This window comes from Phalacrocorax carbo, chromosome 5 (genome assembly GCF_963921805.1).
Source record: "Phalacrocorax carbo chromosome 5, bPhaCar2.1, whole genome shotgun sequence".
Lineage (NCBI taxonomy): Eukaryota > Metazoa > Chordata > Aves > Suliformes > Phalacrocoracidae > Phalacrocorax > Phalacrocorax carbo.
The window spans coordinates 36,970,834-37,101,916 of NC_087517.1; the positions used below are offsets into that span (position 1 = coordinate 36,970,834).

General features: G+C 38.0%; 3 protein-coding genes and 1 long non-coding RNA gene across 5 annotated transcripts; 2 read left to right on the plus strand and 2 right to left on the minus strand.

Moving 5' to 3' along the window:
- Positions 1-17,324: 17,324 nt before the first annotated feature.
- ZSWIM2 (zinc finger SWIM-type containing 2) lies at positions 17,325-20,764 on the plus strand (the record flags this gene model as incomplete). The annotated part of the gene is given in 5 exon segments (XM_064453247.1): positions 17,325-17,482; positions 17,740-17,951; positions 17,954-17,990; positions 20,612-20,700; positions 20,703-20,764. Coding segments are annotated over 5 exon segments (558 nt in total), but the record flags the coding sequence as incomplete, so codon positions are not given.
- Positions 20,765-24,348: 3,584 nt separating this feature from the next.
- FAM171B (family with sequence similarity 171 member B) lies at positions 24,349-62,642 on the minus strand. The gene is made up of 8 exons (XM_064452041.1): positions 62,317-62,642; positions 40,490-40,723; positions 39,645-39,737; positions 39,192-39,350; positions 37,155-37,322; positions 33,222-33,338; positions 32,281-32,404; positions 24,349-32,025 (listed from the first exon to the last, which is right to left on the minus strand). The coding sequence occupies exons 1-8, from the start codon at positions 62,495-62,497 to the stop codon at positions 30,696-30,698; spliced, it is 2,406 nt and encodes an 801-aa protein (XP_064308111.1). The 5' UTR covers positions 62,498-62,642; the 3' UTR covers positions 24,349-30,695.
- A 44-nt stretch (positions 62,643-62,686) lies between these two features.
- LOC135313412 (uncharacterized) lies at positions 62,687-86,231 on the plus strand. Its single transcript, XR_010373059.1, has 3 exons — positions 62,687-63,144; positions 64,034-64,133; positions 84,725-86,231. It is a non-coding gene; the product is annotated as an uncharacterized LOC135313412 (long non-coding RNA).
- ITGAV (integrin subunit alpha V) lies at positions 66,758-117,828 on the minus strand. 2 transcript variants are annotated; one of them, XM_064452043.1, is made up of 31 exons: positions 117,434-117,828; positions 112,926-113,053; positions 100,703-100,794; positions 100,074-100,188; positions 98,736-98,797; positions 97,056-97,101; positions 95,506-95,631; positions 94,735-94,779; positions 94,507-94,550; positions 94,363-94,419; positions 93,848-93,900; positions 93,228-93,430; positions 90,917-91,108; positions 90,766-90,811; positions 90,076-90,177; positions 89,252-89,310; positions 87,951-88,105; positions 86,246-86,383; positions 85,468-85,535; positions 83,864-84,011; positions 82,568-82,660; positions 81,451-81,530; positions 79,203-79,283; positions 78,053-78,158; positions 76,939-77,097; positions 75,385-75,501; positions 73,562-73,675; positions 73,361-73,468; positions 72,739-72,861; positions 72,277-72,386; positions 66,758-71,638 (listed from the first exon to the last, which is right to left on the minus strand). In XM_064452043.1, exons 1-30 carry the CDS (start codon positions 117,796-117,798, stop codon positions 72,291-72,293), a joined length of 3,321 nt encoding a protein of 1,106 aa, XP_064308113.1. In that variant the 5' UTR covers positions 117,799-117,828; the 3' UTR covers positions 66,758-71,638; positions 72,277-72,290. The 2 variants fall into 2 exon arrangements, with proteins under 2 accessions (XP_064308113.1, XP_064308112.1); XM_064452042.1 differs by having other exon boundaries at positions 66,758-72,386; positions 117,434-117,827.
- Positions 117,829-131,083: the final 13,255 nt, after the last annotated feature.

The following is a 131,083-nucleotide window of genomic DNA, read 5'->3' on the forward strand; positions in this document are numbered from 1 at the left end:
GCTTACAACCTTTATGATACTGGAATTACATTTGCAAAATATAATTGCAAAAAGGTGACTTTCCCACAGCTAATAAATTCCAGCAGACAAACCGCTCTTGAATGTCCTGTTCTTTACCTAGAGAATTATTTTCCAGTAATACAGGCAATATCAAATAAAATAATTGGAACTAAAGCCAGTCAGGAAATTTTTACCAAGTCCTCTTCTTCAGAAAATATTAAATTTTATTACCATTAATAATGGATTGTTGGCAGAGAAGGCTTGATTGATTTCTTTTCCCCCAAAAATTTTCCTGAAGTCTCCAATTTTATGACATTTTTCACAGAGAAAAGTAATCATTATATTTTGAGGTCAGAAGAATAGCAATATAAAATGCTTCAGGCTAACAATAGTGAGCTTTGCTTGCTGATTTTTCTTTATTCATTTTAGAACTAAAATATATTACAGAGATTATTTTCACTCTTCCTCCTGAATATATTTTCACTTAGGAAAAGTATTATAGCCATTATAATGGCATCTTAGCTGTGCTGAAGATGAGGAAAGCATCTTATTTAACAGAACAGGATACAATAAAACTTGGTTTGTTTTGTCTGATGCCTTGTGTATGAGAAAATACCCGTTATTGACAATGGGTCGACGATGAGTTCAGCTATAAATTGAGTTAGCTGCTAGCTCTGCACATCTCAGAAGACTAAGCCTTTCTCTGTGCAGTCTTTAAATAGGCTTTCTCAAAAACACGGTGTAGTTTGTGTTATTCACATGTGCTCTTCATATTATATTCCAGAACAGTTTAGATTGCTCTTGCCACATGGTATTCAAGATCACAGGATAACATTGCTTTGGTGTCAATACAAATTCAATGGATTTTGGTATTCCAGAACCAAGCACGTCATTGTGCCACTATTGCTCTGTCTGATTCATTGCTCACATTGTACACAAATTTCACCTGAGATTAACAGACTTCCATGATGCGAGAGGAGCTGGTATGCAGACCACCAAAAGGCAACATGAAAACACTAACTAGGTAATAGGACCAACAGCTGATGGGCCCATCTGGTCTGTTATCAGGCTTACCTGTCTAGGATAAATGGATTACTCATATCATAGAAACTGTTGCCGGCGTAGATTAATGAAGTCATTCAAGCTGGAAGGACCTTACGGTTGCTGTGCTCTGCTCAAAGCAGGGTCAACGGAGCAATAGTTATATTGGTAAAATATACATTTGTCTTAAAAGATATACAAATATAGTAAGTTTCCCTGGTAACTTTCACCCTTGCAGGTTCTTTAAAACTTGATAGCTTTAATATTACAGACAATAAGTAAAACTAACAGTGTCAGTAGAAAGGTCTTCCAAACAAAATGCTGGTCTGCTTGGTAGTGTAGCATGACACCTGTTTCTTTGGGCTTATGTACTAATTTCTCAGCAGGAAGACAAGCAGCAGAGGTATGTTTATTTGAACAGCTGAAGAACCACGCAGAGTTTATGATGGGAAGACCGTGACCTATAAGAACCTTCTCTACTACCAGCTGTTTTTAAAACCTGTATAAAACTTCGAAACTCTATCACATATAACAAAGAACTTGGAATTTCTTACTCAGTAAAGCGAAAGATACAAAGTCTCTACCTGATGTTTCAAACAGAAATGTAAAAAATTAATATATTCTTTCTTTTGTCTCTATGTGTCTTATTTCTAGAGATAGTAATCCCTGCCAAAATAATAAGGCTTTGTTAGCCTTCTTCACATCTATCAGCTGGGGACCAAGGTCAGCACAAATAATAAGCTACGAGGACGTAAATGGTGTGCAGTCTACAATTCATGGTGGACCGGCAGTGCCTACCCTCGCATTTTGAATTCTTGGTCACAAGAAAGTAGTACTGAACAAAATGTGCATATTCAAGCTGCATTCTAAAGAAAATCCACTGTTGGGGAGGGGAGAGAAAAAAAAAAAAAGAAAAACATGTGAACAATTCTTCTGTGGAGAATCCATTGCAAATGTAAGGAAAAGTATTTCTGACCTGAAAACAAGAGGAAGAGAGAGAGTCCTCACTTTACTGACAGAAACAGGACAGAATTAATTACAGTATCTCATAAATAGTCCAGTCCTGAATCCTTATCATATTTGGATTCAAAAATACATAAATCACTACGATGATCATAAGCAAGCACTTTATAGATTCATTCAAGTGTGGGAAAAAGAAAAGTGTGGGAAAAAGCAAACGGGAGGGGTAATGAAACTTGTGCTGACCTTTGTTCAAAGTTCCCAAGAGCAAATAAAAGCAAATTGTAGCTCATATTGTGGCAAGTTTTTATGATGCCCTACATTTAATTTGTGAACTTGGCTGTACTCAATAACAACAGTAGAATAGAGTGAGGATATAAACCCTCTTTAATTCTTCAGTAATTATAAGACAAAACCCACTTAATTTTAAGTGTTTTTTTTTCACTAGTGCAATGCCCAAGAGATTTTTTCTTTTATTCTTTTTTTTTCCTCTTTTTTCCTTTTTTGGTTAGGATTTTCAACAGAATATCAAATTAAACTAAACAAAGCTGAAAGGAAAAAGCTGTGCTCCTTTTCAGGAACAAAAAAATGAGCCTCCATAATGCTGTACCTCACAAGGGATGCATTTAGTTGTCTGACTATATGCTTTTGTCTGTGTTAACAATGTTTAAAAATTATTCTTCCTGAATTTGCATTCATTAAAGTAGTTTTTTTCAAAGTATATGTGCTGTTACCTTGAAAACCATTTCTTTCCTAAAAATACTGCATTTTTTTGGATTCTGTTACTTTAAGTAAACTTCCAGTCTTAGAGACTGGAAACATAAAGGCAAAAAATGAAAAAGCCACTGCTAAAGCTCTGCAAAGCCACTCAGCTGTGTACAGAGATCTTCCAGGAGCATTGCTGATGTTTTAAAAATCTTGAATTGCTGCCAGACATGCAAGTTATGAAATCAGTTTATTGCTGCGTGGTGAGATTTTCTAGAGAAAGGTCCAACCCTCATGATGCTTACAGACACTTAATATAGACTATACAACACAACAAAAACACAGAATGTGACTACTGTAGATATGAGTGAAAAAGTTTTTCTAAGAATTAAGGGCATATAAACAAATACTTCAAAGAGAAATAACTAAGTTCTTCCCAGAAATGGACAGAACAAGGAGCTTGAGATTTCCCCACAGACAGAAACAGGATTTCTGCGTTATCTTTCTTGCATTATAATAATTCACTACTGATCGAAACAAAGTCTTTGCAGTCATTTACCATTTGAGATATCTCTTTTCTTCTCTAAACCCAGAGAAGAAATCTTTTCAAACCTTTTCTTCACTAAATGTGAAATACACCATCTCAGTCATATCCTCCTATTCCATTATGAAAGTGGAGGCTTAGCCATTTCCATAACACCGTCTACGCTTTTTCCCAAGCATCTCCAAGAATGCACTCCTCCTCCTCAATCTGCACACTTAGACATGAATTAATGAAGCAGGGATGTATGGAATCCCCTAACCAGTCAGATTCTTCAGAGATGATCCAGAAAAAAAAATGAACCTAGAGTTCTATCATTACTTTTTCCAAAACCTGTTCACAGTGAGGATTCTGAAATAGGGTAATGATATTTGTCACTCTACCACAAAACAAGAAGAGAACCTTTATACAGGATGCTGGTGTCCTGCAAATATCAGTATAATCAGGAATAGTGCCTCAGGTGGACAAAGCATCATTATTTCATTTATTTTAGCCTGGTTAGCTTATGATTTGGATTCATCTTGTGATGATTCCCTTAAGAAATTAAGTTTCTCACAGAGATTTCCTCCCAACTCTTCTAAGAATTTCACTGCTTAACAGTATGACCATGCCCAAGAATGCTTCTTACCTCAAACTTTTTGTAATTACATATTTGCCATTGAAGTACAAAATAAAAACCAGTATGGAACAATTGTTGTCTTAGTAACTGCTCATTGTTTTGACCTAAGCTTTTCAATAATTTTATATTTTATTATTTAAAAACAGTACAGTCCAACAATAAGCCCATAATAAGAAGGACGACTTCTATCCTCAAAAGAAAAAAAAAAAGCCAAAACAAAATCAACCAAACCACCCTCCTAGTTACTACTGAACATCAGCTCTTATAAATTGCAAAGAACTCCAACCCCCTCTTGTGACAAACAATCAGAAAGCAAGCACAGTTTCACAATGTGATTCTCTGGAGTTTGAAGCAGCTTGCATCCAAATAAAATTCCTTTAGAAAGAGCGTGAGATTGGAATGAAGTAACTTAAATGGAATTATTTTTTGCTGATATCTTACCAACATCAGAACAGGTGTCACATGAAGAAAAGCATCATAGTACAGTGACAGTATTCTGTTCCTGCTTGCTTTCTGGGTAACAGTTATTTGGCTTCCTTTAGTCACCATTCTCTCTGTCTTAACTTACTCTACACTACTCTAGAAAGGTAGCCATCAGATAAAATTCCACAAGATAAGGATAAGAAGCATTTACCAGTCAGTATGAATTCCTTCCACCTCTGTCAGTTAAGGACCCTTTCTATGCCTACTATACCTCAAGTAGATGATACAAAAAAAGCTCCACTGGTTTTAAGCCATCTAGGAATATTTTCCATGCTATGGAAATCCTCAGGTATAATCCAAATGGCTCATAGACTTAAAAAGCAGTTTTGGTATAACTTGTAGTTGTCCCAGCGGTGCATAGAATCATAGAATGGTTTGGGTTGGAAGGGACCTTTAGGGGTCATCTATTCCAACCCCCCTGCAGTGAGCAGGGACATCTTCAACTAGATCAGGTTGCTCAGAGCCCTGTCCAACCTGGCCTTGGATGTTTCCAGGGATGGGGCTTCTACTGCCTCTCTGGGTAACCTGCTCCAGTGTTTCACTGCTTCCATGGTAAAAAATTTCTTCCTTGTATCTCGTCTGAAGCTACCCTATAATAAACACTGTGTCCTGATTTCAGCTGGGATAGCGTTATTTTTCTTCATAGTAGCTAGTGTGGGGCTATGTTTTGGATTTTTGCTGAAAACAGTGTTGATAATGCGGAGAGGTTTTAGTTGTTGCTAAGTAGTGCTTATACTGATCAAGGACTTTTTCATCTTCCCATGCTCTGCCAGGTGACAAGGAGTTGGGAGGGGGCACAGCCGGGACAGCTGACCCCAGTTGACCAAAGGGATATTCCACACTATCTGACATCATGTTACTTAGCAACAGCCAAAACATCTCCACTGTTTCCAGCAAAAATCCAAAACATAGTCCCATACTAGCTACTACAAAGAAATTTAACTCTATCCCAGCTGAAACCAGGATACCAAGTAACCATTATGCTTGATGGAGCCCTGGTTCCCTGATGATGACTGAACACCTGCTTGCCCATGCGAAGTAGCGAATGAATTCCTTGTTTTGTTTGGTTTGTGTGTGCGGCTTTTGCTTTACCTATTAAACTATCTTTATCTCGACGCACGAGTTTTCTCACTTTTACCTTTCCAATTCTCTTCCCCATCCCACTGGGGGGAGTGAGTGAGCAGCCTGTGTGGTGCTTAGTTGCCAGCTGAGGCTAAACCATGACATGTAGCTTTCAGGACCACCATAATATTAGCAATCTTTCTTTAATCAGAGCACTTTTACCATAAATTCTTCATAACTATGATTGGCAGAAGGGCAAGGGGCTAAAAATGGAGAAACATATATGGCAAAATGCCCATTACAATTTTACCTGGCCTGACATACTTCTGTATCTGTATCTACCTAGATACATATATGAAACTACTCACACTTTGTATCTCAGAAATTTCATTTCAACAGTGAACGGAATACCAGTTTATCCTACACCGACTTACTGACTCTAGAAATGGGTAAATTCAGTGCCTATGTAATCTCGTGTATTGGGAAACCAGCACCAATTTTCACTGCTGTTAACAGAAATTTTGCAGAGACCTATTTAGGTATTACCCTATTCAGGGTATTAGAAAGCTAATGACTTTCAGAACTGAGGCAGGATCCCAAACAGAGGGTAAATTATCACCATTCAAAAGGATTAGATTGACTCTGCCTTCCTACATAATAAAATTCCTAATCCAGTATTTTACCCACAGGTAGGTAAAATACATTGCAGGTGTTTTGAGTATGCAGTCCCTACACAATGTAAATTCATCCAGCTTATTAATTCATTTCTTGCCTCTTTTGGCTTGGTTTTGCAAACCAGCACAGTAGGATACAATTGCCAGCCCAAATTACTCACACAGCCTACTTCTCACCCCTTGACATTTAGCTTTTAGTTGAAGGGAGCTGTCATCTGGTAGCATCTCCAATCCTTGGCAGCGTGACTTTATCTCTTGGTATGGTGTCCCTTCTTCAGTTGTTAAACCTAGCAGCAGAATCACCCTTGTCTCAGCAAGTGTCATGGTTTTAGAATAAATCCTGGAAGTGATTTGTTTCTGCTATGCAGACTGAACAAGCATTTGGGGTCCAGAACATGATCAGAGTTCAGAGCTCTGATGGGCTGACAACTCTGTACAGACATACCAGTCCATGCTAACAAGCCTTCTACTGAGCATAACTGGGAGAGAGCCTATTGCTTCCAACGTGCAGAGCAACATTTAAAGTGCCTGTGCAAACCACTTTCTGAAATTATCAAGCTACAAATGCTTTGAACTACCCCCTCATGCATTGTTGGTATTCCAAAGTTATCTATATAAACCTTCATAAAGGTATGTCCATCAAGACAGAAAAGGTCTCTTACTCATTTCCCAAAATGGATAGTTGAGAAAGGGCAGAGTCATCAGATGTGTTTGAAAACCTTTTCTTCTTCAGAGCATCTCCAATACCTCCAGTTTGTGTGTACATACAGTTCAGAGTTTCACTGGAGGGCATAGATATCTGTATTAAGGAATGCAAAGCTTTGAATAGTATTGAGAATCAGTCTTCCAGAATATCAAAACTAGAAGTGTTTCATGCCATTTCTATGAACTGCAGATAGACAACGATCAAAGAGTTCAGAGTAATAAAGATGATCAATTGTACATTCAAACAGCACTCCTACTCAGGCCTTATCTAAACTGAATTATGGGATCTCAGCCATTCAACCCAAGTTAGTCCATAAAAGGTCTCCCTCTGCCTCATCTCTTCCTTCTCTAGTTTTACCATACGTCTAACTCTGGGCAATTCCTCACCGACAGCTTTTATCTTTTAATCTATCAGTGGGCATAGCTTTTTCTGCATTTGGATTTTAGCTAACATGAAGGGATGCCAAGTATGAGTTATGGATTGTCGTAGTGATGAATATCTCAGTTTGAAATCATGGAAAGCTATATTGTTTTTAGCCAAGTTTAAAGCAGATGTATAATGATATGGACATACTCTTGGCTAAAACCATTACTCTCATTTAATTTTTCATTCAATATCCTATCTTCCGTTCTGTTGCCTGCCTTTGCTCCTACCTTTAGCCCTGCTTTTCACTACTACAGGTACATAGCCACTCATCCTGACTACACAGGCATGAGCTCTGTCATGTCATGTGGTCACACGTCTCTCTTTCAGCTGGTAGATAATATTTTATTCTTAACAATCCATTGACTCTCCCTTTTCTATCCCCATCAGCAAAATCCTGACAAACTTTTCTGAAGTATTGTAAAACCAGACATTTACATATTCACAAATGGAGTCTGCAGTAATGATACAGGCCATAACATAAAATCAAGTGAAACTGCAAGTGCTTTGACTCGCGAGGAAAACAGAAGAGGCTGACAGGATCATAGCACGATAGTTAGTAGAGGCCAGCTGTTTATAGCAGAACAGCAACAGTTATTTGGCTTTCTCATAGGTCATGATTGAACGCTCACGTAAGTATTATTGTTACCCTTACTCTCCACCTCAGGGCAGTGGCCTAAAGTAGTGCTCAATGATAGTAATCTTTAGGGACAACCTCTGACTGCCACTGGTGCCATCCCTTGGGTTAGATGAAAAGCTTTATCATGGTGTCTGAGCTTCAGTTGCTATGAACCCACCATTTCTTGTTCTTGGTGTGCCCTGCTGGACATACAGGCAGACTATGAACTCAGAAGTTTTGGTTTGCATCATGGCATGGTCCTATTTACTCATCCATCACACCTGTTCTCAGGACTTTCCTATCTGCTTACTGTTTCCATCCACACAGCACTCCAAAGCAGCAGGACAACGGGTGCTGGATCTATACTTCTGGACGGCTAAAGTTCAAGAACTGGTTTCACATTTAAAGTAATCTAGTGATCTCCATAGAGGAAGCAAACCATTTTAAGGCCCTTCTGAAAGTATATTAAGCTCTTGTAATAGCCACTGAAGGTGTGAAAACAAAGATATAACAAGTAGAGAGATGGGGCAAATTGCACTAAGACAGTTCACTGATGCAGTGCTGTACTCACTGTCACTGTCACTAGAACAAAGACCCCATTCCTCACCTCCCTGAAGACCTGGGCAAGTAGTGGGCTTAACTCTATTTCTGTAGTCCTCTATTCCCACAGATATCTGTGTGTGTTATTTATGGTGTGGCCTAGGACTTCCAGGTAGTAGCAGTACATCGTAGGAGAGCTTCAACTGGTCCTTAGAGACAGGAGTTGGAACTCAGTGTGCCTGACCTGATTTGTTCCGTGCTGAGCAGAAGCCAGAGGATAGGAACCAGTATAATGTATTGGGAAGACTTTCCTGAAGCAGTAAACAATGTACCGGAAGCAGAAGACAAGCTGCAAATAGATCCAAATTTAGCCCTAATGAACATGGTTCCAAAACACTGGCTGTCAGTGCTGAAAACATGAAGCTCCTATTAAGCCAACTTCACATAACAAAATTACAGAGAAGTGGAAAACCCACTTTTACTAACACTAAGATGACATGACCCACCGCATTTCGTTATTTGAGCTTCCTAATCTCTTATACATAATTTTAATCTTGATATACAACATACTGTATGTTAAAATGAGGGAGTCTACAACACATTTAAGGCAACTCACATCCTGTTTGTTAATTGGCAGTGTGAAATTGTATCTGTTCAAATGAAATTCATGTTCAATTCATTATCACTTAATCCCACTGCAGCTTTGCTCTTTAATGAATAAATAATTATTCTTTTAACATTATGCAGCCCCACCTCAGGAGGTGATACCACCTCTTAAATAGATACCTGTACTTAGGCTATAGCAATACTAAACCAATCAACAATAGATAACCACCTCTTATACTGAAACATAGGCACACAGCATATAGAATACTATTATTGGGTTATAGTATTACTGGCATATACTACCTTAGCAGAGCTCCATCAGCTTTTAACTAACCTGACGCTCTTCCTGTATTTGTACTTTGTTGAACACAAGCAGGCTCACAGCTTCCTGTGTGATGGTGATAACATATGTCTGACTTTGTTGTTGGCAGCTGGAGTGAAGGGGAAGACAATGCCCTTTGACCTGTGAAAAGCAGTATAAAGCTTATCAGATCCTCTCCAGATATCACTAAAGGAAATGGGCTGGAAGAGTTGGCCCCACATAGGAAATATATATAAAAAGCTGTCAGTAGTAATCTTTTTGTAATGTAATTAAAAATGTACTTTTGCAAATCTGAGTCCCAGCTAGACAATGTCACTTGTACAAACTGAACTGAAGTAAAAGTGGAGAGGAAGAAGTATATGCCACACATTAAACTTAGGTTCATATCACTTGAAATGACTCAGTAGTCAGTAGTATCAAGACTGGTTTGCTTTATGGTGCCAAAATAAATTTTTCTTAGTGATTATTTCCCTGCTCCACTTTTGAAGTGGACCTTTAAAGGTCATGCATTGTATAAAACATTGTACACAACTTTTCTCACTAAACAGTTCATTTGGGGGGGTTGTTTATCTGCAAGGCCTTCTAGACAAACTGCAGTAAAGTAAGATGATGGACTGACCCCCACAAAACACCTGTACCTAATGAAAAATATATTTGCAGGTTAGTGTTAGGATAACATCCCTACTGCCCTGACAGATATTGTAGGCAACGTTAGTATAATAAGCTTTTAACAAGAATCTTGCTGTTTTAAATTGGTAAAACACTTATCTATAGAGTTATAAAACCAGTCAAACAGCACCAACACAAAAGTTTTTAAAAAAAACCTTTGACTTCTTTTTATGATTTAAAAAAAAAATAAATTAACAATGACAACAAACACAAGGTTGAAAAGATTATGAGCAGAGATTCAGGAAACCGAATTCTTCCTTTTGATGTGCTCACTTTGTGGATATTACACCAACAGTTAAAAAGTAATTTTTCAGTATCTCCACTGACATAACAGGGAACATTTCTAGTCATTTCAAGTGGAGATGGATGCAAGGAAAAGAAAACAAAGAAAAACTATAACCCATCATCCTCACATTAGGTAACTGAAAGAAAAAAAACCCAAATCTGCAGTTGTCTGGTGAGGCATCAGCAACTGCAGTGCTTCAAAATCTTTTCATGGAAAAGATTTTAATTTGTTGGGGTTTTTTGTTGCCCCTATGTCAGCTTTAACACACAGTAATATGTAACAAAGCTTTGTGTTTCACAATCAAAACCCTAGTCCTCTTAAACAATGGTATATTAACAATGGTTAAATCATTTAGGAGTCAGGAAATCACACTGGAGATGATGCTGAAGGTGTCAATATAAGAATGTAAACAAGAGTAAATATTATTCCCATATTATTTAGAAATATATTTTAAAATACCATCCAGGCAAGATTATTGGCAAGACTGAACAGGCAACATTCCACTGCATATCTGCCCTGATTTATCAATGCTGTGCTTCGTTCCAGGTATCTGTCAGAACCCAAACTTCATAATTCCGATGTAAAGGAAGAGGGGAACTAGGCTTTTCTGGTTTTGGGTCTTTGTTGTTTTTCCTTATATTTGTAGCTTTTGAAATTATGTGGAAAGAATGCAGCTTGCTGATGTCTGCCAGAGATCAGTACCTGTGTGGCTTTACTCAGAAACTACTGTTCAGTTCTAAGAGCTCACAGAAGTCGGTGTTCTATTGAACAAATTCAAATCCCAGACTTATGATCATTGCTTAATGATTATTAGTAAAGCAGAAACTAGCTGATCAGGACTCCTCTGTGTCACTGTCAATACAAACTGAGTGCCCTGAACTCCCCCTCTTTAAGAGGGGGCATCAGTCTAAACAGACAAGGCAGGTAAGAGGAGAAAGAAAACATTACTGAGAGAGAACTGAGGCACCAAGCAATTTTGCTCAAGGTCACTCAGGAAGTCTATAAAAGAACCAGGATGATTAGATTCTCCTCAGTCCTGATCTACCATTAAGCCACAAGGTCATCCTACTTTTTAAGTCTTACGATACTTAGGTTTTTTACCACTAAGTGAGTATCTCTGACAGGAGATGTATCTTCTATTTTCACAATTTGCAGATTTCAGAAATCTATTAGTTCTTTTAGATTCGCAAAATCTCTGATCCTATTTTTTTCAGATTCTATTATTTTATTTATTAAAGAGCTTCTTCGGAATAAAATTTCTTACTGTCCTGCTCCACAGTATTTAGAGGTTCTTGGGATAAAGCAGTTGTGAAACACACTTTGGAAATTGTCGTGGATATAATTCTCAGCCAAGGCAGGGACCATCTGTCAGACTTAACTCCAGAGGAAAAGAAATATTTATCCTGCCAATCTTATGGGTTTAAGCACAATGTAGGTATGTATGTACAGAATAGGACCAAGGCATATAAAGCAGAATACCTTACCCTGAGGTGGGCACAGACACCTTCTTCTCCCCAGAAATGGGAAGGTCAGTACTTCACAGCGAGTTTCAGGGGGATGAAGGTGGAAAGGGAATAGCAGTAGAGGCATTCTCCACCCTTTATATCCAACAGCTGCCAGCACACGGAAAAGACAAAATCTGCTTGAAGAACATCATGAATGAAGCATAAAATTTATCATTAGAACACTTACCTGGAAAATATTTAAGATGACATATCAGTCTTCTACTTGCTTGTGTTTTGTTCAGTGATTTAATACAGAGGGATTATCCAGAAAAACAAGTGCACAGACCAGTATATAAACTTGCAAGATAAAACTTCAGCTTCCTGCTCTCTAGCCCAATAAATCTTGACTTACAACAGCATCATTTCAACAAGAGAGGGGCAGAGTTCCCTTTCCTGTATGATTTCATGTAGCTTAAATTCTGGAAATCAGAGACTTCCCAAGTAGACAGAATATGGGCCTTTAACCTTCCACAAAGGTGGGAATTGAAATTGTCTTCAACTTGCCACTTCAGAATGAAATTCAGAACCGGGCTCCAGCAGTATTCAAAACTGCATCCCATAAGGGCGAAATAATCCACTGTTGTCTGGATGTTTCATGCTAATGTTTTAGAGATGAGGACAAGTGGATGATGCCACCTATCTGTACCTCTTACATAGTCAACAAAACTTAGGAGTTCAAGAAGATTTTTTACACTAACTTGAAAGGCAAAGCTGTGATTGCCTTAAAATAAAATAAATCAAGAGGCACCTACTGTCTCAGAGAACGTTAGATAAAATGCACTACTGCACAACAGTTATTTCTGAAGACCATTAATACAGCTGGTTCCTGCCACATAGCGTGAGGGTTCTCACACTAGTAATATGCTCTTCAGGCTGCTAGGCATGGTGGCAGAGAACTATACTGGCTGATCTGCTTTGAAGGTGAAGAAAACAGTGTCATTTTGCATTCTGTAACATTTCAAGAGGATGAGGATGAACAGTGCTTATTCTCTGAGGCTAGTAAGCCAGACAGAATGAACGGTGAATAAATACCAGAGCAGAACAGGAATAGTTCAAAAGGCAATCATCAATTTGCAAGAGCAAAATCACACATATTGTGTCATGTCATGGAACGGTTTGTATCTGCAAATGGGAATGGTCTCTCACACGTTATATACACTAACCAAACATAACAATATCCCCCATTCACTCACTAGAATGACTCCCTATACTGTAACTTGGGAAAACTGTGTGTCCAAAATATGTACAATGTAGCTGTTAATCTGTAACATTTACTGCAACAGCTACTTTTCTGAAGCTCTTTCTCTGAAGAAGTTCAACAAAATCTGAAACTTAGTCCTTTATATATGTTTGTACTCCTATCCTTCAAAAGTTTAGCAAGGTACATGTACCTTTCTCAAACCTAGGATTGAGAATTGTACAAATCACAAGACAGTGGACTGGTCTTAGCTATTCTTAGAATTCCTTTTCCCTCTGAGCAGGTTCTATGTATTTCTGTACAGCTGTTAATGCTATAATGTCTTATGTCTGGTGAGGAAAAAAAAAACAACCAACCAAAAAAGTTAAATACAATTTTTTATTTCCTAAAACATCATTCAGGAGAGATGATACAGTGGGAAGACAAGGAAAAGGACATGAACAAGATGGTCCAGGAGATTTTACAAAAGGTCTGCAGTATCTGACTAAAGATCACACCCTGAGGACTTTGCTTAAGAATGTTGCGCTAAGTGATTTTGTCTATTGAACCTCTTCCAGTTTGCTACTGTTAACCTTGGTCTGTTGGCAGGGCCTTATGAACTGGCTGAAGGAATAAACTCTGAGGACTATTTGACACACCTCTTAGTTAAGAACAGTGGCTTCAGCATATTCTGATACTGACTACACTCACTTCCAGACCCCATTTCATATTGCCCCTTCAATCCTTCCAGTATGACTTGTCCACTGGAGTTGACTCAAGCCACACTTGTGACCAACTCAGCTCAGTTGCTGTGCCATGTCACTGTATCAAGTCTTTACGTAGTTGGTGCCTTCCACGCTACTCTATAGTAGTTCTGTCCCAGGCACCAGGGTCCCCACCCTCTTGTTTCATTAACGTAGCGCTCAAAATACTTTCTGTCTAACCTTGTTCTCACCTCTGCACTGATCTGGATCAGGGTCTGGCAGCTTGGTCAGCTTTTCTTCATCAACACTTTTCCTCCACCATCTGGCACAGGGCAGAGGGGCATCTATTCCGAGATGGCACCGTGCCAGGCCCCAGAGTGCCGCTGCCTTCCCATAACCTCATCTCAACTCCTCCGGCATCCCCAGGGACCCCTCTGCTGACTCTTCCTGCCTTTCTGGGAGCTCTGCCCCGGCTCTGTCACTTCCCAGCAGGGCTGAGTCACTTCTGAAATAAAAAGGCATTTCAGAGAAGTCTAGCACAGGACAAAAAGACTTTCTTACACCTTTAAAAAACATAAAGGGTAGTTAGACCCCCGTTACTGCATTATATCCGTTTATGTTCCAGTAAAAGTTCACAAATTACTTTGATATGGTCAAAATACTTGTGACTACCAATTGTTTGAAGAACTGAAATATTTAACATGAAATAAAAATAAACATTTTTACAGACGACAGAGTGCAACAGTCCCCCAAGCGACTGCGACACAATACAGAAACCCGCCCACCTTTCTGAGAAGTGTTTTTAAAACTGTTTTGCCTTTAAAAAAGCACATAACAAAACGCGTGTATTTCAAGTGCATCAAAAAAGAAGCGCGGAGTGCCGAGGGAAGGGAACAAAGCTGGGTGAGGAGGCGACGCTTCACTTTCTGAAGTGATCCTGCCGACAACGGCAAGTAAAAACACGGGCCACGCACCGAGCACGTTCGCGGCTTTACAAGGCAACATGCTGCAGGCAGCCGACGGCTCCGTCACCAGGCACTCCAGAGCCGGGGCTGGGCACAGCGACCGCGGCAGCGACCGCCTCAGGGGGGCGGCCGGAGCGGGACGGCGCGGTGCTGCCCCCGGGCGGCGGTGCCCGGCGGCCCGCCGGCGGGGCCCCTCAGGCAGGAACGGCCCGGTGCTGCCCCCGGGGCCCCTCAGGCGGAGCGGCCGCGCGGCGGCTCCCGGCCCTCAAAATGGCCGCCACGGGCGCCACGTCTCCCTGCCGGCGTGAGGGCGGCGAGGCGGCGGCCAGGGCTGGAGCCCTCGGCCCCCGGGCAGGGGGCCTGGCTGTTATTTCTCCAAGGGAAAACTGCGACTGACAGCGGGGCAAAAGGACACTTACAGCAGTTCCTTCTTCAGAGCGTACTGGAGTTACCCCCGTGGAGCTGTTTGTTTTTAGTAGAGAGGGGGAAAGGAAATATGTTTATGTATCAGAGCAGGTGTGTTTATGTCGGAGCAAAGATAAACCTAGTGTCAAAAACAGTCACAGAAGCTGCATTTCAGCCTTCAAAAGAAACACCGCCCCAATGCACTCCAAATGAAGTATCACACAGAAATAAATGAAATCGTTTCCTGCTGCCACAGTAGCTGTCCCATTTTCTCTTCGCTGTGGATTGTCTTGTCTCAGGATTGAATAGGCTGAATCAAAACCCCCTAAATCAACAGAAAATTACTGGTTTGGGCTAGGCTAGGTTGTTGGCAGTCTTGTGAGTGGAACCACGTCACAGAAGAAACCAAACAAGCCCTAGAAATGACAGGAATATAAACTAGGAATGGGACTACACCCTTGATTTAAATTTTTTTTAGTAAATTTAAATTTATTAAACTGAATTTACTACAATAAGATTACTCAGCTTCTGTCATCTCATCGCATAATTAATACTTTCTAACACTGCAAGACTTACAAAGCTGCTCCATTTAAATTGTAAAGTTAAACTAACAACTATACATTGATGTTTTTACATATCAGATATTTTGATTACAAATTGTAGGATACTGCTGAAAAAGTACCAGTTATCAAGTATTAGACAATCAAGATATTCTTAGTGGGTAGACACTGACAAATTGCTGCTTCATTTAGTGAGAGATGAGCTAGTGGACTACAGTTCATCTTTTATCACTTGTGTAGCGAGTCCTTCAGTATCAACTAATATGACTGCAATGACTTTTCTAAGGGCAACATTTCTACTTTCACATCATCTAAACTGTAGTATTTCATGAATGCTACCAATGTCATCAAGATTGCTGCTTAAACTTATACATATGTGAAGAAAGTAAGCAAGCTGTGCAAAACGTAATCCTTTACTAATTTTGACATTTGTGGCCTTCTGTCACCCAAACCACAGAGCTTTCTAATCCAGCGGGTATAATCTGTATAGCCAAGTTACCCATCTGACATGAGTCAGGATTTAGGCTATTATGACCCAGACTCTCAACTGATTTGTTAGATTTCCTTTCCTAGAACTTTAGGAACTCACATAACACAAATAAGCATAAACATCCCACAGAATAATTAGTCTAAAGACCTTATCCCAATCAGTAACAAAGCAGCTAAATACAAACCAACCTTAAAGAATGGCCACCATTCAATAAGTTACTTAAAAAAAATATTTACATACAAAACCAAACATCTTGTACAGTCAGGACCTAGATTATATTTTTCTATCTGAACTAGATTTTAGGCATTTTAGTTTCTGAAGTTTTGTATAGAGAAAATAACTTCAGTAGAAAGTAAGCTGGTTTTCATCTTGACTCATGACTAGAATTTGTAACTGTTTTCTGGCTGTGGAATATAGCAATAGGTGGTATCAGAACTGTACCCAGACTGAGTTTCAGGGAGCAAATTAATTTGCCAAAGCTGACTGTTAGCAGAGGAATTTCCTACCTTGCATCACTTTCTCCTTGTGAAAATAAGGAAACTTCAAGGAAGGTGCATCAGTGTTACACTATAGTGTCAGGATTTGGTTTTGAGATTAGCCTCTTGAATAAGAAGCAAAATACATCTAATTTACAGCATCATGAATTATACTAAGAAAATAATATTTACATCTTTATTATTCCATGTTTCAAAAGATGGTGCAAGGCTTAATTTGGGGTTTGGAACCACACCCCCACTTTTTTTTTTTTGAACAGAGGTCACTAGGCAGAAAAACACTATGTTTATTTTTCCAAGAAACAATATTTCTAGAAAATCCTCCATAGTTGTTCATTTCCAGTACTTAGGAGCAAAAACTTTCTTACTCTGACAAACATATCTATAAAGGTCTTTTGGGATAAAACACACTTTTGATCGATATGTTTAGTGAACCAAATTTAACTTATTGAAAAGTTTTTGAAAACTTCACAGTTCAGAAACATTTTTGATTCATTTTTATCTTGGTCACCACTTTAGATAAGAACTTGCATAAGTAATATAACAGTTTCTGTGCAAGTTATAATAAACAATTTACAACATTTTTGACAGCTGAAACGTACTGCATATATTTGACAGCCTACCTACTGCATTTCATAGATGGAGAGCTATTACAAGTGAGATAAGTGCAGAGTTTTGCCAAAACACTTCTAATTTTTGTGTTTACTTTTGCTAGATGTTTTTAAGTCGGGTGTTCTGGAAAAAGAAATTGACCATGGGCTTCAGTGATTGTGTCAAGAACAAACAAAATCCAGAGGAAACTCTCATCTCACAAACACTACATCAGGAGAAAGACACATTGATCAGAAAGAAATTGATGAAGAGGATGTTTGTCCAATTTATCGGGAGGAGTTATTAAAGAAAATGCTTCCCATCACTTACTGGAGGTTAAGTATACAATTTGTTCTTTGTCTTGCTACATTTCTAATTATAGAATAAATGTTACAAGATATGCTAATATGGCTAGCTTCAATCCACAAGGAAATATACCTGACAGTTGTTATAGCCCTTTTCCAATCTGGAAAATTAAAATGTGGGTGGAGAGGAAGGAGGAAAAGAAAAGGAAAGACTACTTAGTATTGCTATGTGATTTTTCTTATATGCTTCTGGAGAGATTACAAGAACTGTTATTCATTCTCTGTAGATACAGCTGTGCAAACAACGTTCACATAAAATGTCTGAAAATTTGGGCTGACCACCAAGATGAACTGGAGAACGACTCTGTAGTGAAATGTCCACTTTGCAGAGTAAAATTTGCACCTCAGAGGCTCATTCTAGAAGAATTTAGAAACTCTGAACAACTTGTGACTGCAACAGAGAAAACAAGACTGGATAGGCACCTTGGAATCCATTGTAATACTGCAGAGTATTTCCACCAGTAGGAAATTGCTACAAGTATTTTTAAACCAAGATTTTGACAGTGCTACGTCTTTGAGTATGTCATATAGCTTGTTACTTATTTCTCTGCCTTTATTATAAGTAACTGATTTCACCTATAGAATAGACAATATGTGCTTTGTAAACAAATAAACATCCATGGTAAACAAAGCAAAGGTTTTTATTTTTAAACTTGCTTTTAATGCAGTACATCTCCAAACAGTTCTGTAGTATGTATTTGGGATTGTCCTTTTCCAAATAAAAAAATTTAACTACTACTTTACAATTAAGTGTTAACTGCTTGTTAACCTAGCCCCGCATTCCGTTGATGCATTTTTGTTTTTCCTTTTAGGTGTACTGAGTGTGTTGAGTATCACCTATGTGATGTCACGAATGTTTTGCTGGCTTTTGCCATTCTCCATGTTTTTATTTTTAGACAGGTGCCAAGCAGGTTTTCATTTTTGTATCCTACCCTCGCCTACATAATATTAATCAATCCCAATTCCTTTTATACAAATCATGTAGACCTTGCATTGAATTAGACTTACTTAGCTAAAGGCTAAGCAGCTACAGAAAATTACTGCGATAAGCAAAAATAACACCATAAACTAAGAGACCTGAATTGTTCTCTGCTGTATACGTTGCACCGTGGCACCCTTATAGGACAGCAGGTGCAAATATATCCTAGCTTACCGTTGCCACAGCTGCGTGCCTTGCCGACTGAGAGAGAGATAGCTGGTTCTTTCATAGCATTCATTCACTATGTAGAATCAAAGCAGTGAAAAAAACCTGAACAGTAAATTCAGATTACTGTAACAACTATAAATGGACATACTTATGTCTTCAAAGTTAATTTTGCTGCCACTTTGTCTCTAGATTTCCAGAAATATCAGCATTTCAAGTTTGAGAGAGTGTCTCAACAACGAGAATGTCTCCAAGTCCAGACATTCTTTGTTCCAGGCTTTACAAAAGTCTGAATAAGACATTTAACTTAAATGGTTAATTGTATTTGCCATACCAAAAATAGTTAGGAAACATATTTATTGAATTATTCTCAGCCCCTCTTTTCATCATTTACAAGAGCATTTATCCTCTCTGAGTTCAATTTGTCTCAGTTTTGCACGTTACAGAAAAGGAGTGAGAAATGTGGAGCTCTTCAACAGCTTTCAGAATTATCAGCCCAAGAATGAACATTTAAAAGTTTTAACCCAAGAAATAATTCTAAAGAAGAGCTATTATATCTTCAGAAGTAGGATGCTTGTCTTTTTCCATAGTATCTATTATGACAAACATGCCATAGTCTTTTAACAGTTCCTTTCCGTTAACAGTATCTGAAGAACGGGCAATAAAAATATTTTGAATAAGAACATACGGTAATTAATAATTCTAATAAAGCAACAAGCCATCTTAACATAGTTAAGATTAAATATACCTAGAAAACTAAGTAATTCTCTTCATGTAGTTTAGAAACTCATAGTAAAAATACTGAGAAAATATTTTAAATTTTCATAGTGAAAATGTCCCATGGTTAACAGTATTTTTAAAAATGCTATCAGTTTTTCACTCGTAAATACTTGGCATAACAAATACGATGATCAAAACCTGACAACTTTATTGTACAGAAATGAAACAGATGACACAGAGAGAAACTATAGCTTTTGCTCATCTCTATCTGCCCCAACAGTGCACAAGGCTTCTCATCAGAAAATCAGTACTACCTCATGTAAGTACTGCATGCATAGAAGATCAGCATTTAAAAACTCTCAAAGGATTACAGGTTCAGCATTCCAGGATCATCTCAGAAATGAACTGGTACTATCCAAAGCAAAGACCAAAGATATTGCTGTACCCGTGCACTGTGAACATCTGTTCGTAATACAGATAAGGTAGTCATTCTTCTAATACCATATAAAAATATCACTATTATTAGCTGATCAGGCTTTTATCCTTACACCTTAGGATTTTATAAAAAAAACCAACTAACCAAAAAACCCAAAAAACACCCAAACAGCCCACAGAACATAACCAAAAAAGCCACAAACCAAAAAACCCACCCAAAGAAAAAGCTACTGAAAAGAATGACTGAGATACTTACCAAACATTAATAACTTCTAATTAAAAACTAGAGCAATATCAATTACTACCCAAAACAGACTACAGGATTAGGTTTAGAGTATATAATCCAAGACAGAGCAAGATATGATCCCATATAATTTCAACGCTAAGGTAGCTTTGCAAAAGATCACAATATTTGGGTTATGAATTCTGAGCTTAGGTTTCAAAAGGTCATGGAAACTTTTGTAGTTTTTGTTCAGAGAAATTGATGTAGAAATTACTGCACAAAATTCAATGGCTTACATTATGCAACTGTTCAGGCTACATGCACATACTAGTTTGTTTTTCTGGGAGATCCGGGTCTGTTCATCACTGTCACAGTAAGATCGACATCACTGGAATGACTTTCACAGCAGCTCTGGTTTAACAGACTGGTTAGCCCATCCAATAACTTAAGGTACTATTGAAGATAAACTTCCGTCAAAAGACAACTCATCATTCTGAAGCATTCAGTTTTAGTTGTTGTTTCTCCAAATTTAGTGGGTTTTGTTTGCTTTTTTTTAGGACTAAGTTGTATCCCAAAGAACACTAAAATCTTTACCCATCGTTTTATTTAGTAAACATAGTAGTTTACTCACCCCGGGTAGTCAGTATAGACTTTGTGTGAAGAGTTTCAACTTGGTCAGCATGAAAGACTCCTATCATGTAATTACAAGAGGGGAAAAAAAGTGTTCTAAACATTAAAGAGCCAAATCTTCACATAGCCTGTTAACTTGTAGCACATCAGACTTCCTGATGCTGACACCCTGCAGCACGTAGGGTATTGGAACCCTTCAGGCACCACTGCTGAGAGTGTTGATGTCACTAGTCTGAAGGTTTGCCTCCTTGCTTAACTGTATGCCTCAGCCTTAGCATCTGCTTTAAGGCACAGGAAGCATAATGGTTAGAAACGGCAGCTAAAATAATTTCTTTTGCAAACCAACGGCAAAGAGCAGCACAATAAAATGGTCTGATACATAATTCTTTGCTAGCAATGAATCAGATTGTTCCTGTAGTCTGCATTCTTATTCTTGGAGCTTAGATAAGGTAAATAATGTTAGAAACAAAAGTTGCATCAGGTATATATGTTTTATGGACATTAGTGACAATTCAAATACCTCTCACTGTTACCTACTGTTGCTGATGTTTACTCCTCTACAGAACAAATCCTGAATAATGTGGTACTTTTCTTTAGAAGCCTGGTTCACTGTTCATATCTTCCAATTCTGATACTTTCCACAAGAAATCAGTAGCATCTCTCCAAGTAGATCACCTTGAACAAACTTAAATTTAAAAAAAATTTAAACCTGATTATTTTGCAAAGACTTAGACCCTCTGGGATATTAAAATGACGAAATATTGCCTCTTTGGCTTTGCTAGTTTATCGCCTGAAGCCAAAATAACCAGATTCCTTCTGTGCTTCTTAATCGGTGTCAGTTAGCACCTTCCCAGTATTTGAAAGGCACATTCACATCCTCTGAGCAGTTAGTAATTTCAAACACTTACCAGTGGAGCTTTGACTTGTCTCAGCATATTTTTTGCAAAAATAAGCTGAGTTTACTTGAAAGTTGGGAGCCTTTAGCAAGCCTGCAGCAAGGTCCATAATTTGGAAATACGTATTACTCAGACAGCCTGTGAAGTTCATCTTCACTCGTTTGTACCAGCACCCTAAAGCAAGTTCACAGAAGATAGCCCTTTTCAGATTTATTTAACTCAAACTAGCTTACCTGACCAGCAGTATTTCTTCACTGATGACAACAGTAATATAAATTCGAACTCCTTGCTCACTTGTAGGATCTTGGTTACAATCTCAGAAGTTACTGCCCTTTAAGTCCAGAATTCATAGGGAACAGAACCAAAGGAGAATTAAGCTAAAAGGGAATTCTAGCTGAGTCATTACTGATTCTTTATAGTAGCAAATATGTGTAATTATATTATCTGTTACAGTAAGTAACTTGATATTTGCAGCACCTTTAAAACTGTGATTTAAATAGCCAGTTTCCAGCAGTCAGTAAAATTTTAACTAACTTCCTTTAGCTTGTCAGTGCCCAAAACTTAGAATCTATTCATTCTAAAGATAAGCAACATAGCCCCCTAGCGATCAGTGAAGTTTCTGTGGGTTTGCACTCATAACATCGAAGGAGGCTTCTTGGAATTACTGTCATGTGCAAAAGTAATTGATTAGTCCATATTCAGCTAAAAAAATATTTTGCAACAGCTGACCTTTCTACCTTTTCAGTTTCTTGGGGAATCTATTGTTAGTTGGCTACTGCCACAAAGAAACACATGTCCTATTGATGAATGCGTTGTATACAATCCTCTGACTTGGAAGGATACACCAGCCAAACACAGAAACTACCCAACAGGTTCTCATGCAAACGTTAGCAAACTTGCAAAGCAAGTGGAAGCAGAAGTTTGTGTATCCGGAAATGGGTTATTTCTCAAGCAAATATCATCTGAACATGCATCAGAAAATTCTCAAAGTAACTTCAAAAAAAAAAACATTCTAACAAAGATGTGCCAAAGACCCAAAAGGCTTTAAGATTTTTTAGCAACCCCCATTTAGGAGACTCTGATCAAAACAGCAGTAGAAATCTAAGTGATTTCTCCAGGCATAGTAAGGATTAGTTTCCAAGATCTTTTGAAACAGCATTTTCTCAGAAGCCTAGTGCCATTAGACAGGATTACATTCATAATGCTTTGAGAAGCCAGCGTCAGTTCGACTGTGGCAGGATAAACAAAATAGTTACTTTTTAAAACATTGGCTGTAATAATTCCACAATTCTAAGATATCCCAGAGAGCTGAATTTGGAGATGCATTTGTGCATGGCAAGCTATTCCTCAAAAAAGGACAATAAGGATGTGGGAAACACCAGCCATCAATGGAGACTCCTAACAAGACCAGCACCTAAACATAATCATCTGACCTTGAAAGCAACAAAAATAAATTTATTATTGGAAGAAATTCCACTGCATACCAGCTCATGATTGTCTTGTTTTTTGATAACATAGCTATATTCTTACTTTTTTACTCCACACACAGGATTTCTTAGAGACCAAGAAACAAATCAATAAATTAATAACCAGATGTCACAAACTGTAGGTACTACAAAAGTTAACTCAATGCTGTGAGACATGTTTATATGAAATCTTCGGAAATAAACAGAGGAACTGATTTGGCTGGCATAGCTCTATTTCAGAAAATAGCCATTTACTTGTATAATTGTCAGTATTTCTTATTTGCAAGTTTTGAACCTTCAATCAAGTAAATGACTGAAACGTAAAATGCAGAAACCTTTTATAGTCTTGAAAGATCAGTTAGGTAATGGTTCTTATCCAGAGGTGTAATAAATGAAGCCAGACTCCTTTTAACATTATTGCTGAAAGAAATTATATCAAATGTGCTATTTTCAACTGCATAATAGTAAAAGCAAGATAGAAAAGAACCTATTTATGGTATTGTACTTCCATACTTCTCAGGAAGGTTGAAAATAAAGAAGTTATACTGGTTTTCTTCTTACTCTCACAGAAGTTTACTAGAAGACTGTAGCTTCTCAGAGCATTAAAGGAGTGATCATACAACACATGTAGGAAAACCTTTGCAATGTGCCTGCCTGCCATCTTGCAGGGCTTCTGAACAATGGTGAAGATGCTGAAGTATGGCTTTTGTGAAGCTTAGAAAAGGCTTGAGAAAAACTAGTGTTAGATACAGTTAAGAATAGGACATTACACCCTGAAGTTTAGCTTAAGCTCTTCTATAGCACATTATTGTCTTGTTCTTCTACCTGGATTTAAGTACTTGGAGCTTATTCATAGCTGGAATTGATGCCTCTGTCTTATGCTCTCTGCAGACATATAGAAAAAAAAAAACCAACTTTTATTTGTTCTCAGAGCCACAGAAAAATCTCTAAATAAAAGAATGGAGAAAGACAGATTAGACATCAGAACAAAATCTGAAATAATATTGTCCTCTGGGTACCCCTTTCCAATTGCAACAAAATCAATTTATACAAGGAATAACCTTACCTGCACTAAGCAAGGAACAGGAATCAGATTTAATGCGGATATAGATGTTTGTCTTCAGTAGAAACGGAGCAGAGAACGTGCCTGAATTAGAATTGGTAAACTTAAGGGCAACAACATTCTTCTGTCATTGGAATTGTGGTGATGACAGAAATACACATTTTTTTAGTGATATTTAGGAAAAATTGTTAAGTGAAAAATGAATGTTCCTAAACAACATATGACTTCAAAGACACTCAAATAAAAGTTAAGGCACTGGTGACTTTTTAAAACTTTTATTATATTGCATAAGCTATAACCGTTTACAAATCTTAGTTACATTTTCAGCAACAGATACACTTGATACTGTAGTAAATAGAGATGAAAAGACACCTCTGACAAAATATAAAAAGGTAGAAATACTTAAAACCAGGATGCTGAATATCAAGAATGTTTTACATGAACAATACTGATATTAGAGTGTTTTTGAAAATGATTGCCAAGATAATGCAGTGTTTGTTGAACCTAATGCTCCAACGTGCAAGGTGGTGAGCACAGTCAGTGCCATCAGTTCACCTATGTTACAGCATCTCGGAGCCAGGCTTTTTATATGAGCACTAAAAAGTGCCCTTCTATGCAATAACAAGGTGTTGTAAAAATATTACCGCTCTAACATGGACTGAAGTGCAACAAGTGCTTCAAAGGAATTGAATCAGTTAACTGGGGAAAAAAGTACCAGTAGATTTTGGGGAAGGGGAATACAGGAATGTTCAATAAGTCTTAAACTGACTTAAAAAAATTCATTTGGTAAAATAACATTTGAGCTGAGAGTGCTAGTACTAAAAATAATGACAGTTTTGCCCTGCCAGTCTTAAAAAGAAAAAAATCTGAAGCCATAGTTTTTTGGTAATCAGAATGGACTGAATAGTGCTTTTAAAAAAGAAAATGAAACTCAGATTAAAGTAATTTAAACCACTTTTCATATAAATGAAACTAATTTCATATAAATTCTTTAACACAAAGCTAGCTGCCTACTGTCAGAAGTGTGGCACAAATAAGTGCTACTACTATAGCTACTATACTGTAACTACTATAAAAGAATGCTCATTTTTAACTCTATAAGCATAGCACTGGTTTTGCATAATTCCACTGAATTAAGAAAAAAATTAAAAACCAGAAGCTTGGGATAGATAAACAATGGAGGTTAGGCTCCAAACTGAGATAAAAATTGGTTCTAGAAAGTAAGAATTAAGTCCCTATCTCCACACACCATCTGCTTCTACTGGCGAGGAAGGTTAGAAGATGAAAAAAATTATTTTTATCATTATAATAGTTTTTATATATTAACATATATTAATTTCATTTCTGAAGTTAAAGACCCAGTTTCATACTTGCAAATCCAGTGACTTCAAAATGCTCTTAACTTATGAAGTGAATCAGATCCCATATGTGTGTTTTTAAAAGACACTACTGTTCAGATTGCTAAAGATATATTTTTTTTATTTCTCTTCAAAACATAAAATACAAAAAAACAGGGTTTACAATTACCATCACCATCAACATGCAGGAGTCAGTATTCCAACATAAAAACCACTAGATCTGCCTTTTAAAATATTATAAAAGCTACATAATTTTAAGTATGAACTACGGATTTTTTGGCTAACAGAAAAAAAAAAACCTATAATGTGCTTTTCAGATCATCAGCTGTCCCACTGATAAAATAAGTCTGATGAAAGAGAAAGGCACTTCAGCAGGCTAATCTATCATCATTTTTTTTTTCTAATATGCAGTAGGGATGTAGTGTACTGCCTTTTAATTTGCACAGTGTTAGATCAGTAGTAGTGTTAACCTGTTTCACTTCCTAACTAATGGGAAGAGTTTAGGTTGGTGCCCATTCATTTCATCCTCTTTGGTACAAATTACTGCATAAAAACAAAGCAGACAACTAAACATTCCTACACCCGGGATTATTTCTGTGAATCATCTCTAGCTCTACATTGGTAAATAATACCCCTAATCATCAAATCAGTTTTGCTTTCAGGTTTGTAAAATGCAGAGTTCTTTTATTTTTTGATAGTACTATAAAGATTTTTCCTGTTAATCAAATGGATTTTTTAAGAGATCCCTCCCCCCCTTTTTTTCAAATTCTATACTATGTGGCATTTGGTAGCAATCTAAAAATTACTGTCAATTAGCTTATTCTACAAAACATATCCAGATTAATGTACATACAGCTGCACACTATTTAGACTGATCACTTCCCTTAATTTATGATACATCGAAGTACTGACCTAAGCCACATGAAGTAATCTGCAGAAGCAAGCCTTGGCTAACTTCATTAACCACCTTATCAAAAACAGGTAAGTCCTGGAACTGGTATACCCTTCTGCAAGAAGAACCTCAACATCACGTATTGCAATAATGGAGGGGAAACTGGAGTTTATTAACTGACTTTCACCTTCGATACACATAAAAGTTTGGTCATAAGTGTTTTGTATCTACCTAGCAGCTTTCACTTAAAACTGTACGTACCTGTATGTGGTTTTTTTTGCAAGAGCTGACAGCTCAAGAAGCATCTTGTGAAGATCCGAGACATAGTTTTTGCAAATATTTGTGTCCTTCAAAAAGAATCGATTCCACCAAAGCACAAATATATATATGAGTTTGGAAACAGGAATCAGAAAGAAGCTATAGACTTTCCAATTTTCCCCCTCATTCCCCTCTCCTTAGAGGAGGCTTGCTTTAAAGGTGCTTCAGACATGGCCTACTTATTCTCAAGGTAATTAACCTCGAGATTCAAAGAAGTCGAAACCTCTGAATGCTTGCCTGGTCTTTCCAAGAGCAGTGTGCCACTAATCCCTGCTACTTTTTGTATAGACCTAGTTTTAGCACTAGCATTTTAGCACTCTGTTAGTGCTGCAGTACTGCACCAACAGAAAGAAATCTTAAAAAATAAATTCAGTGATTCCTATACATTCTTATGTTAAAATTGTAATAGAGAAATACAGAAAAGCAGTAGTTTGACCACAAAGACAAATTTCATGGTAACATTCTGTCTTTTCCCCATATGTTACACATCATGTATGGTTATCTCTGGAGTTAAAATTTTTAGAACTCCATGTAGTCAAACTCCTTTTTAAATGGTCTAAAACAAAAAAGAATTCCAGTTGCTAATAGGTAATATAGGTTTCCAGTGCATAAATTCCAACATACAGCTGGAACATGAAGACTTAGATAATATATTCTGTAAATACTGAATATAAATATTAAGTATAATTCTAGCAATTTCAGAGTTATATAGAGTTTTTAAAATCCAAGATTTAATGCTCATAACAGAGCCAAGGAAGAATTCCCTGCCATTGTGTGCTTAGGGGCATCACCTGTTTTCATGTAGCAGTTCTCTCTGCAGATACAACTGCAGCAATAATTTCTCATATTCTGACACAGAAAACAAGTTATGTATTTATTTTAAATATAAAACGTGACTTCAGAGAAGTCTTTTCAAGTGTTACCAGCAGCAGAAGACATTATGCAATAAATGCTAGCAAGTTACACACAGAAAAGTTGGCATATGGGCTCTACAAAGCAAGCAAAGACAGCTGTTGCTTGACTGGCATGGATAGAGGCAACAGCTAAAGGCAGCCTTGGAAATGGTATTACCAGAAGCGCAGCATGCGCTCTCCAGGAAAGAATTTAAATATCCCACTAAAAGAAATGCCAGCACCCTGATTTGGCAAGGGAGGAGCTACTATCTAGTAGTAATACCAATCGTATAGATAAGATGCCTATTTTTCCAAAAACTTTATTCTACCTTTCTTCCTGCTACTGAGAAGCCTAGCAGCAAGAAACTGTTGCAGGATGATCTGTTCCACTCTGACTTGCTTTGCTGGCTAAAAGCTGAAGTGCATCACTGATGCATAGCCTTTAAAGGGGCCATTTTGCACTACCACATGTGCAGGGTAAATTTCATGACTAATCCAGACAGCCAAAAGCTCCTTTAAATGACAGTACAGAACCGAACTCGGCTCTTTGCTCTTGATCACATAGCAGAGCGCATGAGAATCTGCACTACATCAAAATGTCTTTTGGTGCCATTACTTTGAAGTCCCAAAGTTATAATTGATCTTTTCAACATTTCTCATCCTCTTTCTTTGGTGACCAGATACCTACTCAGATGCAGAACAAGAACACTGGAGTGCAAAATTCCGTTCCTTTGAACTCACGTTTACAGTAGTCTGCATTTTATAACAATACAAGTAAGCTCAAGGAATTAAATCTTTTTGGTATATACAATGAAAAAATGCATTGAAAAAATCTTCAGTGTATTTAAGTTACTGTAGGTGAACAAAATTTCAAGTAGACAAACATCAACTTAATATTAACACCTCAAAACCATGAGCTTGTCAGGGATTTTCTGTTATGTTCAACAGAATATAGAATATTCTCTTTTTGAAAAAGCAGCCATCAGAACTGATGCAACTCTAAGAGCAGGGCAATATTAAACCTGAAAAGTCAAAGCAGCTTTCGGAAGAAATGTACATCTACACTCAAAATATATATATTCCTAACATATATAACAATGCAAAAGATGTACATATCAGTATTTGGGGCTAGGGAGTTAGTCATACACAAAAACCAGTGGAACTGCATATAAAAAAGTATTTTGAAAATCTATTCGGTGTAAGAAAATTGAATTACAGTTACCTAAAAAGAGTGCCAAAGGCATGCTAATATGATAAGCCATCTTCACCTCTGAAGATTCTTCTGGCCACTTATTTGCACACCTATCTCAAACTTATTTTGCACCTTCATACTTGTAAACTCAATAGGAACATCCTATTTTCTTCATGAAGCAACTGCACACCAGAAGAAGTTGTATCGATGTATTGCTAGTACCATTTTGGTTACCTCGCATATTCTTCTAGGAACAGGACCAGACAACTGACAATCCCAACTTAACAGACATATTTCACAGTAATGTTTCCTGAGTAAATATTCCCAGAAGCCCAGCTGCATAGGATATTTCCCAACTCTGGATTGTACTATAGGGCAAGCAACCAAGTGCATCTCACCCCGCAGTTCAGATATAGGCATTGTATGTTTGGGTCTCGGTATACAACCTTAATCAAGCTCTAAGAGAAATATTTATAAAGCTTTTTTAGGACTATTTAAAATCAAACTGCCAAAGCCAAAATGCTGGAACTTATTTCATAAGGGAAACAGCTTCAAAGCCACAGAAAGACATTCGATATACCATCTGAAGCACATTAAGGGATGCATCTACTTTTCTGTTAGCCAGAGTTGAAATAATCACTTTGACAAGATGAACATTAAAAATAAAAAATATTCTGATGGCCTTTTCCTTCCTCTATACATATCTTAGTTACATTTCATGCAGTCATGACTTTTGGTAAATTTAACTCTCAGATGAGTCATAAGTAGTATTTATATTGCATTATAGACCAAATTTTGCGATCTGCTCTCATGCTCACAAAAATCCCCAACTTTTAAAGCCTGTTTAACCCCTCCCTCTGTGATGCACAACCTAGACAAAAGTAGCTCAGGCTGGCAAAATGTAGGCACATAAACCCCTGATGATCTTCCATTTTTTTAAATATAAAATAAAAAGCAAGAGTATAGAACTTTCCTGCTAAAGGAAACTATTTTAAAGGCATAATTTGTCCAGCTTTGCATACTTTTTCATTATGGGCTAAACTCTAACTTATAAAACTGCGGGGATTCAAGACTATGTTGTGGAGCTCAACTGGCCGAACAGCATGCAGAAGAGAAAATTTTAACTGACAACGAAGCCAGAACAAGACACTGGGATCAGTAGTAGCAGCAGCTTTGAAAGCTACCGGAATCAGTCATTTTCTGCTGGATGTGGACACTTCATAGCAGATGCCAATCTTCAACGTACACAGTTCATAACAAAACAGATTAAAACAAAGCAGATGGGTAACATTTTAAGACGGCGGGGACCATGAACTGCAGCGGCCACAGAGCTTGTACACTTCCCCCTTCTGCCACCGCTATGTGGAATGGCAACCTTCTGCACATGGATGGGCACACAGGGAGGGCAGTAATGCTGTAGAGCTCCGCTGATAAATCCAACAGAGCTCATCTGCTGGTGTTGTGGGACTAACCGATGAAACATTTTACATTATACAAAGAAGTACTAACAGATCCCTAGAAAAATTCACATATAAAATACTGTACAGATGGTCACATTGATTAGGAACAAGGCTACAGAATGGCTTTAACTAGTCTACCAATGCATTCGCAACAAGTACAAAAAAATTAAAACATGTGCCTACATTTCTCACTGTGCATTCCCAGAGGCGCGTCCAAGAATGACAAGCTAATTAAAATGTGGGCCTTCCCTATACTGCCAGCAAAATTAGGAAGTGGAAAATTTTAATAGCAGCATTTCCCTGTTTTCAATTCACCTTGAATATCAATTGCCCAGCTGAAGTTTAGTAACTCAATCTGTATATTAAAAAAATTTAACTTTTCTTGGTACCAGAAAACAACATTTCCATTGTAAACCCAACACTGCAGAATTACAGAAGCAGCCAAAAGGTCAATAACCAGCAGGGAGAGCAACACCACAAAGCACATTGTGTTTTAATTTATAGGAATAAGCGGCCTCTCCTCTCTTTTCTTCCAGATATTGGTTTTGCTATCTCTTTTCATAATAGATGGTCTATCCCTTTTTTTAGCAGAAGGGATACCAGACTCATGACTTCCTGATGGAGTTTTTCTTCTTAGACCTTCTTCATCATGTTCTATGGCTGGACCATTCCCTCCATCCAGAATGTGCCTCACAGCCTGGTCCTCTGGAGTGCAAACGGTGGTCCCACTTTCACTGCTACTCAGATCCAGATCTTCCAAGTAAAGGATCTTAGAATGCGGCATATTTTTTATGAAAGTTTTCTCTCTCTCCAGTTTCCTACCTGGATGATGCTCGTTCATGTCCACACCAGAGTCCAGACTGGTATCATTACTCTCTGTTTTTCTGCCCTTTTTCAGATCTATGAAAGAATGCCTCACTTGAGCAATCGGCTTTCCATCCAGGGACACAAACCATGCTCGAGGGTGGGGAGATGGTTTTCCTTTAGAGAGTTCCAATAATGTTTGTTCTGAAATACCTTGAAGTTCAGATGAAAATGGAGTCATTACAACTGCTTCATTCAATGTCCCAGGAACGGAGACAGATTCCAGTAAGCTATTAGTGTACCGGCCCCAGTTTGACGTTTGAGAAGGTAAGCCCTCTTCACTATCTAATGTACTGTTTTCATCTCTGCAGACAGAAGGCTGTGGATGAGAGTGCACGGGCATTTTCGGTAATGTTTGCATGTAGCTGTCGCGATTCATGGGTTCCATCATGGGGCTATATACTAACTGCCCTTTTCTTGGCAAAGTTGCTGATTTAGCAGGATGCAATTGTTCTGGGGAGTGGAAAAGGTCAGAGGTTTGAAGAATAGCAATAGGTTGATTGTAAACATGCATTAGATGTTCTGGGATATGGGAAAGCCCATACATCTCCTCTTTCAGTGAAAGGTATCTGTTTTGGTCTTGAATGTCCCTAGGAGCCTGGGAAATAGTACTGTTACTAGGCTTTGGCTGCTGTAAGTGCCTAACTCCAGCATTAGGCTCCAATGAATGGGCTGAATTTCTGGACTGACCAGTCTGACAGGATGACTGATAAGAAGCATCCTCTGTGTATATTTTAAAATTGTCTCGTGATTTTCTATCTTCCGTGTCTGTGGGCATCCTTTGAGGGCTGTATGAAGAAATCTTCGGTGCATATAACTGTGACTTATCGTCCAACTTTAAAGACCCTTTGACAGTGTTGATGTGATTTATGTGAGTTGTTGATGTTGTCTGGTCTTTTTTAATGACCTCCAGCTTAGTTGTATTTTTCTCCTTCTTTTGCGTCCGACCACATTTATCCCTAAGCAAAAGAGATGCAATGTGACACTAGACTGTTGACTACTGGAGCTGAAGATTAGATTTTGGTTAAGAAGTTATAGTGTAATGTGACATCATAAACTTAAAATGAAGCTCTGTAATAACTGTAATTTTTAAAGAAATATTAGGCTACATGTTATAGTTTAGCTAAGGAAATGAGTCTCAACTTCGAAAGACTATTTTGTCAACTTTAAACTCCAGTCATGCTGAGTTTATGAGAGTCTCTCTTTTTGCTTACCTGCAGTAACAAAGAAGGACAGCAGAAAATCCAATGATAATGACAACAGTACCTCCCAGTATGGCCGTAAGGAACACTGTGTGATAGGCTGTTATGTCCTTGGAAACTGCACTAATAATGGATTCTAGATTATCAAACAAAACCAGACAAGAATTAGTTCTCAGAAACAAATAATTCCACTTAACATGCAGAGCTGTAACTACTAAATTAAAATGTACTTTTCCAGTGATTTTTGTGTTCCTATGACACTAAGTTCATCCTTCCCTTTTCACCTTGCTATTTCAGCAAACTCAAAATATACAAACAGTGGTTACAATATAATGGATCTTCAAAGGTTCGTCTCAAATACTAAAGCCTCACCAGGAGATCTACTCAATTCCAGTCAAATTACATCTGTATTAGTTGTCCAAACTGACTTAGAAACATGGTCTAGATTTTCTAGTTAGTGCTTCTGTCAGAAAGTGCTGTTTTCAAATTTTGACATCATATTTCTCCCTTAAGAATCCCTTTGTATGAATCTGCAAAACACGCAACAAATCTGCATAAAACAGAATCCACTGGTACTGTTTTACCCAGGACTAATTTTCTTGTTGTATTTTCCTCCTGTCATACATGATCCCCAACAGTAATGGATACAGTCCCGCTGTTTTTTAGTTCTCCACAGGCATAGTTCCCTTGCAGGCTTCTTCCAAAAGATGGCAATAGTATAAACATATAAATTCAAATACAGTCTGGACTTTTTCCCCTACAGCATTTGAAGATCTAGGGAACAGTTATATGCACAAAGGCACACTAAATGGATTCAAGCAAAAGTTATCCAACTGTTGAAATGGCATGTCGGTTTTCCCTTTCTGTTGTTAAATGAGGCAATTAAACTGACAGCCTTACGATACATTGTTACTTGTGTTACTCAGTAATTTCTTTGCCGGTTGTTGCAATACCTCTTGTTCCAGGAAGGGGAGCTGCTATCCAATAGCCTAAGTGTTGCGCAGTGTATGTCCATAATAATTGACCATCTGCTTCCTTTACCATTCCTAGCCCACGGCTTACCCAAGCACCTGAAGGAAAAAAAAAACCAAAAGGACAAAATATCGCACATGCTGTGCAGGATTATTCCATATCTCAAACCATTAGCAATTAAGCTATTACCAAAAAAAATATACAAGGTCATAAGAAAAGCTGAAGCTTCTGACTTATACACTATTTGTTACAAAGCTTTAGCTAAACATGCAAACTTTCTTTCTTGACAATTTCATTGCAAATATCCCTGTGTGGACATTTACTTTGGAGCAAAGCATTGGCAGTACTTACTGGAATTATTTTAATATTATTAATTTTGTATTAACAAGTGTCTTTCATAGATATGGACACAAATAATTTGAAAAATCCTATTATATGAGCTTAAGCATGTATGAAGGCCAAGGCTAAAAAAAAATAATCAAGGAGCAGGTAATTTAAGCATATGAATACAAGTTTAATATTAGCTAGCAGCACGCACTTAGTGGGAAAGCATTTTAATCTAATAAGCTACAATAGGATAAACAGTGTTTGTCTTGAATGTTTCTCTCCTCCTCCCTGCCCCATGGCAGCAACAATTCAGTTAGCCCAAGGAAGGTTTATTATTAGGACACAGATTCACAGATTCCACACCATCTGTTTGGCAATGCAAAGAACAGGTACTACGGTATGCCAGCTTCTACAATTAATAGACGAGTAGAACAGTAGAAGGGAAAGAATTCTACTCAACACACTTGAACATGTTTATTGTGGGCCATCTGTGAAATTCTAAGCACAGAAACAACCTCATATAAACAAGCTTACATTTTCAAACTGCAAATACTAAGAGAGAGAATGAACCTGCTTTTTTAAAAACAACAATAACGAAAGCATGCAAAAAGTGTAACTCATATAAGCCCTATAATTTCAATTTTCCTCCAGGAACCTTCTTTCAGCAAAGCAAAAGGATCTTTCTACCAGACAGGAGCTAAAGATGAGAACTGACACATGCCACGTGTGCACGCACGCACAGACACACACACACAATACCATTCCGCAGCAAAACTTGCGGCCTTCTCCTGGTACTTGTGATGGCTGGCAGAGGGGAGTAACAGCAGCAGCTACCTAGAGCCCTGAAAGAGGTCATTTCTCAGTTACCTGGAAAACCTCTTGTCCAGACTTGGGAGCAAGACCAGCCAGAAGGGTCTTCTGTCCCTAACTCTCATATGGAGACAACAGCAGATCCTCAAATTCTCTGTCCTGTCAACTCTAAGGCAAGATGTCACTATACCACAAAACTATTGTTTTACAATTATAGAGTGTGGGCTAATTAGGGCAGATAAAAGACAACACAAAACATCACCTTTAAAAGGCAAAAAAATTCTAGGTCTCCAAACATTCTATCTTGACTGACAAATGCATAAGAAGCTTTATAATCTTTGCTGTCCTCTTCAGCAAATTATATGTCCCTCACAATATACTTGACAGAAAAGAGTATGTATTAAGGGAAACATTAAAATGTGATTTATGAGTAAGCACATATTCTCTATGATTTGCTGCCACTCTGAAGGATATCATTCTCAATTTAATGATGCAATGCAAGCTTGCTTTTTTTTTTTTTTTGTAATTCTATTAAAATCCACATAGTACTTTTGGTACTACTAAGGCAAAATATTTACTAAGGAAGCCACATTCAACATACATCAACAAACTCTGCATTTACAGCAGCTGCAATATAATTACAAAAGCTAATTTTCCAGGAACAGTCTCAGTACTATTACACTTTGAGTAACCCATGGGAGCACTGCACAAGCAGGCATGTGAAAGCAGTTTCTATCTTTTTTTCTGATGCAATGGATCAGTCTACACAACATCAAACACAGACCTGTTCCCTTACCACTATCAATACTGACACAGAAGCTGTGATTACCATTACAACATATACCCAAGGACTTTAGAGTTTAGAAGTGTGTGTCGACATCTCCCTGGGGACATCCCACATCCAACACCTTGGATAGCAGAGCCTCATTATTCAGTGAAGTTGTAGCTTTCCATTCAGCTCAGATGGGGGTCTACTGCTACTTGTGGACACACTCAAATGCTCGCTGCAGGTCTGAAGTGTTCAGCTGTCCTCAGTCACCAGAACCATGAATAAAGGTATGCCTTACTATTACTCAGTTACCTTAGGAAAAAAAAGTTGTTCTGGACGTGTCAGATCAAAGGTAAAAATAAAAGAAGCATATTTAAGAGTAAACATCCAGAACAGTGAATCAAGTTGCAAATTTTCACTGTAGAAAAGAGATGGGGAAGTGGAAGAAAAAGCAGAAGTTAGAGTTATACCCAAAAAGCCTTCCTCCTTGTCTACAGTCCTCCTTGCTCTCTCCTCAGCAAGCAGCACTGAAGGCTCCATGCGAACACTACACCTCAGTGAGCACCCATCACAAACAATTTACCTTTACAGAATCTCTACCAGAGCACACCCCATCTACGAAGAAAAAAAAAACCTGTTTAAAATGTTTTTATTGGGTCAGCAAGCCACACTCCTGCTCTTGCTCTACCCCCAAGGCCAATATGCCTACATAGCCATGTTGAGTAGGCCCCACAACACCCACATACAAACGTTACACTGGTTTATATCTCTAACCTGACCCCCGTGCCAAGCTGCTCTAGATCTGTCAATTTTTTGTTTTAATAGCATTGTTGACCTAGTTTTCTGTTTAGTGAGTTAAAACAGCTCAGCATAGGTACAGATGAACACAGGAGCTGGCAAAAGTGGCTGTGGCAGCAAGAAATTAAAACCCCTTGTGTTTTTTCACCACGTCAGACTAAAACCCTTTCTTTGATAAAGAATGCTCTCTCATCATCGGTTACCCCACTGAAGTCTTCTAGGTATACAGACAAGCTTAATCTTCTTTGCCAAAACTTATTCTAGTCACTCTTTTCTGAAGAGAACCTAGCCAATTATTTATTAGCATGTTCTTAATTCAACTTAATATTCTTTGGTTGTTCTTCATTACGATGATCAGTTTCTTTCCTGAACATGTCAACAATGCTTTGTCAGAGTTGGCGTCTTCTCCTGTACTTCCAACAGCTAAATAACAGCTTTTTGCCTTAATAATGAGTAAGACAATTATGGCTTCACTCATTTGCATATTTCAAGATGAAGTGTGATGGAAAGTATAAGGTACAATATAAGACAATCAGTACGCTAATGGACACACCTAATACAGGACATCTAAACAGGATAAATATATGTAGCTCATTACTCACTCTTGACTAAAATTAGACATGAAGGGATGACAAAAGGTTTAGAATGTCTAATCCCCAGTGTCCTCTTCCCATGCATACTGTAAGAACTATGTTGTTCCCTTTGATAACTTCTATTTCCCCTTCATTTCACTTTCTGAATTGCTTTTGTTAACTGAAGCAATATCTAGTCCAGTTTTAGTGTCAAAGGATCTTTAGAGCTATACACTAGGAAACAAAAGCATCCAAATCTTCAGTTCTGATTTTTTTTCTTTTAAGAAGGCATTCACAAGATTATCAGGCTTAAAATTTAACATCACCTAAAATGTACATTCCCTGAATCCTTAGCTTCCCATGAAAATAAAAATCCACTACATGAAAAGTTTTTACAATAGGAATGCTAAAGAATTTTACCAAAGCTTTTTGAACTAATGGAAGCAGGGAAATTCCTTTGAACTATTCAAGCTAGTCAGTCAAAAACCAATACAGAACCCCTAATAAAGTTTGTGACTATGACTGTTTACCACCACCTCATATATTAGTGCCATCACTGTTCCATGACATAGTGTCATGTGCCCAAAACTATATACATGTGCTGAAAGGTAAAATAACAAATAATTTAGCCCACTTACCAGTTTTCATATCGAATGTCCATGCAGGGATAGCTTCTCCTGATTTTACAGTACTTGTGGGAAGAGGAAGCGTAATCTGAATGGGACCATTTACTTTCAGTTCTTTCCCAGTCAAAAGAACGTTTACGCATATTGCAGCAAGAGGAGCTAATTCCATGCTTTTGAAACCTGAACGTGAGAAATACCTTGTCTGTAATTCCCAATTCAAAGCATATTTTAAAAAAAAAAAATATATATTTAGGATTAAGATTCTATCCTCATTAGCTAACGGCAAGCCCAATATTCGCATCCAGCTATACAGTCAGCTGTCACCAACTTGGTCAAATAAAAATCAACATTTATTCTCTTCTGGACTTTTAAAATCTTGTGATTAAAATAAGCCCCAGTCATTTGTATATCCAATCTGTAAAAGAGAAACAGACTTTTGACATATAGGTTTCAATGCTGAGCATAGAACCAATGATTAGGCAAAACTTGTCTTGGGTGTGGTGGAAGAAGTGGTTTTCCCCTCAGATAATTTGATTACAAAATAGCTAACCTATGTGAAATATAGACAATATAAGAATTGTTGTATAATTGCAATATACATAACATTGAAACAAAGACATATGCAAATATACGACTGCTGCATTTGTACTTAATTGAACAGTCCTCTTAAACTTCCCTGTAAGGATTAACTTTCTAATTTGACAGCAATAGTTAACTGAATACTTAATCACGAGGCTTGTCAAAGCACTCAAAGGAAATGTTGCATATACAAAGCTTTACAATGCAGCCTGAAAGTTTGTTTCCTTTCTTTTCCTTAAACTAATTTGCAAATACTTCAGAATGCACAATATGACAGGATTGTGAAAGAAGCTAAAACAGAATTAGTAAGTACCAGATTAATGTTAAATCTATGCAAGCTGTTAGAAGCTGGTTGTGAGAAAACTCCTGGTGCATCAAATATCAATTAGCTTCCACCTGCCCTAAAAGGAAGCCTAATCCTTTAGGAGTATATGAATAATTTAAAACACATGCCAGACAGATTGAAAGAAAACTCAAAGGGGAGAAACACTGCTTATTCTCTTATGCTTTATATTTAAAGAGGCAAAATATAGATAAGAAAGGTTTTAAAATATATAGGTCAAGATATCAATATATTGCAATTTTAATTCAATGAAAATTTTAAAAAGATCATGACAAGCTCAAATAAGCCATGTAGTAGCCTCCTCATGCACTGCAATGAATTTAAGAGCCTCACGGCTTCGGATCCACTGGGAATAGAAAGAAATCAGCAAAAGAAAGATGGAACTGTACACAGCACAATCTACCAGAGATGACTGTATTTATGCAAATAAAGAAAAAAATCTGATAAACTGACAAATACTAAAAGATCCAGCTGCATAAGAGCAGAGTTATAATGACTCCCGAAAACACTGCTTCTCCAGTGAAACAGATGCACGGAAAACTTTATTACAATTGTGCTCTGTATATATCATGACTACTTGGTTTCAAACAGGCTTACGCAGACTAACTGTCTCTGAGCCAAACTAGAGATTCAATACCATCTTTATGCCAGGTGTAAAGCTCCTAGAGCCAACTATTTTAGTGAAAATGCGAAAAACTCCACAGCTGAAGCCAACTGCTGCAGTTTCACTGATTTCTTCAGATTCATCTTAGTTTATGCTCTGGCCATAACCATATTTTCAAGGTGTTTACTAAACCAGTTCCACAGTCTCATGAAATCCTGAACATACACACACACACATCTATCTACATATATGTAAGAGCAGACTCTGAAGGAGTATTTCAGTGTAGTAAGACATGCTATGTTCTCATACTACATGGAACAAGGTAAAGGGTCATATCAATTACTGACCTGATGTGTTTATAGCTTACTCCTATAGAACAAATCTTTATGATTTAATACAATGGAAGCAGGTTCATGCCCTCTTAATTTAAGCATATGTTTTTCTGAAACACTGCGCACTCATATGCATTATAATTTGAAAATTTATTCTTTTAAAAATATTCTTAAACAATGTAGTTACATACCTGATTTATTTAGAAGAATTCCTGTTGTATAGAGAAAGCTGTCCACTTTCAAAAATTGCTCTGGCACTGTCAGATAGGCTGTAACATTTGTAATATGGTGATTTGTTGGAAGCTTTATTAAAAATTTTGGGAACTGAACACTTGGTTGAGATTTGGCATCTGTAAGAGAGTAATATTTTGCCTTAACAATGGTTAAACACACAAATAGTGTTTTTATTACTGCTCAGAAATCCATTTAGCATAGCAACCTGTTTTCACCCATTTTCTCCATGGTTTATATATTTCTAGTCTAGCACTTGTCACAGTCACACATACAGCTACACAATTAACTGAAAATATGGCTTTGAGTAGATAGGTTTCAGATGAGAGTATGAACGTGCCTAATTTTTTTTGTACATGTAGAAATGATTATCACAAAGTTTTTAGAATATGATCTGCATACACTGAACTTACCAGATAGTTTTCCAGTAATTAAGACAGTATCTTCAAACAGCCATATATTAGCTTGACTTTGTGGGAATAACGAAAGCGTCACAGACGAGTATACTGTGGGAAGTGATAATATGTGTTACACTGTGCAACTGAAAAAATCCTGCAAGATCTCAGAATCTGAAGGAATAGTGAATAGAGCAGTTAAAAAGAGAAAGTATATGAAGCCTGCATAAATAAGTTAACTCCTGTTGTCCAGAGCAGGAATTCTAGTGGTTAGGCAGGAAGACCTCTGTTGTATGTTTGCTACTGTCTTATGCCTTCTATGGATAAAGAGGTGGCTAGAATTCTTAAAAGTCCATCTCTTTAAAAAAAAAACAAAAACAAACAACAACAACAACAACAAAAAACACCAAACCATAACTTTTTTCAGAGCATGAATAGTTAAACAGGAAAACTTGTCAGGAAACACTGCTGAAAGGAAGCTATAACAACAGGTTATACCTATTATACAGGACTCAAAGCATTGGCATTCCAGGAATCACTAAAGACAATATGATTTTTGTCAAAACGCATTACCAGCCCTTTGCTAAGTCTAGGTAAACAATTTCTCAGAATACGTTCAGGGTATCACAGCATAACCTACTTAGAGTTTAAAAGGGCTATTTTCTCTTTTAGAATAGTAAGAATTTTGACAAATCTAACAGATCATCCACCCTTACATCTGCACTGACAGGCACCACCTCCCTTGACTGACTTCATTCAGTCATTTTCAGTTGACAGTAACTATGCAGAGACTGCTGAGGAAGAAAGAAATTTAATTACCAACACATACAGCTTAATAATAGGACTGTAAGATGCTTACGTACTTGGCATTCTCCCAGTCTTCCAAGGCAAAGGTGTTAACATGTAGCCATCCTTGTACGATACAATAGTTAAACTTAATCCTAATTTGTAAGGAACTTTTATTAATACTGCTCCATTGTTTCCAGTAAAAGTAGAATTTGTCTTCGTGTAGTTAACAAACACTTCTACAACTGCTTGTCGCAGGTACTGATGACTGATGATGTCATTTACTTGAACTTTTAGTGTAAAAACAGATCCTATTAACAGAAAAGAAAAACAGGAGGTGATAATGCATTATAACTAAGGACCGTAGCTTAAGTTTGTGAAATCCTAGAGTTTAAGCCTTAGCTATTTATCCACTGTACAACGGATCTCAACACAGGGTAAGCTCTGGCCAAAGGGAGTGGTAATCATACAATTTTATACCACGGAGAAGAAGAAAGCAGAAAACCTTGAGATGGGGCACAAAGATGCCAAAAAGTCTTTACCAAACTCACCAAATATAATACCTAACCAGTTAAACAACAAAAACCAACAACAAAAAAAATTACAAAGCAATTCTTCCCCTTTTCATTTAAGCTTGAACAATGCATCTGTGACAACACAAAACTCAATGTGCCATGCAAGTGCTCTGCAATATCACACTGATAATACAGACAGTCTGTTATCCAAGTGTAACCCTTGGCTTGGTCACACTTTTAAAGGTGCAACTTGAGTTTCTAAAAACAAAGAACCTAACGTTTACAGACTATGGGATAACACATTTATTTTTACATGTGTAAAATTATTACATAGTAACCAAATGCATCCAGACATTTCAACTGTTTTAATCTACTATCTCCCACCACATTTACACTTCTGGTCTAGTTTTCACCTTTCTGTATTGCAACTTCTAAATAGTACTTGTCTACTGCTAATTAGAGGAGCTGACATTCCGTTACGAAACCTAGTGTCTTGCAGAGACCATAATTACAGTGACTGAGCAGTAAGCTGAAAATAGCAAGTCCACTTGAACAATAGTCTCAAGTTGCTCTGAATTATATTCAATTTCTCTCACACCTGGACTGTAAATAAACTATTAGGGAGTCTTTTAATAGACAGGAGGTACATGAAAATGGACATAATTCCATGTTATTTCCAGTGTGAAATTAAGTTATTATCCTAAATTAAAATATCTATGGACCACTGTTAAAAATATTTCAAATAACATAAATTGTCCAGTATTTTGGTTACATATATATTACTATTCAACACCATTGCACTACTTTATACCTAAATATTTTCAAATATATTCATTATGAATATCCATTTCTATTTATGTCAAATGTCAGGCTAAGTTAGTTTGAAATTTACCTACATAAAATCATAGTTCAGTTTCATTATTTTATCTCCTCTATAACTGTGATTGACATTGCACCAACAGATTACTACCATTGACCTTGATTTAAATGAAAAGGCCTTGAGAAGCTGAGCACAATCCAGAAAAAAAAACACTACATAGTGAAGACCTCCAAGTTAGGCCTCTCTGAAATAAGTATTTATTTAGATCTATTGTATGCGTGAAGCATACAACATATATTCAAGCAAAAAAATTACCTGCACACAACAAAAGCTACATTGGCCTCAAATTATTACTATTTATTGCATACACAGCAAAAACTTATCATCAGCTGTGCCAGTTTGATTCTCTACAGTGTTATAGAAAAATCTACATCTCCTTGTGCAAATTAATACATACTTTCAGAAAAAAAAAAAGATCCCAGTGGTACTTGAACATATTTGACTGAATTAAAAAGAAAATGCACAATAATCTTAGAACAATGTCTTTTTTTCCTTATGCATGATATTTCAAGAATAAAATTGCTTTTAAATTGCTGTTGCTAGAGGGTTTTTAAATGATGTAATGATTAAAAAAAAATTGTCATGTAAGCAAATTACGGCTACTAAACAGATCTTCCAGGAATTGATCCAGTTACACATATACTAGCATGGTTCCAGTGATTTTCAAAACTTGGAAGACAGGTCATTTGCCCTTGGACCATCACTAAAAGGCTGCTAAATAGGGAAAACAGACTGTGTACAATATTCTGATTCTGTAATCGCTTGGAAGCCAGGAGTATCTTGTGAAATGGTATTTTAAAAATAAGAAATGTAGTAGTACAGGATTCAAGCTCATGCCAGTAGGAACCAATACCAGAAATGCCTGGTATAAACTAGTATTTTAACAGCTGGAATCAAGTCAGGAGAAAAAGAGCCTAGTATTAATAGCTGAGAAAAGTAATAAAGAAATGAAAACCTGGAATGTACTGAGAAAGACACTCTTTCAATCACTTCACACTTCTAATGTGTATTTTTCCTTTTTTTTGCTAACAGAAAGTCTAATGAAAACACAAGGGTGGGGTAATCACTACATTCTTCCTCCAGCTGTTAGTAAATTCAAAGGTTACTTTGTGCAAAAATATTTCTTACTCTCATCTCCTTCAGTTACAGCCATATTAAAACCCTCTTCTTTAGAAGCTTTTGGTAGAGAAAAAAAATAGACTGCAAAAATGTAGAAAGCTATGCTATTTTCCCTCTTTCTCATAGTGAACTGATGAATATCATTGGCTGCTTTTAGCCATGCTCAACTTCCATTTCTCCATTATATTTCTCCTATGGGTTCAGAAATTGCCACAGCATTTTTCAAAACTGATACTCCACCTGAAATGGTGTTGAGAAGATCCAGAAGTGCGGCTGTAAATGCAGACTGAAATCCTGGGGGGTTACTGAGACAAAGGTCTCCCTTGTGAAAACAGACACAGTCTTAGACAACGCAAGCTCTGAAAGAGTAATTGCTTGCGTATTACTGTCATACATAAGCAGCAGTTACTCAAGTGAAAAATGCTCATTTCACACCCACTAATATTAAGACAAAGATTAAAGAAGACTCACTCCCTAGCTCTCATTGCTTTTGGCCTTATCTTTTGTGGTAACGCAAGAGTCTTCCTGACAAGCAAAAGTATGCCAGTCGGCTTGGAGTTGTTCCCTCTCTGCAAGCAATATATACGAGCAAATAATTTAGATGTTCTAATATCAACCAGAATATACTCTGCCAACAAGATGCTTGAGGTTTGTGTGCAATGATTTTGGAAAGGCATTTAAAAAAAAATTATCTTCCCATTTCTCAGCAGTAACAGTGCAGAAGTCACGAGCACACAATATGCCTCTGAATCCAAATGCCAGTGAAATGACAATACATTAAAAATCCCAGTTAAAAAAAAACACAGAATCCAACAGTAACAACAATATTCCTCCCCCACAGCCACATTTCACTATTGTTTTGTATAAAATGGAAGTGCACCAGAGCATCCTTCAGCAGACCAGCTGGAATAGCCTAGTTAAAAGCAAAACAATCAGAAGGTCCTAAGAGCTCAGACTGTGTGCAGTGGTGGTCCAACAAGTATACTGACCTGTATCTTTCCCAATTTGATATCCCTTGACCAACTCCCTCCTCAAACCAACTCCCTCATATGCCTCACATGCATTTAATGTCCAAATTTATCGGACATATTTAATGGCACTGAGTTATTAACAATGTCATATTAACACGAATGACCTCTAATTTGCAAATAAAATACTTCCTTTTTTTTTTCTTTTTATAAAGATCTTAGTGCACAAGTCCTTAAGAACACTTAAGTCTCAAATATTATGGAGACTGTGGTAGGATTTTTAAATCACAATAAAACATATTGAAAAACATTTCAGACAAACCCTAACTGCTGGTTAATTGTTTAACAAAACCAAAGCTGACAAACTAAACAATAGATGAAACCTGTTCTTTTTTCTGGTCACTAACACTTACCAAACTCGAGTTGGTCAGCTCTCTCTCAGTATTAAACAGATTTGACAGAACTGCTACAATTAGAAGAACGAACTCTGTCTTAGCTAATTTGATTTGTGCTGCCTCAGAGGAAGGGAGATCTGTCTCTTGGCAAGTCCACTGGCAATGCCAGCTTCTAGGACATTTAAATGTTTGCTGATGAATGTTCATACAAATACAGCAGTTATTTAGACAAAGGGAAACAAGGCCTTCTACCACATTTAGCTCTTTCAGAAACGTCATAGCCAGTAAAATGGCACCTCATTTCTTCAAGCCACAACATCTAATGCCTGCAATTTGGCTTCACATCACTGTCTTAACTCAGAAATGGTATCACAGAATTAAGCCAAAGACCTGCTTGGAATTGCAGGCTAGGTACAAAACATAACAGTGCAGAAAAACCTCTATAATACCCCTAGGTAATTTGCTCTTAACTCTTTACCTGCAGATAAGTGTGTCATCTGCTTACCATATTTATCTGAGATTTAATTAACATGGTCAAGGCCAAAGACCTTACAGGCACCAATATACTCCAAACCATACGTATCATTAACTGTGAGATACAGCACTGGACACACACCCGCAGGGCACTGCCCGGGAAGTATTCCTACACATTCTGCAACCCAGTTGTAAGTCCCTTTTCCTGTTTATCACCAAGGTCCTATAGCAAAAGAGGTTCTACACCTCAAAGGAGGCAGTTACTCTTCTCAAACACACATACAACTACCCAATTAAGCAATTGCCTTATGGAGTGGAGGGAACAGTAACTACAATTAAATTATTCATTAGTTCCTTCCTTCAGAGAAGACTCTTCTCATCCTTGCCTAGAGATGTTTAAACCCATGCCAGAAAAGGCACGTGCTTACATGTGTTTTATGGAAACTGCCTACACTGTATTACCATGCTTCCAGCTAACCAGACAGATAAAACATGTGCTGCACAAATTACTTGGTCTTAGCTGACTGAACAATCATTTTTCCATCTTCTACATTCACAGAGCACCATATCTTTTGGCTTAATACAGTTAGGGCTAGGAAAGGTTCACTGATCTGTAAAGAACAAATCACATGTTCTGAGAATATCAGGTTTTATTACACATGCAGTATTGCAATGGGTATCACCATTGGAGGTGGGGGATATCAATGAAATATATAATCTACACAGTCAACACACATCTGGCTTTAGTAAAAACAAGTCATATACAAGCGATCCTCCTGCCCACAAAAACCTATCATTACTTCTTAAAATTTCCTTAAAACTTCAGTAACGCCAGTGACAAACTACAAAAGTATATGTATAAAAAGTACAAGCCCATTATACCTTTAAGGCTTGTTAAAAATCCATGTACATGAAGGTAACTTGTGGCAGCAACCAACCAACACAGGAATGATTTAATGCTGAAAGTAAGCCCTCTTCACCACAGCGCACCATCAGTCTGCGGTTACCATCTGTTCTTTATTACAGTACAATGCATTGACACAGTGCAGATTTTTCTGCCTTGCATAGTGCATTAAAATGCCATAATAAGTGACCCCTAAACTCTAGTAACTATTTTATGGCTATATTGACAGTTATTATCAGATACTAGGATAAGTTCTCTGACCAGTTTTCAATTATGCTTCTCGTAGCTATCAAATAACCTCCAAAACTCATTAATAACCCCTACATCCTAATGCAGTCTTCATTTGCTGCCTATCAGTGCGCTTTTATGTGGTCTTACTCCACACAGTCACCCTACATACAGACAGGTGTGTAGACAGACATTTCTAACTCTACACAAATAATTCCATATATTCCAAATTGGTTCCGAATATCTCATTTAAAAATTAATTATGTGATTCTTCATAAAGATGTTTATATGCTACTCATATGCTGCTCCTCTGATTTAAAATAGCAGCATAAAATAAATGCAGAAAATTATTTTTCCTCCCTAAAATTACACAGGAATACTACTAAAATACAAAACACACCACAAATGTTTTGCCCTGTGCAATTTTAATTTTGCCTCTATTAATTAGTTACAAGTACAATCTATACATTGTTATTTTCAACACATTATAACTGAACTGAAAAGCAGAGAAGCAAAGAACCTCACAGAGCTCACAGAAGGTCTGAGGAAATTCAGCAAATAAATACCTAACCAGCTGTAAAAAACAATTTCTCTGGAAAATAGAAGGTTAGATTTAGATAAGAACAACACACACACAGGATAACAAATATAATCATTCTACCTGGCTGAAAAGAGAAGCTGACGCTAGCTGACACGGTTTCATTCCTGCACTTCACACAAGGTTAAAAGTTGTACCGCCTCTCTCCAGAATCACCCTGGGAGTTAAAACTTTCATCTAGTTAGCAAACAGCCATGTAACTAACTGTAACCATGAAGTGACTGATAAAGAACATGGATGCTTAAGGACAGACCCGGGTTACAGCAATAGCTAAAACTTGCCCTTGTTTAGGTCGATCTTCTAGCAAAATGGCAGCGTGATTACTCGTAATTTTAAAGCAAGTATGGACTGCTCCTTGAAATACACGTTGGAAAAAGAAGATACTGACATTTTACTGCCACATGTCAGTGGTGCTGTTCAATAGTGCTCAACCAGAGAGACTTACAGAGAACTGCTTTTAGGCAGTGCAGAGATATTGTAGAAATTTAAATATTAAATAAATTGGACCCCAGAGCTAATCAACACTTGCTCCATTTGTATACTAACAGCCAGTCCAGCGGAGTTAATACCACCACATAATCTATACGATACAGTTCTGTAGCTTAGCACACCCTTAAAATATTTTAATGCAAAATTGAACATTAAGATGTATATTTAAAAGAACAGGTTTGGCACAAGTTTCTGCAGTGGCGCAGAACACACTGCCAACTTCCAGGGACAAAGCAGCAAAACAGGTTCTCGGAAAGTAGGACACCACAGTATTCCCACTGCCCTATTTCTGGTCAACCTATTTCCACAGAAGCCATCCCAGTTATGAATGAGCTAAGGCTAGATCCTGAGGGGGGCAAGCAATGCCTTTTACACAGAGAAAGACTGTTACAGTCATTTTATAGGAAATGTTTTAACCCAATCTAGGCAAATCTACATGCTTCCAACAAGCACTTGCTTCATATTCAAAAGAAACTCTAACAGATTAGAAATTAGAAAAAAATCTGAGCACACTGTTACTTCAGTGGGGATTTGTCACCCACCAGGCTACTCTGGTGAGCTTTTGCTGGGGAAAAAAAAAAACAATTCTATTCCGAGAGCTTTTCAAACGTTTTCTTGTACATTTGCTTCAAATAAAGCATTATTTCAGATATAGGGAAACACTTCCTCACTTCAGTAGCATATGCTGTGATAGACACACGCAGACCACAGTGCCAGAGTCCTTAAGCATCTGTATAAAAATGGAAATTATTTACTAGAAACTCATTCATGTCGATACAAGCATTATTCCAGCACATACTACAGCTTTCAGGTGGCCCTTCTTCCCACTTTACCAGGAAAAAACAGAAAATTCATTTCACACACTATCCTGATTCCTCAGTTCCAAATCAAGACTAGGCTGCATCTCTTGAAACAATTGGTTATATCTGCTTTTAAGAGCTGAACAAAACCGCAATGCAGGAAAGATGCAAACCCAACAATCTACTGTAATCTCAAATTAAAACATCTCATCCTTGCTCCCATTACTTTCTGCTCATTCATTGCTTTCTGAAAATTATCTTTGCCAGTTCCTATCTCTCCATGCCTTTCATACTGTCCTCTTTTCTTGACCAAGCTCTGCTCATTCTCCTTCCTCCCAGCATTCATCCCATCCTAATCTCTGTAATGACAATTCCCCATAATATTTTAGCCCATGAGATCGCCAACCATGAAGAGAGATCAATACTTTAAAAGATTAGGTTTTCTGCAAGCTTCATAAACTAAGGAGAGAGTGATAAATGCATTGAATCAAACCCATCAGGATGCACACTTTTTAAGTGGAGGCTTCAAATCTAGCAGACTGAAAAACTGTGGCAAATTAGACATGATCCAGAGCAAACATCAAGGTTCTTTCTAAGTAAATTAATAGGTCAAAGACTAATTATTCATTTAGTTCAAAACAGACTCAAAATCCAGTTTCACGTTATAATAAAACCGTATCAGACAGTATGGAGAAACTGTTCATCTACTGAAATACTGGAAAAAGTGTTACCTATTTTACCGAGAAGAACAAGGCCTCTTTCCCTTCTGCAAGGGATTTTGGTAGTGAAGAGAAATAAATTAAAAAAAAAAAAAAAATCACACTACTTCAGAAATAGACTGTTTCTGTTAGGCATACATTCTAGGGTTTTTTCCCCAGCAAAAGATGTATAGACTTTGCACCATTTCTTTACAGCAAACTAACACTGATTTTTACTGATGCTTTAATAAAAGTAGTTTATTGAATTTCTTTACTTACAGCAATTTCTTTTCACTTTAAACAGAATAATTATTTTCTTTTCATACCAACGTATTTCAGGGTTTTATGCTTTGTATGCATGTGTGTGCATATAGAAACACTAATCTTAAGCGAACAAGAGGAAAGGGAGGCTGGTTTGTTTTTTAAGAAGGGAGGTAAAGAAAATTACAAAACGTTCTTAATGGAAATCTTCCCTCAAATACCAGTTTAAATTCAAGCCTCATTAGTACTTAGGCACTGAAATAACTTCAAAAGTAGTGAACAGTCATTAGGTCAGTGTAAATCAACACACTGCTTTCCCCACAACTTTTGAAATCAGTTCCTCCAAATTCAGAAGCAACTTAAAAGGAAGATTAAATTTAATCAGGACTAAATATGGCCAGCATTCAACATTGGCAAACTTGGGCTCTCAGATTTTGATAAAGGATGTACTCGCCTCACCTGAGCTAATTCTTCAGAGAAGCAAAAGAGTTTAGAAACCCCTAGTGTTTTTCAAATAGACATTGCATAACAATCCAGCTCTCTACTTCTATGACACACTTGTACAGACACAGACTGCAGCACTACCTTGAGTTTGTATTTAAAAAAAAAAAATTACCACACCTCACACATGTGCAAACTTTCAGTGCTTCTAATTATTTTATTGGATTTATATTATTTTATGATCTGGACAGCCTTAGAGTTCAAAATCTGAACTATTGCATAGGTAAATTTAACATTTCAGCTTTTTCAATGTTAAGATCTGTTGTATATAAGAACGGACTGATTTAATGAGTTATTTAAATAAATAAATAAAAACAACACACAAAACAACCCTCGTCTACAACCAACAGCTGAGTAATACCATTGTAAGTGGTTACCCTTCCAACCAAGATCTCAGACCAGATGCATCAAGAAACTGAGTAAGCATGATATTCATTCCACAAATGTTGACACGAACCAAATATTGACAAAATTAAGGTCTTGCAAAATCAATAAAATAAAACAGATCATTATAGGCTGTATCCCTCATGATTACTACTGCATAATCAATAAACACCTTCCTGGAATGATCATGCTTGTAAGAGCTATGCAAGTATGTCATCAGGCTAATCCATAAAGCTGCTAATAACTCACTCACCTATCCAGTGAGAACACACCCCCTCTTTCAAGTGCACCTAGTAAGATATATAAAATAGAAGGAAAACAAGCATTCCCCTTTAAAGATTTTTATGGGCTACCTAAGCAAGGGCTATGAAATTTAGACATGAAACCAGCTCTGAAATTCAGATGGGATTTTTTTCCTGTATTCCTTTAATGCTGCATGGTATACATGTGTCATTAAAAAATTCCACTATCATATTTTTAAGCGCATATCATGTACAGCTGTAAGGTACTCATTGGGTAAGTAGTTGCATGATGTTTTTTCACCATTAGATGCCTTCTTCATTCAACTTACATATTAAAATCAGAATGTTTCACCACCCAAGACAGAACATAAGAACTCACAGGATACAACAAAAAAAGATTTTCATTACAGAATTATATTTCACACATCTTGCTGTACTGGTTTACTGGCATAAATAACAAGAATTTCAATAAATTTCAAAATTGACTCCTACTAGTGAAGCTATGACAATTACAATTACCATAGCAACTTTGCCTTTTTTTATTTACTGCTATTTTGTTGCATCAGCCAGCCTGGTTCTCAGAACTCTGGTTACTATGGAAGATGGAAGCTGAGAAATTTGCCATCCTGGGGCAAGGGAGATATGCAGCAGACAAGATGAAATGCTGCGGTCTGCAGAGCTTCACTTATTTAGGATTCATTTATTTTAAATATCACCTTCTGTAATCTTAGATGAGCGAGATAAATTATTAATATTACAAGACAAAAAATCTTAAATAAAACTCATATTAAATAAAGATAAATTTGCAAGTGAAAGATATCTAAATGAGCACGTAAATGCTAATAATAGAGCTCCTGAAGCCTACTAAATAGAACACCTTTGTCCAGGCATTTCAGAGGCCATTACAGATTATTTTTTTCATCTCAGTTTACACACTGGCTAATATTAAACCTGTAATGCTGCTCTTTCCTTTTTTATATGACTGACTGTATCATTCTACCTTGCATCAGAGTTGAGGGAATGAAAAAAAGAATATGGAAATTTCGTAATTTGTTATAGAAATACTAGGAAGAAAGTATAGAAGGGAAACATCAAAATCTGCATAACACTATTTTAAATATGCTGTCTTAAATACCCACATTATAATATATACCCTCAAGAAAAATGGGCAAGTGCCGATTAGGTGATAAGGAAACAACATGCATTTCACACATGAATTTTACAATCAAACCTTCATTATGTAAACAGAAAAAAAAAAATCATTCAGCATCATCTTCTTGACAAAATGAGACCATTTCTTATAGAGAATTTCTAACGATTTCTCAAACCTACCCTTTAACAGTCAGTATACTTGGACAGAGTATTCCAGTAACCCTGTAGCATGAATCATCTTTTTTTAACCTAATGGGTTAGATACAGGATTTGTCTCATGTAATTCTTAGTGGTGGCTAGTGAGTGGAATTAGCTGAAAAAATCTGTGCAAGTACAAACATGCCCCGAATTTGGCAGAGCGGGGGTCTAGGGGGGAAATCACAGGAAAACAAAGCAGTAACGTCTTCAAACATTACATTTTATGCCCTGAAGGTTTTAACCTTAAGACAGATATACCTGTATAAACTCACATAACCCACAAACTATTAATTCAAACATCAGTGGATGTTACTCGCTAATCACAAAGGAAAACTACTGCTGCATTCACTGACATCATTCAATAACACTCTGGTCTCTTTTCTTTGCCAAAAATACTTCCCCAAAAGCTGCTACATCTCATACTACTGCTTAAGGAAAGATACTTGCTATGTTCCAGCAATGTTTATCTTTCACTAACAGATAAAGATCCTCTAACTCTTTGGAAGAAGGCCAGTGTGTAAATACATAGATGGGGAAAACACAATTGAAAGTTTCCAGGCAAACATTTCCTACCTGTAGTTCTGTGCATGTGGGATGGGAATTTTTTAATGCACTAGTTACATAATCCATTTTGCAGCAACAAAACAAGAGCACCCAACAAGCTACTATCTCTCTCATATATAAATTTTTTATTAAAGTTGAGTTTTATAATATGAATTATCAAAATCGCAAAACAGCAATAAATATTCGTGTTTAGAAAAATGATTGCAGATTAATGTGATTGCAGACTCCTATTAATTTGAATGAAGTAAAATTCCAAAGAAGCCATAAAAAAAGTTGAAAAAAGAGATGGATCTGTCAAATCAGATCACAGGATAAAGCAAAACAATTGAATCAAGACTGCCCCGCACAATAATATAACTCTTCTGCATACATGGATTACATCGAGGTAAATGGCAATACTGAATATATTAAATTCAGCCATTGCCACTTCGAATCATTATTGCCTCTCTACAGCTCAGCACAGAATAAAGTGCTCCCAGATCCAGCTAAAGGACTGCTAGAGATGAACATGATACCCACCAACCATGCCTCCAACACAAACACCACCACCAGAGACACACAGATTATCCCTTCACAGCAAATGGCCAAATTCCTGTAGGGGATAACTGGAAAACAACTTAACACCATGGAAACCTTTCTAGGAAGATGGAAATGTTTTTATTGACACCAAGACTAAAAATGGGACAGTAAACACTGTATTTCTCCCAAAAATACTCAAATTCATGCAGCACCTCTGATATTGTGCCAACAGGACTGGAGGAAAACAAATCCACTTAAGTATTTCTGAGACAATCTGTTCCATGAAACATTGAAAAATCCAGGAGACACAACTGTGAAGGGACAGGTTTTCTATACTATGCCTAGGGGGGAAAAAAAATCAAAAGGGGGAAATGGGAAAGAAACTTGATAACTAATTAAGAGGCAAACAGCCCTGACAGAGTCTTTCGCCGAACACTGCACCAAAGCTGTGCAGTTTCTCACAAATGTTTAGCTGGGTCTCTATTCCAGTCAACAGAGAATTTTCTCAACATCAGTGGTCCATAATCCAAAGAAAATCTCTCCTTCAGCCCATCAAGAATTAAGTTTTCTCCTTTGCTCTCACAAACAGTGAAATAAGCTTTTGTGATATTTATCACAAGGCATATAATTCACGTTCCAAACACACCCTCTACTCATGTCCTGCATTTACCCAACATCAGACTACTCATTTCTCCTGTTCAGTCACTTAATGAAAGGCTTCAGAACAGAGGAAAAGTATTTTCCATGATGACCTGAAAAAACTTTTTATCATTCCATTAGTGTCTATAATAGCTGGAGGGGGCAAGTACCTCTTTATTCATTCCAGCAAACAGCCTGTGTTTTCTAATATCTAGACATCATTGCATCATTGACCTTTTTTCTAGTTTAGCTCACATTAGCACAGACAAATTATCAACCATATTTGCTACCTCGCAGAAAATAACATACAAGAATGTTCCCATCAGTTTCATTTGGGAGCCTTGCCCATATGAAGTCATTAATAATAAATAATTAATAATAAAGTTGGTGCCTTGCCAAATCTCTTAACCATAAGTCCATGCAATGCACTAATATGATATTTACAGAACAGCCCCAAATCTGCAGCAGATGATATAATTTCACTTTCTTCTAATTTAGATGCATAAAAGGAAAACAGTCTACGTAAAATGAAATGCAGAAGTTCCAAGAGAAACATTAGCAGCTGACACACACCATAGTCATGTGCAAGTCCCAGTCAGTGATTTGAGAAGGGGACAAAATGCACCCTCTCAAAGTCTACAGATGGTAACGAGCCAAGGATGCAGTTACTATGCTCCAGGAGACCTAGACAGAGATACAGGCCAGCAAGAAGCTCATGAAATTCAGCAGGGACAAGTACAAAATGAGGCATCTGACCCGTTCAAGCAGTACCTGCAAGAGATTGACTGGCAGGGCAGCTGAAAACATCAGGGAGTTCTGGTGAGCAATAAGCTAAACATGCCAGGAGTGCACTGTAGAAGTGATGAAGGCTAACAGCACACTCCTCCACATCAACAGAAGCACAGCAAACAGAGCAAGAGAAATAATTAATCCCTCTCATTTAACACTTGCTAGACTGCATGTGGAAACTGCATTCAGTTCTGGACCCACAGAAAGAAAGGAGCCTGTTTAACCTTGCAAAGGAAAGGCATTGGGGGACCTAAACAACAGCCTTCTAATATCAAGGAGACAGAGCCAAGTTCTCTGTCGAGATGCACGGAGGGTAAGGAAAGGCAACAGTCACAAACTGAAGGGAGGGATCTGACTGGACATGAGGAATTTTTTTTTTTTCTCTCTGAGGATAAACTATCATTGGAATAGGTTGTCCAGAGAGGTTCTGCATTCGTGGAAGCTTTCATGGACTGACAGGAAAGAGCTCCCAGGTCTCAATCCACTGTCAGCCCTGCTTTAAAAGCATGTTGGACTACAGCGCTCCTGATATCCCCTGCCACCTGAATACCTCCACGATTCCAGATCCTCATAATGATTTTCAAGTCACAGACCACACTTAAATAAAAACTCACAAAGAAACATCATCTTCACTTGAGTGTGGTTTATTTCAGCTGCTAATTTTAATACGCTTAGCAAATCCGGTTGGATGTTTTAGTAGGAGCAGAGGATCCCGTGACAATTTGGGGCTCACAACCTGATGCAAATGCTATGCTTTATTACGGAAATGGGATGAAAAAATATACTTTATCTTGCACGGCCTTACTCAGTAACACTTGCAGTCAATGAAAACAGAAACACTGATGATTCTGAAAGTCAGATCAGTTTGACTAATGAAAGGGCTGATTGGACCTGCAACTAAAATAACCTACAACACGACACCCAAAAGCTACATGCACACTCCAGTTGGAAGGCTCAATTGTTGAACACAGGTACAAGATCAGTGAGAAATAAAGAAATAAAAGTATGTCTACCAGAAGAAAACATTTCACAAGAGACAGATGAACTATTAATGACCACCTAGAAACTAAAAAACCCCAAACCTAAATTCAACTCTTTCCTCCAAAATAAACTGCACAATAATGGGTCAGTGCTCCAATGTATCCAGTTATAATTACATTGTGTTTAGTAAAAGCACTCAAGCAAACACTCAGTTGAGTTGTACATGCTAAAGCACTCATCAATCAAACAGCACTGTACAGACCTTAGAGTAGAGTGGTCATGTCAATAATGCATTTCAACAAGAGTATGCTGGGGACATGTTGAAGCAGTTCTGAGATTCTATTTTGCTGCTTCGTGACCTGCTAATGCACATGGCTCAATATGTGCCTCACACTTATACCTATAACCACTGCACCACATTCAGTACAAAAAACCCACTGCCCACCACAGCTATTCGGCCATCATTTGCAGGTTAACCTGCTATAGCTGCCAGTAGTTCAGATAAGGCCCACATCAAAACCATAAAATTTTCCAAAATGGAACAAAGAAAATCAGAAGGTAGAGGGCCAAGATTTTTATGCTCTCTAACCCACCAAGAGCCACAATTTATTACCGCATAACCTCACTGAGAGCCTGCTCACACTACAGTATGTGTGTGCTCTCTCATATGGAAGGTCTGAGCATCACCCCTTCCCCATCTACATCCCTCCCAAAATGACAGGGTAATACATTCACCAAAGGTGACCCTCTGTACTGTCTCTTCTGTAGACATGAAAGGGAGATGTGGTGGGGCTGTATGAGCATATGCTCCGTCGGAGCTGCAGCCTCAGACATGGTTTGGAAGGGCTGCCCCTTCCCAGGGAACCAGCTCTTCTGCTCGATGGACCTGGAGTGCCTAGTCCAACTGAAAAGATAAGGTATAGCTTGAGAGAAATCTCCCCTACTAAACACCTGGCTTCAGGACAGAGGGCACTCCTAAAGCCTAATTCATTCTCTTGAGCTTTCTAATCTTAAATTCCCTAGCACAGGTTGTTTTAGCAAATACACTTTCCTATTGCTGATTGTAAAGCTGTGCACACTCACATCCTCCCCTCAAACACGTGCTAGCATCAAAATTGCTTTCCAGCCTCTTCTTTTCTCTATAATGACTAGTGCCAGAAAAGCAAAGCAAGAAATGCAACAGCTGCTTTGCAGCCTGCTGAATACAGCTTCTTGTAGGCATGTGTGGAAGATGACAGTTTAGGAGCAGACACGAGGTGTGCTGGAACACCTTTGGCAAGCTAGGGTTAGGTAGGAGGAGCTAGATCTGGTAGTTTCATCCTACCAAACAGAGAAATATTATTCAGGAGTACACTAACCCTTTCAGTGCAATGGAAGTTCTTGATCACGGGATCCGGGTGCTCCTACAGCACACCAGACTGCTAGATCTAGGAATTCGGAATTAAATGCCATATCAGGAGTAAAACAGAGGACTCATCTGCTCTGTCACATTGTGCCTCAAATTCCCATTCACTACAAAAGGATATAGTGAATATAAAAATATGCAATTTTCAAGACTACTAAGTAATGTGTGCTATTTTTCTGTTTGACATGCTAAAAACTATTTTGAATAAGCTCTCCTCTCAGATCTTTGCCTCTGTCAAAGACTTCATCTACTGAGCTAGTTCACAGAGAAAGCATGCTATAGATCCCCAGTGACCCACATAGCAGTTGCATTCCAAATCCTGAAACTGCCTCTTTCCCAGCCTGACAGCAACTCTGTGAATGTTTTTACATATCAATTAGCCTTTGACAATGTATCATTTGCCAACAGATTGACAAGAAGTAATGAAATGTTAACAAACAAATAACAACTGTAAAAACTGTCACCTTGCAGTAGGTAGCTTCCTGCCATCAGATTGCTCTCAATTCCTGCCACTTTTCCTCACCTCTGTGAATGCAAAAACACATTTCTGGCCTTGTCTCTCTCAGTTCTTTATAATGAAAGTTACCATCAATGCAAGTTCCCTGAAATCAAGTATTTTTAAGTATACACATGAAGCTGTATAATATATTACAAGCTTCAATAAAAGCAAGCTTTCAATTTAGGAGAGCTGCCTACCTCTTCAGAACTCCTCTGTAACTTTTTGTTTATATGGATTCACTTCCTGAAAAATAAAAAAGTGCATATCTCTTCATTTGAGCTCTATCATGGAAAACCCCAAACTCCTCTTTTCTTGTATTAGCACCTGGGTGACCTAAATCATGGAAGACATGGACACATACATGAAATTATCTGTGAGTATTTCTTTTTCATTATTCATTTCTGTCTAAAACTGCAGAGGCTTTATCACTTCTCTGTGTCCTAATGCCCTTCCTGATATTTTGTTGCACTACTAAGCCTTAGATCAGCACAGACAGCTAAGTCACTTAAGCACATCAGCTCCAATAAATCAGGACAAGTCTAAGCCTTACATTCTTTCTCACCTAGCTGAGAAACCATTATTGCAAATCCTAGAGGCTGAGAATACTGAACAACAAACCAGAGGACGTTTTCTGAGCTTATTTCCATAGGTGGTGTTAGTCACCTGCATTAAACCATTTTGCTGGGGTGTGCATGTAATACTTTCTGAGTTCTATTTCATAATGAAAGAATAATTTTTCACCAAAGTCAGCTTTCCAAAGTTTCATTAAGGTTCTTCATAAGAAACACAGATTCCCAACAAATGTTCACATCTATCTAAAACAAATGAAAGGTCTTATTTTAAAGACTGTAAACCATCTCCTTCATGTCCAAATAGAAAACATATGCCACAATTTAGCCTGTCAGCTTTGGCAACTTAAAAATAAACCTTTTCCTCGATGCCAGTTATATTCCAATACCTACTGGATAAGAAGGTTGTGTTGCTGGTTGTGTAAAACAATTAACTCCAGGGCTGATCAGAAAGAAGTCCTTAGTTAGACAGCCCCGACTTCTTCAGCAGAAACTGTATCCTACGTTGTCACGAAAATCACTGGATTTCCTTCTTCATAGGAATGCTACAGAATCTCCTATGCAGCTTTTAACTCCTCACTCATTTTCTTGGAGTCTGTATCTGACTGCGACAGAACCTCCAAAACAGAACTGGATTTATTGCTGCCACACTAATCCCCTACCCAGTGGCTATAGAGACAGTAAACCATAAAGGTTGTTCCATCAAGCAACAAACAAGTCAGTCACACAGCACGATATATATTTCTTTAGAAGTGCATAATTATGTATTATCGTTCAAATTCAAACCCAGATTAACAGAACAATGTATCAAACCCAAATACTCCTCAAAATACCTAAGTACCATCTACACACCAATATACAAGTCATTAGGAAAAATATTTCACTACTAAAAGCATTGAAAATAAAGATTAGAACAGCAGTAAGTTATGCAAGGATGCATCAGAGAAATATTTCTGTTCCACTATCTCAAATAAAAAGTAGGCATGAGAAAGTTATCTCCTCCTTGAATGATGAGGAAGAATAACGCAATGTACAAAACTGTTTAGAAAAATCTTAACTAAATATCTCGTCTAGAACACTGCTTTGCGTTAGATAGCAACTCATCATCACATGCACGCAGGTAGTATTGAGGAATGGGCACAGAATCAAATTTCACAGGCAGCATCCAGACAGCGTATTTGTCTCCAACAGGTAGAAAAGTAAACTCTTATTTTCTTCTGGGTTTGCCAACAATCATGTATTTATCTCATCAGACTCAACAAACAGATCTAACTGCATAAATACGCACAGCCATTCCAGTTCTCTCCTCTCCTTTGTTCAGGACAACTGTTAGCTGCTACCACTTTTTAATTTCACCCTACAAAAATCAAGCTAACCTTCCCATTGTATCCAAAGCTACCTGCCTTAAAAAAACAAAAAACACAAAACCAAAAAAACCCCACCAACCAAGCAAAATAAAATTCGCTTTTTCCCTGGATTCTGGAATGTGAGACAGATTGGCAATGATCTATAATAAATACGATGGCAAGTCTTGTTTAAGCTGGGACTGCAAAATGTGTGGAGAGTACCCACACCATAGAATGCGCAGTTATATGACAGAAACTTCAAGAAATAACACCTGTTTTAAAATATACTTCAAGTCTAATTTCAGGTCTCAACATGGAAAAAAATTCCAACATTAAGATGGTTTTTGTCATCCTATGTGCTATCTATACATAATGGGACAGATCCTATTTACACAACTGCTGTTCTTTCCAGAAGAACCTTGTTTATTCAGTATGCATCAGATCTGCCACAGAACCGATGCAGTTAAGGATAACTTATTCAGTTAGTGGTCTCTGCTCTGTTTGTTGCCCAATATCTGCATCATAAAGAGAATAACAACGCACCACATCCAGAATATCCCAAGCATTGTGACCATTAAAGACCACAAGCCATACCTCCTGTAAAGAATGCATCTCACTAAAGATAAACAAAAGGGAACAAGGAAAATAAAACCACATTTGCCTGGATCAAAGTCAGGACTATGATTTACTGAATTCTGTGCTCAAGCCTGTCCGCTGACCTCAATGCTGAGCATTCAAATCTCCCAGCAACTTCTTGTCAATTGCTTCTGCACACCACAGTCCAGATTTCTAAATTGCCACACAGAAAATGGAAAACCTCACTACAAATAACAAGGAAGCAAGACAGATTCTCCACTTCAGCAAATGTCACCCTATCCAGAGATGCCCATCTCTCTCTCCCCAAATATATTTTTTTTTTAATTTGGAAGAATAGCTACATCTGTTAGATTATGTAAGTCAGAGTAACTCCATGAACTGAGTCCCTCTTGTGCATGTCTTTGCCCCATCTTTAGAATTTGCTTAATTCTTTTGGCCCTGGTAAGTTTTTTTTTGTTTGTTTGTTTTTTAAGCCACAAGAAAGAAGGGATGAGCAAAAAAACTTATTCAGTCACGATATGCAACTACCTTCTCACTGCCATATTTACATGTCAGCAGTAGAGTCTGAACCTCAAACCTTTGTACACAGCTGTGCTGACTTTAGCATCTCTTTTCAGACAGCATAATAATTACACAGGCAGAAGTCTGTTAATCCAGGGGGGGAATTGATCTGTAAAACTGTATAATTAGCTTCGACAGAACAGGAACATCGATACAGGAACATCAAATGAGAACATTTTGCAAACTCCATTCTTAGCTCTGCACCCTTCCTATTTTAGGAGGATACGGCTCCTGTGCTCTAGCAACAGAGGTCACAAACACACAGCATAAACCCAAATTCAGCCAGACTCCTCCTTACTTCCAGAAGCCACTGCCTGGCTGGCAGTTCCCGGCACAGAACCTGCAGCTGCTGCGGGAGTGGCCTCTTCAGAGCATTCCCCTTCGGGACTACCCTGCTGCCAGTCTTCTGCTAGAAAGGCTACTGCCATTTATCCCACCTATCTTTCGGCTATAAACCATCAAAAGATAACTTCATGGAAAAAGAAATTAATATAAAAAAAATATATATATGGAGTCAGGCTCCACCTTTTTAAAATTTCAAAAATGTCAATATAGCAAAAAATATTTACACACTTAAAGGAAATGCCACACAAAAATCAAAGGCGCTTAGCAGCTTCTTCAGAATAATTAAAGTTTCATAGCAGTGATTAGCTTGTTATTTTAAAAGAATAATTATTATTGGCTTTTTTCAACATAAAAGCTGAGGATCAGCTCAAATGATAATTTTTAACATTCATAAGCTGGGATGGATCATGAAAGCTGCATATTATAAGACACTTTCAGGACTCTCATTCCTCAAAACCCAGGAAGCATAATAAGCAAATAAAAGACAGCAACATCAGCTAGGCACGTGTGTCTGCAACAGCAACAACAGCAAACCAGTAGCATTGGCATCAAATTGTTTGGTACCAACAAAGATTTTGGCCAGGGCTGAAGGCAATAAGGTAATAGAGCTTCCTGAAAAGAAATCAATACCTGAAACCGAAGAGGATCATCAAATTACAAAAATTGTCCCTTTTTTCCTTTTTTTTTTTGCCACTCAATTTTTAATGAGCAAAATGTTCACTGCACAAGTTCAAATGCTGCCAATGCCTTTTAAGTGGGGTTTGCGGATGATTAATGGTATGTTCCTCTAAAGCATGATAAGAAACAAAATAATGAAAAATCATCCGTTCAAAAGGAAAAACAAGAACTAAGCTGTTCATTAAATATATTTAAGTCCTACAGTTTAAACATTTAGAAAAGAATAAGAAAAAAAGCCCACACCCCACACCCCCCCCCAAAAAAAAAAAGAAAAAAAAAAACCCACACAGGAAAAGCCAAAAAGCAAACCAAGGCATTTTAAAATTGTATCAGGAGAATTCAAGAGCATGTTCATATTCTACCAAAGGTAGTTTCTTGTTCTACATCTTTAAGAAGTTACAAGTAAAGACCATAATTCAAGATCTTTGCTTATATTTCCTAATTAACACACATACTTTGGCATCTTTGTAAATTGGCTTCTATTCAGCAAAATATTAACCATATGCCTGAAACTAAGAACATTTTATACCTTATTGGAGTCAACTGGAAATAGCAACATGCATATACATTAAAAATGAGACATATGCTCTAGTGGGAGCCTTGGTGCTAAAAGGTCTTAAATAATTCATGTTTGAAACCATTTTGAAATTCTTTGATGAAAGGTAGTATGTCAAGAATAGTGCTAATTTTATCCTAATTTAAGCTACTAAAACTTCAAAATATACATGTATTTTTTAAACTAGACAATAGAACAACCCCCCAGTCATTTGCTCCCGTTCTGCAAAGAGGTAACCTCACACATTTGACCATAATACCGACGCCTAAGACTGAGATAAGCACATTATTTTCATACTCTGAGGTGTCGGATAAACGACATATTTCCTCATCCTGCAGGGGAGACGCAGAAACTAATGAGCTCACCAGCCCCATCGCTCATTTGATAGGCTTAAGACACCTGCATATGCATTAGCTGGTTTTTATTTATTTTCATATTGATACAAGTAGATGAAGAAATAAATATATGGATATTATACATATATTTTTGTATTATATATAGACGCACATATCTCGCTCTGGTGACTCCTGCCGGCAAAGAGGAATGCCCAGAGCCCCGCTTCCCCCGAGGCCATTTGCCTGGCACCTGAGGGAGCACCTCCAGCTCGGTCAGAAACAGGCTACACGGTTTCGGGGCTGTATTTTTCACCGGGCCAGTGACACGCTACAGCAGCCGCACACAGATATCGGGATATTAAAGATGGATCCCGCTCGCCCCGTAGCAGCCGCCGCCGCTCCGTTACCTGCTTCGTTTAAAAAAAAACATCGGCTTTTCTTTTTTTATTCTGGTTTGGTTTTTTTTTTTTTTTTCGGGAGTACCGCCCGCCGCTCGCACGGGAACACAACGCCCCGGTTTCACAGACGAGCAGCGACAAGGCAGCCCTGGGCTCAAACCGGGAAGCAGCTGAGGAGGGCGCCGACCCCCCAGGAAGAGCGGAACGCGGTGGGCTGAGGGGGCCCTGGGGAGGAAAGGGGAGGCATCTCCACAGAAAAGGAGGAAAATGGGGGTGTCGGCCCGCCAGCGGGGGATGGGGGGAGGGGGAATCGGTACCTGAGCCCGGCACGGTGGGGGCGCCCCCCGGCAGCGCCGCCCGCTGCTGCTGCGGGCGGGTGGCGGCAGCCGCGGCGCCGACGTGAGGCGGCCGCTCCATCAGCAGCAGCGGCGGCGACAGCAGCATCGCGGCCGCCAGCCCCAGGAGCAGGGAGGAGAGGCGCCCGCAGGTCCCCGGCATGGCGAGCAGCCCGAGGGCAGCGGAGGCATATTGCGGGCGAGGACACGGGCGAGAGGCCGGGACCGGCGGCTCCGGCAGAGGGACTGCGGCGAACGGCCGCCCCCACAGCGCGGCAGCGGCCGGCCGGCGGGCGGGCAGCCCTGCGCCCGCCCCGCCCCCCAGCACGTGACGAGGGCGGGGCCACGGGCTGGCTGAGGCGGCGGGGGGTGGCCCGTTCTCCTCAGCAGTGAGGGAGCGCTTCGGCGGTGCGGCCCCGCCGCCCCTCCGCCGGCTGCCGTCCCGCTGCGAGGCCCAGCGGAGGGCGGGGAGGTGCGGGATAACGGCTTCCCCGAGGAGCCTCGCCGCGGCCGTCTGGCGGTGAGGGCGGAGGTGTGCCGCCCGCCCGCCCCGCCGCCCGGCGGAGCCGAGGGGAAGGCGCGGGGCCGGCGGCAGCACGGCGGCGGCACACGGAGTCACCGAGGAAACCGGGACGCGCCGCGTTCTGTTTCCTTCAGCCCTCCGAACTGGCAGCATTTAAAGCGATTTTAACCCTCGTGGCTGAGGGTATTAAAGCGCATTTGGCAGGCCCGGCGCAGCGCGTCATGTTTCAGGGAAGACACTTAAGATGGCCTTGTGCCAGCTCAAACATCGTCTTGGCTCAGGCGCTGGTAAGTGGCAGTCGTTGTGACAAGGATCGTAACTGTACTGGTGGCATCTCCTGAAGCTTTGATGCTGCGCACAGGCATAGCTTTGTCATATTTACATGATTATTCACGTTAATGGTCCTGATACCAAGCATTACACGTTTTTTTAGAATCAAGGCTAGCCATTCACACAGGTAAAATTGGAGTGCGTGTACAGACACAGCCTAGCGCGGGATCATGGCAAAATTACTAACGCCCACAGCAGAGAAGACCGCTACACCTGAGCAAGGGCAGCACAGCTGGGCAGCCATTGCATGGTCGAGAGCTGAACACTTATTGTGACAACCTCACAGTGAATTCCACGCTAGTGTTGATGAGTCAGTGCCCATGCCCTAATTTCAGTGAGTCAAATATTTATCATTCACTGTAAGGACTTTCAGAACTGGATAACAACTTTTAAATATGTGTTTGAGTAGTAAATATAAATTTCTTTGAAAAGCATAAACCCACTTTATTTACCTTTGAATAAAATAATAATTGGCCAAATAAAATGCTTTATTTTAGACATAATTGTGTATTAGGCTAAATTCTGTAGTTTTCAGATCTCAGAAGATTTCTTCAATTTCTTCAATTTCTTCTTCAATTCAGTGGAAAAAGGGAAATAGAGTTACAAACTATGGAGAAGTATAAGTTTTCCCATACTGAAAGGAAGAGCTGCCAGGTTACAGTGCATATTTTCAACAGATACCTTAGAAAATCTAGTATATTTTTCCTTATGATTTAATGCCATTCTATACAGTACAATGTCATTAATTCATTGCCATCAACAATGACTTCAAATGGATTTCGGATTGGCATAGAAAATACAATTTACTTTTATCGCAGTTGCTGACAGTTTGCTGGCACTTTTTAGGACCACCGAAAAACAGACTGACTTCACCCCCTTGTGCATTATGAATGATCACTGCCTGCGGAGTAATACTGCAGTGGGAAATGAACACTCTCTTCAGCAGGTACCCTTCAATACTTTTCTGTAGAATAGCTTGAGTAAGTCAATCTCCCTTTTTTTCGTCAGCACCGAAAAAACTGTGCCATGAAACTTCTATTTTGATGGGTCCTTTCTTCTAAGTAAGCAAGAGAGCACAAAAATTAAATAAAACAGTAATTGCTTTGATGTGGAACTCTCCTCCAGTACCTCACAAGGAGAGATGCTCTCTTTTGTTTAGAAAACATTTGTTCAGTGCTTATATGCTTAGTTAACATCCTCTCACCCAGCTTCCTGTTTCGGCCTTTTATCTGGGCACTGCAAAGAAAAAGAGGCTGCTTCTGCACAGCCTCTGTTAGTTGAATTCATTTTGGAATCCCTCTGACATTGTGTGCTCTCAGGTGGAAGAAAGGGGGCTACAGGAAGCTAGCCAATGCTTTGAGCAATTTGCTTCCTTTGTTAATGAATTTGTCTGACGAATGAGTATGTGGTATTGAAAAGTGTGGATCACATACATGTTCATTTCCAAAAGGTTGAAAACTTTTAGAAAGATATAAATTGAGTTTATTTGGGAGGAATAGTTGAACGAACTTGGCAGCAGCAACATTTTAAATTAATGTTGATGATGTGAATTATGCACAATTGCTCATTTATAAGGCTCTGAAACAAATCTGTTAAATGTGTGAGAAAACTTTTCTTGAAAATTGCTCCAAAAGGGGAATAAGGCTTATGGAATTTGTTTGTTTCTACTGCATTTAGATGACTAACTGAGAAGGGATTAGAGCACACAATAACAGCCATTTCCAACCAGGAAAAAAAAAAGGATTATGTTCTGTTTACCCAGTTTTCTTTGAAAGAGAAGGAAGGTGATAGTAAGAAATTTATTTCAGCTACCTGAGTATTTACTTGGGGAAATATGTCCAGCAGTAACTCCTGCAGTCTGCTCAAACACTCTTCAAACTTTAAAAAATTGCAATCAACGCATCAAACACTGAAGGGCTGTAACACAGCATCCGATATTTTGTCAGAGACTGAAAAGCATGTACACAAATGTAAATGTAGGTAGATTCTGCAACAGTCTCTGGAATACAATAACACAGAGACATGGTCTGCATGTGAAATCATAGAGATTAGTAATGTAGTATTTTACTGTAACTTTTTTTTTTCTTCTCACACTTGGAAGGCCTGTGTTGTATATTTGTGTCCTCCAAGCCTAGTCTCACAGCACAACCTGTATGTCAAGAGAGGTAATGATACAGCAGCAGACTTTTCGAAGTTTTATCATAAAAAAAGCAGTAGAACAGATTGATGGTGAAATACCTTGTGAGAATATGGGCTGCTGACAGTACTGACCCTAATTTCTTGATGTATGTGAGACAATATATTGACAAGATGTTCATACAGATACTTTTAAAATAACCAAAATATTTTCAGTTTTCCACCACATTCTTAAAATTACTTGAACTGGCAATTTAAAATACATTAATGTACTAATATGTAATAAAGTATTAATGCATTAGTAGTTAATTTACAAACTCACTAATGATAAAAACATACAATAAAATATCATGCATGTCTGCAAAGAGTCAGAAACCTAGACAATATGCTGCTTTATAAGTCAAGTGGGGGCAGTGGAGTTGCGTTGATGTAAATAACCTCAAGACATCAACCATCATTTTGTTTAAGGTGGTTATGGCGTACGATGGGACTGTGAAAAACCACTCTGTTACCTTGGTTGCTGCAGTGAGACAGTTGTTGTCACTAATTTCCCAATAATGCATGAATTTGTAACAGCAAAACAAATGTAGTGAGGTCCTTTCCAACCTGTGATTCTGTAGTGATCACTGTGCTGATAACTAAACTGAAGGTATCTTATTTAACAAAAACTAGGCCTGTGCTGTCTGCAGCATGCACTGAACAAACAGTAAGAGTCATGTTTCTACTAGTGCTGAGATGTTCCTTACATTAGGTGATGTGTATGTGGTAGCTACTGTGAGGTCACTGGAAGCTGTAAATGAAAACACAAATACCAGTTTTTCATATTTTTATTATTTTCTTTAGGTTAAATTCACTACTAGCAATCCAGAAAACTCAGTAGTTCAGTGTTTTTCCAAAGGGTTCACAAGCACCAACGCTTATTTCTAAGTAAGTGTTCTAAAAATAAACATGTATCCCTTCATTGTGATGCAAAATATTTACTGTCACCCCACTCACCAGGATTAGTATGATTGTTCATCAGAAAGAATGTAATACCAAGATAAAATTAGTCTAATAATACAACAAGAAAAGAAACACCACCTCTCTGAGAATTTTCCTAACCAAGAGTTCACTATTTTCTACAGTGATGTGGCAGCTATAAAAGATGATTTTTTTATTTTTGGTATACAAAAATATTTGTAGGGAATCAGTTTTCCCGTGACAGATTATAAATTGTGACTAGATCCTCTTTTCTTGCTTGTGATTACAACATTTTTTGACTCAAGATTAATATATGCCTCTCTAACTGAGAATATAAAAGTTGTATAAATGGGACCGTTTTCTATTTAGTCAATAACTATGAATTACAAACATATACTATGAAATATTTTCAGGTGAATTAAATGAGTTTTAAAAAATATACCTAGGATAAAAAAAACCCAAACCAAAACAGAATTCCTGTTAATTAAGAGGTATTTTATTCCAAAATTCTAAATATCAGAATCAACTCAATACTTACATTTTCAGTTTATTCAATCATAATATTTTGAAATTGTACACATATAGAAAAATACAACCTAATAAGATCAATAAAATATGAATTAGGATGAGAAGAATGAGTTGAAAAAGAAACATAGCTCAATAGCTATATATTTGATATCAGTACAAAATTACTGTGCCACAATACCCTTTTATTTTTTTTGCAAGATTTATAACTTAATAGAAATAAGGTGACTTCAAATGTATATTGCTCTCCTTAACTGTACCAAAGACCTTTAAAACAAGTTCATAGTTACTGAAAATATTCCCATTTATGTTACAAGTATTTACTACATGACTAAGAAACCCAAAATGCAGCGCACTCGTTAGTAGGTTAATTTTCTGCTTGTGCAAACAACGCTCTACTGATTTAATGCACGAGCAAATACAAAAAAGGAAAAAAAAACTATTACAAAGGAATAAAATATTACATTTTCAACATAGTTGTATCATAGCAAATACAGGTTTCCTTCATGGACTAGAAAGGGCCACCTACACCTGTAAAAGTTTTTCTGAAGATACAGATGCTACATTAAATCTTCATTTACTTTGCAAAAGCCAAGGGTCAAGTTACTCAACCTTAATGCGGCATATTTCAAGAAGGTCATTGCATGAAAGGTTAGATTTCCTGTATTATATAAAAATTCTACACACTGGAAAAAAATAGACCAAAATACTAAATACAATAATCACATGAAACAGTAGTAGCACTACAGACTCAAGCCCATTATTGTATAGTCTCTAGTCAAATTTTCCACAGTGGACTTAAAGAATATTGTACCAATTCTCAGTAACTCAAGAGTTAGTAATGGATACACTTCAGAATATACATCATGTTTCACCCAATGTGGGTGATCAAAAACTTCCTATACCATTCGTTTATCACCTCAAATTAGCACACTGGTTTTGGTAATGTCCTTAAAAATATTGACCCTTGCCAGGCAACAAATGCTACATCCCTTCTTAGGCAAACAAAAATAAACAGACAACTTGGCAGTGAACTAGATGTGATCATGTTATATTGCACTTGGGAATTAGAAGCTAGAGAATCAGTACCAAAGAGTTCAGATACCGCTCAAGTCAATATGAGTTATTAGAGCTCAGCATATAATCATGATCTAAACTGTGGGATTTGTTTGTGATAAGAGGCCACTGCCAACAGAGAACTAATGGTTTCTTCCCATCTCAGAAACAGACAAACAAAATCATCTCTTTGCTGTAAGGCTCATCTGTGGTCTGCCCCCACCATTTTATCTTTTGGATTTCCATTTTCCTTTTATAGAATCCTTTTTTTTTTTTCCTCACTAACAGCCAGCAGCATTAAACACAAATGAACACATTCAAGGCCAGGTGCAACAAATGTCAGGTTTTCTGTGACTCCATTAGACTGCGGAATAGTCTAGGCTTAGTCTGACTGAAGAGAAAACAAACTAGATTTTCACCAGGGTAATGCTGCTCTGTGGCTGTCTGCGAGGGTGTAGGAAAAAATACTGCAGAGCCTAAGCCAGGGTAACCAACAGCAAACCCGAATACTGCAAAAATTTAAGTGCAACATGAATCCTTCAAATCACCAGAAACATGCTGATTGTAGCTGAAGTAATTTCAAAGTACCCGTGAGAGTTTACCTTAAATACTATTTAAGCATGGACACAAGTTTAGAAAGAACTAAATATTAAAAATTCTTTGCTTAGAATAAATGTTTTATGAAGAAAGAGCACATATAATAAACTTCCTTAAAGTTTCCACAAGTATTACGTGAATTAAAGATGACCGTGTAAATCAAAATTTAACACACAAAAATGGGACAACTAAAGTTATAAACTTGATAGTGATATCCGTGAACATTTCCACAAAGATTTGAACTTATGTTGATGAACATTTCCTACATTTAACTTTTCAGTATGCTCAAACTATAGCTATCTCCACAATTTAGTAGTTTTTTGAAGGAAATGTAAACGTGTAAATTTCGTTCCTTGCTTCACATGTTCTCAATATTGTCAAATATAGTAACAGATAATATACATTTTGTAATATAAATCACTTTTTAATATTGATCATGAGATGCTGTAATAATTGCAAACTGGGGTACTTAGAGTTTCATATTTCATTATAAAAGATATAGCTCTTAAAATGTTCTCATTGTCTAAATACACAGCTGTTGATTTCACATTCATACAAATATTCTTCTGAAACATAACTCAAAAGAGGACTAATTCTCTATTACTGTACTTGTATTTTTTTCATGCTTGCAGTATGCATCTTATGCACATCAATTTTGACTCAAGGGCATTAATTTCATTCCAAAAAACCCCATTTTTTAAAGTTTCTTTAAAAGTTTTAACATTGCTCTACAATATTTGCTATAAGAATACATCAATGCCTGTTAAGTCAGTATGAAATTTATACTGACACAAGTACATATGTAGTCTGTAATCTTATTGCTGAATCTAGAATGTGATAACAAATGTTTCCTGCACTCCCATTCAGGAAACCATGGTGATCAGAATCTTCCTGGAAAACAAATGTTACTTTAAACTGAATTTGGGGTGTTACATCTATGTTCACTAAGTAGCCTGTATACTCCATTTACATATGCTACTGTTTTGGGTTGGTTTGTCTGTTTGTTTGTTTTTAAACCGAACACTGGAAATTAGTGGACATGGGAGAAACAACTATTTGATTTTATTCTCTAGTAGAATGCAAGAAAATAAGTCACTTAAATAAGTCTTACTTTATGCAACTTCAATAAATGAAAGAAACTTTCCATAGCTACAGTAGTTGTACCGAGAAAATATACCTTTTTATCCTAAAAATCAGCAAAATGAGAGTTCCCAGTTGCCGTAGTAAAATTAAGACGGAGTTAGCACTGACATTAACAACGCTATGGTATCCCTTCCATATGAGCTGAACAGATCTCGATCATGTTTTTTTTTTATTTTATTTTTATTTTCATCTCATTACAATGCCTAGACATGCAAGTAGTCTAATAAATTTCAAGTCAACATGGTGTGCACATGTAATGAAAGCACACATGTAAGAATTAGAGCTATAATCTGTCTGACTGTCTCTTAAACCTCTTAACTAAGATTAAGACTGGGTAAAAACAATCTCCTTGCATATAGATAATCAGTTCACAAAGTGTGTGAACTAGAAGCCTGCATAAGTAACTGAAATGGTGTTTTCTAAAAGTCACATTGTGAGGCCAGGATCAAAGCCTGACTCCTGATTCTTTATTATATTGCTAGTAACAATACTAGAAGACAAAAATGAAACATTGGTCACACTGAAGACCTTGAAAATTCAGTGAAAGCGGAACTATGCCCTATACCCTCTCATATAAACTAATTATAGCTAAACAAATTGTCTAAAACAAAAACATGTAAATGGATAAATATGCAAGCCTGTACCTGATATACATACTGGCCCCTACAGACTGTGCTGTCTCTTTTAATGACTCAAATGCCTTCACAGTTCAGTGAGAATGGCCGTAACAATAAAAGCAGTTTGTGGACTTAAAATCTCAGGAAGGATGCAGAAATGAAAAGTTGAATCAAACTGTTTATTTCAGATAATTCTGGGTTTACGGGGCATTGCTGTTTTTATGGGGGAGATGCAGCTTTGAACAAAAACCGCAAGATACAAAAGCAAACCAGAGCTTTTATCCTTTTAAAAGCTTGTCTACATAGACACCTCACCAGTATAATTACAGTAGAAGCCTTACTTTCTGTGGAAAGGATTATGTGGCCGCATACAGGAGTTTATAATGTAATTTATTCCCTTTTTGGAATAGAGAATAAAAAAATCTCATAAGGGACCTTTGTAGTAGTGAAAGTACGTCCACTCTCAGATCTGTGCAGCACAGCTACATGAGGTTGCAACCCAACCAACTTCCTAATTTGCAGTTATATGTCTACTGAAATGCATATAGCCAATGTTCTTGTGTTCTCTTATAAGAAGCTTCATTTTACCACACCAATGCTGAGGGAAATAAGCTAAGAATGATATAAACCTGTGGCTTTAAACCACTGAACTTTTAGAATGTTTAAAAAACAATGAAACAAAATATTTAGTGTCTTTTCTGGTAATGAAATGTATTGAACATCATGAAATGTCTTGCACAATGAAATGTCTTTTGTGCAATGAAACACAATGAATGAATGAACTGAAACAAGCCAAATCAACCTTCTCTTTTCAAACCCTCTTGCATTGCCAGCAAGACTCTGCTTCGTTTAACAAGCTCTCAGGGCAGGTGGCAAGGCAGACATGAGTGTAGCTGAAGTACTGATGTAATCTAGACACATTTGGCTGGCCGATAGTCTAAACAGTCCCTATATTACTCCATCCTGCACTTAGACATGGTCAACCACAGAACGTGAGAATTAACAACAGTGTCCTTAGGGTGTATCAGGTAACCTGTCACAAAGTATTCATTCCCTCCATTGTGCTAGAAACTGAAATTCAACCTGAGTAATATACAGACTTAACTTCAAACCCTGTGGAGGTTGGACTTGTGAACATAAAGGCTATGGTTTTCTCATCCGACACATCTGTTGTCAGCCACAGTCCAACATCTTGTCCCTGGCAGTACCTGAATGGATCCATGCTGCCAAGAATTCTGTGGAACACCTGGATCCTGCTCTGTGGAAATACACAGCAGTCTTTGGATCTTGCGCTGAATCTTTTCACTAGGTCCCACAGGAAGTACATAATCTCGAGCTTTCTACCATACGCTTGCATTTCTGTAGGCTCAATCTTACGGTAAGAGACCTAGGACCTCGAAAACCGTATTTGTAAAGTCTAGAGGGAAACCACAAGACAGATGACTGAGCAGGAAAGGGAACAGGCATGCAGAATAGGTATCAGTTGTGAATGATTCCACTGAATAAGCTCTTTTGTATTGTTTGAGCAGGAGAAAAATCATCAGTAGAGTTCATGGATCAAGGAATATCCTTCGGTTTTGTAAAACAAGCTATGTTGATTTTTTATTTTTTTTTGTGCAACTAGTTTTCAAGAGCTAGGAAATGAAATGTAGTGTACTCCGACAAAAAAAAAAAAAGGTAGAAATTAAATGTGTAATCCAGCAAGTACCTATGGAAGCTGTTGGCTTCATGAGCAAACAGAGAATCCATTTAGCAATTCATGTAAAGTCAGTCCGTGAATCAAAAAAGATGATGTCTCCTACATTCCAATAAGCCAAATCATAGCACTACATATTACTTAATTTTTTTCACATACAAATCAGTGCAGATGCGTTAGTCACATGTATGAACGTAATTAATACAAAAAGGAGGATTTAAATATATTGCTCTTATTTTGTATGTGCTGATACCTTCTGAGACCAGCAGTTTTGCAGTCTTCAGTGTTTTTTCCTTAAGGGGGAAAAACCAATATTCAAAACCATGATACAAGGGTTTTAAAATTTCAGAATGTCTTACAGATAAAACTCTGCTTAAGCTTCTGATGTTCCTTCCCCGTTCTCATGTGGTTGCAGTTGTTCTCTTTCTTGTTCTTCCTGAGGTGGTCTCACACGTTTGAAGAAGCCCATCTGTGATTCAGAGAACAATAAAGAAATTGTGTTGTGATTTTTCAAAACATGCACACATCCTTTCTCATTCTCTTTCCTTCTTCATCAGATCTTAAGCGATTAGTTATTTGATTTTTCCCTTTTTCCTAATTTTTGACTTCTGAAGCCAATATTGGATGAAAACTTAAACTGAGTAATTCTGCACAATCACAGACATCCTCCTTTATTCAATTTCTTCCTGACAAAGCTGGGAAGTTTTTACAGTTATACAAAAACTTAACTGATTCAGATGGTGAGGGGACCAAGACACTTCTGCAAGGTGTTGGTACTATTTGAAGTGAAAACAATACAAAATCCCAAATACAGTACTTACCCTGTACATAACAAACACTAGAACAGCCAAGAGCAATAATCCTGCTAGGACAGCCAAAATTATAACCCACACTGGCACAGGCATAGGCTGTGGTTGAATGCCCCATGTAATATTTGTAGTAACCTAATAGAAAAACAAAATCACACTTAGCACAGCAGTGGCATGCCAGGTCCTTTCATGCAGTTTAAGTCTTGTATATCTTTATTCTCTATTTTTTTAAATAATCCAGCATAAATTACTTTTTGTCTCCAATGTGAGTAAATAGCTATAGATTAATAGTGAGATAAAGGCTTAACTGACCCAAATTTAATAGGATTTTAAAATTAGATAAAAACAGGCGTTTGGGCTTTTTTTCGGTTGTTGGTTGGTTTGGGCTTTTTTGCAATCAGCGATACCATGGCAACATGTATTCTGTAATGCTTGATGATTTTCAGGAAAACTGTATGAATCTGGAAATATCTGGGAATTAGAGAAAAATAATTCAGGGCTTTTCCTTTTCGGCTTTTTTTTTTAATAAAAGGCAGTATTCTTTGAAACACAAAAAATAAACTCCACAACGCTTAGGAGAAAATAAACAGTTAATAATAGGCTTTAGGGAACTTAGAAACAGTAAATGACTTACTACTGTAGAATTTTGGATATCTTCAAAGGAAAGGTTCTTATAAGGGAACTCTATAACATTGAAAGAAGCAGATGATTTGAGAGAATAGGAGTGATTCTGATTTTCTTTCTGTGTAGGAAAACAAAAGAATTAGTATTCCAGATGGATACAAAAGTAAATTTTTTTGTTTTAGAAGCAGGGGCAGAATATTCAGTCACTTACATTCATGAAAGTTTGAGTCCAAAGGCGTGATTTTAAGTACAATATTGCACTTTTTCCCCTCTCAAGATGGCCAACTTGACAGACTATTTTCAAACAATCAGCAGTTCCACAGCCCTGCATATAAAAATAGGAAGGATATTCCAAATATTTAAAAAATCTGAAAAGTCCTTAATGGCATTACTTTACTCATACACATACACTGTTGTCCTCTTTTCCTGGCAAAGCACTATAAACTCTCGAAATATATTAAATAACCTCCAATACTGAATAATTGCTTATAGCGTCCCATAAGTTTGCATTCAGAAAAATATTATGTGAGCCACTTGGATCCCAAAGGTGAAACAGCTGGCAGTAGCTTTAAGGTATGTACTTTATCTACATACATATATAAAAAAAAATGTTCGAGGGTGGGGGATCAATTTCTGATCAATTCACATTACTGTCCTCCACATGTGTTTTGATAGGAAAACTCAGAGCGGCTAACTGCACTTGATGCCAACAAAATATGGTTTGTTGCATTCAACTGAAGTCTTCAAACTTGACTGACTGACCTAATCTATAAACCCTATTTAGGGCTACAGAAGCTTAACTGGCCTTTCTCAGCCACATTTCCATTAAAATCCAACTAGATAAAAATCCAACAGCAAAACCATCAGTATTTCAATTAGAAAGCAGAGCAAAACAAGGCTTCATTTTATAATTGTGATTTAGCTGTACTATACATAAGAGCACTGTACAGTGCAGGTAGGTACATCTGCCAGTCTAAGTACCACTCAGTGAAATTATTATTAATACTGGATATTAGTCTCTGGGGTGAAATCCTGCTAAGGCATTGGGAAGATCTGGGAAAGACCAAGCCCCTAAAAAAAACAGATAAAAACAAAAAAACCAAACACTTCAGAACTGCATTTATAGATGCTGAAGAATATTTGTAGCTTGTATCTAAAAAAAAAATATAGTAACTTTTCTCACCATTAAAATAAGAAACTAATTCCTGTTTTCACTTTCTTTGCTCAGCCCTTTTCTTTTGTCCTTTCCAAAGCCTAAACATTTCTGGAATCAGTGTTGCACTGCCTTAGTCCCATTGGTCCACCCTAAACTCCCAAGCATTTCTCTCAGCTTGCCTGTTCTGCCTCGCCCCAGGCAAGGATAGATTCATTTCTGCAAGTGTAGTTACGAAAGACAGTGATACGGTAATATATTTACTTCATATTACTGATCATTTCCAATCTTGCTTATAAAGGACAGGTCCTCCATGTGTTTGCAGAGTGTCCACTGATCAGCTGAGCAACACAGGTTGTGAAATCAGCTGTAATTTGTAGCAAAGGATGACTGCAGCACTCACCTGCTTCCTCTCAGTTACGCCATTTTACCAGCCTTCCTCCTATGAAGTACTGATTTTCAAATTCACAGAACAGCACAATATAGAAGACTGACACTGGATGAAGTGCCCAACTTGACCTTTGTGTTCAAGGACTTAAAACATATCAGCACAGAACTGTAGGCATATGCCTCATTGGCTGATTACCCTGGCGAAAACTGATGCACTTCCGGAAAAAAAAAGACAAACAAAAAACCACCCCCCCCAAAAAAACCTAAAACCACCCCAAAACCAACCAAACACTACCCCCGTTCCCCCCGCAAAAAACCAACCCCAAAACAAAAAAAAAACCAGACTGCTCCAGAGCATGTGACTTCTTTCTCTGTTAATTTTTAAAATACAGAACATGGATTTTCTGAAATGATTCTGAATGAGGTTTCATCTCAGTCTTCATTCATAAAAAGCCGAAAATATTATCAATATATCGATGCCAAGATCTTACCAAAGTATGCACATCTCCGCCATCAACAGCAGTTATATCCCTTCGACTGATACGATGATCATGATTATCTTCCCTGCTAAGTGTTTCATTCTTATCGTCATCTTTAGAAGCAGAGATCTAGGATACACCAAGGAAACCCAAATAATAAATAATTCTTATGTTTAGATATTTGCAGACTTCAAAGTTAGGTCAAGAAGATACGTAACTAGTCAGGTTTCTCTCTTTCTATCTTAGCTATTCTTCAGAATATGGCTTTACCTAGACCTGTAATTAAAATGCTACTCCTGCCTTTTCTAGATCACTGATGCAAATTTCTCCTGAGAACTAATGCAGAGCCTTGAGTATCTCAATAATTCTTCAACTCAAAACTTTTTTATGTATGGAAAAAAATACTCTTAGACTGCAACAAATAATTCAATTTTGGAGTCTTTTACTGAAGATTTTTCATCAACATTTCAGTTTTTAACTCTGGAAAAATAGTTCTAGTGTGGTACTGATGTACTACATAACACTGTACATGTGAACACATGTCCAGACATACACAAAAAACTTCTCTAGGAGGGGCTTGAAAAAGTATACAGTAGTTTTAATGAATTATGTCAGTAATCCCTTAGAAATTTCCAATGTAAAATTGCAAATTTACATATGGTACTAAGCAGAGCTATGCTACTTGTCCTCTACATACCAAATTTATATGAGAAAAAACTTACAAGAGAGTTGTAAAAAATATATTATTACAAATGGTAGAGCAAAGGCACAGGATTTATATATTCACTGAAGTTGCTTTTTGGTTATCAAAGATAAATGAGTATTCTTTGTTGTTATATACATTGAATATCTTCCCTTAGTGTTTTTATACGAGTTTGCTTAAATTCTTGTAGAATATACTGATTTTTACTGCTTGTTCTAAATTGTCTTAGAATTTAGCTCTCTGCTCTCAAAATTGCTGGGTTTTACCTGGTGTTTCTTTGTCTAGCCCAAACTAGGAAAAACAAATTTCTTCTGCTCTGTGCTCTGCAAACTGCATGTTTTGCTGGCAGTGATACGATACTTCTAAGCCCACTGGAACACCCTACTGACCTCTGTGGCATTTGGATGAGAGCCTAGATAAATAAGCTAGTAACAGAAAAAAGTGCCATTTTCTTCCAAGAAATAAAACCCAGAAGAGTTACATAAACATCCCAGAAGCATCTGGAATGTTTTTGTTCATGACCACATTCAATACAATTCCATTGCTTTGGATGTAGAACTCATACAGTACAGTCATCAGGGACCAAAAAAAATACCAAACCCAACCAACCAAACAAAAAAAACCCCACCAATAAAAAGAACCAAGACAAGTTTATCTTGGGTTGACAATCTATTGTCAGTCTTTTATTTCACCTGCTATATACATTAATAAGTACTATCAAACAGCACAGTCTGGTTCCTCAGCAACAGATGAAAACATAAATCAGACAGTGTTAGATGTTCTCAGGGATTTGGATATTTTGAGTGTGTTTCCAAACTGAACAAACATACTTCATTTCACTCAAAAAGGAAAGTTCTGCTTACCTTAATTTTCAATGGATTGATTTCCATATCAGAAGTGCAGTTCATGGGACCATCAATTTCATACTGAACAATATACAACAGTGTGTAGTTTTTATATTTGTAAGGCCAGTGCAGAGTCATCATCACCTTGCTGAATGCACTTGGACCGTTGTTTCTCAGCTGATTTTGAAAATAAAGGTAACAGATTAAAAAAAACCAAAGACAAAAAAACCAACCCAAAAAACAACCAATGCCACCTTCTTTGTTAATGTGCATATACTTGTTATTTTACATTTGAGCCATAAATGATACCGCTGCCATCCCTACCTGGAACTACTCACTGCAATAGCATCAACAACCTCACCTAAAAATGATAGCTAAACTTCAGTCCCCCAACAGGCAAAACTTAAAAATACTTCTGTAATTTGATAAAAATTATTTTGAAGAAAAAGTAAAGGGCATTAGGTTTTTTGCCTTCAAGAAATATAATTTTATTTTCCTTGAAAAACAGGGGGTTTTTTTTAGTCTATAGCATGACTCACAGCCACTGTGTCTGTCTCAGCCAAGATACTCTGAGCACAAATGCATACACCTGTAAGTTTCATTAGGTAAGTAGTCTCTTAAATTCTAGAACAACTTTTAACTATTCTTATTCACACAGCTCTCAGTAAGTTTTGTTTAATTAAACAGACTAGGTTAAAGCTGTGATTATTCTTTAAAAGACATTTTAAATACTTAAAATTTTTCAAGGCAGAAGACTTTACAATAATGATTCAGAACAGTTGGAATACAAATGAGGATACTGAATCATTTACAGCCATGAGTAATTTTCTGAGTTCAAGTTACTTCAAATGTTTCATCTAGATTTCAAAGGGCTATAAAATAAAACATGTGTAATGATGCAAAAAAATCAGCCTCTTGTCTTTGGCCACTACTGTTACACTAATTGCAGGCATTCCAGCCCTTCTTGCAGGTACCAATTGTTGACCCAGCATTAAAAAGTAAAATCTTTGTTTCCATGCAAGAACAAACTGAAGAAAAAAAATTATAATTTACTCCAGAGAAAAGCTACACCAAAAGATTTCTTTTCATTTATCACAGACCTATGAAACTGAAATTAGGAATAATTGCATACCTCATAGATATGCTGAACTAGAGGCCCAATATCATCTTCTGTTTCTGGATTCTCTTTCGGCTGCCAGTTTGCAATAGGAAGGAATATGTGATCAGGAGACGACACACTAAACAGCGGAGCAAAAAAGTTGTTATTATAAAGTATGAAACAATAAATGTAATTCCCTAGAAGATATAAAAAAAATCAACACTCTTAAAATACAATCTCCAATTTTTCATCCTCTGTATATACAAACAGAAAGAACAGAGGTTGAATGGCTTATAAATTAAATGTTCAATATTCTTCTGTACATGAAAGGATGATCTTTTTGTTTAGAAAAATTTTTTTCCTGTCCTAAACTGTGGATTCATCCTACAACATCCAGTAAACCATTAATAGAAATAAGATACATACATGCCATCCAAAAAACAAAGTGTGAAATCCATTGATAATGGGAATACTGATGATGTAGAGACTTATCAGTACACTCATAAGAATAATTCAGCATGCACTGAAAACTGTGAAGCTAGCAATAATGCTTTTCAGTTGTGCCATCCCCCCACCTCTCAGCTATTAACAAAATTAGATCACAATAATGAATGTAGGGGAACTTTTAAAAAATTTTGACTCAGGAATCTGAGTTAACTGGCTAAGGTGATTGTATAGCTTTTAGGTGTGAAATACAGATTTCTGGTAAGAAGTAACAGAGGTAATGGAGTTATTACAATGTTAATACTATGCTTAAGACTGAAGAAGGTGAGGGCATTGCAAACCTAGCTTCAATAGGATTTTCAGCTTTGGTTTTAGAAAAGGATTCAGGAGTTTTCAGATGAAAACCCAGTCAGTTTGTGGAGGAGGGAAGTGACCTAGAGAAATATGTGCAACTGCAAAAATGAGGAGTGATTTTTTTTCTTCTTCTTCTAAAATAAACCTCTAGTAATAGAGGCACAACATTCCTTTTTGGAATTCATTTTGTAACTATTTAGAATTATTCAAGATCTGAAAGTCCAACAGGTGGCTTAGAGAGAACCAGATTTTCTTTATTATTAAAAATTCCCTAAAGCTTCCCGAATACTTATGCAGACCTTAAAGAAAGTTCATCAGACATCAAGAAGCAAACATGCAAAGCTCATTTGAGAAAGATGTTTATTAGAGTACTATCAGTGCTTACCCTCTAATTTCAACAGCTGCTAAAATAGCAAGGTCAGCCTGATAGAATGCTACTGGACTTAGATTGTCGTACAGGTTGGAACTGCAGAGAAAAAAAGTTAATTTCTTAAATGAAATAATCTAAATATTTTAAAAAAAACACACCCAAACTTACAATAATTGTATATAACATCATAACATGATTCCCAAGTCACTGAAGGAAAGCACCTCTACTAAAACTAAGGAGCAGATTCCAGCAAGTTTTCAACTGCATGACAGTCCCGCCCTCTGCACAGTTTGGAGGTCCTTCAGCAGGGATAAGTCAAAAAAGGACACAAAGCTAATGCTGACTCTGTTCCTTAGCTGCCGCATGTAAGAAAATTCAGATGTCAGGGCTGGGGGCTAACAACAACTATATAGCTAGCAGAGCCTTGATTTCCACTTTAGGATGTCTGTTTTGCTTAGGGTCTTGTTGGCCTCAAATAATCCCAGGGCAGAAAAGTATGCTCACCTACTTTTGCCTACCCCTCTCCACAGTGTTTAAACCAGTAAATTAATACAGTTAACATCTGATTCCTACACTTCAGATACACCAAGAGATGACAGATCTTAACGCACGTAGAGTCATTCATACATAAAATTTCTTCAGACTTTGTTAACAAGAGAAAAAGTAATACAGAGAACACACCTATTCCCCTCAAAGTGGAGCAGGGAACAGAGTCCTAATCTCCTTAGATACATCTGATTATTCTGTCTACCTAACCAAACAATTTCCTTTAGAAAGGTCTTTAATTCTCTAATTATTCTTCACTGCTGCTGTAATCAAAAATGCATGCAGCAGCGTTTTCTTCCCAACCTGCAAATACCTCATTCTTTCAGAGACTAGAGTTGTTCTGCTAGGAATTCTGGCAGCTTTGGAAATCTAGCTTCAAGTTTAGGACAACTAATGTAATCTTTAAAACCTCTTCAAGATAATACCTTGATTATGTCTGTAACTATGAACTGTGATAACTATGTTCAATTGTACCACCATTCTTGCATTCCGAAGTCATGTAAGGAAATTCTTTCCATAAAAGGTGTAAAACGTTACAGGAACTTCCTTCCTCTTCCATCAGAAGACAAGCATGACTTAACCTCCCTGGCTGTTTTTCACCCCAGTGAAAGGTAGTTAGTGACCACTGTTAGCCTAAAGAAGACAGACACCCCAGAGAAGATCACTTTCTTCAAAGGAGAGCTGGATTTACATGCCACTGGCACAGCTTACTAGCTGATGGAAAAAAATTTTAAAAATTGGACAGCACTGTGAGATCAAAGAGACACTTAATGCGGCCAGGGCCTTTGATCAGTATGGCAAACTACTGTATCATTAAAATAGAATGGCAGGTTTAAACTTATTTAACTCTTGTAGGCAAAAAATGAAAAATGTATATGTGGATGACAGTAATTTATTCACTACATTAAAAAAATAATAAATCCTTAAATGGAAAAAAAAGCTTTTGGTCCACCATGGAGAAAAAAAGCAGCTGTATTTCTGCCATCCATTAAGCAACATAAAACTATTGGGTAAAGAGTTTCCTATTGATCACATCTCCAAATATTAAATATGATCTCCAGTATGAATTAAATTCAGATTTATATATCATATTTATATGGAAGTGCTGTGCTTATCTTATAATTAAGGGAACACTGCTGTTTTGTTCCATTTAATTTTAGACTCTTACGCTAGCTACTGTAAAACACTTCACTGCATGTTGCTTCTCCTCAGACCATCACACGCATTGCCTTTTCTGAAAGACTTACACCTCTCCTCCTCAGAATAAAGAAAATTTGAAATTCTGGCTTTACATCAGAAGGAATTCAGAGTTCAAACATCAGTTTTAAAACAGGGCTATAAACCCAAAACCACAAGTCATTCTGTGGCACTACACAAGTGTCAGGAGACCACAACAGTACACAGGTTCAAAACCCCGAAGTTTTTCCTTGAAACACTTTAAATGGTTTTGTTCCTCATTATTAGTATTTTACTGGTGCAATGGCCTGTCTAAAAGCTGTAAGCAAAAGAAACTGCATTCACACGGAGAACTATGTTTTCTTACATTTTTTCCTCTATTTTAGAAGACATAATTAATTGAAAAGCTGTGTTTATTTTTTTCAACACTTACAAAGCAAAGACCAGAGAATTAGTCCAGAGTGAAACTAACTCCTTAGTTCCCAGTCTATTTACTTAGCACATTATCTACCAGGTGAGGTACATACTTAGATTCCCATACCTTCGGATTTGCAAGTCAAACTTCACAGAGGTATCCATTTCAGACTGCTGGTGCACGCTGAAACGCAGGCCAGCTAATAGCTTTAGAAAAAAATCACCATGGTTCAGTGGAAGCACACTAAAATACATGATAAAAGCTTCTTAATACTATTATACTACAACAAAATTGCTTGAGGATTGTGGTCATAAGAGAACACACACAGAGAATTGGCAGATAAAACTCATCAAGTTCATCAAGACTAGAAATGTACCACGCCCTCTGTAGATCTCAACTAACGCATCACTGCCACAAAATAAGAATGTGATGTTTACATGAAGCTCATCCCTCTTGCTTCAGCCATGTTTACACATAAGTGAGCCTCCTTATGTGTTGCAGAAAGTACTGCAGTCTAAAGGACAGGGCACACTTTAATGATTCTAAATTAATTTCCCAAGGTTTGTTGTAAGTCAGGGCATGATAGTTGCTTCAACATTTACAGTTCAGCTTTATAGACTTTAAAAGACTCTGGAAATAGCATTTATTCATCTATACAAAATGTCTCTCGGACGAAAAACACTAAAGTGTTTATAATTGTGACCGATTTTCACCTTATTTTCTCAGAAAATAAGACTTACTAGATCATACCATCTCATATCTATCAGGTCCTACTAATAGTTTTTTAATTCTTCCAAAGTCAGCTACTTTTGGTGGAAGTGCAAAGGTCTCAAAGAGACAAAACTCTCTCAAACTTCAGAAAACTAGGCAGAAGAGAGAAGCACTATGAGGTTTCCACTAAGAGAAAGTGGTGTTATGAGTTAGCTCTTGTTATATACTAAAAAAATATGTATCAGATAAATCTGATCATGAGGGACCAGAGTTCATTAATTCTGCTGTCTAATGAACGACCCTTTTTGAGTTCCATCATAGGACTGATGAAAACTCCTTTCAGCCTTTAATTTAGCTTAAAAGTTGAAACCAATTACCACTGAACTAACGAAACATGTGGGCAGCTAAATGTCAGCCAGATCTAATCCTGAATGCCTGTGAGTAAACATCCTGCCCAAACACTACTGTGGTTAAGAAAAACGCCAACTGCACTCCTGTTTGAGCTGCAGACACCTGTTGGACCAAACCTCACCTTAGTTCCTGCTTTCATGGGATTTCCCAGGTCACAAACTACCATGCGAGTTTGATTCTCTGTTTTAAATGCACATGACAGTCTTGCTAAAGCCTGCAATAAAGCAGAAAGAAATCTTAAGGAATGTCATTCTTTACATCCGGACACCTGGATGAAAGATTGCAGAAGAGTTTTAGATATGCTGCATTAATTTTAACGTGAATTTCTCAGTCCTAACACAGTCAAGCACTAAAACTAAATAAAGTCCTAGTATGAAAGTCTCCATGGAGACAAGTAGTTCTGATATGAGATAGATGCTCTTTCCAAGGTTATAAAAAGAAAAATTCAGTACTCATATTGGGTAGCACGGATGATTTTTGTGACCTAAAGCATTTCTCCACATGATTCTTTAAAAGCTATATAAAGAAACTTTGGCAAATTGGGCAAACTCTCCATAGGAAAATAAAGATTACAAGGCAAAATAACATGAATAATTACTAGCCTACTCAAAAAGAGGTCCTAGAGGAGCTATTGGACTTTGGATAAAGCCACATCACAGAGCTCCAGAGTAGCAGAAGCAAACTGGAGAAACAAACCAAGGCATAGTCCAACATACATGAAGTATTTGGTATCAAAGTTGGAATTCTTTGATATATGGGGAAAACAGTTTCCCCCTTAACATTCTGCACCTTTCCAGATAAATTGATTGGTCATAGATTATACCAAATAAAAACAAGGATGAAGAAAATCTGAAAGTATATTACTTATATATAGCTAAAATGGGCTAAAAACAAAACTGGACAATACCTACATGTCTTCAAAGAAGTAGAAGTTATATAGACATTTTATAATACAAGGATAAGTCAGGCAATAAATTTCAATATTCTGTATAGTAAGGATAACTGACACCCAAGACTTTCTACATACTTAGGTGGAAGTGAATAATACTACCCAACATGACTTTGCCTCACAGGTGCCCAGCTCTTTACCTAGCACATGGCATGCTAAGTCTAAATTTAAATAAATTAACAAGGGCACTGTTCAGATAAAGACTTGTAGCAGATAAGCTCTGTGTCAAGCTCCGTCACGCACAATCTCCTTTGTTGCTAGCAGTAGCCTCTTAAACCATCCAGCCAGGTGCCTGGAAGCACCTTATCATTTTTCTATCCTTGCGACTTGGAAGAACATTATTATCTTTTGGTGCTTTGCTTTAAGATTGAAGCATAAAACACACCACTGATGGACCCTCTCCCACAGACTTCCATAGTAGTACCTGAAATATGACTACTCAAAGAAGAGAGATAGTTAGAATTCTACCTCGTTGTTACGAACAACACCGATGAAATCTGCTTGAGGCGGAACGACAACAAAGAGTTCTGCTTCATAGGCTCCTTCCCCTTGATTCTGAGCACTGACAATTAGTGTCAAGGGATTGTCATCACCAATATAGATCTGCTTCTGATCACTACAAAAAACAAGTGTAAAAATAAGCTCTACATTCAGATTTTAAAGTGTATTGAACTGGTTACAGAATGTAGAGAAACCAGAGACATTTTGAAATTGCACAAAGACATAAGAGAACCTAGAGGCAGTACCTATGCTTCAGGAATATCAGGAGAGCTCTACACTGTGTTTGAAACAAAAATGTGTCTATAATCACAAAAATGGAACAAATAATACATGCTGTTTTGTAAGAATCTTTTTTATAAAATTTACAATAAACTGCAAAGCCACCGACACCTTTTTTAACAAAGAATTATGAACAGCTAAATCACTTTGTACATTTTGAATTACATGCCCGCTTAGCAGAGGTACATGCATATGTTTGTAACAAAACTTGATGGAAGGCTCAACTACAGAATACAGCCAACACCTTTGTAATATATTTGTTCCAGATACAAAAATAATATCTTTCCAAACAATGTATTTTCATTTCACCAACTACAAGGAAACCTAACTATACCTGCACTGATGTAAAATGTTTCTGAAGTATTTCCATGAATTCATATGTTTGTGAAGTGTACTACCTACATATATGTGCATATGCTATAGCTCTCTACTAAGGGCATAAAACCAAAAACAACAACAGATGACACTAAGAATGGCTTTCAGGCATACAAAGCACAAAAAGCCCGTATTCACGAAAGAAATGAGTTAAAACTTGTTTCTTTTTTCCAGGTTTGATAAAAGATATCACCATTACCAACAATTTTTTTTGCATACGTGTGACAACACAGCCCTACTCCACACTCCTTGCTGGATAAAATCATGCCTGGTCACATCCTCATGTGTCTATCATAGAATCATTAAGGTTGGAAAAGACTTCTAGGATCATCAAGTCCAACCATCAACCCAACACTACCGTGTCTCCTAAACCATGAAATGAAGCGCCACATCTACGTGTCTTTTAAATAGCTCCAGGGATGGTGACTCCACCACCTCTCTGGGCAGCCTGTTCCAATGCCTGACCACTCTTTCAGTGAAGAATTTTTTCCTAATATCCAATCTAAACCTCCCCTGATGCAGCTTGAGGCCATTTCCTCTTGTTCTATCACTAATGACCTGGGAGAAGAGACCAACACCCGCAATTTATCCAGCATTAAATAACCGCACAGTGGTATAATTGCAGCTAACACTGGTTTATGCTTGCTATGCCTGTCCAGCTTAGCAAATATACAAATAAATACTGTGTACTTATAGTGGGGGTGTGTGCTCTCCCTGTATTACATGCTAAAGGAATTAGGTTACAAAGCAGAAAACAGGTTTTCCTTAAAACAAATAATCATGAGTTTAGATGGTATATATTGAGGAGTCCTATTTATTTCAATACATCCTTTTAATGGAAGTATTCCAAGCTCTTTAAGTTTAGCATTCAAGTAGGGAAGTTCCTTTTCCCCGTAGTATTTTTCTCATGTATTTACCTTTCTACTGAAACCTCCAGCTTTGGTTTGCAGACATTATCATCACCACAATCCAGCAGAATATGTGCCTATGAAGAAATCAAGTACATATTGTTATAACAAATTCCTGCATCTGTTTTAACATACGTTTCCAATAATACTGTTTCACCACCAAATAAAATTTTCTAAGTAGCTGTTTATGAGATATCTTCATCTCGTTAGTCTCAGAAGAGAACGACTGACTTTTTATATATGGGGGGGCACTGTGCCTCATCCTGCCACACTGCAATTTTAGGACTGATGTCTATATATCTTAATTCTCCTTCCATACTTCAAATAATCTGTTCATCTTGAGTTGCGCCTCCACTATCCTCTTTACAAACAAGTGTAAAAATTGGCATGAACGGTAGAAATAGAAAAACTCTGTTCATTACCTTAAGAGAATTATAGGGGTAAACACAATATACATAGAACAGCAATGGGTAAGACACTCCAATCCTTCAAGATTAATACCTTCAATACTACTCTAACTGCTTATCTCCAGAAAACTCTTAATTGGTATACATGAAAAAGAAGTCCAGCACTAAGGAATAATGTGCCAAAAAAGAAACTTGACAAAGAGAAGAAAAAAAAGAGACACACAGATACAGTAACCATCAATATTTCCATAAAACAAAGACTAAATCCTAGATACATATTTTGGTATCTTAATTTTTCAGAAGTCTTAAGATGAACATAAATATTGAAAGCTGAAAATATGTTCTGGGTTCTCTCATCACAGATTATGTAAGTAGTATACCTGTCTGCTCATATTAGCAGGAGTGAACTGGTTGAGGATAGGGTGCAACCCTGTTGCATCTGCAGCTGTTCTGTAATCCAGACGATATTCCATAAAAATAGTAATGGGAGTTAGTTTGTCTCTAAATTCAGATTCATCCTGAGGTAACCAAAGATTTGAATTATAATTAAAACATGAAGAAAATAACAGTAACAAAAAAAAAAATCTTTCACAAGTCTCTCATAGGTAACAGTCATCCCAAAAGCAATACTGAGCAATATTTTTAATTATTGGTTGTGTTATAGCAGGAATGAGGAAGCCAAAACCAGTAAAACTTCAGAGCTGTCTTCAAACTAGTGGTCAGAAAACCTGCAGTGTAAACTTTGAAGACTAACAATTTTAGTAGTAACATGCCTGTCTCACATATGGGAAACTAGAGCAGAGAGGAGTATTAAGTCACAAAACTGTAACAGCGAGGAGCCTAGAAGGCTATACAATTCCACTCTTTCCTGTCAGACAAAATCCCATATGCTTCTAAGATCCCTTATAGATATTCATCTTTGGGCTTGTGATTTCTCCTTCCTAATATTATTACTTTGTACTTGGAGTTGCTGACTTTCACGTTGTCCATTTCAAATCATTCTGTTTATCAAATGCTGATCCTGCCTTTCAAAGTACTTACAAAACAGCTCTTAGCTTTATGTTAGCCACAGATTTTGTCAGTGTTAACTCTGTTTCATTATTCTCAGAAATGAGAATAATTAAAATTACTGAATCTAGCACAGCTCATTGCAGGATCTTACTTCAGAAGCTATTTTCTATGGACAGAAACCTATTGATAACACTTTTCCTCACAGCTTTCAACTGGTTTTGCATCCAATTTAAGGTCATTTCATACAGGTTATGTCTTTATGAGAATGTCGGGTGAAAAATTGTTAAAGCTTTACTAACACTGAGATCTGGGATGTCTATTTCCGTATATATCCCACTCTCAAGGCCAATCAAAGAAAGGTATTAGCTATCCTCCATGAATCCTTAATGGTTACTAGTATTTTTATTGTGGGTTGTTGGGTTTTTTTTTTTCTGGAGAGAGGGGTAAGTATTGTTCATGTTTGATATATAAGTACTCAGAGATAAATCTGAGCTGCATCTAATTTACATAGCTATACTTTCACATATCCTTCCTTATTTCAGCCAGTGTTTCTTCTACTGGGTTATACTTTTTAACTGTGTTAGCATCTGTAACATTTGCGTGGACTAAAACAAAAAGTCTGACAAAAAGCAGACTTGGTATTTCAACTTTCTGTCTCCTCTGTTATTTGCTGATCTTTGCTCTTTAGTTGCAGGTCTGTATTTTTCTTTATTCTTTTACCTCCAAAGTAGAAGCACAACCTCTACTTATTGACTTCCATGTTGCTTGGAAATAACTAATTTTCTGTCTAGATGACTTGTCCAAGAAGTCTGTAACAAAGTACAGAATTGAATTTCCAGTCCATTTAGTGACTAGGACCTTAGTTATAATAATATCTATCGTTCATCCTCTGACAGCAGTGATAACCCAGGACAGATACATGGTTTTAGTTATTTGAGTCTATCCATTGAGCCTGAAGTTCCTCCAGCATTTCTTTTTTCTTTTTTTTTTCTTTTTTAAAAACACCTAACACAAGGAACTTGTAATAGATAATGCAACAAAACTTGTTTGCCTAAAACATAAATGGCTACTTACCCTCAAAAAGGCATCAAGCTCTTCACAATTCATTTTGCCTCCTTTAGTAATAGTCATGTTCTTAGAGTGGCTAGGCTGTTTGCTGTGGAGAAAGAGAGCTCTCCTTATAGCTCCCTTCTGCTTAAGTTTATCCAACAGCAGCTCCACTTGGAAATCTGTCCAATCCAAAGCATTTAGGTTAGGGATATTTCATTGAATTGAACACAGTGCAGATTCCCATCAGAAATGGAGCTGAATGCTGATTTAAGCTACAATGAAAACCTAGGAACTTTTAAAACTTCCAGTTCTTGCAATATAAAATCTGTTACTACATTAGTTCTCAATAGAGTAACTAACAAGCACTGTTTTGTCCTAGATCGGATTGTGCTTTTTCCTCAAAAAGTGGAAATGTAGAGTAGCACCAATAGATTTACAATTGCCACAGAACTGCAAGAACGAAAGTTAAATCTTTGCTTCCCCCAGAAAATGTTAAAGCAATCTTGCACGTAACACATATTAAACTGTATTGCTAATCTAATTACTTCACATATTTGATATAGATAATGAAATTTAACATGTAACAGCTATTTATACAATCTTTGCAGATCATAACACCTCTATATGTGCAATACATATATATGTATGTATCGTGTATAATATATATGTATTATGTATATAAACATATACATATGTAGTATAAGTATATACTTACATTAAGTAAACTTATGTAATACATATATAAATACATGTATTACGTATATAAACAAGGAAAAGCTTTTATAATCAGTAGACAAAACCCGATTGTAGGAGGCTGTCTGCCACACTACAAAATCTCTTGGAGACAACCTAAAAACCTGTTTGAAACAATCTTCTCCCGATTCTGATCCAGAGAATCTGATGCAAAAATCAGTGATATCAATCAGAAGGTCATGAGTTCAGCAGAACTGTGGGAAGTCCCTTGTGGCTTGTCTATATTTTTCAGGCCTAACAATGCACATACTTGAATAGTCTTGTCTAAAACTCCCCTCAATGAGAGTTGATCTCAATTCTGTAAAATACAAAGGACTTCCCCAGACTAGTTTCACCAAGTGGTTAAACATATGCTTAAAGTCCCAGGTATGCTCAAATCCCACTGACGTCAACACAGCTTCAGCAAAAGCACTAATGAAGACAGTCTTACAGATGCATATGGTTACTGAACTGGTAGGATTGTGCTGTAAAGGGTAGCCAGCCATTTTAATAATGAAAAAGAATGATAACCAGTGCTCATGTCTGCAAACAATATAAAAAGACTTTGGGGTTTTTAAACTAGCAGAACTTACTGAGTGAATCAGGGAGCTTTCCTTTGCCATCCGCTTTTAAGCAGAACTTTACTTTGAAGCTGTTTTGGAGGAAAAGCAAAGATTAATTTCACCGACTTTTTCTCTCATTTTATTCTAAAATTCTTTACTGTTTCCCTCAGTTCAAAGGTATTCCCCTTGAGACTCTAGCTCACTCCCATAAGCAATTTTCTACTGGTGGGAGGGAAACTATAACCTATTAATAAGTAGACAACAGTGCAAGCAATGCAAAGCTTTGGAGTCTTGATTCATGTAGGAATAGTCACCTGTGAAGCAGAGTGTTGATTCCTGAAATAAAATGTGGCTCATTTATTTTTAAAGCTAGAAGTAACTGGCATACTGAGTTGAAAAGGAAGTTAACACTAGAAAGGAAGAGTGGGCTTAGATCATAGTCCAGGAACAAGAACTAAAACCAGTTTGCAGAGCAGATAATTTCCCAAGTGTCTTCCATGTGCCCACTCTATTTTTCACCTAGAAAGTAAGTTAATGGTAAAAACATGGCAAAAGCTGTGTGCTCTATTGCCTTCTTGGGAAGATCTTACTCTACTCAACATGGACAACTGGCAGTCTCTGCAAGTAGGATATAATTTAGGAGTCAGTCTAGTATCTATTGAAGACAATGTTGGTCCTCCCACTGTTATCAAAGAGTTCTTGTTTTGTATTGTCTTATCTTTCAGAAAAATCTGGGTTTGCCTTTTTTAAATTAGCTGACTAGACTTCCCAAATCCTTTCAAAATTAGAAGTTTATGAAAGTAAAAACCAAAAAAGTCCCTCCCCTCAAAGGAAAACAAAGACACCCTGCTTACCAAGAAAGATTTACATCTGACAGTGAACAGGATTTGTTTTCTGGGTTTAGAATGGTTGGATTAACTTCCAGGGCAGCAATTACTCTAATAACTGGTCTAGCCCTGCAAAGAAAACATCCTCTTGAACAGCATTCAACACCGTGTTAGACAATATCCTCCCCAACAAGTTGTGAAATACACACACTTAGACAATATTTAGCAATACTGCAAGAATTTTAAAAAAAATAAAATAATGGAGTACATTAAGGAAAAGCAGGAAGCTTTTCTGTGCCCCTTTATTACCACCAGAGTCAGAACATGGAAAATTGTGTGAAGAGGGAGTCCCATCTATTTCTACCACAAACAAGGTGTTTTCTCAAAATGAGCAAGGTTTGATGAGAATATCAGGATTGCAGTGTAACAGCACCCTGTATGTGTCAGAATCTAGAAAACTGTCACTCAGAAAGCTTTAAACACAGCTTATTTATATTTTTTCTTAACTATAAATTATTGAGACAGATCAATTATAGATAGCCAACTGGAGATTTACTCAGTGAAAACAGCAGTATAACCTTTTTTTACCTCCAGCAGTTTGGAAGGTGGAGTGGTATAATTTCAGCCTTCCCTGATCCTGCTTTCTTTTACAACTCAGGAATGCCTCTGAGCTTTCATTCTGCTTGCACTTACGTAAAAGTGTAGAGGGATACTTACCTATACAAAACAGCTGTGTCAACACCAAAGGCTCCAACAATCAAGTCTAGGAAGAAATATTACACATTACAATTTATTTTTTAAAATATGCTGTTAGACAGAGGTGGGGCTACTATTAAGTTATTCTAAAGTGACATTTAGAGCAAAGGACCTGGATATCCATTTTTGTCCACATCTGTGGCTCCTTTCAGCGAGTACCCAAAACTGGGTGGCATAGTGCGAGCAGCCCACTGCCCTTCAAGAATTTGAGATGGGACTGCATTCAAACCATTTGCTCTTCCATTGTAGATATAGACAAGTCCTCTCTTGTCCTCTCCACCGTATGGTGCAGCAACTGCAATATCTGTAAACCAAAATAACAATCATCAACATCGCCAGACACATACTAGGAGAACGTATGTGTGCTTCCATCAATCAGTAATTGCTGATATTATAGGTACAATGTGTGTCACTAGGGAGGAAATGCAACCGGCCTTTAAAGTGCTCACCAACAACCAGTTTGGTTTTTTTTAATTGGATGCTGTTTTTTCTAGAAAGTACAAATGTTTACCCAGAACATATATCATAGACTTCTATCGGGGCAGAGGAGGGAAAGGAATAGTTCTGCAAACACTTCTGTACTTCAGTAACTGACTTACAGCCAAATCCTATGTATTCGAGATGCTTTTGAGAATATTAAACACCCAGAATTAATCACTGCTGGTGCCAAATCACACAACTAAGTGGGACTATCTGCCCATTTCATTAACACACTCATGTTCTTCCAAAGGGTGTGACATTTTAATAGTTCTGGAAAATTAAAGTCAGCCTAAACCAATGGTAAATACCAAATTCCAGTCTATCCTGATCACGGCTTGCCAATATGTTTCATGAGAACTTTCAGCTAGTGCAATTACACAATCTCTTAAGCTTAATAAATTTGAGAGTACTCATTATCAAAGACTAATAAACAGTAATAAACAAAATGCTAATTGGACTACCTGTAAGGACAGCTTTAGGAGCATATGTATGATCTAAATTCAACATTTCCGCAGTCAATTCAAAGACCACATGTGAAACACTATACTGAGTAGTTATATTATTCCCTCCTCTTTCCTTAAATTAGAGAAAAGTTTCATGAAAAGAACAAGGTCTGAAAAGTTCACCATTTTGTATTTTTGACTCATCTTTACAAACTTTATGAAAAGAGTAGAAATTCCAATCTTGCACCATAGTGTGATAGAAAGCATTTTAATTTACACTCCCAAAATGAAACGGAGCAGGGAAAAAAATAAAAAGGACTAAAAAGCCAGACTAAATAATGGCAAAGTAATTAAAGAGAGGCAGATTTTGCTATGATTTTCTCACCAACAGTGTATTTCATATTGAAATATGATGGAATCAAAACATTTTCTGGATAGTCTCATCAAGTGACCAGATTTTTGGCTATCAGCTGTAACCTTTCCAATGTCTTCTGCAAATAGTTGCAATGATATTGTATCTTCACACTAATTCTGTATACTATTAGCAACTAAAAAGGTCCCTTCCAACCCAAGCTATTCTATGATTTTATTATTTCATTAAAAAATAAATTAGAGCTACTTGGGAGTTTGAAATATTAGTGTATTAGAATTTTTGATCTTTCAGAAAAAACTTAGCTTGCAAGCAGAATGGAAAAAACAAAAACAACCCTTTTTTGCAGAACTCAAATTCCTACCACTCTTTAGGAAACAGTGAAGTATGACTTGCAAAACAAAGTGTTCTCCCTAGGACTCCTGGAAGTCTCCATCACAAAACTATATGATTCTTGTCTGTTTCATTGCTCTCCGTTCCTAAGTGAAAGTAACAAGAAGCACTGGCAACAGGTTTGGGAATCCACAGCTTCAGTTGTATCAGACTCACACTTCTCATCCAAATACTTCCTCAAGACACTCACTCTTGGTACAGTTGGCTGTAGTTGTTATGGGATATTTTCACCAGACTCTTCCATTTTGAAATTTTAAAAAAATAAATAAATAAAATCTATTTTTCCTCAGGAAAATCTCTTCTATCAGAGCATTTTTAACCAGCTCTCTGAAACAAAACCTTATTTTCAGTCATCACTCTGTTTCTGGAGAGGAAAACTGGCTTTAAGCAATGGAAACAGGAAAATTATATCAAAGATGTCCTAATAAGTCGCAGTGCAGAGTCAGATGTTTCATCAAAGTTTCTACCATAATTAGAAAGTAATAAACTGATCAGTGTTAACAGCTAAAATACTCCATGCTGTAGTTTAAATGGTATAGTCTCTGCTCGATGCATACATGTAACTCCTGTTAGCATTCCTGGGAGTAGCATACAAGCATCGAAAGGAGTCTAGACCTCAGTGTCCAACAGTCAGTCATGGTTAGAATGACTAATGTTTGTGTGCAGAATCCGCATTCAGGGTGCTGACTAGATTTCATCTACGAACAGAAAACACTGATCAATAAATGATGTCTTACCATTGAAGCCATCCTGATCTAGATCCCCCAGAGGTGCAATAGAACTGCTGAATCTTGCAAATATCTCAAAACCATTCAGCTTTGTGATCTGAAACCCTCCAGAGGCTCGTTGAAGGCAAATGGAAACTTGGCCAACCTCTTGAAGTTTCCCATCAGAACCTCGATCCATAAAAAGAGGGGCTCCAACAAACAAATCTGTATAACTGGACCAAAGAAGGATAAGGTTCTTCAGTAACAGCATGAAAACTCGGTTTCATTCTCTTCAGCATCCGTTAGTAGGACTAACTCAGGACTGAAGTCAATATTAAGATGAAAGTTACCTGTCTTTATAAATTGCAACTGAAAGCAAGTATTTATTGACAAAGTAAGCACAAATATACCAGAATTTAATGCATTTAAAGCATGTGAATACACATGTGTATTTATGTAAACAAATAAAAAACCAAATCTACAATTGTTAAAACAAATGTTGCATGCTAGCAAGAAAGTGTGCTGCGCAGATACATGTTAAACCAGTAGTGAAGACAAAAATCTATATCATAGGAAAGATTTTAATAAAAGCTTCTTTTTTCCTTTCCAGAAAAGAAGTTGGGTGGCAGTGGGGAGGAAAGGGCACTTACTTGTCCCCGTTGATATCAGTGGCAGCCACCGAATACCCAAAATAGGCAGCCATCTGGAAAACAAAAATCAAACCAAACTTGTGAGTTGTAGTGATCTAAACACACAAATGAGTTTATACAAAGCTGTATAGAAAAGATGTTAGAGAAATGATAATATAAACCACAAAATTTTTTCTCCTTTCTCCTTATGTTTTCCTTTTTCTTACTCTGTTAGTAAACTGATTAATTACCTTCCCCATTCCCCCTTACATGATCCAGTCCTCTTCCCAATTCTCAAAATAGGCAGCAATTCCTACATTTAAATAAGACTGTTTTTCTAAGTAGTACTACAAAACGGGAACTCACAGAACATGTATTTTTAGGATTCCTACACACTTCATAGAATTTTTCTTTGGCAAATAAGCTAATATCATATAGAATATTATATCTTCTAGTATTCTAAATACTGTTTCAACATGTCATCTTTCTATAGGAATAGCATCTTGGTCACTTACACACTGAATAAAGCCACATACCTGCTCTCCAGTGAAGTTGTACATGGAAGACATGTTTTTCCCATTGTAAATAGACACCTGCACATCAGGAAATACACATTACAGCATACCAACAACATTCATCTTTTTTATTTATTGTGAAGTTTAATGTTTCCAATTTCTTACCATGCCCAGAGTCCTGGCTGCTCTTGGGACTCCTGATACAAAGTCTGAAATATAAAGCAAGACACCCAGATAACATTTAGGTCCGAAAGCTCAATGACTTTGCTTGAACAGACTCGCTCATTCCTAGTGCTTTATTCATTTTCCTGTGCACTATATCGTTTGTTCTCTACCATTTAAGACCTGCCCAGCCTATTAACATGATTTTTTTTACTGAAGAAAGGGTCTTACCTTCTATGCCATCACCATTGAAGTCTCCAACAGCCACTGAATAACCTGAACAACAGACAAAACTAGTAAATCACTTCAAAACCTTATTAAACATTACATTTCTCTTTACACTCTTCATAAGTCTCTATGCACAGTCCTCTCACTTCATCATAAAACACAATGGAATAAATATTGCCTCTAAGTGGCTTAGACTATGAACAGCCACATGAATAGACTGTAATTCATCAGCATCCATGAATTTGAGATCAGAAGATGAAAATTTTAAAGTTATTCTGGAACTGTCTTGGTCTATCCTTCCTTTCTTCTGAACCTCGTTAGACATATATGAAGCTAAATGATGATTTCCCGCTCCTCTAAGGGACTCTCAATTATTTTTCTTCCTAAACATCCAGACATGATTCTTTCACATTTTTATTTTGTTTTGGTAAATTATTTAGAAAAAGCTGCTTTTCTTTAAAAAAAAAAAAGTATGTGACTAACTTCTCACATAAAAATCATACCTTGGCCATTCCCGTATTCGGCCTGAATCACAAAGCACAAAACTTCATGGAAATGTTTTAATTTATTTTACCATCAGGTGCTTTTTGTGTCAAGCCTATGGCAAGATAACTAAGCTTCCATCATACATAAATTACTGCATTTTCAGGTATGTAGCTCTTAAGTTGTCTGTCAAGTGTTCAATCAATAGTAGTGTGATTTAGACTTAAATATGAATAGCGCAAGGGAGTTTTTCAAGTACAGCTAGGTTTTCTGCCTTTTCAAACTACGCACCCAAGTAGCTGTCATCAAAAGCAGCACTGGCAGGTCTGGTTGCTAACTGGTCATCATACTTTGTACTGTACACTTTGGAGTCATATTTAGCCACAATCTCTGTCACTCGATCAGAAATAAGTTGGCCTAAAGAGAAAGAAAACAGCTTAAAACCACAAATAAAACATGTGCATTCATTCAATAAGCAACGGGACTCATTTAAAGAATGCTTGCTTCTAAAGCAACAACTCTTCCACAATACTGACCAGAAAATAGCCAACAACAGTAGCACTAGAAACTATATAAGTGAAAATGTGGATCCTACTTCAGCAAAGATTTATGCACATATTTAACCAAAAGCACACAAGAAGTTCTCACTGAAAATAGTAGCTGCTCCTACATGTAAGCCAGGACTTAACTGGGACTGCTCAGTTAGGCAACAGTAAGCATATGCTTATGGTATTGCAGAACTGAGTCATCATTCCTTGTCTAAATACCATAACATGAGAGCTTAATATGGCAGACAAGAAGCTAATGAAATGAGCCCAGTGTATTACCATGTTCTCTGTTTTCACTTCTCTAGCCACTAGGTGGTGACTTCATTACATTTTCTTTGAGTTTTAATTCAATCTTGATTCACTTAATTCACATACCTATTCATACATGTATGAAATACAGGGAAACCTACTCCTCCAGCATCTCAGAATGCAGAATAAAAATTTGGGGTGGAAAATCTAGTTTTTAGAAGTATACTTTTGTCTTCTATTCAGAGCTGAGGTTGGTGTTTGTGGGTTTTTTTTTTATAGTAGTAGAGTAAGGTTGTTTCAGCAGATGAGATGTCGCTTTTGCCAAAAAGCAATAAAATGAATACACAAATATAATCTATATTATACTGTATTTGCAGTTTAGTTTCAAACATTCTGTTTTGTTCAGAATTTAAAACATAGGACTAGAAACAAGACTCCTCTGCTGCTGCATCTACATATAGGCTGGTGTGATACAGAAAATCTTTCATAAGCATTAGTATTTACATTACAAACAGGCAGCACAGTTTGGCAGCTCTGTCCTGATTGTAGCAGCACCATCTTTTGAACAGAGAGCTACAGCTCAACACTGAATGATCCTGCAAACAAATACTGACTAGGTATAGGTAATGTTCTGTGTAAACAGCACAGTTAGAGGTAAAGCGTGCACCGTGGCACAAACAGATCAATATAAACAAATGAAATACATCTTTGCCATCAAAGAACGATAGAAATGCACCCTGCAACGAGAACTTATTGAAAAATACATGCTTCATGTGTTTGTCAGAAATTACAAAACATGTAGGTTTTGAAGCAACAAGCAAAATATTCTGAAGGAAATTTATCCTGCTGGTAGGAACAAATTCTACATTCCTGGGAAAATGCCTTTAAAACGATCATAGTGGGTTTTAAAAGACAAAACACATCGATGCAATTATTACTTTTCAGCTTTAATCTGGTTGGAGGAGTGTAGGTACAAATGACTAAGATGATAAAGTGAAAAATGAAAGAGGTCAGCTTCTCTGTGACTTAAATTATATATCTCACCTTGCCAGTAAAAACTTCCAGGTCCTCCAAGTAGCACTCTGTCACCCTTAGGGGGGGGGAAGAAAGAGGGAAAGATAAAAAAAAAAAAGAAAAAGAAAAAAGAAAAAGCACATTAAGCATATCTAAAGAGAAGAGAACACATCCTATGTTTTTGGGAAGTCATCCATGCATTTATATCACTGTAGCTTCGCTGACTCCAATACATTTTATTTTTTGAAGGAATAATCAATTAAAAATGCATCCCATAAAATGCTAAGATAACAAACACTATGCCTTCAGTGACTTGCTTCTCTATTTCACCATTTAAAACTATAGGCAGAATTCTGCTTTTATGGTAAGAGACCCTTCTACCCACATAAATCTAAGACAACAGAAATACAATTAGGAGAAAACTTTAAGACTGATACAAGGCAATCATGACATGGTTTTAGGTCAGTACACAAAACTAATCTCATCTTCTGCCCCTGCCACTTCTGTAACTCATCTGTAGAAAAGTTTAATTCAGAAAAGTTGTGATGTAATTCCCCCACTCCATATTCCTTGGTACAACTGCAATCCACAAACCATTTTATGAAACTTTAACCACATTAGCTATCCCAGTGCTGGGCATTTGCTCTGTAAGTATTGAATTGGGCCACAGGCTTTGCTGCATAAGAAAGCCACTTATTCAGGTTTTAATCTTAAAAACTCCCATATTCACCACTCAGAAAAATCTAGGTCAGAGATTTGGAGATACCTTATACCCAGGCTTGCCCACTCAGCTAGGGTTTTGGACTAGAGCCCAATGTTGGTTTCAACTGGGTCTAAAGTCTGCACAGTAAGCCTGAGGGGTGCAAAATAAATCACAGCCCTATACTGTAGTTTCCTCCTCTGGAGGAAAAACAAGTGTGTCCTCAGGCAAAGAGTGAAGGGATGTGACCCAATCATAAGATGTGAAGAACCAAAAACATTGCCATATCACAAACAGGACTTGCATGGTCTTAACATGTCCAGACCATGCCAAACAATTTAATTGTACAATATGAAAAACTACAGTTAGTTCTCAGATTTATGCAGTTTTATAGTGCTTGGTTTAAAAAAGTAAATGTGAATTAAAAAAAAAAACAAACAACCAAAAAACCCCATACACAGAAAAAAACCAAAACTATAAAAGGCAGGTGGACCATAAAAGCACAAGAAACATAAAACAGACAGCAAAAAAAGAAGTCTACTTCTGCTACCTGATGAGAAAACCAAAACATAATTCACAAGAACACTGTTTATCAGTTCCCTTTAGCGGTAAATTATTAATCCTCAGGAATTAACACTAGCTATGCACCAATCCCTTCAAAATAAGTGTCTCAAAAGACCTGACTACAACAGTTTATTTCACTTGAGGACTAGCTGCAGGAGAGGTTTATGGCAATGAGGCTGGGAATGTGGATTATTTGTTCAGGACATGATTCCTACAAGAGGTGATAACGTGCTGCTGTGAAGATGCAGAGAGAATCAAGTTTATAATACTGGAGAAGTCTGAAGTAATTTTTGTTTATTGGTTGTAGGTCCGTCATCCCCCCTCCCCCCCCCCAGAATGGTAGTTTACATTTATTTTTGTAATAGCTGTGCTTGCTTGTGGTCTGTGTCAGTGTTGTTGTCAACTTGCACCTGTCTGCTGACTTGCAGGAACTGAGAATCACATACCTTCGTAAAGTCAATACTAAATCCACCTTGACAAAATCCCTGTCCATCTGCATCAATAGTGGCTGCAAAAAAGAATGGATAGAAAAGAGAGAAAAATAAATAAATATTATCAGTACCAGATCAGATGATTCTGTAGATACTTTCCAATGCATCTTCCTAAGTAACCTTGCACTCTTGAACGTGAACCTTGCAATTTTTTTTTTTTTCCTACATCAGTATTTACTATTCTTCAACAACTCACAACCAAATGCTGTAACAACTTTAGGGCTGGCCTAACATACATACAACATTAACATATGTTCTAGCCTAACACAGTCAGAGTAAACAGCAACTCCATATTCTTTTGTATTTAATCTTCAGAAGTTTTGTGGAAAAATATTTGCAATTTTTATTCAGGAAATAAGGTAACTGGAAAATAGGAACTAAGTTTTTTCTTTTGGTATGGAATAAAAATCTGAAAGGTACATAACTAAGTCTTTTCAGGTATTGGCTTAAAAAAAAGCATACCTGGCTGAAAAAAATCTCTACATACTGAGACGCATCCCAGCAAGAATTGTTATTGCTGAGTTAATCTTACAATTATACAGCTCCATAGTAGAAGTGTTGAAACCCCCTTAACCGGAAGTGTGTCTACTTAACTAGCATGATTTCATTTAATATATGCTTATTTAACTTATTTTTATGTTGGACTGGACTGGATTTCATTCCTGCTGTTCACCAATGATTTTCAGCAAATCAAAAAAAAATCCTAGCTTGAACGTTCAACCTTTTATTTTAAAATATAGAAGTCTAATTTATAAGCATCTGAATAATCTACCAACTCAGCTACATTATATGGATGCAAAGCATTTGGAAAATAGGACTCATAATGTTCACAATGAATAGAATTAACACAATGCATCACTATATATGTATGTGTACATGGAAATCAGAACCTACTTGTGCAAAGTCTTGTCTTCTAAAATGAGCTTTCTCTTTAAATTACTTGAATAACAATAAACAAGCTTCAGAAAATTCTATAGTTGGTTTTTGAAAAAGTGCTTGCTACATAATTTTGCTTGAGTGATTACTATATAAGTGGTCCTTTCAAAAACTGAAGTCCTCAATTCCAATGATACTTGGATCTAAGATTTTCTTCTGGCCTACAGCACAGAAAGCATCCTGAACATTAACTGGAGGAGAATTCAGATGTCTGGATCTAGGTTTTTTTTTTTTAAATTGCTATGAGGCTATGCATGGAAGGGGGAAATACCTATAAAACATCCCACTTCAAAGGTACACAAAATATAACACAAAAGAAGTTCCAAACAGAAAAGCAACGAAGTGCTCTACGCTTACTTGACCTGCAGGGTGCATATTCCACAGATTTAGATCCAGCAAGCAGGTAGCAAGTTCCTACAGGCTCCCTCTCTTGTTTTGTTTCAGTCCTCCAGTGGTACAATGGGGCACAGGCCTAAGGAAGAAAACACTGCAGTGAGAAAACAAACTCCTCTTCAAAATGCCGGGGGGTGGGGGGGTATGCAATAATAAAATTGAATCCCAATTTTCTACAGAGTAGCAACCAAATAAAATTTTGGGCAGACGTGCCATGTGTTATTAGAGAAGATTTATATTATCAGTGCTGGGGCAGAAGTACCACCAGTTTTTATTTTTAGAAATAGCTGATTTATCACAAGAATTTCAGAAATAATAATTTCTTAAAGCAACAGTTGTAAAGAGTTCTTCAAGAATTTATAACACAGTCCAACTTCCAGAAAAGTAATTCTACTGCTTTCCTCAAACCCAGACAAAAATGCTACAAGCTTTGTTTATAAAGAGCTGAAAAAGGTTAAGCAATAAATTCTGAAAAATATCAGCCATACTGATAGGTGGGATTTTGCTTAAATTCTGAGTTATCCAGATCTTTTCACATTTCTTCCACTACAGTATCCCAGTACTGAGACATTTCAAGAGCATCAAAAACCTACCAGAATTTTATCATTTTTGGATCTCACAGATGCTCCAAACCACTGATGAGACTTAAATTCCAGTGGATCATCAGGAGCAAAATCTCTGTTTCCTACAAAGAAAATAAAAAAGAAGGATAATTTCACAGGAAACTGTACAGTAAGAACAAAGGAAAAAGCAAAGTCATTGGTTTTGCTGCATACAGAGAAAAGCAGAAAACAGTAACATTGGAGGTTATCACCCTTTCCTGGAAATAGGCCTTAAAGAGGATCTGTTATTATTATTCATTTTTACATCTAGGGCCAAATACAGCTACTTCAACAAACAAAGCACTTGTACAAAACTGATTTCTTGTAAGAGCACAAAATTTATAGCATCTTTGACAGCAACACAGTAAATACCTCATACTTGAGATATTTGACTTTCAAGTCAGATTACAGCATTGCTCAAGAATCAGTGCCAAAGCCAAGTTAGGACTAATGCTTCTAGAAAAAATATTGCCCTGATTAAATTACGTGAGTTTTGCCTTTGGCTAGAATCAGGACATAAAGTCTTCTACTATTCTACCACGTGTTAACATGTCTATTCTGAATGTCACTGCAGTGTACAAAGCATTGCAACTAGCATGCTTACAAGCTACAAATAAACTGAAAGTATATTTAGTAACAAAAATGTTAGAGTTTGCCATACAGAAAAGTAAGTTAAATAAGGGATAATTTGTACTGCTGTCTGTATATTAACTTGTTGGGTGATGAAGGTTGGCAGAAGCAACTTAATTCTGCAAGTGTGAATGCTAAAAGTCTTTAAATCATTTAGTGTTTCTTACGTACTTTCATTGGAACAGCAATGGAAACTTTGCTGGCCTAATGAGAAAATGGATGTAACACTCTGGAAAACATTTCTTCTTTAAAAAGTCACCTAAATTGCTGGTTTACAGTGCCTATAAAGGAGTCAGTGAGGTCAACAACCATACATCACTCCCACAGACTGCTGGGGGGAATTCCCAAACCCAACCCCACTATGAATCAGAGACCTGTGACCACTTGAATCAGAACTTCCTTGCTTGTCTTACACCTGGTAAAGAATGTTTTGTCTCCAGAGACCATGCTACTTCCATTAGGAAAACACCATGAAAAGGACAATAAAAGGGATTCTAATCTGCAGTCAGCCAAAACAAGCAAATACCCAGACTGCTTTGCTCTTAGATTAGGATTACGTAGAAATCAATGCTGAGCACATAGCATCACAGACAACTACTGTGTTTTTTCCCAATTTCATCAAAGGTAATTAAAAAAAAAAAATCTGCTTCCTTCTGTCACCCCATCCTCCACTCTTGTTGAGCAAGTGCTAAAGACATGGAAGGCCTGATGATTAGCACATCTGCACAGATTTACGTACACTTGAACATGTATACTGTCACCCTTGCACAGACAGAAACATAGTTTGGAGACCTGCACATCACTCACTTTGACAGTACAGAAAACCAGAAACAGATCAAGATGTTTTCCAAATAGGGAATTGTCTTAAGCACACTTCTAAAACCCCTGTTTTATCATCTGCTTTTCCCTTCCTTGACTTTAATTAATGGAAATCCACCCAAGGACAGTTTTGCCCAAAGGATGCAGTTGCACAACTAGTTTAGCCTCAGATGAAGCTGCCACCGAAAAAGGTAGCAGTTCCCCTTTGCTCCGGTCCATATGCCCCTGCTGCCACGCCCCTGTCTTGGCACAGCTATCTTTTGGTCACAAAGTCACAACATGAACCACTTAAAAATGAACCCTACTAAAAAATATTCAACTGGATCAGGACCCAACCCAGCTGACTGCACGGGGAGGGAAGTAGCACTAACTCACTAGGGAGAAGACCGAAACATATGGCTGGGAACTATATCCTTTTTGGCAGCATCAGGGACTTAAAACTGGTTTATTCTGCTTGTAACCACACCCAAGGGTTACACAGCCTAGAAAGACAGATTTGGCTTCTGCTATTTGTCCAGCTAGTCTCGAATACTAAGAAATCTCTCAGCTTTACTTGCCAAACAAAGCTTTAAACAATATCAACTTGAAAATAGTTACAGCATGGCAATTTATATCTTTCTCTACTGTTGGATACTTCAGCAATGCTATATATCTATGACTAAAATGAAAGGTAGTATAGCAGTTTTATAGTGTAAAGCAGAATCCTGTTGTGCTAGGTATTATAAAAGTGTTTAGGATGTAAACTTCCCATTTAAGTTTAAAACAATAGGCAGCAAGTAGAAGGAATGGTCCTGTTGCAATAGCAGGTAAGCAGCCATTCAGCATTATCAGCAATCTGATTTTATTGCAGGTGTTAAGGAAATTAGTTCCTTCAGGTTTCAGTTGAATGCATCAGCTGAGACAGCATAAAGCAATAAAAAAAAAAAAACAAAACAAACCAAAAAACCCCAGAGTACTGGTTATTGGTGCCATCTACCCATAGTCTATGTTGACTGCACTGGAGAAGAGGCAGTAGTTTAAACAGCACATGATGCCAAAACATCCCTCTCTGCCTTTCCCTGTGCATTCTTGAGCTGCAGACGCTGCCCTTGCTCAGGGAAGAATCAATGTCCAGAATGGCAGCTACAAAACCTTTTCTCTCCCTCAGTCTTTAAGGAACAAAATTATTTTTCTCCACAATACTGAAAAAGCCCTGGTTCAGCTCAATTTCAGGATAACACTGGAAACATCTCTTCATTTTTATTTTAATAGGTAAACATCTAGGCTTTGAGATATAGTCAGAAGCTGGCATATAAAAAACTAAAATCTCCAAATCAGAAAGCAAATGAACATGACCCCAGGTTTATTATGTTCCAAATGTCATGATTTCAAAAGCCAGCATCATAATTTCTGAAGGCCTAAATAACAAATTCAGAATTCATATGCATAAAAAAGTAAAATGTGCTCCATTAGGCAATTTGGCTAAATTTTATTTCATTATAATGTACTATTGCAAAAGCATTTTACAAACATCTTAGCCAAATTTTCTGTCAGTGCAGATGCACATAACAAACAACAGCTACCAGGTTAAGATGCCTTACACTGAGTTTATCCTGTATTCAAAGCTTCATTAGGTTCTCTAAAACTAAGGGGGGTGGTCTTAGGGAGAGAGGGTTGCTGTTCAGCTTGAAACTGGCTGTGACAGAGGAAAGTGCATTAAGACACAAAAACTAGATCACGTACAAAGTACGTACAGTGGAAACATGGACTTCTCAAAAAATTGCAGACATTAAATACAGGTTATTTCTGATGTTCTTTATTAAAAATAACCCACCCCCATTCAAAGTTCTCCCCAGGAAAACACGTGTAAATAGATTAGTACCTGTTCCTTCAGGTCTAGAAGAGAACCTAATTTTATGAGGAAATCTGGAAAACACCCTGTCATCAAAAATCCCCTTGCTTTAAATGAGAAACCATTTGTGTTTCTGTTCCCAACGGGGGAAAACAAACATAAAGAACACTTAAATGTGACCCCTCACCAAAGCAAATCAGTTAAATAAGGTGATTTATCTATACTGTGAAGTAGATTTGTCATGGTAAGATACAGGACTGACTTCAGCATTTCTGTATGTTTTAGTATAAATAAAGACCCTGCCTTTACTACTATTTTATCATAGTACAACTTTTCAGTGGTAGTTATAAAAAAAAAAACAAACCACCACACAAGAAAAAAACCTAATAGCCTTCCCCTATACCCTTTAAAAACAATACCTATATTAATATATATGAAGCAAACTGTAATACAGGTAGGATTAACATTTACACATACATGGATTTATAAACCCAGACCAACATTTTGATGTAATATTAGCCTTAACTGCTACAACAGTTCTTACAGCTACTGCTGTTTTTCTTGTATTTCTAAATTAGTTTCAACTGAGAATGTCTCAAGAATACCTTAGAAATGTCTTTAAACCAATGATGTACATTTTGAACAGGCATTCAAACAAATATATGTAGGCAATACAAACTATGTTCTGACTAGATTTATTCAAGAAATCTTTCAGAGTTCTTACACAATGCTGTTTGTGAGACTAAAATGCAGCCACTACAAGGACTTCTACTTGATGGGTTATTAATTCCAGGATGATGTCATTTGACCATAGGGTATTATTTTATATCTATAAAGGCAGCTTATGCTGTGGTTTTTCCTTTGCTCTTTCTCATTGTAGTAGACATCACATGATGATTTTACATAACTCATTAGGGGAAAAGGGCTGACATGCCAAGTCAACAGTGCTTTGTCTCATAAAGTACTTTCCAGGTGGGGTGATGGGGTTGTCAAGCCAGGAACAGAATTGCTTTAAAAATCCATTATATAGATGCATTGTTGCTGCTGGACCAATGGAACATTGTCACTTTACTGCACTACACAGGACTGAAATTTAAAAATGGAAAATAATGTGGAAGATGATGAGTAGAAATTGCAGAAAAAGGGAAAACAGTCTAAGCCATCTTCCAAATAATAATAAAAGGATCAAAAGTTCTTTCAGTGCTAAATTTGTTCTGGCTATCAGCTTTGGATAGTTGGCACCTTCTTTTTCCAATGTAAATTTTAGCAGTTACAGAAACAATAGTGTTACTACAAAGTGATTGCAGTTGAGCAAGCGGATCGAGTTTTAACTTGTAGACTGCCTGTTTGCACTGTAATGAGCAAACTGAACTAAAAGATTTGCCCCTGATCTTGAGTGCCAGACTTAACTGAGAGAATCATGAGTCAAGAGGCAGTGAACTGATGAAGCCTGGTTCAGTGTCATCATACTACAAATAGCTAAGAAGTTGTAAAATGTAAATAGTCTCCCAATTCACAGAATTTCCATTAAAATAAACCTCTTTCTAACTATGCCAATTCAGAGTAAATTACGTTGCCCTTTCTAGGTAAAGGGAAACTTCGGGCAACTAACCAAAGAATGACAATCTTAAAAAAATATACAGGAGAGCTGTTTTAATAGTATGAGAACTTTACATGATATAAAGCTAGCTATCTTTCGTACAAAATCTTGGCAATTTCAACCTTAGTTAATGAGGCAAGAGCAAGTGAGTACAAGCTTATCTTTACTTGAACATCCTCCTGCTGCGAGGCAGCTGATGATTTAGCAACCTTGGTTTAGCCAGAGAGTTTTGTTAATGACTCAGAGAGGCAGGCTTCCCACTACTCCCCTTCCTTCTTCTGAGGTATGAGTCCTGCTTCTTTCCCTGAGCGGTGCTGGAACAAAAGCATCTGTTCCCTTTGCCTAATATAAGGCAGACACTTTTTTTTTTTTCCAACTTGTCATACAGTTGAGATCCAGCTACACACACACAGAGCCAAGCGTATTCATGCAGGAGTCTACCTAATCACAAAAGCATGAGCATTTTTCCACTGTCAGCTCTAACAACATGCGGAGGAGGTTTTATACATTCTGACGCCCTCTTTTGTGTTCAGAGTAGTACCCAGAGCCCGATGCAAACATCAGTTATACCAACACACATGATAAGGATAACAACCAAACTTCAATAGGACTGAGGTAGTGACAGATTTAGAGAGATAAAAATTAAATCTGTTTTACTACAAATGAATGAATGGTCTTCACAAGATTTACTGCTTTGTTGTTGACTAAATCGATAGCCTATGAGATTGAAGTCCCCATACAGACTGTACCCTAATACCAATAAAACAATCAGCTGAAAATAAAACAGTACTTTGTTAAAGCATGTGGGTTTTTTTCACGAAATACCAACCTATCTCACACTTCCTTATCCATCTCCTTATTCCTTAAGTGGAAAAGATGGAATTATGAACACCTGACTCATTTGCACAAATGATGAAAATCTCCCAAAGGCAAATATATCGTCATGACACCCACTCCAGACATAACTTCCCAACATCAGCAGGTCTTATGCTGAGCAATGCTATAGGACGAAGCTCTGCAAGGCAGTTAAAATACCCACTTCAAACTAAATAGGTCACAGATAGATACAGCCATGCCAAACTGGTGGTTTAGGCTTCCAAACAAAGACTCCTATTGTCTACAATCACCCACTTGGGGATAGAAGGAAAAAAAAAAAAAAGAAAAAACAACCAACCAACCAACCATGGAAACATGAGGAGGAATCAGGAGAGTTTTTATAAGTATTTTCCTTTTCAAAAGCTTCTTACTCATCTTTTAGCACAGATCAAAATAACCAGTCTTAAAAGAATTTCATACAAAAGACTTTAAGAACAAACCATTTATCTAAAATTAACTCTGGTGCGTCACTGCAAATGGGAAGGGGAGGAGAGGAGGGGCAGTACAACTGTCAAAGTGAGAAAACTTTATGCAGCCAGAGGCTACACTGAATTCTTTTTCCAAAGCAATAAACACACACCACACAGAGCTGAAAACAGTTGAGATGCTCTTAGTTTTGAGTTTTCAGTAGCTTCTGTTAGTTTCGCCAACCCTGAATTCTGAGATCTGATACAGAGAATGAAAGCAGTAGGGAAAGCTTTTGCCAAAAGGAGGAAGGACAATTTAGCAGTGCACCAATCTCTTATACTGTGGGTCTCAGAAGAGCAAAACAGCACATTCTCCGAGCAAGCAGATCTTTCTATGCTAAAAACACAATCTGCTCAAGAAATCTGAAATTCATTAGCATAGAAGTTCAAAGTTGGTTTATGAGCATATTTTCCTCTGTAACAGTTCGTAGAGCTGTCTGCATTTCATCAGATTATTCTAAATGCAGAAGCTCTTGAAACAGTCTCAGTACTGCACTTTTTAATGCTGACAGAGATCTGTGCTTTCAAGCATCCTGTACTGGAGCAGGTACACTTCTCAATGAAAGTTTTCATTAAAAAACTGGCAGGTTTTTGTAAGAGAAGTTTTGTCATCACAAAACCATTGTGTTACATTTTTATGAAAAGCCATGGGAGCATGAAGAAATGCTATTTTACCAACCCACTTCCCAGTATTCTTGACTGCTGAAGAGCTAGAACCCCAAAGATTAGAAGTAAAATTATATGAATAATTATGAATATTGTTTCCTTTTGGAAAACAAGCACATTGGAAACTCATTTGGTTTGCATTATTTTGCTACATATTGCACACACATGTATGGTCTGATTAACACCAACTGGTTACATGGGTCTCTGAGGAACTAATTGTTTGTTTGTCAGGATGAAAATTCAAAGTGATCCTGCTCTCTAAAATTCCATGGCTGAATAATGGAGGTATTTATATAGATGTCAGATGATTAGCTAAGTGTATCCACCCTACTATTCCATGCATGCCAAAGTGTGAAATACATAAAGGCGTAAAGAGGACTTGTTGATTTTCCTAAAATGTGCATCTGACGACCCCTCTGCTCACCTGTCTAGCTCGGTGAGCTTCTGATCCTCCTCTTGCACAGAAAGAACATGTTTAATTTTATACACAAAAAATGGACAACTATATAAAATCAATGTAACTCACAGAAAAACCTGTCACTTTTCAAGAATCTTTTCCCTCAGCAAGATTATGGAAATACTTTCAGTAATATTCGGTACTAGCTACGCAAATTTTGTTGTGCTAGTCCATGAAAGCTGTAGAAGAAGAAAAGGGGAGGGAGAATAGATGTGTCTTTAAAACAAATGTTTTTGGACCTTTGTCTCAAACCTGATCAGAAACAGAAAACGGACTGCTATATTAAGTGCATTCCTTTTACAGTTTACCCACAAGAAATATGTTTTTCCTGGAAAAAGCTTCTAAGCAGCTGGCAGATGAAGCCAACTGTTCAGCTTTCGAAGAGAGGAACCACCTCTCTAGTCAGTCCTGTAGAAAGAGTAGTACTAGGGCTCGGCAAGCTGTAAGAACAGTTTTTCCACCATTTGCTTTCCCAGAATCTTTCTTCATAAGATTCAGAACATTCCCCTATTGCTATGGTATAAAACAAAAAATAAATTTTCATTCACAAAATTATCTGGCGTGGAGAACGTAGGTAGGTAGGTAGGAACGAAGACAAATATTTACTCACCTTGATCTCTAACTTGTGGGTTTTGGTAATTTGTATGTGAAATGTAAAACATCTTGCAAAGGAAGGAATTTACTAATAGTGTTTATGCTTATGACAGTTTTGAAGAATATAAAGAATACTGAGAATGGAAATTCATCCCCAAGCTCCCCCAACCCTTGGTGCTTGCCCCGAAAAAATACAGCCTCCTACACATTCTGAAACTCTGACAGGGAAAAAATCCCAAGTATTTATGTAACAACTCAATTGAAATTGTGGTAACGCTGTGGCAATTGTAGTAAGAAGTCAAGGTACTCAAGAATACAAATACCAGAAACTTGGTTTTGTGACAGTGGCATGTTTAGCTACTGAATTAAGAAGGGAAACAGGAATAAGGCAAAAAGAAGTTCAGCACTTATATAGCACTTTTTAATCAGAACTGTTTCTATCTAGATTTCCAGAGTAGCTGTTGAAGTAACAGATACAAGCACTGCTTCATATTTCAGTGTTGCAACAGTATCAGCAAAAGCCTGCATGTAAGGAAGCTTGCTCTGGTGGTTGGTTCCTTTTTAGCTTCAACCTTTAGGTGCTTCTAAGAGCAAAAGCTAGCCTGAAATGCATGCCTAATGATACTTGAAAGCCTTTAAAAAAAAATTTACTCTAACTTTCTGGCCATGTACACACAAGCACATGCAGCACAGCTATACGCGCCCCTGAATTTGAGGGCATTTTCTACCACACATGTTTGTTATGCAGTTTTCACATAGTCATAACTATGTTAAATCAAAGCCAACTGATGTCAATGCTCAAATGCTCAGAAGCCCCACAGCGAAGCATCTTTACATTTGGGAAGTGTTAATGTGCGATATAAACATTTTGCCTTCCAAAGCCACCATGTATACCGGAACGTCAAAAGCAATTAGTATTATACGCACAGAAACACACACACACAGACATATATACAGAATATTCTCTAGGGTATTTTTGCATGAGTGTAACCACTGTGCTGGGAGACTGAGGACAAGGCGAGATCAGTCTTCCCTTTACAAATATATTGCTGTTTTAAATGAGAAAATATGCTGCGTAGGACAGTGAAAGAACTTTTTTTTTCAGCCAGCAGTTTAATAATCATAATATATGCTTTAATGAGGGGTTTTTCATGTTACAGGCTGGTGGGGAGGGCATGAAAGGCAAGGAAATACATGTATTTTCAGCATAAGAGCTATGAGAGTTCCACGAATGGACTTCTGCTGCCCAGCTCCCCTCCTGAAAGAGCTGAATTGTCACACACAGGAAGGAATAAACAAAGTAGTAAATTTGGTACTGCAGGAACTATCAGCTTAATGATATCACTTTCCTCCAGAGGCGCTGGGATGAGGGTAAATGCAAGTAACAAGCAATGCTGGCATGAGGTAAGGACTTGAACACCTCCAAAGGTTAACATAAGGCAGCCAGTACCTCCTCTCTTGGGTAATGTAACGGCTTTTGCATTGTCTCATGTAAATGACCAAGCTCCCATACTAGTATGATATTAAAGCCAAAAGCAAGTGTTAGAAAATAAAACACAATTCTGTGCAGCCACTGCTTTGCAGCTGAGCTCAGTGTGGCCTTTTTACTGATGGGGAAGAGAAAAGTACCTGTAAAGCTGAAGGAAAACTTAACTAAAAACCAAAGAGTGTTTAAGAAGGAAAAAAAAATTATTGAGGGAGAAAAAAAGCCTTGCTTGCTGGACCTCTGTAAAACCCTGCTCTCATATTTATGATACCACCATGAGACAAGTGGAGAAACACAACCTCACAGAGTCAGAACAAGACTCCCTCTCTCCTCCATTCCCTTGCTACATTCACAACTCAGAAACATGGACTCTTCCTTGATCTCAGACACTGCGTGCAAGACAGAGGGGCTGGGCCTGGTCTGGGATCTGCCAGCTACACTATCTGGCACAGGGAAACGTGCATGCCATCTAGTAATTATAATTTTGCAATTCCACATATGAGTTTGGCATCAACAGGTAAACAGAGAAAAGCCACAAGTACAAGTGTTCTCATTATTTTCACAGGTCAGATTTCTAACTAGCTGTAAACAATCAGAAAAGAACTCAGAAGAAACCCATCTAATTAACTATGCAGAACCTGTGCTGCTTATTCCATTAAAAAAAAAAAAACTGCTAAATAATCTTGGGAGGGGGGAGGGGGGGGAATAAAAATCTGCCTTGTATGGCAAGGCTAAGCAATACCTCTGGACTTACAAATCGTATTACACAAATGTTGAAGTAGCTGTGCATGAACCTGAATTCTTGCAGAGGTTGCATTTAGTCATCTACAAAAAGCAGCTTCACATTAGCACAAGTCCAGAAGCGGAAGATTTGACCACTATTTCCTGCACAGTAAATCACAAGTCTTCCCTAACCCCTGTTACCTTATGACGCAGGGGCAGGCAGGAGGGGGGGTTTACACCATGTTGGCAGCAAGACATTGTCATCGTAACGTAGGGAATCAACCATTGTATTATGCACAAAGAAAAAGACATTTTATTTTGTCTCAGTGCATTTATTTTTTTATTATGCTGAAATACAATGCCTCTTTTCACTCAGAGAATAATTGACAAATGCATTATTTCCCAATTCATTGCCACAAGGCTGGAATGAGTAAATATGTGACTGAGAGAAATCCTCTTAAGCCATTATGACCTGCTATTTTTACTGTTATATTTCAAGTGATTACCATGCCCATTACTTAAAGGCAAATTATAAGCAAAACGTTGTTTGTTTGCCCAGCAGCATATAGCTTAAGCACAGACACAGAGCAGTGTGGCCTATATATCTGCTTACTCTGCCTGGCATATGGAAAAGCCTATTGCAAACATTCACAGTATAAACAGATAAATGCACTGCAGTTCCCATTGGAAGATGCATTTAGAACCTACCCATGTGGCTTGTCTTTACCTACCAGTTTTTTGGCTATTACATTAGTAGTGATTAATAATTAGGGACATCTACATTCCTTCTTCAAAAAAACACAAACAAACACCACATTTGTATGCTAGTAAACAATAAGCCCAAAGTAATGATAATCTAAAAAAGCTATTTTTGGTGTCTTACACTGATGCAGTAGATAAAATGTCACACTTTGTAGCTTACTAGGGATCTTAAGTAATCTGGCAGAAACATTCCTGTAGAGTGAAGTAGAGACTAATACTTGTGTGTACTGTTATGGACTACTTTTTTTTTTTTGCAAGAGGACTGGTAACATAATAGTTTTCAGAAAAATATATAGACATTTCAGAAATCTGAACACCAACAACATTTTGTGGTATACTTTGACAATGGAATTCTAAGAGCAGCTTCTCCACTGTATTTCTCCCAGTTTAATGGAGATCTCCTGATTTAAACCTAATAGCCTTTAGACTGCCAAATCAAAATACCAGCAGAGGCCAGAATGAATTATAACTAACTAGACCTTAACAGCACAGGTGTTTCCTCTGCCCTACCACATGGGTCTTGCTAATCCACTCCCATGATATGGAAAGGTTTTTCCGTTGGCTTGAAACATGCTGTGGAAAACAGGATTCAACACTGAATGGCTCCAGCAGAGAAGCACATGCAGCGCGTTCTCATGTGACCTGCCACAGTTTGTGGAAATCACTATGTGTACCAGAGCATGAAGACCGAGTGAAATGTTTAATGTCAGCATTGTTGCTGCTCAGCTTTAGTATACTTCAGAAATGGGTAAGTAATGCCTCTGACCTGAGGCACCCTGAGTGCTGCTATCATAAATGTCACAAATATTGTAAAGCTACATCCAAAAAGAAGAATTTAATTTAAAAAATAGATATTTTTTCCCCAGTTTGAAGTATACTCCCAATTTCAAATTAAACATGAGTATTTCTGCATATACCACCTTTACTGATATTAAAAAGTATCTTTCTTCACATGCCACATTCTTAATAGGCAATAAACCTTTTGGGGTTTATTGGGTATTAGGTCGCTAAATGTTTTAGGATTGATGTAAAGTACAGAGGAGAAATATAAATAGGTTAGAACATAAGAAGAATAATGTACGCTCGCTCAGGCTTTCAGCACATACCAAGGACAACAGAATTCTAAGAGAGAGAAAAAAAAAAAAAACACCAACCACAAGTCTTGACTAGTTGCCAGTCCAAAACTGGCTACATTCACATTGACCATCAAGAAATCCCATGTGAATCTCAATCCCTTCTGCACTCTCACACTAGGATTAGAGCAGAGACACCCCATCTTGCCCCACAGTGAACTACATGTTACCTGTGGAGTCAAATATAATGGGCTGGCAGTTTCTGTTTGAATGCCAGTTACATTTGAGCACCTGGCCTCCTTCTACGATGTTGTGCTGGGTAGTATTTGCTTTTGGAGCTCCCACCAGAAGAAATATCCTGCAATAAAAAGAAGAAATAAAACAAAGGTTGTGGCACCTACAACACAGATGATGTTACTTTATGACATCCAAAGAGTTAAAAAAGAAAAAGCCTTGCCCAGTCACATCTAAATCTGACTAAAACTACTTCGAGTTTCAGAGAAATTCATATTAGGTTTTAGGTCTTGGGTCCCTCTTTTCTGCAAGCAAAAGTGTGGGGGGGGAACCAAAACCAAACACAAACCCCATGCATTTACCAAAGAGAAGAGACAAAAGAAGATAAGAGAAAATGAAAGTATTCTGTCCTACTTAAAATTACATTTAAAGTGAGATAAACACCTTTTATGTTCATTTTTTCCTTTCAAAAATATGTATGTATGCAGTGGAACAGATAATCATGTACTTCTGTAATTTAAGAAAGTCATCAGCTGGCATAATTTCTCGTTAATTTTGTATGCAAGAGTAATTCAAGGAAGTCAGTCAAACATGGAAACAATGTATAAACAAAACAGTAGTACCTTCTGAGCTCAGAAGGTACTAAGTGATGAACCAGTCCAGTATTAGCAAATGCTCTTTCAAAAAGAATCTCCAAGTACCCAAGTGACTCTCAACCACAGGTTTGTACATTAATTAATCTTTACGGAAATTCATTATACAGTAATTATTTCCTTATTAAGATCTGTTGTGCTTTTATAAACCTCTGCTTATATGAACATGCTAAGCACACGCTGAGCAGGAACTGCTACGAGAGTACGCCTGTGCAGGTGGTAAATTCAGGAGTTGCTAAGTCAGAAACAGACCGAATAAAAAGCCAGGCCAAACAAGGTTCTCAGCATCCTCCAACAAGGTTAATAACATCTCCCAGGAACTCTAGCACCTCTGAGACACACTTGACTTCATCACCACTTTCCTGAGAAAATCAATTTGAAGTACAAAGATGTATAGAAGACATAAAACTAAATGCTTCCTCTGATCAGAATCTTCTCTGTTGTTTCCATTTAGACTGTCTAAGAGAGAATAAAGCTTGCAAGAGAAGGTCTCATCATCCCATATTAGGGCGTTATGGTTACTTAGTTTTGAAACTGGGTTAGCAGAACAAGCTGCAAGACTGGTTGGAGAGAATGTCTACAGGTAGGCAGATCCAGAATTATCAAACACGCTCTTGTTTTCACAGTCATCTTCCAGACTTCACTTTAGTACAGAGCTAACAGCTAAATACCAGATATAAACACGTAGCACCTCATCAAAGCTCAATTCATATGAATACCAATATAAGCTACTAGTTTTCACCCTGTGTGAATTTTCAGAACCTTAGAAGTTTCCTGGTGTGGACCCTGATAGAAAATCCAGGCTAGTTGGGAATCCATTTGTTTTCCTTCATTGCCATTCATAGACTCTCTAGATTCCAAGAACAAGAATTTGAAATGCATTAATCAACTTAAAGTATTTTCTCTGGGCATAAAAAAAAAAAATGCTTAAAAATAAACATCATAATGCCAAGTAAAGAAACATTATCATAATTACAATCTATTAAACAAGTGGTGGCTTGCCTCCCACTTTACTCTTGTATCACTAGTTTGATAAGCCCCTCAAATTAAATACTTGTTTAAAAAATAAATCATTCTTATCATATATTTTAAATCTTTCTTAAGGTAATCTTTGCGATGACATTTATTAACAAGTAAGAGAATCATTATGGGACTCCACACACAAAAAAAAGCATTTTTATCATCATAGACCAAGCGAGCAAATTTTGTCATAGGTCTTATAAGAATATCCAAATTACCTAAACACAAAGAAGTCTCTAGTCCACATACTTTGGGAAAGGGGGAGTAGTGGAAAAATAATTTTTTCCATGGGAATTCACCAGCTATGCTTTGTTACTGCCTGTCTCCTACCTGATGCCACCACCTGCCCCAGCACAATGCTGTGGACAAGCCTGGGAAAGTATTGACATCCTCAGCAGTTCAGCTTGGGGTGGTTTCCTTACAGGAATAATCACTTGCCAGCAATTTGCCATGGGCCAATAGAAATTGGTATTTCCATGTACTTGAATACTGGAAGGCAGACTATCAAACACAATTCTTTTAAAACATAGCATGTATGAGAAAGCTTTTTCAGTTTTTATAAAGTAATTTTCAGTCACTTAGCGTTATAGGATCTGTCAGGCACCGCACAGTGCCCCAATACAAGGCTACCACTTTGACTCCTGGAATAGGTCTTTCACACTGGACTTCTAAATAGGCTTTATTTTGGTATCCAGCAGGTCAAAATAGACTATGAAACAGCAACTTGAGCATTCAAAAACTAATAGCACTCTTCTCTTGTCAGGCTAGTCAATCCAAATAGCTTTAGCTCAACTAAATTTACTTAATCCCTAGTACTTGTACAAAGAACTGGTGATAAATACAAATTCACCAAAGCAACAACAAAGGTGTAGGAGCCAAGTGGCACAGGATACTCAATAGGAACCATATAACAAGGCTCATTTTACTAAACATCTTTTGCTAATCATGCTGCAAAACGGCTCACTCGGTTTTCTACCTGATATTTGACCGTAGGCATCACTGAGCTTGCTGTTCATCGCTACCCTTCTTTCCCCTCCAACAGCTTGAGGGAATCTGCAGGCATTCCAGTCTGCCATCTGCCTGTGCTCATCCTTCTTCAATGATGGGGAAGACATGGGCCTGTGTCTGGAAGACACTGCATACCAGTATTTCTGGATATTTCAGGAGGCAAAATATCGGTCTCCAAAGGCATAAACTCAAAATTTAGTACCATTAGAGCCTGTTCCTGTACAAGCTGCAGAGCTACTTTGTTTCAGTTAGGAGCTTAATTTAATGCAAATACGAGGGTTTAGCTTAGCAGATACAGACTAACTTCTAGTGACACCAAAAAATTAAAGAGAAAACTCCCTTAAAAACATGAAGGAGTCTTCCACGGTGTCTGAAAACCACTAGTGTTCAGAGTGTTAAAAAGAAAAGAAAAAAAAGCCAACACTTTTCTTTTACAGCCAAGCACTCCAAAGGCAATTGTTATTATAAAAATAATGGAAAGGTTCCAAATAGTGATTTCAACAAGAGCTGTGTCACATAACTCCTTATCGGAAAGCAAGCAAGAAAGTTTACTACGTGCATTTACCAGTCTCCTGATAACTCTGCAGCCACACATGCTGACTTAAAAATAAAGAGAACACCACAAATAGAACCTTTTTTCTTTTAGTATGAAGGCTTACAGGATTAAGATAGCACAGCAAGATGTTGCAACATGTGCAAGTTAAGACAGGATGGCTTCTAATATTTATAGGCAATAAAGAAACGCAAACAAGGCTAGCTGATGTACTGCAAAAAGACTTGCTCAATAGCTGTAGAATCTGTTTATAAAGTCTTATGAGTGAGAAAGAAAATCCCCTCAGCACAACAGAAGCCAGCAGCTTTTCCAGCTTTACAGCCCTTTGTTAAGATGGGAAAGGAAGGGAAAAAAGTGGCATAAGCTGCATCTTAAAGAAGCCCGCACCTGCAAAATGCAGACTAATTCATTACGGTGACACCACGACTTTGATGCTAGTGACACGACGACTCAAGTGTCTAAAATGCACCAGCTAAACCAGCGACCGCACTTTGCCTAATTTTTGTTTAACTTGAAATGAGAACACATTCAGAAAGCAGATATAGAGGGTTTTTACATGGAAGTTTTTATTCTCTAGACTCCTCAGCAGCTTTGCGACCCCCGCAGATACAGCACAACTCAAACACCGCACTTCTGCCAAGGGCAGTCCGAAAAGAGAACAGCAAAACTTCTGAAATTTCATGGGACAAAACCTCAGGCGCGAGACGTGACGAAGCCAAACACCGTACCTTCATCTTTCTATACTGTATTACACCATATTTCAATAAACCGCAGACTGATAAGGCTATTCAAAAAATCTAGCAGCGCTAAGTTTATGCCGTGCTAGAGCCCACCGACCGCACGAAAGCGAGTTTCGCTTCCCCATGAAAGGGTGGCAACGGCCACAGCCATCCCGGGAGGAGGAGGAAGAGGAGACGCGGCCAAGCCGGTGTGCCCGCTGGGGCTCTGCCCCCGCCGTTCCGCGGCCCGGGGGTGCGGGGGTCCCCCCGCGGAGACCTGCCGGCCCGGCCCCAGCACGGCGCTCCCCGCCCGGGCACCCGGGCCCGGCAAACGGCTGCCGTCGAGGAGCCGCTTCTCCTCCCAGAGCCGCCCTGGCGTCGGCTCTCCCACCCCCGGCCCGCGCATCGCCATCCTCATCCTCCGGGCTGGCCGGGGCAAGGCCACCCTCGGCCGCAGCCCCGCCGCCGGCGCCCCGCAAGCGGAGCGGAGCAAAGGCACGCCAAGCGAGGGGCTGGCGGGACGGGACCACGCCGCGGGGCGGAGCACTTACGAGGACGGGTCGGGGGCGAAGAAGTCTACGGCGAAACCGAAGTAGCTGCCCTCAGGGCCCGAGTAGACGGCCGGGTGCTCCACGTCCAGGTTGAAGGCGCTGCCCGGGGCTAGCCCGCCGCCCAGCAGCACCAGCAGCAGCAGCCGCCGCCACAGCCGCGCCATGTCCCGGCCCCGCGCTGCCTCCGCGGGCCGCGCACCGCCGCGCACAGCCCGGCCCTGGGAGGCGGGGAGCGGGGGCGGAGGGGCCGCGCGTTTCCCGCGGCCGGCGGCGGCGGGGCGGGGAGCGGAGTCACTTCCTCCCGCCCGGCGCCCAGTTCCCTTCCCTCCTCGGGACGGGGCGGCAGGGAGGAGCAGCGGCATCATGTGGTGCCGGAGGCGGGCCCTGCCCTGCTCCGCACCGGGCCGGGGCCGCCGCTCCCCTGCGCCGGGAGCGGGCGTGCGCGGCGGGGCCCGGCCCAGGCGGCGAGAGGCCCTCCCCGCTCCGGAGGGGCTGGAGCTTCACGGTGATTACATTTCAGCCGGGAGGGGGAAGTACTTGCCCTGGGATCTCCCTTTGGTTAAGGCACCTGAGTCTTAAATCCGGTTGTGTTCAGCCTGGAGAAGAGGAGGGGGAGGGGAGACCTTATCGCTCTCTACAACTACCTGAAAGGAGGTTGTAGTGAGACGGGGTTTGGTCTCTTCGCCCAAGTAACAAGCGATAGGAAAGAGGAAATGGCCTCAAGTTGTGCCAGGGGAGGTTTAGGTTGAATAGAGGAAGAATTTCTTCACGGGAAGGGTTGTGAAGCACTGGAACAGGCTGCCCGGAGAGGTGGTGGGGTCACCATCCCTAGAGGCATTCAAAAGACCTGTAGACGTGGCACTTCAGGGCATGGCGGTGTTGGACTTGATGATCCTAGAGGTCTTCTCCAACCTTAACAATTTTACGACTCTGTGAAAACACTTTCTGCCACACCACAACCCTTGAAGAGGTTAAGTGCTATTGGGAAGCACTGGAACTAATAAGAGGGGGATATATCCGTACTTGGTCTTACAAGGTATTTCTTTGTTAGACTTTCTCAGTAAAGTCTTTCTTACCAAGTCTTAGAGACAATCTGTTTCAGGAAAGCTGTTAACACAAGCAAAGAGTGAAGTAAGTGACAATGTGGACCCGTCCATGGAAGAAAATAATGATTTTCAAACTAACAGGATGTTAAATGAAGCAATTTAAAATCCCAGGGTCACAGCAGAGCCCTGCGCACCAGTGGCAGGGGTGCCAAGCGCCGGGTGCAGGGCTGTGTAGAGCCAGGTCTGTAAAGCCTTTGAGACAGACCTTGCCTCCCATTTTACTACTGCGCTACCCATCTAGGGAGGAAGTGTCCAGCATCCAGCCTGAACATCTTCAGTCATTGTTTGTGGCTCATGTATCGTCCATCTGTCACTAGGAAGAAGAGTTTAGCACCATCATCGTGGTAGCTCAGGCAGCTGTAGGTTTCTGTCGAATCCCTCAGAGTCTTGCCTGCATCAGCCTACAGCGGAGTTCAACATCAGCTCCATGTAGCAGTGTTCTGGAAAAAGAAAACATGCTGGCACACCTATAAAGTGGAATTAACTCATCATAATTCAGAAAACTAATTCATAAAACCCAATACTGTTACCATGTAACCAGTTTCACACCTTTGCCACCTGAAGTCTAAACTTTTGGCTTTCCTTTTCTCATGTGAGCATGATAAAAAAAGAACAATGATACTTCAAGCCCTAAATACAAGTTAAAAATATTTTTGAAACAAAACTTTGAACTAGGTGAATTTAACATTGCCTGCTTTTCCTTTTAATGAGTTATTCCTTCAAAGAACCCAAAGACCTTTCACAAAAAGAAGTCCTTCATCACCAACTAATGACTCGCATCTCAGAATTAGTATCAGTTTCCTGTTTTCCCCTGGAGTGCAAATTTACAGTCACTGATGGTTTTTTTTGTTCCCTCTAGTAGTGTCCAACGAGCCTACATTCCCTGATACGATGGTATTTAAGCTTACAAGAAAAAATATGTATAAAGGATTCCAAGGGGAAGCACTGAACACTGATATTGGGTGATCATTTAATTTCTCACTAAATGAATAGAAAAAGTTGTTTTAAATTAAAAACTTCAATATTGCTATATCATAATATAGTCAGACTTTACATTAACATGCAAGCTAAATGAAGTAGTCCTGAAGCCGACAGAAAATACAATAGACTAAAACAAAGAGGCTGAGTAATGGCAACCTTTCAAAAGCTGGATGTGAAATAGGTAAGCTGTATTGTACACCGTGGATTCTTGACAAGCCTACTGCTGCTTACCTACTGTTAACTTTTTTTTTTTAACTTGTTCATTTGGAAAAATTGCCAGTGCAAGGGGAAAAAGAACAAGGATAGAAAGTGAAAGAGGATTTCACAATAAATTGTTTTCACTGAAAAGGGGTTGCAAGTTAAGAGTTCTCCATTTTAAAAATGCTTTAGCTCTGAACTGTTTCCTCCCATCTAGAAATACATGCGTAGCCTTGATAGTCGCGCAACCCTGCAGCACCGTTGCTACACTGTAAACAGTAAATAATACATAATTTTCATGTTTATACTTCAGAAAAGTATATTTTAAAAGTAGGTTTTTCAATAATCTCATGGTCTACAAAGGAAGAACCCCTGAAGCATTTCCCTTTATTCATTCTCACAACTTCCCTGTCTGCAGTAAAGTCTATCACGGCCTGACAAACAGTATGCAGAAGATAATTTTTTAGTTCAAGTAACTCCATGGCAAAGCCAGAAAGAAGAACCAGGTAATCCTGTGTTTCAGCCACTTGTTCTTGCTGCCAAGTGATAATAATAATTCCTTAAGGAAGACAAAAATTCTTATTCTACCAAGAATAGGAAGACAGCTCCTATACCTAGGCTTGACACTTGTTGCTAATTTTCCAAACTTTGCTGCCTCTTCATAGGTAAAAAAAAGAATCATTAATAAGTTAAACTTTTATTGTTATTTACTGACTATTCTCACAGCTGTTATACTACAGGCCTCATCAAAGCAAAACTGCAGGTGGGTTAATAAGTTCCCAAATTCTAGCAAACAGACCCAGCAATAAACTGAAGAAAGAAAAAGGTGGTTTATGTGTACTTTGATCAGTAAGTCAGCAGCTTAGGGAAAAGGAGGATTTATTTTCCCCACTTGATTGTATAACTTCACAACGTTACACAAGCAGTGAAGGATAAGTTGTTTTTAAGGTATTAGAATTGTTTTATCAAAAGATAGATCTTATTTTCTTAAGGATTGGCTGTGCAGCACTACTGCTTGTTGTCAGTGAATTGCTGAAAGACAGTCCAGAGGAATAACTCAAGACTTTACATAGAGTCAAGGGTTACTCCTCCTTAGGCAAATCTTTTTTCAAACCATTTCCTCTCTTGACGTAGACAATTGCCTTCTCAACAGCTTTTTCGTGCCTACCTGCTTTCTCCCATCATTTGGGCTGAGAAAGGTAAAGCAGCCTGTTATTCTCCTGACTCAGCACTGAGCGTCCTGCTCCACTCCCACCGAGTTTAGTCACCAGCTGCAAGCGGAAGCGGTGGCGTCGCTGCTGTCTGGCCTTAATTCAGAACACAATCAGAGTCAATCAGTCTAGACAGCCTGAGAGCATAGCCACATCTCCCTATATGGTATTACATCCCCCAGCCTCAACATGGGAAAAAACGCAAGTGCACAGGCTTGGGATTATACTTCTAATCAAAGCCAAGCTTCCTGTAAATGAAGGAGAGTATTTTCTGTCGCAGAAGAGACCGAGTGATTGATTCCATTGCTTGCATTGAGCTACTGTGCCTGTCGGAATCATGGACAGAGGAATGAAAGCCTAAACCAGACTTTGCTGTGAAAGCACGAAACACCCTTTCAGTGAAGATGCAATTTTTCTTTACTAGCTTTTTTTAGTTCTCAGCATAACTAACAAATAAATAGCAGCTACTAAGATCATATTACAGAATGTAAACAAATGAATTATATGTTTGTATATTTACTCTCCTGTTATATCTAGGTTTTGATTTACACGCTACTAAGATATTCAGTGGTGAAAATTAACAACTAAGAAGTAGGCAGAAGAACTGGGATTCCTTTTAACAAGACACATTCCTTTTAACAAAACAAGAAGTTTTTAATCTGTATTTATAATTGCATGAAATTATTTTGGAATTCTTTGGCATCTAATGAACTGCCTTCCATTATTCAGTAGATAAAACTAATTTCCTTTGTAAGTTGTTAGTCTTGTTAGTTTTTACTCATACAGCTAGTTATTAACACAGCTGAATAAAACTTGTTTTTTGACATGAAAGGATGTAAAGGCACTTTTGGCAGACAGGTACTCACTCTTTTTGCTATTCCTGAGTCTCCAGCCTGCAACATGGATAAAGCATTTCAGAACGTTTTTCCTTTGCAATTATGTCTCCTCCTCATGACATAACACTCATCAGCAAGAAATGGACAGAGTGGTATCATTTGGTAGAAATTGCAAATGTGCGAGCCACAGTACAGTGGTCTTACTTAAAAGGCTCATCAAGGTGTCCAGTATGAAAGCGATAAGCTTCAGCCTCTTAGCGGATCCGGTGCTTTACAGTATCAGTACTATTAATATCTGGAGCAAAGAAAGGATTACCGCTGATTTGTTCATCGATACTACTATTAGTCTCCCAGAAAAGCCTTTATCGACATGAGAGTTTTACTACCTATTTTGCTTCTGTGCCATCCAGACACTTAGTCCTGTAAAGCGGCTTAGGTGCCCAGGACAGACCTTTTAAGGAATAACTCAGTTTCTAACAAGGCAGTAGAAAGCAAGCCTAACTTGACCAAAAAGATGGACTTCATATATTATTTTGTTTTGATCAGTTGATGCCTTTTGTTTCTGTTGTTTAACGTTAATTTTCTTGAAAAAAAAAAAAAACAACAAACAAACATTGAATCTGAAAACTGTGGAAGCACGACTGGGTGAGAAGCACAAGGAACCACTACAGTGATGTTGTAAGCTTGATTTGCCTTAATGCTTCTACTAGCAATTCACCATATCCACAAAATCTCATTCAGTTGTTGCACAAAAGCTGCCCTTGGCCGCAGGCTATAGGGCAATGGTTTTTTGAGGACTATAAGTGTATGACTATGCTGGTGAACAACTCTCAGCATAGAGTTTGAAGTCTTCCAGTCCAAAAGGAAGTGAGTCGTACCAGGACTTGTTTCTGATTTGTGCAGTACTGATAGCTGCATTACTTCAGTATTAGTCAACGTCCTTCCGCCATCCCCTTTTTGTGTCTTATGGAATACTAGTTACTCGCTGAGCCTTTTTTTGTCTTAGGATTTCATTGCATCAAATTCAGGGACAGCTCTGCTTGACTTACAAAAAGATTCACAATTCTTCAGTCTGACAAAATTTGTCATTATAAAATAGTGTGTGTGTGTCTCAGTTTTTGCTTCACAGAGCTCTTCTGCAGATCTAACAAACAAATGTATCCTGAAGTCACTAAGTAACACCCCTAAAGACTGGAATATTTTTAAAAGATATTTTTACTCTAGAGAAAAGGATCTACAGGAAATAATGTAATAAAGGAAAACAGATCAGGAGGAAACCCAACCTCTAAATCTCGACACAATCTCAGAAATGTTTTCATAATATCCGTGCATACATGAGATGTATGAGAGAGACAAAAAGTTAAATATCACCCTATTCCATTAAGGGATGGGGTGGGGGAACACAGCAGCCCAGAGGGGAAAGCCTGGGAAGTCACCACACCTACCTCCAGAAGCAGCATGGAGCACTTGGCTAACCATGGTGAAAGAGCTTTCAGGAGACAGGCAGGGGGCTCATGTCTTCTGGTGGGAAAGGTCTCAGCAGAGCTTTCGAGAAGAGGATGGGGAGAATTTGCTGATCTAGAGAGTGTAATGGAGTTGGCTTTCTGCTTCTAGAGCAGGAAAAGAAAACAGATGACAGGACACATCAAAATCATAGGCTTTCCGTCCTCTCTTATCTCGCATGGCATATCTGTATTGTGTACAGACGGTGTTTCTGTACTTCTGCTTCTCCTACCCTACTGAAATAGCCACACAGAAGCCATGCAGCGTCAGCCCACTAGACGACAAAGCTCGTTACCGCTGTAGTGACAGCTCCTTTACAGGCTGATTCTGTCTTCAGGTTAGACCTGCGCTGCTTCTTATTTCACCCTTCTCTTTTCATCCTGCAGGGCTAGTAAATACGCAGCGGGCACAATTAATACAAGAGTGCTGATATTCTGCTTGAATAAATAATCATCCCTACTATCTCTTCATCACTCCACCTCCACCTTTTCCTTCCTTTCCAGAGAAGGTAAATTGCTCGCTGTACGCCATGCACTTAACTCTACCTTTTTACATTCACAAAAGATCCTCTAGAACGCACTGCTTTTTCCCCAAAGGTGAGGAAGAAATCATTATTTGTCCATTGTCTTATTCTTAGTTGCATCTAAATTTCTTTCCCAACAATCTTTCCCTTCTTTTGCCTGTCATTGTTTTCATACCATTTTAAGCACCATCCTTTCCGCTGAGGCCGTCAGCCATAGCAAAGGGCACATTACCAGAACACACAGGTTTTACTTCGAAAGTGAAAGTGACTATGCCTGGCAGAAATACTTGTGGAACAGTATTCTACTAAGAGCAAAGAGAAACAGAACACTTCCCGGCAACCAGGATCTATAGGCCCAGAAGGCAAGGGTCACTTTCAAGTAGATTTCCATTTATGGAGAATTTCCAGAAGACGAGGCATTTTCTAGTTTTCCAACATTCTTGCCTGCTTCTGGTTATACAGAAATACTGGAGATCACTGCTTCCTGTTACGGAGATATTGCTGTCCCTGTCGCTAGTGCAAATAAGTAACATAGCTTATAATATAGCATTATAGTAGAAGCATGACAGTTTATGTACAACTTTATTCCCTGTTGAGAATCTTTCACTGATTTTTTTTCTATGATTTTTTTCATCATGCATTTTCAAAGTTATCTAATAAAGCTCAGCCTCAGAGAACAGTCATCTTGGCTTTTTAATTTACTACTCCAGAAACATAATGCCACATCTTGCTTTGAAGCATCTGTCCTCTAGTGCTCCTGTATTACAGTAACACGTCTATGTTCTCGCTAAAGGATTTGGAACAAAGCCAAGTTTAAAACTTAGACGGAATTCTCTGGTTAGCAATATGAAAAAAGATTCTTCAGCCTGCTGTATGCTTAGTAATAAGTTCAGATTTTAAACATGTTGAAGAAATATTCAGCAAAATAATCATAGCAGACAGAGCAAGTAGGCCTGAAAGGCAATGAGGTAAATGAGAGCCAAGCTCCTTTCTATCTGGTAGGGAGAGGAATATCATGATGTGTTAATACTTCAGAAATCCTCTAACAAACTAAACCTGTTACTCTGAGTATTCTTTTACACTCAAATACAAAAGCACTACAAGATTGCAGTGGGACAAACTGACATGGAAAAAGATATTCCTCTCCCCCTCTCTCTCTAAAAGTGTGTTGAGTTTGAGCCTCAGCACCCCAGGCCTTGATGAACCAGCTCAGCCATCGGCTCTAGCCTCTTCAGAGCACACGTTACCATCTTACAGAACGCCCCAGAGTTCAAACTTCCTCCCTCTTCCACATCCCCAAACCCCTTTCTCCCAAAACAAAACTCACCCTCACTTTGAAAAAGCCATTATAATTTGATCCTCTACATTCAAGGATATTAAACCAAAATATGTCCTTAAATACAAAATGTTACACCAGCAACATCTTTGCTGGGTTAAAGAATAAATATTTAGAGTCGAAGAATGAAGCTTAAAAAAATGGATCAATACAGTCAGGTCTCTAACCATTTTAACCAGTGGTTTCACTGGGGAGGGGGGGTTCAGTGCAAGTTTGTTTTGTTTTTGAAGTAGTTATTGTTTGTTTTTAAGACATCAGCCTGCTGTTGCCAGGAAGTTGTTCCAACAGACTCCTAGTTGGGTGCTGCTGGTGAAAGAACTTTTTTTGCATTTACCAAAAAGAACCCTGCCAGTTAATGCTGACAAGTTATCAGTGACAGAAACTGCAGGCACTTCTGTGCTTTGAATAAAAAGCACATTTAAAAGCTTTTTCCTTTTTGCTACCTTGGAGGAAGAGTCCTCATTCCACTTCTTCCTGCCTCCCCATACGTACAAAGAATGGGTGATTATTTATGTATAGCAAGTATTCTGTGGACTCTAACTTTCTGTTTCTGTGTGGAAAACATTGCGGGACACAAAATCCAGACTTCTTGTCGAGCCTGTGGTATAAGGCTGACACCTACTAGCTTCTTCCTCAAGGAGAAAGTTCACCTAGGTGAGACAAGAGCAGTTAAACTCCTTTTGATCCTTTATAGCTTATCCCCTCTTATAATTTTGACCCTAGCCTGGCAGACATTTAGAGATAAGATCTCTGCTATATCCTTTCCGACCAACTTCCCTAATCCTTCTTCTCTCCATTTTATAAACAAACCCCTGGAGCATTTAGAGCCGCATAAGGAGAGCACACTGCCGGGCAACACCATGCTCTGCTCCCTGCCTGTGGGGGGAGCCCAAAGGGAGAACGCAGCCAGCTGGCTTACGCGATTACTAAGCTAGTTGATGTGGCTTAGATATGTCAGTTAGAAAAGCCTCCCTCATATAGTGCTTATACTTAGAGAAGACGACAAAAGAAAGTGACAAAGAATGCACATTAAAGGTTTCTTGACTTGAACCTTGCCGCTACCTGATTTTAAGGAGGAATTATGTCGCAGCTATAGAATTTTTAAAGTGGAGGTCAACTCATCTTAATTAGCCTACTGTTCCCAAACCACAACAACTACACTACTTGACAGGTCAGACCTTACTAAGATTGGTAGAAAACGCTGATTGAGAGCTTGCAATGGATTTGTATTACTGCAAAGAGACCAAATGACCATAATGCCTTCGATCCTATCTTTACATGCCCTGTTCAGAGCACAAGACTGACAGCCTCAGTGTCAGAAGGTAAACCAAGGAATAAAACAGGAACGGAGGTGAAACATGAACAGGAAAAAAGGTCTCCTAGGATGGCAAGCCTGTTAATTTATTAGACACCTGAGAAATGTATGGTCTTGGCTGATTTTCTACAACTGCAAAAGGTGCACTACACCCATATTATAGGCCAAGAGGACAGTTTCATTCCAACACAGCCCAGAGGACAACATCCATAGAACAATTTCCCTAATGGCTGACTGTACAAAGAATATCGTTTTGCCTTGTGAACCTTCCATAATAATTTGCCCGCCTCTTCCCTTCAGGAATGCTTCTACCTCTTTCCATGCATTTTATGTACCAATTTAGGTGGGGGTTTTTGTTGTTGATTTTTTTTAATGGAAAGCCATGATGCTGTCTTTTCCGTTTTATCTTGCTTGAAATTTAGGAGTCCATCAAATTTTTTAATTCTGATTGAGTGTGCTTTGGGAACATCTCTAGTTTTAAGCCAGCCTTGACCAAGTTCATGTCCAAACGTATTACACTCTAACAGTTTTCAATCACAAATGTAAAATAAAGAGATCACCTCTGACATCTCTTTCACTAAACACAAATGAAATGCTGCTGTTTTATGATTGAAAGAATTATTTTTGCCATTCATTTCAATAATGTTCTAGAAAGAAGCCTAATGTGGTCACATATTGGGGCTATAACATCATAAATGAATAAAACATCTTGGCCTTATTGCTAATACCACCAACAGCCACTCTCTGTAAAAAGACAGAGCATCTATTGAAACAGAAGAACTGAAAGTGACAGACTAAGCCAAGGTCACTTCTAAGCCTCTAATACGAGCATGAGGGAAAGAGAGACGGGTGATTTGTAGATATCACTGTAAAAGCACTAGATGTGATCATAGCTACAGGAAAAAAGACTATTTGCTTTATTAAAGATTTTGCTGCTAAGGCTCATTCATAGCGAAGAATCAAGCACCTTGACAAAGTTTCTGATTTTATTTAAAAAAAGATTGTTTCTAGCACTGAAATATATAATGAGATTGTGTTTTTCGTAACTGAAATACGTCAGCTCCTTTTTTTATATCCACTTTCTCTACTTGGCATCAAGTCAAAGCAAAAGAAGGCATAGGATATCACTTCCTCTATTTTTCCCTAGAGATCCAATAATACAAGCTAGTAAGAGTCATGTTCAAAACCAGATGTAGCAGAGCCATAGAACTGTTGGGTTTCCAAACAATGCTAAACGTTTATAGGGATTCAAGGGAGAAACAGGGAACATACTTGGAAGAGAAAGCCATCACAGGCTACATGTAGTAGAGGAACTCTTCTAGATGAAAAATAGTTGGAAGCTATGTATGACAAGAACTCCTGAGAAATACATGGGATTGTCCTTTTACCTCTTTCTTCCCCATGTGACTGGTTTTTGGAGGGTGATAAACCATCTCTTGGTCTGATGCAGTACAGCTGCCCTTGTCTTCCCTGCCCCCTTCACAGTTCCTCTGGCCTTCCCGACATCTCATTTGTCCAATTCTCTTCCTATTGTCATTGATGTTATTCAGGGGGTATTTCTCCTGAGATGCTTCAGGTGAATATACATGAGAGAAATCTCATTCTCTCAACTTAGGGCTGCAGTATTTTCCACTGTTAAGGGAAAGATCCGACTTCCTAAGATTTTTAGTTTACTCAGTCTACAGTTTCAGTGAGTTTTTCAAAAGCAGCACATGGAACAAGTATAACAAACACTGTTAGAAAACTTCCTAGTATGTTATTTGCAAGATATGTAAGATCACAAAACATTTTAGCCTGCGTTCCTTATTATATTCAGGTAATTTTTTAAGAAGGGGCATAAATGTTGCAAAATAAGTAGAAATCAGCATTCACAGAGTTCTGAGAGATACTTTTGTGACACTTGTTATTCCACACATCTGACTGAAGAACCATGAAAGAAAATACTCATAAAAATATACTTAATGAGTATGCGTAAGTTCTTTCTGTACAACTTATTTGCTAAATAAACACTATTATGACAATATTGAATTGCCAAGAAAAGTACCACTGCTTCATCCGAAGTTTATAACTAGTAAAACCTCCCCTTGATAACGAGCAGTTGGAGAGCGTTGTCCATTGTGGCAACATTTCTGTTACAAACAACTACGAGATAAGGTAATATTTAAGGTCACTCTTTACATTTCATTTTTCTCCAGTTTTTTTTCTAGGCCTTTATGAACAGCGCTTATTATAAAACAAGAAGTGAGCTCTGAGTAACAAAGCAGCGGCAAGCATAAAATTCAATCACACAGCTCTCAGAAAAAAAATCCTGAGAATTTAACGCTAGCCAGTTTAAGCACTTCAAGCAGTTTTTGTATGTGTCAGAAATGGGATTCTAACGTACACCAATATTTAAAGCCAAGGAATACTCTATTTCCACAACAGCAACCACCAGGAAGGAAAGGCATGAGTTTTTGGCAGCAGTTTTTAAACTGATTTTGTCCACATAAGTGTCCAGTAGCAAAGGTGCTGTGAAGGCAAGGGCGCAACACTAGTGTATTTCCCCAAGAAACGTTGAAGCCCTAGCTACACTACACTTCTCACATAGTACTCATTTAAGATATGAGAAAACCAAGACGATGCAAACAGTGGTGCAGGCTGCAAGGGACAGGAATAAAGTTTATTGCAAAGGTGTTTCTTCCCTGGTTTATGATCCTTTACAGCCTGACCTCGACCCAATAAATGTCTTGGACCAAGCCTTCCCGTTCCTGTAACAGTGAAATACTGTATTTTTGACCCAATGGAACTCGACAGTCACTGAAGTGAAGATATGGCTATTTTAGGGTTCAGATTATATCTCATTTTCCTTAAGTGACTCATTCAATTTACATCAGATTTATTTTGGGAAACTTGCATCAATAGGAACAACTCCGTGGAAAGTCACATTCAGGTGGACTCCATTCTATCACAGTGCTCATTTCCAAAATATTAATAATTCATCCACCCTAAGTAAGGCCTTCTCATTCATTTTTTTAATTTAGCGTTTATTGACGGAAACTCCCTGCCAGCTGCAAATTTAGGCTTCTTTAACTCACAGGATTGAGAACTTTTCACAGGTTATATTCAAGCTTATCTTCAAGCAGAAGGAACAAGTAGCAGCATGTTGCTACTAATCCTTAAAAGTACGCCTGAATGCTACACTAACAAAGACTTCTTTAAGAGTAGTCACCCTGCTTTCAGTTAGGAATCTAGACGGACGAAGCCGAGAGGCTAGAACAAGTCCAGTCAGAAGTGGCAGAATAAGTTGAGAGGAAAGGGTGAAAACCCAAGAAGGGATAGCGAACCATTATTTCCTGACCTCGTGAAGTGATCTGTCAGTAACTACCGCCTATGCAAATAAGTTATTCCTTCAACTAACTTATGGATGTTCAATGTATTTAAATACTATGAAAGGTGACTGTCCTAACATTTAAATGACGCACGCACAGAGGAGTTACGCACCATAACTGAGCCCTTCAGACCCAAAAGAGAGCGCGCTCTCTCTCTGGCCTTCTCGGTGTTTTATTAGCTGAAATTGTATGACTTACGCTGTCGTTCCTCCACCATAAAATGCAAATACACAGCATAGACATGACTGTGGCAGAGATTCAACCTATTTAGATCAGTGAAAGAGATCACCATTATAGAAATCAGTATTATATGCAACATACCAGCCTCTAAGACACAAAATATAGAAAGTCACTGTCATCCTTGATAATGATTAAGTTACTTTTATTCCCATTTAAAATATACAACTTTGAAAAATTATGCATCGTGCATTCAAATATGAATTGCATTCTTAAGTGTCAAGGTATCCTCTTGCTGGCCAGTATAATACAATAATCTGTTGACACTCTAATTACCACCATAGGAGAAAAAATCTCCATAAATAAATATTTATATCTGATATTGCAGCTTTTTCTTAAACACTTACATTTAGAAGTCAATTTCAGTAGGCCTCTTTCTCCCAAACACTGCTTCTTGTTCCTATAGGAGAAAACAAATTCCAAATATCCCAAAAAGGGCAAAAGATATCTAAGTCAGCTATTTTAGAAATAGCATTCAAGACACAGGAGTCAATTTAACAGTGTCAGAAATAACCATTCAAGCTAGTATTACCACCCAAAAGCAATTTGAGAAAGCTCACTAATGATTCCGTGAACCTTAATGGTCTTTAAGTAGCAATTTAAAAGCTTTGGAAAAAAATCCATACAAACGGTATCATTAGTATAGCAATACTGTTGCAGATACTGTTAGGAGTATGGCAAGGAGGCAGAACCTACAGCCCTCTTGTAAAAGCTCCACTACTGAGAAATCTTTATGGCAGGGTTTCAATGAATTTTAAAAATGGCACACGGACTTCATTTAAGCCTGACAGTAAGTGCCCCCTGCAGGGTACACAACGCAGGGTACAGCACCGCTCTGCCTTGAGACAACTTAATAATGCGTAACTTTGTGTTACCTGTAGAACACCAAAGGTATGACAGGCATTTTTTAAGACCGTAACATCCCTGCTCTGCAGAACTTGAACTTTGCTAGTACACAAAACACCGTGGGGAAAGAACAAAGCTCAAAATAGCAATGAGTGATCTATGGCATGTATTATTAAATCAGTTCATGGGT

Coding starts and splice junctions, on each gene's coding strand:
- FAM171B (XM_064452041.1), bottom strand. CDS start 62,497: ATGCCGGGGACCTGCGGGCGCCTCTCCTCCCTGCTCCTGGGGCTGGCG. Junction 39,351..39,644: donor AATTACTGGAAAACTATCTG/GTAAGTTCAGTG, acceptor ACTCTCTTACAG/ATGCCAAATCTCAACCAAGT. Junction 37,323..39,191: donor AATTCTTCTAAATAAATCAG/GTATGTAACTAC, acceptor TCTCACGTTCAG/GTTTCAAAAGCATGGAATTA.
- ITGAV (XM_064452043.1), bottom strand. CDS start 117,798: ATGATGCCGCTGCTCCTCCCTGCCGCCCCGTCCCGAGGAGGGAAGGGA. Junction 100,795..112,925: donor CATTATATTTGACTCCACAG/GTAACATGTAGT, acceptor TTTTCTTTGTAG/GAAACAGAGATTTTGCTCCT. Junction 81,531..82,567: donor CCATGAAAGCAGGAACTAAG/GTGAGGTTTGGT, acceptor TTTTTTCTAAAG/CTATTAGCTGGCCTGCGTTT.